The sequence below is a fragment of the Henckelia pumila genome, chromosome 3 (assembly GCF_033568475.1).
Source record: "Henckelia pumila isolate YLH828 chromosome 3, ASM3356847v2, whole genome shotgun sequence".
NCBI classification, from domain to species: Eukaryota; Viridiplantae; Streptophyta; class Magnoliopsida; order Lamiales; family Gesneriaceae; genus Henckelia; species Henckelia pumila.
The window spans coordinates 44,877,868-45,022,046 of NC_133122.1; the positions used below are offsets into that span (position 1 = coordinate 44,877,868).

The 144,179-nt window shown below is 35.4% G+C and overlaps 10 protein-coding genes and 2 long non-coding RNA genes across 27 annotated transcripts; 7 read left to right on the forward strand and 5 right to left on the reverse strand.

Moving 5' to 3' along the window:
• The first annotated feature begins 1,138 nt into the window (after nt 1–1,138).
• Nucleotides 1,139–3,183, forward strand: LOC140892928 (uncharacterized). The gene is made up of 3 exons (XR_012152946.1): nt 1,139–1,248; nt 1,934–2,226; nt 2,681–3,183. It is a non-coding gene; the product is annotated as an uncharacterized lncRNA (long non-coding RNA).
• A 2,198-nt stretch (nt 3,184–5,381) lies between these two features.
• LOC140892927 (uncharacterized) lies at nt 5,382–6,806 on the reverse strand. 2 transcript variants are annotated; one of them, XR_012152944.1, is made up of 4 exons: nt 6,479–6,806; nt 6,282–6,339; nt 6,017–6,160; nt 5,382–5,729 (listed from the first exon to the last, which is right to left on the reverse strand). It is a non-coding gene; the product is annotated as an uncharacterized lncRNA (long non-coding RNA). The 2 variants fall into 2 exon arrangements; XR_012152945.1 differs by lacking the exon at nt 6,282–6,339 and having other exon boundaries at nt 6,405–6,806.
• An 831-nt stretch (nt 6,807–7,637) lies between these two features.
• On the reverse strand, nt 7,638–11,269 carry LOC140888617 (flavonoid 3'-monooxygenase CYP75B137-like). Its single transcript, XM_073296312.1, has 3 exons — nt 11,038–11,269; nt 8,487–9,199; nt 7,638–8,372 (listed from the first exon to the last, which is right to left on the reverse strand). The coding sequence occupies exons 1-3, from the start codon at nt 11,267–11,269 to the stop codon at nt 7,746–7,748; spliced, it is 1,572 nt and encodes a 523-aa protein (XP_073152413.1). The 3' UTR covers nt 7,638–7,745.
• Nucleotides 11,270–39,741: 28,472 nt separating this feature from the next.
• Nucleotides 39,742–43,314, forward strand: LOC140888977 (U-box domain-containing protein 24-like). 2 transcript variants are annotated; one of them, XM_073296673.1, is made up of 4 exons: nt 39,742–39,770; nt 39,907–40,916; nt 40,994–41,294; nt 41,749–43,314. In XM_073296673.1, exons 2-4 carry the CDS (start codon nt 40,053–40,055, stop codon nt 43,203–43,205), a joined length of 2,622 nt encoding a protein of 873 aa, XP_073152774.1. In that variant the 5' UTR covers nt 39,742–39,770; nt 39,907–40,052; the 3' UTR covers nt 43,206–43,314. The 2 variants fall into 2 exon arrangements, with proteins under 2 accessions (XP_073152774.1, XP_073152773.1); XM_073296672.1 differs by having other exon boundaries at nt 39,749–40,916.
• A 411-nt stretch (nt 43,315–43,725) lies between these two features.
• On the forward strand, nt 43,726–52,042 carry LOC140890783 (uncharacterized). Its single transcript, XM_073298829.1, has 7 exons — nt 43,726–44,328; nt 44,558–44,889; nt 45,933–46,085; nt 47,039–47,131; nt 47,237–47,295; nt 51,338–51,431; nt 51,633–52,042. Exons 1-7 carry the CDS (start codon nt 43,746–43,748, stop codon nt 51,849–51,851), a joined length of 1,533 nt encoding a protein of 510 aa, XP_073154930.1. The 5' UTR covers nt 43,726–43,745; the 3' UTR covers nt 51,852–52,042.
• Nucleotides 52,043–54,691: 2,649 nt separating this feature from the next.
• LOC140887326 (uncharacterized) lies at nt 54,692–57,566 on the forward strand. The gene is made up of 2 exons (XM_073294509.1): nt 54,692–57,200; nt 57,285–57,566. The coding sequence occupies exon 1, from the start codon at nt 54,918–54,920 to the stop codon at nt 57,186–57,188; it is 2,271 nt and encodes a 756-aa protein (XP_073150610.1). The 5' UTR covers nt 54,692–54,917; the 3' UTR covers nt 57,189–57,200; nt 57,285–57,566.
• Nucleotides 57,567–58,440: 874 nt separating this feature from the next.
• LOC140888618 (protein trichome birefringence-like 38) lies at nt 58,441–78,578 on the forward strand. Its single transcript, XM_073296313.1, has 5 exons — nt 58,441–58,619; nt 77,342–77,513; nt 77,617–77,792; nt 77,881–78,039; nt 78,278–78,578. The coding sequence occupies exons 1-5, from the start codon at nt 58,441–58,443 to the stop codon at nt 78,576–78,578; spliced, it is 987 nt and encodes a 328-aa protein (XP_073152414.1).
• A 325-nt stretch (nt 78,579–78,903) lies between these two features.
• LOC140886706 (RNA polymerase II C-terminal domain phosphatase-like 4) lies at nt 78,904–85,846 on the reverse strand. 2 transcript variants are annotated; one of them, XM_073293431.1, is made up of 9 exons: nt 85,607–85,846; nt 84,439–84,614; nt 83,857–83,921; nt 82,989–83,104; nt 82,206–82,386; nt 81,026–81,315; nt 79,942–80,130; nt 79,821–79,859; nt 78,904–79,425 (listed from the first exon to the last, which is right to left on the reverse strand). In XM_073293431.1, exons 2-9 carry the CDS (start codon nt 84,612–84,614, stop codon nt 79,111–79,113), a joined length of 1,371 nt encoding a protein of 456 aa, XP_073149532.1. In that variant the 5' UTR covers nt 85,607–85,846; the 3' UTR covers nt 78,904–79,110. The 2 variants fall into 2 exon arrangements, with proteins under 2 accessions (XP_073149532.1, XP_073149531.1); XM_073293430.1 differs by having other exon boundaries at nt 83,833–83,921.
• Nucleotides 85,847–88,739: 2,893 nt separating this feature from the next.
• On the forward strand, nt 88,740–97,218 carry LOC140886705 (crossover junction endonuclease MUS81). Of its 3 annotated transcripts, none has more exons than XM_073293427.1 (15): nt 88,740–88,988; nt 89,739–89,824; nt 89,940–90,018; nt 90,175–90,261; nt 90,345–90,470; nt 91,364–91,613; nt 91,902–92,034; nt 92,210–92,337; nt 93,058–93,212; nt 94,357–94,414; nt 94,639–94,797; nt 95,348–95,427; nt 95,633–95,864; nt 96,400–96,486; nt 96,822–97,218. In XM_073293427.1, the coding sequence occupies exons 1-15, from the start codon at nt 88,795–88,797 to the stop codon at nt 96,924–96,926; spliced, it is 1,959 nt and encodes a 652-aa protein (XP_073149528.1). In that variant the 5' UTR covers nt 88,740–88,794; the 3' UTR covers nt 96,927–97,218. The 3 variants fall into 3 exon arrangements, with proteins under 3 accessions (XP_073149528.1, XP_073149529.1, XP_073149530.1); XM_073293428.1 differs by having other exon boundaries at nt 96,825–97,218; XM_073293429.1 differs by having other exon boundaries at nt 93,064–93,212.
• A 26,857-nt stretch (nt 97,219–124,075) lies between these two features.
• LOC140888620 (uncharacterized) lies at nt 124,076–125,410 on the reverse strand. The gene is made up of 3 exons (XM_073296319.1): nt 124,961–125,410; nt 124,641–124,869; nt 124,076–124,518 (listed from the first exon to the last, which is right to left on the reverse strand). The coding sequence occupies exons 1-3, from the start codon at nt 125,408–125,410 to the stop codon at nt 124,076–124,078; spliced, it is 1,122 nt and encodes a 373-aa protein (XP_073152420.1).
• Nucleotides 125,411–127,353: 1,943 nt separating this feature from the next.
• LOC140891508 (probable folate-biopterin transporter 7) lies at nt 127,354–130,076 on the reverse strand. Its single transcript, XM_073300027.1, has 2 exons — nt 129,394–130,076; nt 127,354–128,620 (listed from the first exon to the last, which is right to left on the reverse strand). The coding sequence occupies exons 1-2, from the start codon at nt 129,650–129,652 to the stop codon at nt 127,560–127,562; spliced, it is 1,320 nt and encodes a 439-aa protein (XP_073156128.1). The 5' UTR covers nt 129,653–130,076; the 3' UTR covers nt 127,354–127,559.
• A 1,105-nt stretch (nt 130,077–131,181) lies between these two features.
• On the forward strand, nt 131,182–139,253 carry LOC140890825 (uncharacterized). 11 transcript variants are annotated; one of them, XM_073298933.1, is made up of 7 exons: nt 131,182–131,924; nt 132,015–132,154; nt 132,251–132,350; nt 133,376–133,496; nt 133,594–133,647; nt 134,083–134,151; nt 134,400–136,534. In XM_073298933.1, exons 1-4 carry the CDS (start codon nt 131,390–131,392, stop codon nt 133,420–133,422), a joined length of 822 nt encoding a protein of 273 aa, XP_073155034.1. In that variant the 5' UTR covers nt 131,182–131,389; the 3' UTR covers nt 133,423–133,496; nt 133,594–133,647; nt 134,083–134,151; nt 134,400–136,534. The 11 variants fall into 11 exon arrangements, 9 of the variants coding, with proteins under 9 accessions (XP_073155034.1, XP_073155035.1, XP_073155028.1 ...); XM_073298934.1 differs by having other exon boundaries at nt 132,054–132,154; XR_012152331.1 differs by having other exon boundaries at nt 131,182–132,101.
• Nucleotides 139,254–144,179: the final 4,926 nt, after the last annotated feature.

Sequence of the window (144,179 nt, forward strand, 5' to 3'; positions counted from 1 at the left end):
TTATGACCAAACTCATATGGCTTAGTGACCCTTGCACAATAATTGTACATAATTTATATTGTTAGATGATATTATGGCGAATGCATGGCGGCGGTACGTAGCCTTATATTCTTTTTGTGGTCGTTGCATTGCAGTTGATTCCGTTTGTATATACCAAATACACGGTATATTCTTTTTGTTGTTGCATGATGCATGGTTGATTTCGTACCAAACATGTCAATGTCATAGATATCTCGAAATATTATAAATTAATACTAGTAAACATATACACACGACGTGCACATGAATTAAATTTTTTATCAAAAATATAGTTTTATTTTTTTCTTTTTCAATGGCAGAGTAAGGAGTCAAAAACTCCTGACACGCATTAGTTTTTATTTATCGTATTATCACAATAGATTAGATTTTAATATTTCGTATATATTCAAATTGCAAACTACTAAAAAAATGAAGTCTTTTTGTATATATATGTTTGTTTACACTTCTTTTTATCAATTTAATAGAAAATATAAGTAATATATAATTGTGTGTTTTCAAATAATATATTTTCTAAAACTTTTATGATTATATAGTTAAAGTGATATTGATTGAATGAATAATACCATGTATAATTGAAGGAATTAATTTGTAAAAGTGCAATATATACTCACATAAATTTTGTGAGTGAGATGTGAGAATTTAGAAAACAACTTATAAGTTTTTATTGATTATTAAGAAATGATTGATTACTAGATTAAATCCATTTTGAAAAAAAAATTAATAAAAATAAAAATTTGTGCATATAAAAATTGGCTGCAAAGTTGTTTGGAGTTTGATTGTAAAGATAATATATCTATTATAATTATCAATGTAATAGATTTACCTCATAAAAAAATAAACAAATAAATAAACTTTGAAAAAAAAATTTTACTTTTTCAAAGTTTATTGAAGGTATTTGGTTATGTAAAAACAATTTTGCAGCCAAACAAAAAAAAATAGAAAAAAGAAATAAAAAAAAAAGAAACAAAACAAAATGGGTTTAGGCAAAAACTTGTGTGAGACTGTTTCACGGATCATATTTCGTGAGACGGACTTTAACATGGTCGGATCTAACCATTTTTTAGGCCCATCATTTTAATTTGGTTTCTCCGGCCCAATTCGTGACCTAAAATTTCTACTTTCATCTCTTTTTTTTCCCCGATTCTTCTTATCGAATCGCTCTCACCCATTGAGAAGATGACTGCTTGAAGAACGAGTACGTACACCTAGGTGAGATTCCTTCTTCCTTTCAACGAATATGTATATATTTTTCGAGATTTTTTGTTCGATTGTGATCGTTTTCGAATTCCCTACTCATCGGCTTCAAATTCGTGAAAATCGGATCATAAATTCATAATTGGATGGATGACTTGCTAATTCCCAGCTACTTGTACTTGAATGAAACATTGTACGATGTCGATTGTGTGTAAAAGATTTTGCGATATTTTGTTCATGAAATTGAAGAAAGATCGGTAAATAGATTAGGTGGTGATTCTTCAACTTTTAGCTTGTCGCAATGTGGTTTTATAATTTAACACGGCCTTTGTGTATGCTGTGAGCCAAAATGTATGTTGAAATTCACATGTTAATTGGGTATTGATCACTAAAATCCCAAAATAACGACCCAAGATCTAATTAAATTGAGACTGAAGGGATTGCAAATAGGGGTTTTGGATTTGTGATTGTGATATGATGATGATGGCTCTGACACTAAGACAAACCACTTTTTCAAAATATTGAGTTCATCGAAGGTGGCTTAAAAATAATCCTATTCTTCAACTTGGTTTTCCCCCAATTGTTATTTATTTTTGTTTCGAAAATCACTCTGTCATGCAGCAAAAAAAATGTCAGCATACGGCTTTGGGTTCCAGCTTTATTCATTTAAGAAACTCAATTTGCATTTCTGGTGCAACAGGGTGATATTGGCGATGGCCAAGATATTCTTGTGAGAGTGCACTCTTAATGTTTGACTGGGGACATATTTGGATCATCCAGATGTGACTGCGAAAGGAAACCAGCTGGGGCTTGCAATTCAACAAATTGAAGCTGCTGGCAGGGGCGTCTTGGTTTACCTCCGTGGGGAGGGGAATTGGTCTTGGCCACAAACTTCGTGCTTACAACTTTTAAGATGCGGGAAGTGACACTGTTGAAGCTAATGAAGAGTTGGGCTTGCCTGCCGATTCAAGAGAGTATGGGATTGGTGCACAGGTATTACGTTATCTAACTTCATGCACAAAATTATTATTTTTTGAACGTTTCTAATTTTTGTACAACATTATTCGCCTCGCACATGCTTAGTTCTTGGACGAAGAAATTTAGTGACCAACAAATTGTTGAAAGTCGAATTAGTGGAAATGAGCGGACCAATCCACGACTCTTGTATCTTCATTGTTTACCTTTCATATGTTGAGTGGTTGAAACTGGCTTACTGGTTTAAGTACTTTCCTCCCTACTGTTGTCTGGTTTTCACATTGTCTGTGTAGTTGGAATTCACAGTCTTATGTCGATCAAGATTATGTTTGCGACACCTGCCTAATTCAAACCCAAAACCTAGTCCTAGGAGCCTAACCCATTTGCTTGGTTCTTTCAGAATGTAATTATATTTGTCATGCAAAATGGTTCCATTAATCACAAGAAAATCCTGTTGTGTAATCTTATGCAGATACTTGGGGATCTTGGTGTTAGAACAATGAACTTGATGACAAACAATCCTACAAAGTACTCTGGGCTCAAAGGCTACAGTTTAGCAGTTTCAGGCAGGGTTCCGCTCGATACCACCATCACCGAGGAGAACAAGCGATACATGGGGACAAAACGGGACAAATGGGCCACATTTATGGGCTCGATACAAATGGCTATCCAGCTCTCATCACCAAGAAAAATTGACCAAGTGCAGGGATTCCAGTTGCACCCGAGTCACCTTGAACTCTACATGTCTACATCACTCCATCTTGTAGTGATGTCAAAATAGCAACTTGGTTTGCACTTATATTTAGCAGAATAAGAGTGTGTCTCAATTCTTAAGTGAGCATTCATTATTATTTTTTATACTTCGTTAGACGTATGGTTCCTCGATTTGATCTTCAGTCAGAGTGCTTACTAATTAAATGAAATCATTTTGGAAACTTATATTTCCATTATATATTTTTGGATTTTTTATGGTATATATATAAATATAATAACACAAATTGTGTGGCATGGTGGTTTGTTTGCAAAATATGGTTTTGAGTGCAAATGGTTGCGTTCAGTATAATATTTACGAACTTCTTTACTCATTAGTTCGTTGACAAAGTAGAGTTAAGTTGTGTTTTGGATTGGTATTGGACCAAAATTTTTGTTTCCTAATGTTATGATTTTCCTACTTATATCTTGGATTATTTTTTTATTAAAATACTAATTCTTTTAGTATAAAAATTAATTAATACATTTGACCAAAATAATGATATTTTTAACAGAAAAATAAATATTTTTGATTCAATATTTTTTATGTCAAATTAACATAAAGTAATACTTTTGACAAAAAACAAATACTTTTAAAAAATAATAGAAAAGAACGAGTTTGACAAAAAAAAATACTTTTGAACAAATACTTTGGGCTTCTACAGACCATTTCAATTCAATGTGAGTCCATGAAGCCTTTGAGTTCGACGTGCATTGCCCCTAAACACTTCTCACCAGAAAGCACGGGCTTGAAGTTGAAGCCAATCAAAACAAGAATGGAAAAGTACTGGTTTGAGAAAGTTGAAGTCAATTATTGTAATTGATGTGTAACCAATCAAATTAAGATCAGCAAATTACAAGAGTCTTGTAGATAAAGGAAAAACACAAATTTTAAAGGTTTACAGAATGAGATACAAATATAAAGGTTGTAAGGTGCATTAATTAGCGTTTCTTTAATTTTTTGCATTGTAATTGTCAGTGTAAGCCGAGAATTAGTGAGTTATTATGTACATTATGAAACAATGAAAGTGTGTGTTTATTAATAAAGTGGCAAACGAAGAAATTATTACGAGGAGTTGAGTTCAGCTAAATCAGTTAATTATTTTGTTTTTCTTTAAACTTCGTAAGCTTTCACATTATTTATGTCAAATAAAAATATAATAAAAGTAATAATTAGATAAAAACTAATATTTTTAACATACAAAATAGTACTTTTGACCAAAAATATAATACTTTAAATGTTAAGTATATGACAGAAGTAATACGTTTGAGATAAAAACTAATATTTTTGTTTACCCAAAAAGTAGTATTTTTTATGTTAAATAAACATACGTTAGATATAATAATTTTAAAATAAAACTATAATTTGAACAAAAAAAATATTACTTTTGATATAAAAACTAATTTAATAACGTGACCAAAAACTAATTTTTATATGTCAAATAAGCATATATTACAAACTAATATTTTTGCAATAAAAACTAATATTTTTATTATAAAAACAAATACTTTTGATAAAAAAAATTAATACTTTTTATGTCAAATAAGTATAAGACGAAATTAATACTTTTGACATACAAATTTATACTTTTATATCAAAAACTAATACTTTTCTACCCAAAAATTTATTATTTTTTATGTCAAATAAGCATATGCTAGAAGTAATACGTTTGACATAAAAACTAATACTTTTAACATAAAAGCTAATATTTTTATTTACCCAAAAGTAGTATTTTTTATGTTAAATAAAAATACTTAGATTTAATACTTTTAAAATAAAAACTAATAATTTGGACAAAAAAAATATTACTTTTGATATAAAAACTAATTTAATAATGTGACCAATATATTGCAAAAATAATATTTTTAACATAAAAACTAATATTTTTAGTATAAAAACAAATAATTTTGATAAAAAATTAATACTTTTTATGTAAAATAAGTATAAAATGAAATTAATAATTTTGACATACAAACTTATACTTTTAGCTCAAAAACTAATATTTTTCTACCCAAAGATTTTATTATTTTTTTTTATATTATATCAAATAAACATACGCTAAAAGTAATATCTTTGACATCAAAACTAATACGTTTAGCATAAAAATTAATATTTTTGTTTACCCAAAAAGTAGTATTTTTTTATGTTAAATAAACATACGTGAGATGTAATACTTTTAAAATAAAAACTAATAATTTGGACCAAAAAATATTACTTTTGATATAAAACTAATTTAATAATGTGACCAAAGAATCAAGTTCTTTCTAAAAACTAAATAGATGCATTGTTGTGCAATTTCTTAGCAAACGAGATTTACCTTAAATGGAATACAGAAACATAATAACTGGAAGAAAAAGTTTTTTTCATAATCTTACTGGAGAAATCTGCAAGTTTATACTAAAAAAACATTGAAAACTATCCATTCATTTACCAAGTTGAAGTTGTTTAGTGTATTCTAATGATCACAACATGGTAAAAACATGCCACATAATGATTGATCACTAAATTACAACACAATACAACACAAAACCAACACAATCTGTAAGTTAAGCAATTACTGTAAGCCATCCTTTACAACCTTGCCTGCAGAAACACTGAACTTTTTGTACTCGGATTCTCGGGTTGGACATCATACTCCTCTAGCGCCACAACCACATGCTTGTGAATGAAGCTGAGCAGAGGATTCAAACTGTCCATCATTAAACTGACTACAAAGAAAGTTTAGGACAACCTGGGTAGGCATTTGCGGTGGTATACTTTAGGACAGTGCCTACATATTGCAAATCGCACATCAGGACTACCATTTTCCACTTTATAACAAACAAAGCATTTATGTGCAGGGCTAGTATGAACTGACACATCACATGTATGTAAAAATGATCTCTATATGAAAGAGATGCCAAATTCATATTCATATAAAAACAACACATCCTTCTCATACATGACATGAAATGGTGAGCATGAAAACTCTGCAACTAAAGTTAGAGAAAACATTAAACGACTTTAAAAAACAAACAGATATTATGGAGAACATATAAGCAACATAATTCTACTGACATGATTAGCTTTCAAAGAGTTCAAGAAATTTCCATGGCTCTTTACAATGCCTTGTCAGTGTGCAATCAAAGCTTGTTGTGCTGTCGTATTGACAACTGAACGTGATGATCCCTTAACCAAGCTTGCTCTGGAAGTTCTTGGTGCCTGTATGATGAATTGACACAAGATAGGGTATGTCATTCAATTTGACAGTATGTTGGTTCTTTTCAAACTTTTAGTGAGACATTATCAAAGAAAAGCTGAGAGAAGCACTCCCAGACACTACCTAAATCTTTTTTTGTATAAAAAAATTCTTCATTCTGCTCACTTTTCCAGAAATTGACCTGAGAATCAAGAATTACACTCAAGTAAACATCATTTCACTCTAAAAGAACCAACTTGTGTGTACCTCATTAAAATAGCAACTTCAACAGAAGGTGCCTCCTTCCAAACATCGTAATGTGTCCTCAAAACCTCCCTCACCTTATTCGTATGCGCCTCGCTATCCCAGCCCTGACCAATTCTTGGATCACCCCATTCGTGCCAGAGTACCTGCAAATCTGCCAGATTATGCTGACTGCTCGATCATCCACCGCCGAAGAAACCTTCAAAATCCTCCTCGTGACAACCGTGGCACACGCGTGATTCAGGAGCTGAGCCGACCGTCTGGGCTCGAACACAAGTGACACAAGATTCCCAGAACAAGTTTCGTCGTTGTCCATGTTCCTGAGTTCTACGTCGATCAACCCAGAAACCGCGCCGATTCCACCACGATCACGCAGTTTCTTCCCTAGGGAAAAACTCAGCGACAAATTAGGGATTAAAGATGGGTGAGAGACGTGGACTAGTCCTTAGAATATGGTGGGTCCGATTGTATTTGAATGGGCTAATTTCTTGTGTTGGTTTGACCCATCTCAAAACAGTCTCACAAGAGTGTTACTCATGGATTTATTCTTTGTAAATTATTTTATCTTATATTCAATATTAGATTATTTGATTGTCTGCTTTACATATTAGCCATTTTCAAGAAGTGTATAATTTTCTTCCAACAGCTATATATGAAATATCATAATCCGAAAAAATATGAAGTTGAGACTTTTACATTAAAATTTCTGACGATACTTTTTATGACACGGGAACTGAGAACAGATTTATGTTTGTGTATAGAGATTTTAATGCAATTTCCCCATATATATAACTGGCATCTAGCTAGTAGAACGAATTTTTAAATAATATGTTCAGTACCCTCTGTTATAATTAATTCGAGGACCAAATTAATTTGTGCATACTTTATAATTTTTCAAAGTTACTTACTCTAAGTTTAGGAAAATTTGTTGTCCCCATTATATTTTTCAGTTTTACGATTTTGTTCATCTATTTCGTATAATTCATGAGTTCTAATCGTTATCTTTCACTTTTGACCATTTGATAGTACGTAGCTTACGGAAGTACTTACATGACAATTTGGGGAATTTCTTTCGACCCTGCCCCCTATGCATGCATTTTCCTTGGTCATGATTGGGCAACATTCAGTTTTCCTACTTTTAAAAAATTCGATATCATAAAGAATAGTAAATTCGAACAGGTAAAATAACAATTTAAAAAAAGCAATATATAGTATTTAATTATAATATTCCGACAATTAACAACATGCATTATATCCAGCTGGTAATTAATTTATCCCTTATTGCGAGCTAGCGGTACTGCTTGAACGGGTAGGATCGAACACTACACGAGACATGCATGCAATTTACTCGTACAAACGTAGACCAGACAACCTTGGAGTGGGTATAGCAAGCAGAGGTATTTTCTTCCTCGAAATGAGCCCATACTGCTCAGATAAATCCATCTTTTCTCCTGGAGCCAATTTCCAGTCAAAAGAATGCACCAAGGTAGCCACCAAGTACGTAAACATCCTCTCAGCCATGGCCGTTCCTGCGCAAATTCTTCGTCCGGATCCGAAAGGAAAATATCGAAGATCATTCCCACAAAAACCTAGTTTCCCATATTGATCAAGAAATCGTTCTGGCCGAAACTCCAAGGGATTGTCCCACGTCGAAGGATCGCGATGAATCGCCCATGCATTGATGAAGACTAGAGAACCTTTGGGTATCTGGTAACCTGCTACATTGCAAGCTGAATTCGAACGGTGTGGGAGTAAGAGAGGGATCGCTGGATGGAGACGTAAGGTTTCTTTCATCAAGGCCCGCAAGTAAGGAAGGTTTTGAATGGCTGTTTCTTCGAGTACGGTGTGTTTGTCTGCCACTGTCTCCAGTTCTTCTTGAACTTTTCGCAGTATGTGAGGTTGGTTCATCATCTCGGCTAGAGCGAACTCCACTGTATTCCCAGTTGATTCTGTTCCGCCTGATATAATGTCCTGTATATATATAATATTTTAATTTAATTTGTAGTGTAATTAATTATGTGCATGGGATGTACGATACGTCTGCTCGTTTTTTGACATGACAAGAAAGAAAGAGATACACCATACCATCAACAAAGCCTTGACATGCTTCAGCGTAAAATTAGCCTCGTTCCCATTTTGCTCTTCTTTTAACTTCAACAAAACATGCAGAAAATCCTTGCAGCTCCCAGCAGCTTCCCCAGCAATATTATCCCCTCCTCCGTCCTGCATCTTTAACCTCTGCTCAATCATATCATCAAATAACGTATCGAATCGGCGCATCAACACTTTCATCCTCTTGTGCATTCCTTGAATATCAAATCTCGCCAGTTGAGGATAAAAATCTGATATATTCAACTTACTAAACAATTCTATCATCTTGATGATAACTTCCCTTAACTCCACGCCTCGCCTCGCGTCACGCTCGTCCCCGCCCAAGTGTCTCCCACCCCACAACATGCTAGTAAGAATATCCAGAATGGTTAAGAAAATCCTCTCTCCCACATTAACCGGGGATCCAGCTTGGCTGTGAATATATATATGCTTAACCATCAACCGCACCTCCCTACGCCTTAATGCGTTTACAGAATCCAAACCATTTTTGCTAAGAATTTCGTGGCCAGCCAGCTTCCGCCTCATTCGCCACTCTGGTCCGTAGGGGGACCATGATATGTTTAATCCACCATATGATGTTTCGGTGGCCACAACCGGCATGTCCCGGTAAGCAAACGTAGCATCATGACGCTTGAGTATTTCTTGTGCTAATTCAGGCGAGCTTATCACGATGCCTACTTTTCGACCTAGTTTTATGGTAAATATGGGACCATATGTATTTGCAAGTTGAGTGAAGCATGTGGTGAGCTCAGGGTTTAGTGAAAATAGGCTTCCCACAAGGGGATAGCCTCTCGGACCCGGAGGAGTAGTATTTTTTCTTCTAGATCTAATGAGAAATAATGTGATAATTAATAATATCACGGCTACGGTGGTGCCCAGCATGAGCCCAGCTTCACTGATACTCATCATGTTGAAATGTATTAATTAAGGATTTAGATGTGAAATGGCATGGGATTAATTATAATTTGTTATTGAGAATTAACTAATCAATATTGCATGCGCGGTTGGTTTATATAGCGTGCATGTGGGTTGCCGCCTAATTTTATTCTATTTGAGTCCCTGTCAAATATCGAAAATACCATGTGAAAATTAAATAGTTGTCACGGCCCTTGTGTTTTTATAAAAGTTAATTGCACGATTTACCCTTGTTAATCCGATTGTTGAAACACGCTCCTGCGTCTTTTGAGATCAAATTTTTTAAAAAATAATACATGAATTAAACATACAACATTAATTAATATTGTCTTTTTATTAATCTATAGACTATAAGGAAAATATAATTATTTACCCCAAAAGTCCCTGTGAAATTTCTAAAATACGTACTTTACCTCGTCAATATTTTTTTTTGTTGAAATAAAAAATTAAACCATGTAAAGTGGTGGTATTTTGCAAAAATATTTATTTTTATAACCTGTCTTAAAAAAAGTTTAATCTTTTTATTTTACTAAAAAAATGCAAAGTATAATTGTAAAAAACTAAAAGCAAAATATAGATAATGATTATATATAAATATCAATGAGATTGTCTCACTCTTTGAAAATTATTTATCTTGAAAATCAAGAAAATCAACATAATTTTGTATGTACCTTCAAGTTTCATTTATTAAATAAATAAAAATGATATTAAATAAATTAAAAAAAACAAAAAACAAATGAAAAAAATAATAAAAAAGGTTGCAGTGTTGTGTGAGCTCGAAATTTAAAAACACCGGAAGTTTCTAGCTAATACTAATTTCATAAGGCGAATTTGAGCAAAATTGAGATATCACACCGGTAAAGCGTGTGCTTGGACCTGACGTACGTATGCAACTTCTATAAAAACACAAAGGCTAGCTAGGACGCCTATTTAATTTTCACATAAATAAAGCGGGTATTTTTTATATTTCAAAGGGGATTTGGGTGCAAAAAACCCATTTTTATTTTATAATTTTATTTTATCATTGGCGCCTAATTTACTTTGGTATATATGAAATTGTGAAACAAACTTTTATAGTTTTTTTTTTGTAAAAAAAATAAAAATCCACGTTTCTCTTGCCACGATTACATTTTTGTTAAAGAAAAATATTTTTGTCATTTTATCGTTCAATACACAATTTTAGTTTCCCAACTCCTCCCAATTTTAGTATTTTATTCGTCAGATACATTTGTTTCAAAATTTTTGCAATTACATGTGATTCATATTATGTGAATTTTTGTATCATAGTTTGTTTTTGCGGGATTAATGAAAAATATACATTGATCTCACAAATATAAAAAAACTCATTTTTAATTGTCTTTTATTTAAGTAATTATATAATGATATTTATATATATATACAAAAAAAATTGGAAAAATTGAGGGGGGCAACGGCTTCCACCGCAATCCCTTTAGCTCCGTCTCTGTGAGGGACCATGATATGTTTGATCCACCATATGATGTTTCGGTGGCGACAACCGGCATGTCCCGGTAAGCAAACGTAGCGTCATGACGCTTGAGTATTTCTTGTGCTAATTCAGGCGAGCTTATCACGATGCCTACTTTTCGACCTAGTTTTAGGGTAAATATGGGACCATATGTATTTGCAAGTTGAGTGAAGCATGTGGTGAGCTCAGGGTTTAGTGACAAAAGGCTTCCCACAAGGCCGGGATAGCCTCTCGGACCCGGAGGTCGCGGAGGACTATTTTTTCTTCTAGATCTAATGAGAAATGTGATTAATAATATCACAGCTAACACGGCTACGGTGGTGCCCAGCATGAGCCCAGCTTCACTGGTACTCATAATGTTGAAATGTATCAAGGATTTAGAGTTGAAATGGGCCGGGAATTATAATTTGTTATTGAAAATTAACAAATCAATATTGGTTGGTTTATATTATATTAATTATATAGGGTGCGGATTGGCGCCTAGCTAGTTTTATTCTATTTGAGTTATTTGCACCAAAACTTTTTATGACATATCGAAAATGCACATTTAATTTACGTACTCATGTGAAAATTAATTAAATAGTCGTCATAGTCCTTGTGTTTTTATAGAAGTTAATTGCACGATTCATCCTTGCTAATCCGATCATTGAAACAAGTACGTGCCTGCGTCTTTGAGATCAAATTTTTTTAAAAAAATAATACATGAAACATACAACAATACCTTTTTATTAATCTATAGACTATAAGGGAAATATAATTATTTACACCAAAAGTCTCCGTGAAATTTTTTTTGTTGGATCAAAAGCCATATAACATGGGTTTTTTTTATATTAATAAGTTAAAAATAAAAATAAATTTCAAAAGTAATACATATGGTGGCATTTTGCAAAAATATATATTTGTATAATGTTTCTTTAAAAAGTTTAATCTTTTTATTTCTCTAAAAAAAAAAGAATAGTATGATTGCAAAAACTAAAATCAAAATATAGAAAATGATATATATATCAATGAGATCGTCCCACTATTTGAAAATAATTTGTCTTGAAAATCAGGAAACTCAACATAATTTGGTATTTACCTTCATGTCTCATTTATTAAATATATAAATAAGATATTAAATAAAAAATAAAACAAAAAATAAAAAAGGAGCCAGTGGTGTGTGAGCTCGAAATTTAAAAGCACCTGAAGTTTATAGCTAAAACTAATTTTCATGAAGTGAATTTGAGCAAAAATGAGATATCACTAGGGACAACGCATGTGCTTGTACCTGACGTACGTATGCAACTTTTATAAAAAACACAATGGCTAGATAGAACGCCTATTTTATTTTCACAGAGGTAAAACGTGTATTTTCGATATTTCACAGGGGATTTTGGTGCAAAAAAATCCATTTTTATTTTATACTTTTATTTTGTCATTGGAACCTAATTTAATTTGGTATATATGAAAGTGTGAAACACACTTTTTATAATGTTTTTTTTAAAAAAAATAAATAAAATTCACGTTTCTCTTGCCCACGATTACATTTTTGTTAAGGAAAAATATTTTTGTCATTTTATCGTTCAATACACAATTTTAGTTCCCCAACTTCTCCCAATTTTAGTATTTTATTCGTCGGAGCATAAAAGAGTTAGGTGTTGTACGAAGGTGATAGTTCCTGTTGGATTGTCTCTCTAAGATAGTGTTTGAGAGAGCTTATTAGAAGCATTTCTCGACTATTTCGTTAACAAAAATTTAAAATTTTGTAAAATTTTGTTAACGAAAAGCTGAGAAGTGTTTTTTAGAAGCTCTCCAAAACACTACATAAGTTGGATACAAATCTGTAAGGGTTATAGCTGGAATTAAGCTACAAAAGAATTTAACATGTTGCTACTGAAAGTTAGAGACAGTTACAGTGTGTTTGAATGCCTAAAAAATAGAATTTGAAATTGGATTTGGAGTTGGATTTGAAATTGAAATTCATGGAATTCAAATTACATTTTGGTGTTTGGAAAAAAGTTAAAATACATATTGGAATCTGCTAGCATAAATTTTAGGAATTTTTTTTAAAAAAATATTTGGAAAACTTAAATTTATAACTAAAATTTATAAATTTATTATTAGAAATAATTTTATTATTTTTATAAACCCAAATCCCATGAAATCCGACTAATTTTGTAAGGATTTTAGTTAGTTAAATGAAATGTCATGAAATCTCATCAAATACCAATCCCGTTTTAAAATTTCATTTTTCCAAACACCAAAACAGTATTTACAAATCCAAATCCAACCAAATTCCCTCCAAATCCTGTCCACCAAACACACTGTTAGCATGGTTATTCAGTTTTGGAGCTAAATCAGTTGAGTCTTGAATTGATTAGAGGGACTGGAATACATACTCTAAGGGACTCAATCGTGAAAGGAAGGGAAATCAATTTCAAAGGAGATACAAGAGTGAAAAATCACAGTAGAGAGAGCTGAGAATTGTTCTTGTTGTTTTCTATGATAAATTCTTGAATCAAAAGGCTTTGTAATTAAATACTTGTTTGATCAATAAAGTGACTGCCGATTTCTCCCGTGGATGTAGACTCATCGAAGGGTCGAACCACGTAAACTTTGATTGTTATTGATTTATTACTTTTTGCTCTTGTTTTGTTGCTTTGTTTGAATCTTTAGTAGATCATCTTCTCTGGTCAGAGAGGATTGTATACGTGAATTTGGCAATCCAACCTAACAATTCCAATTGTTCATGACCACACAATTGGACTTGCTGGAAAAATTTATATATACGTACATTTCTCGAATCTCATCTCATTCTTGTCTCTATTAATATCTGAAGAGGTATCGAGAATAAATCTTTTTTCCCACGAGTAGTTTTTCGAACTGACCCGAATTAATATTTTAAATAAATTTTATCAATAATTTTATTAACATATTGGTTACATGTTTACTGAATATTCTCAATAATTTATTAACATATTGGGGTACATGTTTATTGGGCTTCAAAAGGATTTTTCATATGTTAATTAAAATTTTTGATATGAAATTGTTTATAGTAGAAGATTTTTTTCTTATTTAAAAATATAAGTTTTAAATAGTTTTTTTAATTATTTAAAATAGAAACAATTTTTTTTTTCTGGATATTTATAATCGAACATTTTTTTTATTATATGTCCCTTTAGACATAAATTTTTAGATAATATTTTTTAAAAACACAATAAAACAATCTTGTTTTGACAAAATTTTGAACAGATTCGGATTCTGCTTAAACTAACTTCTTTTAAGTTAAGATAAATATCGTGATATTATTTTCTTACTCGATGGGATCTCGAATATTCGGATCTCGATATGTGTCGGGTACGAGATCGAGATCGAGATAAAAAATAGATTACCAATTCTTTTCGAAACAAAAATTAGGTAAAAGGATTATGAGACGGATCCCTGTCCGATCCCACATCTAACTTGAACTTGTGGTTGCCCGACATACATATATATCCCACATCTAACTTTAACTTGTGGGCAACCCAACATACATATATACAGTACTAGGCCCACGAAAGTGAAGTTGGGATTAGTCAATTTCATGGGCTGGTTTTTGGCAACTATTTAATTTTGGGATAATTTCCAATTTGGCCCCTTGTTTTAGGCTCTGTTACCAATTTGGTCCTTTGTTTTTCAATCGATCCAATTTGGTACTCTGTTTTTTTTTATGTTTCCGTAATTAGTCCTTTCGTCCAAATTAGTGTCAAATCTAACAGAATTTACCTGCTTGACCCATTAAAGTATTTAATTATCACCTACTAAACCGGTAAAACCCATTTTGATTGATTTGAGTCTTCACTCACCGTAAATCTAATTCATTAATATTAATCGAATGAAAAATAATTTTTTTTGGAAATACACTGCCTTTTCATCACAATTTAGAATAGATGGGAAGAAAGCTTAGTTATCAATAAAATTTGAAAATTAAATTTTGCACAGAGTCATAATTTTTATTTTGATTTTACATAAACTTAACCAAGTAGCTTCATTCCTTTTGTCTTTATGCGGAGGTTTTCTTGACCAAATAATTAAGAGTAAAAATTAATTTGGTACATAAACTATTAGATAAATGTCAAATTGTTATACGAATTTTTGTTAATAGCTTAATTGGTACATGTCCACTGGATTTTGACCAAATTATGATGAAAAAAAATGTATAATAGTCTTTTGATAATACAAATTAATTAACGCAATAATATTATTTTGTTTCAAAACCAGTTTCATCGTTTTTGTCCATCAGAAAAACCGAGAACGACTTTCAGTTTATTTTTAGTCATGTTCTCTTATAAAATTATTGTGTTTAAATAAACTTACAATTTTTTATTTGTTGATAAAAAAACATGTGATACGTTATGACGGAGTTAAATTGGTGATTTGATTAGCTTTTCTTATAAATATAATTTAAAAATTTAAATTAACTTTCAGTAGAACTTAAGTAATATTTTTATTAAAAATAATATATTGAATAAATTTTTACATAGTTAAAATATTTTATGTAAAAAAAATCAAAATTTTAGCTAAAAAATATTTGTTTATTTTCTGTGATATCAATTTATTTATTTGCAATTATTTATATATTATATTTTTTAATATAATTTATCTAATCTTTCTCGTTGAAATATATAATCAATTCAGTCTATCTAATATAATAAATATTATGTACAAATAACAATTTAAAATCAAATCAATTTTTACGTCTAAAATATAATATACATATATATATATATATAATATATCTAATTAAAATTTAAAATAAAATGTGTATTTTTGTAATAAAGGATAAATTGGACATTTTACATAAATGTCACCGAAAATTGACCGTAATTCTGTGGACATGTACCAATTAAGCCATTAACAAAAATTCGTATACCAATTTATTATTTAACCAATAGTTCGTATATCAAATTAATTTTTACTCAAATAATTAATCCCTTATAGTATGCCAAAACTTTATACATTTGGAAAAACCAATTAAGAAATATGAAATTCTATTAGAAAGTGATGGTGGTTAAAGAGGGAGACACGTAGATATGATAGAGTTTCTTTTTTCCACAGAAGAAATAGAATAAGAACAAAGTTTCAGAATGAAAATAAATTTTTATATTAACAACTTTGATGAAAATGAGAAAAATTAGAAAGAAAAATACTTACATATCAATAACACACCGCCATGAATCTTTAAGAAGAAAACTTGCGGTATTTTCGGTTCTTTAAAACTAAATTTCATGAAAAAGAAACCCAAAAAAAAAAAAAGAAGAAAACTTATAGTAATTTTGAGCGACCAAATTCTGGAGCGGAAGGATTATAAGGTACGGGAAAGTAAGCGTTTATAGCGATGGGGAAAGATGAAATAATGAAGATGGGTTGGACCGGTTGAAGAGGTGAAAAATAAAAGCTTTCAAAGGGTTAAGTAGGTAAATTCTGTTAGTTTTAACACTAATTTGGACGACATGACCAATTGCGGAAATATGACGAAAAACGGAGGACCAAATTGGGTCGATCAAAAAACAGGGGACCAAATCGAGAACGATGTCTAAAACAAGGGACCACATCAAGAATTATCCCATTTAATTTTATATAAATAATTGGGAAAACTGAAAATTTGGTTTTGTATGTTTGTCACTTTGCGATTTTGGTCCTCTATGTTTTTATATTTCAGTTTTAGTTCTGCATGTTTCGATTTTTGGCAATTTCGGTCCTTTTTATTCGAAAATGCTTACGTGGCACTATACACGTCAGCTCCACATCAGTACTGAATTTGTGTCACGTCAGCGCCACGTCAGAAAAAGGACCAAAATTACCAAAAAATAAAGAAAGCGGACTAAAACTGAAATCTGAAAATATAAAGGACTGAAATCGCAAAGTGACAAACATAAAGGACCAAAGAAGCAATTTTCCCTAAATAATTATTTATAAAATTTCACATTTTTTTATTTTTTTTCTTTTAAAAAAAATTCTCCATTATTGTTGTCATTCCGAGCTAAAATTGGAAGTTAAAGGCAATATATAGTTTTTTTTAGAGGGGCAATATATAGTTATTGATTGCGAGAGCATGAAAAAATTACAATATCGAGCAAACATTAGTGCCAATTCTTTAATATACCTTTTTTATATAAAACAAGCAAGAAGGATATTAGTCTAATCCAAATGTACGATTTGTTCGTCATTAGTATAAATTAAATGTAAGTTCACCCGGGACGATGGCCAAGAACAATTAGAAGAAAGGAAGAAAACTTAATTGGGTGTATATAATAAAAGAAGATGAAATTGCATTTTTTTTTATATTTCTTTGTGATTTTGATCATATCTGTAGTCGAATTTCAGTCGTTGCATATTATCTTTGTTTTTTTTCTTCGTAATTTTCTTCTTTTTTTTTCGGATGTGTTGTTGATGTCGCATGAATGCGACACTGTATGTCGTGACACTCTTGATGAACATGACTAAAATGATTATGATTGAGTTTTGATGACATGTATAGAAAACCAAAAGGCAAGAAAATAAGCAACAAAACAAAAAAAAGGAAAATATAATTTTGGTTCGATAATTTTGTTACTTTGTGATTTTGATCCTACATGTTTAAGATTTTTTTAGGATCAAACGTTTTCCACTAGGCCAAAAACCATAATTGTTAGACAAGACGCAACTTTATTTCATTATATTTGTGACAACACATATGAGTCGAGTTGTTAAGCCCACGAGCCAAGGATAGGCGTGCATGCCTTACTATTGTTGCTCTCTAATATTCCTTTGAGATTAGCCTTATCTTTTTTTTATAATCGGCTCTGTCTCCAACAGAGACAATATTAATCATTAAGACATGGTGTCTGATAGATGTCTATTTTACATGTCTAAGTGTGTAATTTTGTGTCCAATATTGCATATGTTTTGTTGTGTCGACTCCGTTTTCATGTTTATTTTATGGGAAAATAAGTTTTTGGTCCAATAATTTTACCTCCTTTGAGTTTTGGTCCATTAATTTTTTCGATGTGGATTTTGGTACACTGACTTTGCATTTCAGTATTTTTTGTCCAACTGCACACGTATAAACTTCTGATTGGTCCACGTCATCATTTTGCACCAATCAGAAGTTGACACGTATGCAGTTGGACCAAAAAACACTGAAATGCAAAGTTAGTGTACCAAAACCCATATCGAAAGTTAATGGACCAAAATCAAAACATGGACAAGTTAATGGATCAAAAAAATTATTTTCTCTTATTTTATTGTTTATACATTTTGGTCTTAATAATTTGATCATGTGTTTATTTAATTTATAGGTTAAGATGAAGAAGGCGAGATTCTAATATGATGGTCAAAGATTGAACAGAAAATTTGGTTTCAAGTTTGATTTTCTTAAAAATAATAAAGATGAAAATAAAATTCAATTCCCGTCTAGGCGGAAAAAAATTACCGCCTATGCGAGATCAGAGTTTGAAAGAGATGGAGACAGAAGAAAACCCACCTAGGTGGAATTTTTTTGCGCCTAGGCGGGACACGTGAACTACAACAGCACAAAAATAAAAGGAGATCGCGCCTAGGTGAAAATTTCTTGCACCCGAGCGCGATATGCAGAATTTATAAAGGAAACTTTTTTTGTGGTACATAGGTCTGTCGTCAACCAGCAAATATAAAATACCCACTCCTTAACAAAATGAGTTTAATAGTGAGCAGGGTCGAATCCACAGGAAACGAATATTTATTTCTTTCGAGTGAAAACAGTTAAAAAGGAGGGTTTTGGTATGCAGTAGAAATAAAAATAAAAATAACCAAGAATTAAATAAATAAGATGAACAATCAAATAGATATGAAATTCAATAATTAAACTGTGAGGACCCGGGTTGCTAATTTTATCTTAGGGCAATTTATAATAAATAACAATGAATCAAGAACTTAAAGAAAATAAAGATCCAAGAGCACAAACAAATTATTTTTTTTTTATTTTTATTTTTAAAGCTACAGTACCTCGCTCGATCGGGTAAACTTGCCGATCGAGCATATAAGCTCTCGGGTCCAAGTAATATTTGGCCTCGCTTGATCGGATGAATTCGTTCGATCGAGCGAGCCCAAAAGCTCAAACTTCATGTTCAACATTTAAAGGCCGCGCTCGATCGGATGAACTCGTCCGATCGAGCAGGCTCCAAAATCTGAGAATTCTGCTGCAACATTTTTGCTGTCAAATGAGGAATATGAAAACCATAATATCTTGTACAAGCTACCAAAACATATACATGCTATCTCATATCATCTTATAAGCTTTCATATACAAGATAAACAAACTAACATGTATTCAACAACATTATACAACGTTCTTGTATCATTTCTAGTATGATTCATAACTCAAAGTACAAGACATTATGCTACAACCAGAGTTCTCACGTGCTATGACTTTATCTCGAGCTATCACTGTCTCTTCTGACTAGCTCCTGCCCCACCTATTGTCATGCATACATACAAAACAAAGCAATGGCCGGATAAACTTCGGTGAGAATAAAATCCCAGTATAAACAACATAAAGTGCGAGATAATAAACGTGAATGCAATGCATATGGCAAAAAAGGCTATTAAGCTGATATCAATCGAATATGAGTTCTTGGGATCCCGAGGAAATAAAATCTTCAACAAACACCAACTCACCCAATCGAGATGAAGTCGAATACTTTATTTTCTCTGACTTTGGTGCAACTATAGTGAGTCTTCTGGCTCTGGAAGTAAGTCTACATTCCGTGCCACTCAACTACATCCCTCCAAACATCATATGCACTCTAGGCCTTTCAACCCTCTATGCTTTTCAGGCTGGAGTTCAAGATGAATGCAACATGTTCTGTATGCATTAAATGCTTTAAAACACCTTGAACACTGAATCAAATAAGCAAGAAAAGCAATCAAAACATCTAATCACATAAAAAACACATAAATAACTAAGTATGTGATTAACAAGGGAATACTCGAAACAATAGCTATTTCGAGCGTTCTATCCCATCTGGATTAGCTGTCATTTATAACTTTCGATGACACGTCTGAAAGTACTTCAAATCTGCAATGACATCAATGATAAATTATATCAAAAGGCTGCTCAACTTCTCAACTCAATCTCAAGTGCAATTGTTAGCAAACCTTGCTTCAATTCATTCTCGGTTTGAATCGGAGATCTCGAGTTCGGCAACTTCGATATAAAGCTGAGAAGTGACATATCGAATAACTAACAAGATCATATACAACTCAAACCTTGCTTCTTTCAATCAATATTATCAAAGTCTTGACATTTTTTGAATCGACGGCATAACGGCTAAAAACCGGCAATCCAAACAATATCACAAGCAATCCAAAAAGCAAGATAACTCATAATATCATCTCAATACCATCAAAAATCATCATAATCAGATAGGATAGGGTTCTAATTTTGCTTGCTAAAATCATATAAAATCCGAACGACAGTCTTTTTCCGAACCGTCTGCGAATGCACAATCGGTACAGCTCATATATGAATATATTTTAAAATCATGAAATTCCATCTTCAACATAAACATAAAGTCTGAGAAAAGTGGATAAAATTTGTACCAAAACGAAGGTCTCGAAGCGGTGATCGCAGATATATATTTATTCGGAAATTCTGACAACCGGAGCACGAGTTATCGAAGCTTGAACGGAACAAAAATGGCGTGGGAAGGGTTGAAGTCGAGTTTCTGCCCTTTATTGTTCTGAACACGTTGAAATGGCTGAATATCATTATAAGTTGAGATAAATATTAACCAAATTGCAGTTTAGTCCCTGAACTTTTGGTTATTTGCAATTCAGTCCCCGGAAAAGCGATTTAATTCAATTTCAATCCTTATTCATTTAAGAATATTAGAATTTAATTCTAAACTCTAAATATTCCCAAATTAAATATTTTCGGATTAAAATTAAATAATTTCGGGCCTTACATTTCTCCCCCACTAAGGCATGAGTTCGTCCTCGAAATCATAAGCAAGTTGTATATGCAATCTGTATACACATAAGATAATGAAATAGCATAAAGCAGAATAAGAACTCACATCAATGAAACAACTCTGGAAATCTCTGTTTCATATCTGACTCAATCTCCCAAGTCGCTTCTTCAGTGCCATGTCGACTCCACTGAACTTTGACTAGCTGAATTGTCTTGTTTCTGAGCTGTTTGTCTTTGCAATCAAAAATCTGAATAGGCTGCTCAAAATAACTGAGAGTCTCGTCAAGTTTAGCTTCATCAGGCTGAAGAATATGGGAAGGATCAGGCTGATACTTCCGAAGCATAGAGACATGGAATACGTCATGAATACCAGATAAAGATGAAGGAAGAGCGAGTCGATAAGCAAGATCGTCTATCTTCTCGATAATCTCATACGAACCGATAAAACGCGGAGATAACTTTCCTCTCTTTCCAAATCTGACTGTACCTCTAAACGGAGAAATCTTCAAGAAAACTCTGTCTCCCTGATCAAAAGATAGAGGTCGTCGTCTGATATTTGCATACTTTGCTTGTCTGTCTTGAGCTGTTTTCATTCTTTTCTGTATAAGCTTTACCTTTTCAGTCATTTCTCTGATCATATCTGGCCCAAAATCTAGTACATCTGAGATATCATCCCAATATAACAGTGATCTACATCTCTTTCCGTACAGTGCTTCAAAAGGAGCCATCTCAATGCTGGTCTGATAGCTATTATTATAAGAGAATTCTGCAAGTGGTAATGAATCTTGCCAATTAGTACCAAAATCTAGTACTACAGCTCTCAACATATCCTCAAGTGTCTGGATAGTCCGCTCTGACTGTCCGTCTATTTGAGGATGATAAACTGTACTCAGATGCAATTGAGTACCAAGAGCTTGTTGCAAACTATGCCAAAAGTGTGATGTAAATCTAGGGTCTCGATATGAAATAATAGATTTAGGCACACCATGTAATCTTACCACTTATCTGACGTAGATTTCTGCCATCTGATCATGTCTGTACGTCATTCTGTACGGAATAAAACATGTTGATTTCGTCAAACGATCAATAATCACCCAAATGGCATCATACCCTCTGGATGAACGTGGTAGCTGTGTAACGAAATCCATGGAAATATGATCACATTTCCATTCTGGAACTGATAAATTCTATAATAGACCACCTGGCTTCTTTCGTTCAGCTTTCACCTGTTGGCAATTCAAACATCTGGATACAAAGTCAGTCACATCTGACTTCATCTGTTTCCACCAATACTGCATTTTCAGATCATTATACATTTTTCTGCCACCAGGATGAATACTGAATCGACTGCTGTGAGCCTCTTTCAATATCTGTTGTTTCAAATCTGAAATATTTGGAACAACAAGTCTGTTATTCACATATAACACATCATCAACACTGACCTGATATTCAGATTGATGTCCCGATCTGACCATAGCAATCGAATTCTGAATATTCGGATCCTCTTTCTGTGCTTCTTTGATTCTTATCAAAAGTTCTGGCTCCGCTTTCATAGCATAAACACGGATAGGTTGTATATCTGTTTCAAATACTAATCCAGAAATGCAACAATCTTCCACCAATTGAGATACACCTATCGTAGACAAGGATAAAGAACATACCTTTCTACTTAAGGCGTCTGCAGCTGCATTAGATTTTTCTGGATAATATTTGATCTCGCAATCGAAATCTTTCAGTAAATCAAGCCATCTACGCTGTCTCATATTCAATTCTGATTGCGAAAACAGATATTTCAAACTTTTATGATCGGAAAAGATGTCAAACTTCTCACCATAAAGATAATGTCGTCATATTTTCAATGCAAAGACAATAGCGGCAAGCTCCAAATCATGGATAGGATATCGAGTCTCATGTGGCTTCAACTGTCTCGATGCATAAGCGATAACATGTCCTCGCTGCATAAGTACACAACCCAGAACCTTGTGAGAAGCATCACAATAGACAACAAAATCACCCGTACCTGATGGAATCGTCAAGACAGGTGCACTTGTAAGCCTTTTCTTCAATTCCAAGAAACTCGTTTCACACGCTTCAGTCGAGACATACGGCATATTTTTTTGAGTCAATTGCGTAATAGGCTTCGCAATGCTGGAAAAATCTCTGATAAAGCGTCGATAATAACCTGCCAAGCCCATAAAACTCCGTATTTCTGGCACTGAGGTAGGTCTAGGCCAATTCAGTACAGCCTCTACCTTGCTTGGATCCACTGAAATCCCATCACCTGAAATAATATGCCCAAGAAACACAACTTTCTGCAACCAAAATTCACATTTCGATAACTTGGCATATAATTTCTCATTTCTCAAAGTCTGTAAAATGATTCTGAGATGTTCAGCATGATCATCCACATTCTTGGAATATATCAAGATATCATCGATAAAAATAATGACAAAGTCATCCAAGTATTTCTGAAATACCCGATTCATTAATCCCATAAATACTGCAGGAGCATTGGTTAAACCAAAAGGCATGAAAATAAATTCATAATGTCCATACCTTGTTCTGAAAGCAGTTTTAGGGATATCTTCATCTCGTACTCACAACTGATGATATCCGGATCGCAAATCAATCTTAGAATAGATACTCGAACCCTGTAGCTGATCAAACAAATCATCTATTCTAGGCAGTGGATATTTATTCTTGATGGTTACCTTGTTCAATTGACGATAATCAATACATAAGCGCATTGAACCATCTTTCTTTTGTACAAATAGTACCGGAGCACCCCAAGGTGAAACGCTCGGTCTAATGTACCCTTTGGCCAATAAATCTTCCAGTTGATCCTTCAACTCCTTCAATTCAATAGGCGCCATTCTGTAAGGAGCTTTGGATATTGGTTGCGTCCCTGGCATTAAATCAATACTGAAATCTATCTCTCGGACTGGAGGTAAACCAGGAATTTCATCAGGAAATACATCAGCAAATTCATGCACAACTGGAATATCTGTTACTGCTGGACTGGATTTCAATACCTCGACTGCATAAATCAGAAATCATTCCGCCCCTCTCTACAATAAACGGGTCATAGATAACACAGATATCAAAGGGATCTTGGCTCGAGAACCCTTACCGTAGAATTTCCATTCAGATGTCATTTCTGGTCTAAATCTGACCACTTTCTGGAAACAATCTACAGTCGCCCTATACTTGGTTAACATGTCTATACCAATAATACAATCGAAATCTGATAATCCAAGTACTATACAATCTATATCAACCACATTCCCTTCATATTGCAAAGCACAATTTCGAATCATTCGAACAGAGATAATACCTTCACCCAAAGGTGATGAAATAGAAACAACAGTAGGCAATGGCTCAGATGATAAAGAATGCATCATAACAAATTTTTCAGAGATGAATGTATATGATGCACCTGTATCTATCAAAACATAGGCAGGATAACCATAAATAAAGCAGTTACCTGCTATGACATCGTCAGATGCTGCCTGTGCATGTTCCTCAGTAAGTGCAAATACTCGAGCCTGTTTTCTAGGAGGTTGAATCACATTCTGGCTTCCTCCTGCTCTGGTCTGTAGTGAGGCTGGAATGAATGACTGATTGCCTTTCCGCCTGAGGTGCTGGTCGAGAAGAACTTTCACCAATAGCTCGTTGAGGACATACCTTGGCATAATGACTTGGTTGGCGACATGTATTACAATTTCCTAACACACCTCTACACTGTTCAATTGCATGTCGTCCACCACACTTACCACAAAATGCTCCTGACTCACCAGTTCTCTGCCCTGTACCAAACTGTCTCTGTCCACTAGAACTGGAAGAACTACTGCCTGCCCTCTTGAATTGCTTCCCTTTCGGCCTGAATCTAGAATCCTTTCTGCCACTGCTTCCACCCTCAAATCTGGGATATGGTTGCTGAAACTATGGCGGATTCTGTGGAAATGATACTGTTGCAGGTTGTGGAGCTGGTTGTGGAATGAACGGTGCTCCTCTTTGTCGCAATAACCCCGCTTCTGCTCCCTTAGATTTATTCAAGGCGTCAGCAAAAGTATTAGGTCGTCCACTATTCACCAAAGTAAACACATCTGGATTGAGATCATTGATAAACTGATCTGTCATTGCTTCATCAATCGCTGCTATATGTGGAGCAAACTTCAAAAAACATGAAAATTTGGCCACATATTCTTCAATATTCAGGTTGCCTTGCCTCAGATTGGCAAATTCAGCACCCTTATCCTTCCTGTAGGAGACTGGAAATAAACGTTGATAGAACTCAGTTTTAAATACAGTCCAGGTGATAGTCGTACCTCGTTGTTCCAATGCCCGTTTTGTTGTAATCCACCAACTTTTGGCAACTTCATGGAGTTGATGTATTACCAGTCGGATACGATGATCATCAGTATAATCAAGTGATTCAAACAGCTGTTCTATATCTTCAAGCCAATTTTCACAATCAATTGAATTTTTTGTTCCTTTCAGTTTTGGCGGTTTGAATGACTGAAATCGCTTCAGCAAAGTCTCCATTGGAGTTGCAGTAGGATCCATAGGATCAGCAGATGTACTACCCTGTGCATTCTGAGGTTCAGCAACTGGCGGTGGTACTGGTGCTGGTTCAGTCTGAGGAACCGCTAATGGATGTCTAATGGCCGGTGTTTTACGGGGAGGCATATCTGATTGTCAAACAGATTAGTGCATAAACAATATCATATGCATCAATTTATTCCATCCTTCTCTGATAAGCATTCTCATGCGTTCTCATAAGAATTCAGGTTCTGACTGAGGATAATCTGGAATACAATTGCATATATAGCATGCAGTAGCAATAAAAGCACATAATCATGCAATCACATAATTATTGCAATATAAAGCATGCTAGCATATAATGCACATAATCAGATACAACATGTAATCTCATGCAATATCAAACAATCAGACAGACTCAATCTACCCCACTCATCAACTTTTATCTAATTCCATAAACTTAGGCTCTGATACCACCTGTTGTGAGGACTCGGGTTGCTAATCTTATCTTAAAGCAATTTATAATAAATAACAATGAATCAAGAACTTAAAGGAAATAAAGATCCAAGAGCTCAAACAATTTTTTTTTTTTAAAGCTACAGTACCTCGCTCGATCGGGTAAACTCGCCCGATCGAGCGAGCTCAAAATATAAGCTCTCGGGTCCAAGTAATATTTGGCCTCGCTCGATCGGATGAATTCGTCCGATCGAGCGAGCCCAAAAATTACTTGGACCCGAGAGCTTATATTTTGAGCTCGCTCGATCGGGCGAGTTTAGTCCGATCGAGCGAGCCCAAAATCTCAAACTTCCTGTTCAACATTTAAAGGCCGCGCTCGATCGGATGAACTCGTCCGATCGAGCGGGCTCCAAAATCTGAGAATTCTGCTGCAACATTTTTGCTGTCAAATGAGGAATATGAAAACCATAATATCTTGTACAAGCTACCAAACATATACATGCTATCTCATATCATCTTATAAGCTTTCATATACAAGATAAACAAACTAACATCTATTCAACAACATTATACAACGTTCTTGTATCATTTCTAGTATGATTCATAACTCAAAGTACAAGACATTCTGCTACAACCCGAGTTCTCACGTGCTATGACTTTATCTCGAGCTATCACTGTCTCTTCTGACTAGCTCCTGCCCCACCTATTGTCATGCACACATACAAAACAAAGCAATAGCCGGATAAACTCCGGTGAGAATAAAATCTCAGTATAAACAACATAAAGTGCGAGATAATAAACGTGAATGCAATGCATATGGCAAAAGAGGCTATCAAGCTGATATCAATCGAATATGAGTTCTTGGGATCCCGAGGAAATAAAATCTTCAACAAACACCAACTCACCCAATCGAGGTGAAGTCGAATACTTTATTTCCTCTGACTTTGGTGCAATTATAGTGAGTCTTCTGGCTCTGGAAGTAAGTCTACATTCCGTGCCTCTCAACTACAGCCCTCCAAACGTCATATGCACTATAGGCCTTTCAACCCTCTGTGCTTTTCAGGCTGGAGTTCAAGATGAATGCAACATGTTCTGTATGCATTAAATGCTATAAAACACCTTGAACACTGAATCAAATAAGCAAGCAAAGCAATCAAAACATCTAATCACATAAAAAACACATAAACAACTAAGTATGTGATTAACAAGGGAATACTCGAAACAATAGCTATTTCGAGCGTTCTATCCCATCTGGATTAGCTGTCATTTATACCTTTCGATGACACGTCTGAAAGTACTTCAAATTTGCAATGACATCAATGATAAATTATATCAAAAGGCTGCTCAACTTCTCAACTCAATCTCAAGTGCAATTGCTAGCAAACCTTGCTTCAATTCCTTCTCGGTTTGAATCGGAGATCTCGAGTTCGGCAACTTCGATATAAAGCTGAGAAGTGACATATCGAATAACTAACAAGATCAGATACAACTCAAACCTTGCTTCTTTCAATCAATATTATCAAAGTCTTGACATTTTTCGAATCGACGGCATAACGGCTAAAAATCGGCAATCCAAACAATATCACAAGCAATCCAACAAGCAAGATAACTCATAATATCATCTAAATACCATCAAAAATCATCATAATCAGATAGGATATGGTTTGAATTTCGCTTGCTAAAATCATATAAAATCCGAACGACAGTCTTTTTCCGAACCTTCTGCGAATACACAATCGGTACAACTCATATATGAATATATTTTAAAATCATGAAATTCCATCTTCAACATAAACATAAAGTCTGAGAAAAGTGGATAAAATTTGTACCAAAACGAAGGTCTCAAAGTGGTGATCGCAGATATATATTTATTCGAAAATTCTAACAACCGGAGCACGAGTTATCGAAGCTTGAACGGAACAAAAATGGCGTGGGAAGGGTTGAAGTCGAGTTTCTGCCCTTTCTTCTGCTGAACACGTTGAAATGGCTAAATATCATTATAAGTTGAGATAAATATTAGCCAAATTGCAGTTTAGTCCCTGAACTTTTGGCTATTTGCAATTCAGTTCCCGGAAAAGCGATTTAATTCAATTTCAATCCTTATTAATTTAAGAATATTAGAATTTAATTCTAAACTCTAAATATTTCCAAATTAAATATTCTCGGATTAAAATTAAATAATTTCGGGCCTTACATAAACAAACTCTGATTCAAGGGGTTTCTGTATTTCAATTATATCACTTGTCATCGGCTAACAAATAATTTATTCATGCAGTTTTTAGAAATTAACCTTAAAATGTGTTCTCCTATTTTAATTGACCAAACCCAACATCTAGTCAAAACTTATCAATAACCAACTGGACATGATAGCGTTCCATATTGATTAAAAATAGCTTTTCGATTTGTGAAAACAGTTAATCCTAAAATCTAACAATCGAGATAGTTGCAACTGTTAAATCTAGTTTCGTTGATTTATTTAGATTAAACATGTCGTGATAGCACAACATACATAATCTATCGCTACCAAAATACCAATTATTCATGACAATTACAGATCACTGAATTCATGGATAACATTCGAAAAATTGTAAAGCAAATCAATTTGTCAAATTAATCGACCCACAACTTTCATGAAAATAAATCATAAATCAACAAATACTAGAAACAAGCAAGAACATCAATTTAAACTCAAAACCTCACAATGATAAATTGAAATACTGGAAAATATCCCTTGAATCAGAAATATAAAAACCTTAGCCAAGCATAGTTGGCTTCATAATTCTCTAGAAATATAAAAGATTACACCTAGAACTTATGAAGAAGAAAAAGAAAAATAAAAAGAATTTTCTCTGCCAGTAACCGTCTCACGCGTGTAGTTTAAAAACAGAAAAATATCCAACGTATTATGTGTATGACGGCTGATTGATTCCTATTAGGATCTGAAAAAGTCCCTTTTATACGCCCTAAAAATCGTCCAAAATAAGCCCAGAAAATATCCCAAAGTTTCCATAAATTCCAAAACTTCTCGGTTGATAAAACACGACGCGCGGGCGTGCCTCTGAAGTCGCGCGAGCGCGCCTAAATCTCGAGCTTAAACTTTCAAAATTCGTCAATACGCGCGGGCGCGCGTTGGTCCAGGCGCGGGCGCGCACAATGCTCGGATTCTTCTCCTTCATTTGACTCAGGCAGCGCGGGCGCACAGGTAAGGCTACGCGGGCGCGCATATGGCTCGGCTTCCAGTCACTTTTATCTTCCAAATCTTGAACCATCCTCGCTTGTTTGGCCTCTTTCTTTATTCCTTTGAATCCAAACGACATCATTTCATTATTTCATGTGTTTCCTAACAACAACAAACCATGTATAAATCCGCTCAAAATCAAACAATTAACCAATAATATCAATACAAATTAAATGCACAAAATGCACTTATCATGTGGAAATGAGAAAGAAAGAAGGAAAGAAAACTTGGACTCTTAGTTAATATCATATCTCAAGAATTAGGTTTGAAAAAAGGAGTTTTTTAGCAGCCGCCAAGGGGAGAAAAGAAGAAGGACGAGACGTGAAGAACTTGAGAAGGAACGACACCGCAAAAGTAGTTTTTATTTTTTTTCTCTTTTTTCTATTTGTTAGGATTTAGGGGATACTACTCCTAAAACAATTATGTTTTGATTTTTTTTTTGAAGATTGAATTTGGTTTTTAAGCATTCTTGATTATGTTATTGTGTTTATTATATCTTTGAAGCATGATCAACTTCGAAGTGATTTTATAAGTTATTGACACCGAAATAAGATTTATAACATGATAGAGTAACATAATTCATGGATCTACAACTTGCATAGACATATGATATTGAGTACATGTTGATAGTCATAGTTCAACAGGTCAAAAGCTAGAGGATTTCACGGTTCGTTAATGCGATTGTTCGTTAATGCGATTGTAATTCTTAAATATCACAAGGACACTTTGTTGCTGTATTTTTTCAATTAGATTAATATACCTTGATAGAGTATATTGATAGATTAGGGAATCCCATCAAAAATCATGGCTTGAGACTTAAAATTCAATCATTAGAGAAGATTAAAGGGTAGATGAACCAAGATCCTAATAATCGTTTCTTTATTAATTAATTTTAATGTATTTATATTTATAGTTTCTTTTTTATCATGTTATTTAAATATTGATTTAGTTTAATAGTTTATTCACTCATCGTTTTAATTAACTAAAAAATTATACTTGAAGTAAGTTTGTCGTAAGTCGATCTCTGTGGGACGAGACTCGTACTTGTTGCACTATATTAAAACTTCACCCGTATACTTGCGATAATATCGAGCAGATTGAATAGATTTAATTGTAATAAATTGTTGTATTAGAAAGGCTCGATCAGTGTCCCTCTTTTATGGCTCTACCAAATCAAACATCGCAACATCAGCAGTTAACACACTAGAGCTTCCCAGGAGATCACTCATTTCAATACTAATTTCGCACATGCACACTTAACCTAACATATTTTATTTTTAGTTCTGCATGTTTTTTGGTCATTCTAGTAATTTTTCATCGAAAATTCTTACGTGGCACGATACACGTCAGTTCCACATCAACGTTGTATTGGTGCCAAATCAGTACAACGTCGAAAAAATGACTAAAATTGCAAAAAAAAAAAAACAAACAAACAAAAAAAAGATAACAAACTAAACTTGAAATATGAAAATATATATAGAGGATCGAAATCTTAAAGTGATAAAATACAAGATCGAAATAGCAAATTTCCCTAACAAAAAATGTAAATTCCTGAAAATAATATTTCGGGAAAAGTTTGTTTTTAATTTTTTTTAATATTGTCGTCTAAATATTTAGGGATTTTTTTATCAAAGGCGATTCCTGTGATTTTTTAGAATTAGGGGATAATTGGTAGGAGATATTGACATGAGAATGGAATTCTCATTTCATTCCTTATATATGTTTGGTTTGACATGGTAATGAAAATATCTATTACATCTATTTTGGATGAGAATGATCATTCTTATATCTCCTTTTCGGATCATTTCATTTTCATATTTATATGCAAATCTTTTAAATTTTTAGATTATTTAAATTGATATTAACTTATATGATTACAATTATTATTATTATAATATATAGATAAATATATTATTATTATATTAATAATAATAATTTTGTAGTATTATTATTAGTATTATGATTTATTTACTTATTTATTATTATTGTTTATAAAGTATTAATAAAAAATATATTATTTATTTTAAAAATATTATTATTTAATTAATATTATTTTGAAAAATATTAAATAAAAATATTAAATTATTATTTTAATTATTATTAGTAAAAAATATTATTATATTTATATCGTATTATTATAATAAAATAATAATTATTACTATAAAAATATAAATTTAGGTTAATGATAATTTTATAATAATTAATACATCATAATCAATAATAATAATAATAATAAAGTGTATGAATAATAATTATTTTGATATATGTAGTTAAAATATGATTTTATTATTAAAAATAATTTTATTACATTCCTTGTTCATTTTACTGGCAGTACCAATCGGTATCAATAGTTGAAATGAAATATAACAACCATTTCACTTTTAATCTTATTTCATCCCAAAGTTGATTTCATTTCTATCCTATTTTTTTTGAACGTATCAATAATGCCCTTAGTCTTGAAAGATGCATTATCCACTAATTTAAGATAGCAATATTTCAGATGTTAAAATTTATAAAACAAAAGAAAAAATTACAATTTCGGTTATATATATTTACAATTGATATTTTATATATATATTGTCAATTTTCACTCTTAATGAGCTAAATTGTTTAAATTTTATTTTTGGTTCATTTTAGTTTTTTTAAGGGTTGATGTGTGCTACAGCAGCACCCTTGATCAAAACCGTCAAAAATTAAAAGTTACATAACTAAGAGGGTGTTTGGCTAAGCTTATTAAAAAGAGCTTATAAGCTCCTAGAGCTTAAAAGCTGTTTTACGAACTTATAAGCTGTTAGAACTTATTTTAAAAATAAGCTGTTAAAGTGTTTGGATAAACTTATTTTAAATAACTTAAAGATGTTGATGTGTTTGGTATTATAAGATCTTTTTATCGTCGAAATTAACAAAAATGGTATAATTATATGAAAATAATATTTCGAGTTATACATATATGAAAATAGTTTTAGAATAAAAATATATTTAAAAAAATAAAATTGTTACAATATTTTATTTTAGAAAAAATTATGTGATTTGGAGTTTTTTTAAAAATAATATTTAATATTTAATGGGTGGAGGATATGGTGGAGATTTATTAAAATATTTAAGGATATTTTAGAGAGATTAAATATTAAAATAAGATTTTTTTGAAAAAAGTACCTCCCCCTTACTTTTTTAAAAACAGCTTATAAGCTGTCAAACAGCTTATTTTGACAGCTTATAAGCTGTTTTTAAAAAAATTTACCAAACAGTTTCGGAGAGCTTTTAAGCTCTAAAACAGCTTAAAACAGCGTTTTTAAGAGCTTAAAAGCTCTAACAAACACCCTCTAAAACTAAAATTCAAAATTGCAAAAAAATAAAAACATATATTTTCAAAACTGCAATCGAATTTATTTAAACATAAAACTCATCATATTTCCACACATTCCCCGCCTTTTCGAATAAGAGATTTCTCATTTCGTGCGCGTGGATACTAATTCCTTATCTTCGTCCTTTTACCCGACGTGGCCGGACCTTCCATAAGGCTAAGTAAGTATTGGCCTCAGGCCCGGCTTTGGAAGGGCCCAATTTGTTTTTTTAAAAAAATTATATATGTTGAATTGTTGTCCACCGGAGTTGTTTTTTTTTTTTTTTTTTAAATAAAAATCTAACCCAATGTTAGATAAAGAGAAGATTATATTTATATATATATATATATATATATATAATCAACCTTAATTTTTTTCCAAGTTAGGTTTGAACAATTTAAACAATATCAAGAAAATTTAAGTTTTTTTAAAATAAAAAATTGGAGAAATAAAAAAAACCTTTAACTAGCTAGATTTATGAAGTTTTGTAGAAAGTTTCAATTATTTTTCAATAACAATGGAAGTTCAGACGTTAATATTGATGAGTGGTGTGTTTTAGTGCTTCTTACTCACGTTTTTATTACAGAGAGTTTTAAAATATTTTACCAGGTTTTAGACCAACTTATAAAGTGGCATCCTAAGTGTTCATTTTTTTTTAACAATTGACCTAAAACACAATATCAGGTGATTGTGAGTCCAAAGAAACCCTACATCTTAAGATGCGAGAATCAAAATTATATTTGTGAAATAAATCAATTACACAAGAGATAGATAGAAAGATAATATATATAATATATATCTACCGCGGGATTTTTTTTTAATCAAAACGACCAGGTATACGTATATAAATGAAATTATCACACAAAATTGCTTTCCAAGTTATTTTTAAAATATTCCGTGCATGTATTATACATTAACGACAAATGTTGACCGGCCCTTCAATTTTACAAATCAGCCGACTTTGAAACTGAAAATGAAATAAAGAAAGATACTGCTTGCCTTCCCAAGTAACAACTATGCTATACAAACGGCAAATTTGCAATAAAAATAAGAGAGTAATGTTAGATATACAAACAGATACACTTTGATGTATCCTTTGGTTTATATTTTTTTTTATTAATTATAAAATTTTTCTTCATCAACGAGATATTTATTGTTTATCATTGGGGAATTTTGTATTTAATAAAAAAAATTATAGATTTGTGTAAGTTAAGATGTACATATAATATCTATATCTATATATATATAATAACTGAGTTTTTGCCAAATATAGTAAAATCCCGCCAAAAACTTTAAGCTAAAATAGGAAACAAACTTTATTTAATTCTATTTATATGTTTTATGCACCGAAATTTATTTTAACTTAGAATAGTTGTCATTTTCATATATATCTATATATATAATGCACAAATATAATTTATTCAAATTAACTTACTTTATAATAATTTTATTTTCCAAAAACTTACGATTAAATTGATAGATATTAATTAATACTATAAATATAATAATAAATCAATTTTAAATTTAAAATTTGCTTAATCACTTTATAAAAAATAATTAATTATTTGAGTCCATATATATTTCAAAATATCTTACAATACTATAAATAATAATGTACAAATGTATTATATAACAATTTATTTCATTTAGTATTTCGAATTTGCTTTATAAACAATTTTATACGAAACTAAATTCATTTGAAAACATGCTTCCAATGTCAACGAACAAACTTTTCAAACAATTATCATATATATGTGAAATCTTCAATAAATGCTATATATATATATATTATATAATAATAACAATAACAACAACAACAACAACAACAACAATAATAATAATAATAATAATAATAATAATAATAATAATAATAATACAACAAAATTTTGCAGACTTCCCAAATATATATAAAATTTTCAATAAATGATAAAATTTTTGTAATTTAGAATTAAAATTTATATGGGTCAAAATTCGTCTGAAAATTTGCTTCAAATCAAATTTTGAAACAAATTACCAAATAAAATTTTGAAACAAATTACCGCATATATGTGAAATTTTAATAAATTCTAAATTTCTATAATAATACAACGAATTTAGAATATTTCTCAATTACATATAAAATGTTCCATAAATAATACAATTTACCTAATTTAGAATTAAAATTTAGAAATTTTACAGAATTAAGGAGGTTCATTTTTCTTTAAAAAAAAGTTTATGTTAGAATACAGAAGATAATATTATTCGCAGAAAAATTTGATTCGTTTTAAAATATTTACCATATTTATGAGAAATACTTATATCATTTGAGATAATCTTTAAATGGACATACCAAGTTTGTGTGATTACATTAAATTCTTTATCTTGGTTGATATAACTCTTATTAATAAAAAGAATATAAAAATATATTATAAAAAATCATATATTATTTTTATATCAGAATTTTTAAAAATAAATATTTTTCAAAAAATTCAAATTTTTTGTCGATTAATAAATTTGATTAAAAATGATAATTATTTTTTAGAATATGTTAAGTAAATTTATATCAAGGTTCTAATTAAGATACGTAATATAGATTTATGGAAAGTCAATATACCAAATATTCTAGACGACGCTCTTTTAAAAATTCTGAAAATAATATTTTATAAAACAAATGTTTTCGAAATAAAAAAATCATAATTTTCCGTCAAATATATTTGAATTCAAGAAATTTAAATATTTGACGAACGCAGAAGTCATCGACGAATCAAAATTTTTTGTCATGTTTAATCTTGAAGTGTCGTGTAATTAAATGATCTTAGCATGCATTTATTATTATATTTTAATTTGTGTTAATTTATCACTTTAATTTTTTAGATGTGATTGGGGTAAATATTGTTATTTTAATATCTTATTTTTTTGGTGATTATGAATTTGAATTCTTATATATTCCATATATATTTATAATTTTTTAGGCACCACAAGTTAGCATGCACTTTGTGGGAAAATTTCATGGATAAAATGATGATATTTTTTATTACAATTGGTGATGATCCTGTATTGAAAATAATTGGTGATCAATCACATAAATTTAAAAATATTTATATACACATAAAAATATACGATGTAGATCATATATTGTAATTTAGCTTTTTTCAACAAGAGAAGTCGCATGTTGTAATTTAGCTTTTAAAAAATATTTCATAAAATAATTTATTAAATTAAAAATATTTATATAACACACATAAAATACATTTGTTTTCTTATTAGTTTTTTTATGGTAAAAGAAAATATTTTTAATTTTGTCTGCATTGAAAATAAAAATAATAGAAGAAGAAAACTTAAAAATAAATTTACATTATTTTTTATTATAATAGAAATAATATTTATCTGGTTTTATGAGAGTATATACTTTTGAAAGATAACTACACAAAACACTAAAAAAAACAATAATAAAATATAGTCCATAATTTTTTACCATAAATTTTTTTAACAAGATAATTATTTTTTTTAATTTTAATATTCATTATAAAATTTTTCCCTATCAATTATCTAATTTCGCTCTTTAAGAAAACTAAAAACAAATATAATAAAAAATATTTACAATTAAAAACACATATAAAAGAAAAATATGATAGATTAAACAAAGATAATTTATTAATGAACATATTTTTGGTCTTTAAATTTGAAGAAAAGTATAATATTCTATCTTATTAGTTAAAATTTATAATTTTAAACCATTTATAATTTTTAAACTCCGAACAAATTGTATTTTTTTTTATTTTTTGCAAAAAGGTTATTGTTAAAAAACTTTTATATTTGGTTTTTGTGTATATACACTTAACAATTTTTATAATCTTACCAAATTAAATAAATTTATCTATATGAAAATTTTACCCACTATATTAAATTAAAATAATAAAAAATTTTAAATATGATTTGTATATTGTTATTTTGGTCTATTAAAAAATAAATTTAAATAGTTTCCTTTTATACATTGTTAAAAATGGGTTAATTAAAGTATGAAACAATATTTTTTAGAATTATAAGATTTTGTGGGATATTACGTTTTAAAATCCTAAAGGGTTGTAGTATATAATAATACTAGAGAGAAATAGAAAATTCGAAATTATATTGAAGATACCATAATTTGGTCGTCAAAATGATCTATATATACTTAAGGACAACAAACCGTATCGTACCAAAAATATATGTCATATCGAAAAATATTGAATAAAATTTTTTTATACCGATACCGCACCAAAAATTTTGATATATACCGAAATCGGTGTACCAAAAATTTTGATACATATAATTATCATAACGATTATACCAAAATTTTACGATATACAGAGATTTCGATACGTATTGATCGGTATATATATTCAACTTTATACAAAAAAAAACTTTATATTTTTTAAAAGTTATAAATATATGATATTATTAAATTTTAAATATATTCATTATATTTTATCAATATTTTTAAAGATATTCAAACGACTATACTTATTACCTATATATTTAATCGTTAAATATATAAAATAACACACCGTGCATCGCACGGGTGAAAAACTAGTATATATAATAACTGAGTTTTTGCCAAAAATAGTAAAATCCCGCCAAAAAAATTAGCTAAAAAAGGAAAACAAACAAAACTTATTTCTATTTGTGTTCTATATGCAATGAAATTTTCCATTCTTTTCATACATTATTTATATATATATATATATATATATAAAATTTATAACGATAACTCATATAATTTACGAAAATTACATACTTTATAACGTTATGTTTTGCTAAAAATTTTCACTTTGAAATGTAGATAAATAAATTCTAAAAATATAATAATAAATAAATTATAATTTTAAAATTTGCTTAATTACTCTACACAAATTTAATAATTTTAGGAATCCTTACATATTACATAAATGCTTTAAATGCTTTAATATATAAAATTTGTAATAATTAATATATTTCATTAACAATACAATAAAATTAGAATATTTAATAATTATTACATATAAAATGTATCGTAAATGAAAGAATCACTTAATTTTTTTTTAACATTTAAAAAGTCTTTAATTTTGAAGGTTGATTTTTCTTTAATAAAATACAAAGATTATATTTAAAAATCTGAAAGTTTGACCACGAATGAAAATTGAACATTATTAACAAAAAATTTTTTAGCTTGCAATAATTATATTTGAAGGTGCAAATTTTAAAATAATATATTAAAATAATTTTTCATAATCATTACATATATAAAGTTGAAAATATTCAATTTGCTATAATACAATAAAAGATCATATATATATATATATATACAATATAAACCGTATAAATATTTATATATATTTATATATAATAGAAATATATTTATTTATGTAATCTCCGTAATAAAAAAACAAAATAACTAATGACATTTTAACCGGTAATTAAAAGAATAAAATAAAAAATAATAACAAAAATAAAATACATTTCCAATTTTGATTAGATCCCAATTATTATTGTATAAATAAACATAAATTCAACATAAATTGTAAAGAGTTTAATTTTTTCTTCAAATTTTCATGCAGAATTATCAATTAGTATACATAATCACGTTCAATACATTTTTAGTTTGTAATATTTACCATATTTATGAAGATTAAAATTTTAAAAATATATATTAAGACGATTTTCTATAATCATTGCATATATAAAGCATCAAATATTCAATTTGCGATAATCTATATATATATATATATATATATATATATATATATAATCTAATATTAAAGATTTCGAACAAAGATAAATAAATTGTTATTTACTGACAACAGACATATACAAAGTTTCAAATATTCAGTTTGAATTATTATTAACCAAATTTATAACAAACTATTTTATTCTAGATATTCAAAAATTTATAAATTTATAAACATGTATAAACCTTATAAATATTTACAAATATTTATCTACAATAGAAATAAATTTATTTATGTAATCTCCATAATAAAAAAAAAACAAAATAACTAATTATATTTCAACCGACAAATTAAAACAATAAAATCAAAAATAATAATAATAAAAAAGAATACAATTCCAATTATGTTTAGATCCCAATTATTATTGTATAAATAAACATATATTTAACATCAAAATTGTGATGAATTAAATTTCTTCCTCAAATTGTCACGTAGAATTACCAATCAGTCATCGTTCAATATATACAAAATGACACCATTGTTTTGAATTATTCATGATATTAATCTTTCGACTTATTCCAAGAATGTCTTTGACCCTTCTGATCCAAGACTTCATTTTAAATTTCAAAGAAGACAGTATCCTTTGATTGTATCATATGCAATGACAATCAACAAAAGTCAGGGTCAATCATTATCTCGTGTATGACTTTTTTTTTTTGTTGAGGAATTTCGTGTTTAGTCATGGCCAGCTGTATGTCGCCGTATCTAGAGTTACCAATCCTAAGAGTCTCAAAATCTTGAAATGTGATGGCAAGACCAACCAGAAAAATTCAACAACGAACGTTGTATTTAAAGAAGTTTTTCAAAATTTATAAGATAATTTGTTTGTTTTCTAATTATATAATGCATGTTTCGATTGTTTGTTCAAATGTTTATTTTTAATATTATTTTTCATCATTAACTGTATCAAATAATATCACGTGCATCACATAACATATTTTTGTTTAAAGAGTTTTTGTCTTTTTTAAATTTTTTTTAACATTATTCTAATTACTCATTGTAAAATTAAATTTGTTTATATTTTACTTTTATAGTCAAAATTTTAATTTAATCCAAATTAATTATATTATACACAAGATATAATCTGTGCATCGCACGGGTGAAATACTAGTTTTTCAAAATAACATAGTACGTTTCACGCTATTGAGTTGATGAGATATATAGATAAATAATATTATCATTATTAAAATATTTGAACAAGACTCTCAATAATATTGAATAAATGAGAAAAAATTAAATATGATATAAATTGATAAATTACAATTTTATCATAACTATTAATAAATAAAATACCAAAAAATTATCGTTAAATTTTGATTGATATAAAATAAATAATTAACTATTTAATTGATGTGTCACAAATAATCAAATACATAAAATTTCAACCAAATATATGAAAACACAACAAATTTTATAACCTTAGCATTCACATAATGTATTATATTTGAATTTAAATAAAATAAAATAATACTATTTTATTAGGAAATCTTCAACATTGGAACATGATATTTTAACTAAATACAGTGTTGCCACATTGAACAAACAATGTCAATAATTATCAAATAAAGAAGACAAACGATTAGTGCGAGACTAGAGAACAGGTCCAAGTCTTTCTCGTCTGTGAATTGTGATATAAATTATAATTCTCCTTCTTCTTGTTGACTTGTAATTAAGGGCTGCTAAAAGTTTGGAATTTGATTCCTATTTCCATTTGTGTTCTACCTCAACAATTTGCAGGTGGAAGCAATCCCTTTTTCTTTCCCTCCTTGCCTCAGAAGAACTAAGAAAATTTGGCTGCCCTCAGTTGCTGATATTGTTTCGGAAAAATCCTTTTTTTTTTTTCTGGGATTTCAAGATTTTCTTTTTCCTGTTGCTGGTTTTCGATGTTCCAGGAAATGGAGAAATCAGTTATGTCAGAGGCAGTCTTGGAGCAAGATTCTTTGACGATCCCTGAATTTGATTCTTCAACTATAAACTCCATCTCTTCATCTTCGTTGCTGACAGAACCTATCACAGAATTCTCGATATTTATCGAGAAATTAAGTCCGGTTCTGGATGAAATGAAGCTAAGTGTGGAGGAAAATGAGCTACCGGCCCTCAAGAAAGCTATCGAATCTCTTGAAACTGATTATGAACGAGCCAAATCAGTAACGAATGATTCAAATATTCGATCATCTCCCTTGAAACGACTAGAAGATTTGACACAAAATCTTGGAAGATCTTTAGGCCTTGTGTTATTCGCAAGCCATGAAGTGCCTATGTCTAACAAAGATAAGATTGAGGCATTGTGTAAGGAGATGATGAATGTGAGGTTTGAGTCAAATTCGGAACAGGAGTCGGATTCCGCTGTGGAGGTTGGGGAGATGGAGGAGACAGATGAAACAGATGGAATGGAGGAGGAGGAGGACGACGACGACGACGATAATGATGAGGACGTGCATGATGATGCTAATTGTGATAATGAAGATGACGACGACGACGATATTGTGGAGGAGGATACAAGCTTAGGTACATTAGGCATTGATGATGTTTTTCTATGTATAAGGTCTGATAATGAAGAAAGGTTTAAAAAAGCAATTTTCGGGTTAAACTCATTGATAATGGATGGTATGGTTTCGGATGAAAAGCTTAATGATGAAGATGTAGTTAATGTTTTATGCAACCGGTTGAGTTCGTGCGGCGGTTGTGATAGACTGTCAATCATTCAAATACTTAGGTATCTTCTTACTCTAAATGATCAAAACAAGGTACTTTAGATAAGTAGCTATTTTGAAAATTTTCAAGTTTAAAATTTGTATGAGCTACATTGTTTGAAGATATGCAGGAGAAGATGGTGGAAGTGAGATTTTTATCGGCATTAGTATCGTCTCTGACAAGGGATGCAGAGGAGCAAAGGGAGGCAGTTGGGCTTTTGTCATGTCTTTGTGTTGATCCCGGGGTTAGGAGACGGATTGGGAGGATACAAGGGTGTGTTGTCATGTTGGTTGCAATCTCCAATGGAGATGATGAAAGTGCCTCACGTGATGCAAGAATGTTGCTGGATATTATGTCTGGAAATACACAACATGCACTTCATATGGCCGAGGCTGGTTACTTTAGGCCTCTGATTAAGTTCTTGAAGGAAGGTAACGTCCTTTCTTTCTCGTTCTTTCATTTAGTGTTGCTAGAGAACTCTCTTGAATCTCTTTAAGCTATTAATTATGAATTCTAAGTTATTAACTTTGCAATAATTTTCCCCAACCCCCATTTGAAAAAAGAGTTGACAAGCAGTGTTTCTTGATAAATTACGTGTGCAAATTGCTGTTATCTTGTGTCGATGAGGGTGAAATGTGTTAATACAGAAGTGGCATTAGTACATTGACTGTTGGATGAATAGCAACAGTTGTCCATATTTTACCTGGAGTGTGCAAGTGGTACAACAATCGAATGCGGCGATTGGATCTGTGCACAGTTTAAAAGATTCGACTAGAATTATCCAGTTATTGCATTTGATGTACCAGCTGCTGTTTTGTTCCTACGTATTATTGTTACTTGAGAAGAAGTTCAACTTCTCTGATACGTTGTTTTTCATTTTTTCAGGTTCAGACATGAGTAAAGTTCTAATGGCAACAGCACTATCAAGGATGGAACTAACTGAGCAGAACAAGATTTCTCTTGGAGAAGACGGAGCGATTGAGCCACTCATCAAAATGTTCAGCACAGGGAATCTTGAGGCCAAACTCTCTTCCTTGAATGCATTGCAGAACTTGTCGAACTCAAAGCAGAATATCCAGCGTTTGATCGATTCGGGAGTCGTGGTGCCTCTGCTTCAGCTCCTATTCTCTGTGACATCAGTTATAATGACCTTAAGAGAACCAGCATCAGCAATTCTAGCGAAGGTGGCACAGTCTGAAACTATAGTACTCATTAAACAAGACATCTCTCGACAGATGCTTTCTCTGCTAAATCTTTCAAGTCCCATAATCCAAAATCACCTCTTAGAAGCACTAAATAGCATGACCTCACATGAAAATGCATCTAAGGTTCGAAAGAAAATGAAGGAAAATGGAGCTATTCAGCTCCTTCTACCATTCTTTACAGAAACTGATTCTAAAATTCGGGCTGGTGCTTTGAAATTGGTTTACACTCTGTCCAAAGATTCTCCAGGAGAGCTTGTTGAAAATCTGGGGTACCCTACTCTAAATATACTGTCCAAAATTGCATCATCGTCAACATCAGAAAGTGAAAAGGCGGCTGCTTTTGGGATACTTAGCAATTTTCCGGTAAATGATAGGAAAGTCACGGATATACTAAAGAATGCCAATTTACTTCATGTGTTAGTCTCTTTTGTCAGTCTAAGCAATCTGAATTCAACACCTACAATGGTTTGGTTAGCCGAGAGTATTGCAGGTATACTGATCCGGTTCACAGTTCCTACAGATAAAAGACTACAGCACTACTCTGTTGAGAATGGCGTGATTCCTATTCTCTTAAAGTTGCTCATGAGTGGCTCCGAAGTTGCTATATCTAAGGCTACTCTGTGTTTTTCGCAACTGTCACAAAACTCATTAAATCTGAGTAAATCCCAGAAAATGAAATGGTTTTGCTTGCCTAACCCATCGGATTCCTTCTGCGAAGTTCATGGTGGTTACTGCTCCATCAAAAGCACATTTTGTTTGATCAAGGCTGGAGCCATCAGCCCGTTGATTCAAATCTTGAACAGGGCGGAACGTGGCTCGGATGAAGCGATTCTTAGTTGCCTTGCAACCCTTTTGGAAGATGAAATTTGGGAAGCCGGAACCAACTATATCGTGAAATTATCAGGCATTGGAGGTGTTATTAAAGTCTTGGAGTCGGGTACCATAAAGTCTAGAGAGAAAGCTCTTTGGATATTGGAAAGAATACTTCGAATTGAGGCTTATAGATTAGAGTTTGGAGAATATGCAAAAATGGTGCTCATTGATCTTGCACAGAATGGTGATGTTATACTGAAGCCTAAAGTGGCTAAGTTATTGGCACAGCTTGAACTTTTGCAAGATCAATCTAGTTACTTTTGAGGCATTAAATGTAGATAAATGTGGCATTTTCTTTGAGTGTTTTGTAAACAAACTTCTTGTAACATGTTTGGTTAATCATTTTCGCATAACGAAATCAAATACAAATAGTTTTTCGCCACTCGGTTTGGAACTTTGGAATCTTCATATAAATGCGTGTTCCAACCTCCTTCTATTTCATATATCAATACTTAAATAAGAGAAATATAGAGTGATTATCATTTGAACTGTTATATATCTATATATTAAATTGCTTTTATTTTTTATTGATTAAATTGTATACATAGCAAGTTATATATATATTTTTTTTGGTAGAATATGATAGAATGTTAAATTTTTTTTTTGAAAAAAATTAGTGTTATTAATTCATAGTTACATCATATATTATTGATCGGGAATAAAAGAAAAAAAAGTACTGTCATTTTTTTTTTGTACAACAAAAAAAGTACTTTCGTTAAAAAATAATAATAACCCATATTTCAAACAAAGTAATAAAAAACGAAGAAACTCATGTGGTGTCCATTCAGTTCCAGTTCATCCCAAATGGCAGCGCTTCATTTTACGCTCATTCCCATTCCCATTCAATCCACCAAGAACAGCTTCTTCCCAGCCAGAAACTTCAGAATCTCAGCCTTAACCCCCTCCAATTCATCATCATCCTCAAATTTTCAAGAAAACCCAACACAATCCCAATTCCCAAACCCAGAAACTGAAGATTATATTAAACTTGCACTTGCCAAAGCTGAGGCATCTAAAGATTCCATAAATCCCAACCCCACAATTTCAGAACTTGATGATGTTAACGATGATGGTGTAAAAAAAGAGGTGCCTTTGGCTGTTAAACTTGCTCTAGAGAAGGCGAGGGAATACAAGAAAAGCAAAGGTGCTGTGGGAGGTCAAGGTACCAGTTATGAGAATGTTGATAATGAACCACTTTTAGAATCTAAAGGAATAGATGAAAGGAATGATGGGTTAAAGTCTGATGAAGTTAAGGATGTTGGTGGGAATAAGGATGTTCCATTGGCTGTTAAACTGGCGCTGGAGAAAGCAAAGGAGTATCAGAAGAATAAAGGTGTTCTGGGAAGTAATAGTGAAGGAGCAGGGGGAAGTGAAACATTAGATTCAGGTAATGTTTCTCGGAAACTTGTTGATTATTATTGTTATTATTCTTTTTTGGTCTGGATTTCTCTTATGTTCTGATTTTTGTGGGATATTCTTGCTCGTAATTGCTATAACGTTTGGTTTTCCATTAAGTTTTTTGCTGTCATTGGAGCATTTGAATCTTGCTTCCGACATATATGCTAGAGCTCTACCTGTCATGTTCTACGGCTGATGATATGTCTCATTATTTGTAGGACTCAAGGGAGGGAATGTGCAAAGTCCAGGCGATAGTAGATTAACAAAGAATTCCATTAAGAAGGGGGAATTGAGTATTTCGAGTATTGACTTTATGGGACTCGGCTTCGCAGATAAGAAGAGTGGTAGAGGCTTGCCTGCTGGTTTGGTTCCAATTTCAGATCCTTTTCCCGTAGGGGATATTCCAGAAGTGGAGATACTCATTGGGGATAAGAGCAAGTTTGATAATGCTGCAAATCCAGTGCCAAATGTAGAAGATGATGTTGATTTGTACAAGCCGAAGGTTTCTACATGGGGAGTTTTCCCTAGACCGAAAGACATTTCAAAAACAGTAAGATACTTCAGCTTTTTTGGTGGTAATGTGAAGTTAAACATATTTGGGTAGTCCCTGTTGTCAACCAATCTTGGGCTCTAAAACACAATTTATTTTCAGGTGAAGTAACTTATCATGTGGTTGATGACTTGATTTGGTCTAGTCGAACTACAACTCTTGTTTTCTTCTCTCTTTTTTGTATCCAAATCTCATTTGCAAAAAAAAGATGTAGGACTTACGACTCTTTTACTTGCCCATCTTCAAAAGTTCCTTCTTTTCGACATCGGATACCCCCCTCTTTTAAAATTCTGAATTTGCCATCTTTTCTACAAACAGTGTTTTGGGACCAATACTTGACCGTGTTGGGTACTTAATCGAAATATGTTGCTTAGTGTGCTATGCGGTATAAAATATTTGAGTTACCACCTATAATTTTGGTAAGACTGGCAAATGGCCGTGCTTATAATTATTAATTGGTATGGAAGCCAAGCCACATGCTCAATTCCTCAGAGTTGCAAGTTGTTGCAATTAATCGGAGGTGTTTTTCAGAAGCAATAATTGCTTTTGCTTGATAGTGATCAAACATGTTGTTTGGATTGCTATACAACTTAAAATAATTGAGTTGCATTGTTATCATCTTCCTTAGTAAAGGACCTTGCTCTATCAGTGGGCCATCAACTTTAGTTTTTGGTAAAATAGTAAATGCTCAACCTTAGATGATGTGAGAGGGATATGCTTGTTGGCGGTAATGATTGGATGGTGATGATAGATGCTGCGGCTTTTTGCTGATGAAATTAATCATGTCCTAAAAAACAAAAAAGAAGCCTAGACTAAAATGTGAAGGGTGTTAGAAAAATAAATGTGACCAGCTATTGTCAAGCCGCACGAGCATTTTATATAAGAAATTTGAGCTACATACCTGTATATCTTTCTCATCTATCATTGCAACTAAAAAGCTTTAGATTCTCCTTTCTGTACTTTTGTTATTCGCCATAATGTTTTACTCGTGTTGAATGATACCTTTTGATAGACCTTAATTTTTTCTTTCTACCGATGATCAGTATGGTGGCGGGAGAACAATACGTCCTGGGGAGGCACTTGAATCTAAGGAAGAGAGGGCTGCTAAAGAAGCACGAACAAGGCAGTTGCTAGCTGCCTACAAGAGCAAAACTGGCCTGAACATTGATCCAGAGCTAAAAGCAGTTTGTGAGAAGGTATTCTTGAAAGAAGGAAATTTTGTAAATTGTTAATTTCTGGTGATGAAATGATTATCAATCGTGCTATTTGTATGTGCTAATCCTACAGATTATAAGATGCTACCCAACATGATTGGATAGGTGTTCTAAGAATATAATGGAATTTTCAAGTTCGAGTACTCTGAAGAAGAATCTTTGGTCAATTCATTTTCTATGTTTCTCAAATTAACTTGATTGATAACTTTTATTTCATGTAACTGTCATATTTTATGAGATTAAGATCGTCGACTCATCTAAAGTTCATAATTTATATAGTTGGTGTCTTTCTGTCTTAGGTCATGTATCTTAAGTATTGAAGACTTTGTTTCGTTTTGAATTCAATTGCATGTCAATATTCTATGCACCATGGGTAGCATTTGTAATTTCTTTTCATTTTCTTCCAGAGTGTTAGAAAAGTATTGGATTAGAGTATACATTCTATCGTGGCTATATTAAAACTCTTAGTATTAAATTCAGCAATGTAGATTTTATTGTCAGATACTTGGGTTTTGCATTGTATGTCAGTTGCAAAGGTTATAGAAAAGGAGCCGAGTTGAGTTTTTGCATTTTCTATAGATTGAATACATTTTATTTGTCACACAGAACATATATTGGTTAGCACTTTAAAAGTATGCATATTGTTATTATGAATTTTATAATGTTACATGCATCAGGCACTGTGTTCAGATTTTTGTAGTCCTAAAATAACATGTATAATACAGAATCTCAGACCTCAGTAGAGATTCTAACACTATTTTCGTTTTCAAGGAAAGAATAGTCTGTGCGACGTGGTTATAACATTTTGACATGAGAAGATTTTCCATATAAAAGTGTTTTCTTGTTTTTTTTTGTTTTTTAATTCTCATTTCTTGTTTCTAAAATTAATCGGTAATGCACGACTTTCTTCTTAGTTATAGTGCTATCATACATAGGCATTAAAGGACGGTGACTCGCTAATGGATCTTGGAAAACTCAAGGAGGCTCTAACCTTATATGCACAAGTCATGGAAAAGTTGCCATTCGAGGTATGTGTAGATTAAATTTTAGACAAGATAAGCTGCTGCTTAAAAATTTTTAGAGCCCGATACATTTCCTGTGGGGCTAAAAAACTATTCACATTGTTTTTGCAGAGTAAACTTCACGGATTAGCAGCTTTTCAGTGGTCTATATGTCAGGATTCACTTAGCAGGTGCATTTTCTGCTTCTGATTTTTAGCAAACTAGCATGTAGCGTGTGCATTCGCACATGAACCCATATTTCATATTGCACAAAATTTTTTCTATTCCATATTTTCACTTTATTTTTTGGAATACTTAATTTAATATTATGTAAATTATACAGATTAGTCCTAATAATATATATGATGATGTTCTCTATCACTATATTATTTTAAACACATCATTAATTTATATGAGTGTAAATATGAATAAAATTTTGAAATAATTAGTTCATTTTGTTGTGATAGTGCAAAATTATGTGTCTCGCACGTATTAGTCCATTAAATGTTGTATAAATTATGAAAATTGGTCTTACTAATATATATAATAGTCGCACAACATATAATAAATTTACATATAATAAATTTTAATACATTTTAATCAAATAAAACTACGAAGCTATTACAAGACTTTTAATGGTTTGCCATAATAAGCTCTGAAAAAATTTTAGAAGTTCGATATATCTATTTTCCTTTTATTCTAAATTAGTGTAAGCCTAAAAAATTAGTTTATTAATATTTTAAGCACTTCCTTTTACAGGAGTGTAATATGCATAAAGTTTTTGAATTATTTTCATAATTTATTACGTTATCCTTCCTCAGTTTCAAATTATATAAATTTAGATAATGATTACAGAATATAAATTTAGATAATTAAATTAATCATATCATTTATTGGGTTATTCCACTGTCATATGTAGCTTCAATTTTATGGTAATTGATTATTCATCTGTGATACCCCACTTAAGATCATGTAGGCTATAAATAATAAAGAAAAGTGTTTAATTCAATTTTATCGTGTGAGAAACAATGTATTGAACAAAATAATCAATTAATTCGCTTACAATATATTTCAATGTTTTCAATAAAATAATCAATTAATTCACTTACAATATGTTTCAATAAAAAAATTAAATATAACAACAATGATAATTAATATACATGTACTTAAAATATTAGAATCAGTGTTCTAAAAAGCGCCTCCATTTCTAGAAAGGCAATGTCTCTAGGTATTGTTACGTTAATTGGCTTCCTTGGTAGCCTAGTCGCCTCCTAGATTATTAAAATAATTTTTCCAAAAGATTATTTGACTTATTTGTCTGTCAATTTGTGTTGAATGAAGATGAGAAATATGCATGAATTTTGTGTTTGAATCGGATACAGAGCTGTTGGAGAAATACGAAGATGAACAAAAAGAATTAGATATTTGGGCAAAAAAAAACCGCATGGGCGCCGCTAAGCATCTAGACACTAGGTGGTCGTCTGCCTCCCTCTTTTTAGAACGCCGAGGAATTGGATGTAGTTTTTTTGTGGAGATAATAAAATTGAATGTTTCTTCCATTGTTTTTTTTAGAATGTAAGTTACATCAAATAGCCAATGTATTTAGTTACTATTATATAACATTTAAGTCGTGAGAATTAAGTAGAGGTTATGAGTAGTGTTGTAAGTGGCGGTAGGCGGTGGCGGGGTGGTCAGTGACCGCCTCGTGCCTAGGTGGTTAAATTTTTTTAAACTAGTTTTTATGGATAATTATATATGATCATTAATCATGCGATATATGCATAAATTAAATGATGTTTATAATAAATAAGCTTCATACAATATAATGCACTTCATACAAATGCAAATAAATATATAAGTGCAACTAACAAAATAATTAATAAAGATTCATCACCATATTAATACTAAATAAGTAATATACTAATATCTAGCCTAGTGGGCAGCGGCGGCGGTTTGAGACAGTGTAGTGGGCAAGGGCTTGTGAGACTTGTGGGTGAATGGGTTGGATCTGAATATTATGTTTTGAAAAGTTAGAGTTTTTAAAATTTTTGATTTTGTTGACTGACTCTTTGACTTCCTGATCACCCACCTCAGCAGCCTCTCTGCCCGCCTCAGCCGCCTTGGACCACCTATGGCCACCCGCCTTAGGCGAAAACGGTGCGCCGAGGACCGCCTACCGCCTCGGCCTCCATTTAGAACTCTGGTTATGAGAGGGGCAATATTAAGTTAACAAGTTGTTTTTCCATATATCTCCCTATCATATTAATAAATTTATGCAAATATCCATGTGATATCTCATGATTTACACATGAATGGCTAGTTTTGCCAATTCACAATTGGAAAACATTGTCATTCATCCACACTGTTAAAAGTAATCAAGTGAAATATGCAACTGCTCTCTTAGCTCACTCTCACGTGTGATACTCTCACGTATAAGCTATGAGCTGGCATCTAGAAGGATGTAGATCTTTCTTCTTATGTAACAATATAACAAATTAGATTCCTTTTCTGTTTTCCTTTTTTGTTCTATTCAATTAAGTATTTGTATATAATGTAGGGATTATCCTTTTCGAATGAATCAGAGAAAATTTATCCTAATTCTTGCTTTCATCCTTTTTCTAACTAAAGTATATATATATATATATAGAAATTTTCAGTTGTCCAACCAATGATGCTCAACTCGTCCCCGACCACTGAAACCCGGTATCGTGTTTTAGTTATGCGAAAAATAAAAAAAAAACAACTAAAAAAACCTGGTTTTAGTGGTAGGGGACGAGGTGGGGAAATATTGTTGGGTAGTTGAAAAATTCTCATATAAAGATGATCACGGATCATCTGTTTCAGCTGTTACTGGTGGAATACTGTCATTAGAAAAGGGGAAGTTGATTACTTGAAAAACTTTTACTCATGTATGGGTAGATATCAAATGTGGCAAAATCATTGGGACAGCCTTTTCATAAAGTTATTTTGCATGATATATTTATAGAATTTATTCTATGGTGGATTATGCAGTTGTTGCGCAATCGAGCTAACAAAATTCAAACAGAGTGTTAGTATCTGGCTAGTTCTTGAGATTTCCACTACTTATAACTGAAATAGATATATTTCACATTGTTTTCTTAATACTAAGGTCTAGAATGCATGAAATTGTGTATAGATTCCCTCTTCAAGAGTTTAAAACCCTCCAGCAAAAATCAATGAGCCAGAACCCTTGTGTTTTAATCGATAGTTAATACCCACCTGCCAACAGTTTTTTTTGTGGCACACTTGTTTTAACGTGTCTATGCATAAAATTATCCTGAAAAATTAGCATTTTGAAATTCGAAATATTCTTCTGAATGTATTAAGATGATAAATATGCTTATTTAATTGTTTTTAGCATGTTGTCTTTGTAAAGATATTAAAAGTTTTTGGAAGAAACTAAATGTTTTTATATTTTTAGAACATCCAGAATGATGATATCTTCAATTTTGATACCTGTAATTCAGAGTTAATTTCTTTGTAAGCATATAAAAACGTGTGTACCACAAAAAAATTGTTGGTGTGGGATCTCCATAGACTTAATAATACAGAACAGTGGTTTAAAAATAACTAGTTAAGAATTTAAAATTCATTGTCAAATGAATTTATCCGAATAAACCAATAGTTTTATTATTATGGATTTAAAATCCTTAGTTTCAAATCGGTTAATCCAAATCCACCCTTAATGAATAAATTTGTAAAAGGAGATATTGTGAACTAAACTATACCACCTATTGTTTTAAGAATTCACAATAAATAACAACGTAATTTTTATTGGATGAAGAACCTCGTGTACTTTTAATCTTATGCAAAACTGCAAATTAAGGCTTGTTCAAATTTTTGTTGAGCAGTTTAGAATAAAGTTCAATCAAATGTGTTTTCCATTTTCTGACCCAACTTTCTTGCAGTATTCTAGCTATATAATTCATATTCTTGATTTTGCCCCTCTGAATCCGCAATTCCCCTTTCGGGATTTGTCCAAAACAATCACTTTGGTAATGTGTACTCCATAGAAAGGCCCTTTAATTATACTCAAGTCCTAAACTTTATTATTAGGAAAATCCTATTTAGAATCTAGGATTAAAAGCTTGCCTAAATCACCAACTTTTATTTTTAGACATGCCTGTTTGATTTTTTGATGTATTGTATTCTTAAGACCCTTGGTTATCGTTGTCTTCTGGTACATTGTTGTGATACCTAATAGCATGACAGATCCAACGAAGCACGTGTGATGTATGAGAAGCTTCAGTCTCATCCCAATCCAGATGTTAGCAAGAAGGCAAGACAACTGGTGTTTAGCTTCCAGGTAACATGCTTGCACTCTTAATAGTCATCCACGAGTTCAATCATAGTTGTTAAAAGCGATGAGGCATGCATGCACCATGTGCAGTCCATAATTTTTGGTTGAAGGTGCAGATAGATAATTATCTGAATTTCAGACTATAGCAAGTGGATTCTAAGGCTGGTGATGGCACAAAGGAAATGAATTTTTTTTTTTGCGTGACAGGCGATGGAGATGATGAAGGTTGGCAGCTCGAACGGTTCTCCTCTTAGCAGTGGCTATCAGAATTACTTTGAAGCCTTTGTCAAGGACAAGAAAGATTACCCTTTACCAGAGGCTGCAGTGGATGAAGGTTCAATGAGTGCTCAAGCCTTACCATATATCATTTTTTTGCTTTCTCCGGTTATAATCGTCTCACTGATTGCTGCTTTTCAGCATCGATGAAGATCATTTTCTTCCTTGTTTTAGTTGTAAATAGCTACAAATATCCTTTCGAAACGTATATTATTATTTTGTTTACAGCAAGGATGAAGCAAGGATTTTGTTCTTTTGTATCTAAGTGATGTATTGAAGGTGTTTCTTCATAGAAATGGAACTTTATACTTGTGTATACTTGCGGAAAAACCCAGACTTCTTTGTAATCCATCTTTTATCAAGATCTCAAGTTTGAAACGAGTTCGAGATCGAAAGGTTGAGCATACCCGCTACTCAAAATAATATACAAAGCGTGATTCTCGAGAAAAACCTAGAACCTTGCCAAATCAACTTAATTATTACTCATATAAACATAACTAAGAATATCCCACTTGTAATAAGGTCATGCTCCAGTTTATATTTTATGCGAATAATAAGATAAATTTATTTTAAAAATTATTCTGAAAATTTTATATATGATACAAAAAAAAAACATTTTAATTTGAAAAAAGGTTGACCCCGAAGGGAACTCCATGAGTGGAGGCCCATTGGGTTATGCAGATGTTAAATCGAGGGATGTGCACGAGCTGCAGGAACCTGAAGGAGGGAGCAACATTGCCAACCCCCGAGCATAACCCACAATATTTAAGAAGAGAATATGCTCCATACGATGATCGAACTCGCAACGCAGGAGAATATTTCCTCAGGTCAACTTAGTCTTACCAACTCGCCTATATCCTTGTGAAAAAAAACACTTTAATAATAATAAATAAAGAGGGGCAATTGGCGAAACCATGATCATGAAATCAAGAGGTGTTTGTCTTTTCATCTTCCTCTCTTCTTTTTCCTTCATGAATTAATTATTTTAAATTAAATTAACACAGGCTCCGGGTGGGCCCCATGGGCGGCCACTTTGTACCGACCATTTGCTCACACGCCCTTTTCCTTCGTTTAGTGCGATTCCTTTTCACTAGTCAAATAACGATGGCATTATAATATTTTTATTATTACAATAACTCATCTTTAATCTTACTATCTTATAAAACGTCAGCCACTTTTAAAAATTATTTTGGTACATTTTGATGACACCAAAATATATTTACCATTTAATTCTTAGTAGTTATTTAAAATTTAATATATTTACATTGAAAAAATGATAAAAATAGGTGAAAAACAAAAAAACTGTCTTGCATTTTGAAAACTGCATTCTACACACTATTAATAACTACACCCACTTCTCATATGTTGAAGGAAATTGAAATGAATTTGGTTTATATTATATTGACCACACACACATAGTGTGTGCACTTTTACTAGTTAAAATAAAATATCACGAGTACGTCTCTTTTTACACGAGTCATTTAATATATATTTATAGTGAAAAATGATATATTTTTCATGAATCAAAATGGATTAGAGATCATTTTGTAATAATTTTTATGTTATATTATAAAAACTGTCGCCTCTAGTAGAGATATATTATAAATCTTTCATATTTTATTATTTTTTTTAAAAATTATTATTCTATCACCTAGATAATCGTAAATAATATTGAAGGTAGTTATTGTCCACGTATTTCCGAAGATGGGATTTATTATTATTATTATTATTATTATTGGGGTTAGTCTATGCTACATCGGGAAGTGTTTCTCCACCTATTTCAATATCATTAGATCATTTCAATATCATTAGATCATGTGGGACCAATATATTTTTATGGAAATTAACATATGTCTTGATGATTCAATTGTTGATATTTGACTACATCATGGAAAGAGAAATATTGCAGATGTAGCATAGAATAATCTTTATTTTTTAGGGGAAAATCTTGCATATTTATTAACTGATAATAATTACACGGCCGCGTAATACATTAGATTAGATTCGTGCGACAATTCTGAGAAGAGCAATCCGCCGACAATTTTGATCAATGGAAAGAAAAAAGTATATTTATTAATTTTTAATTTAATTTTTCACGAATTTAGTACGTAAAATAAAATTCATACAGTTTTTGAAATTAAATTTTATGATACTTTTCTATGATGTTCCAGGTAAATTCTTTCGTGTGGGATCACTATTATTTTAAGAAATTGAGAGGGCTAAGAAAACAAACAAAGAAATTTAATTTCCACAGTTGACATACATAAATTGTTAAACTATAGTTGAATAAGATGTCAAGGTTAAGACAAATATTGGGTTCAGAACTTTAATAAATTACTTTTTGTGTTTGTTACAATCGAGTCTCGATAAATATTATACATTGTTATTATGAAGCAGTTAAGTTATAATTTGGCATCAAGCAACTCCCTTATCCGCAGCTCAAGGGTCATTATCAGTGATTTCACAATCCTTCACGAATAAGACATTAGGTAGAATAAATAGCTATTTTATTCATTATTATAAAATATTATTATTATTATTTGTTTATCGCACATTTTTCCTCTAAACATTAATGGGGTGTAAAGGGGCATTGATCTTGCGGTGCACAAGGACACTTGGATTATGACAAAGAACCAGCTTAAAAAATATTTCATCGAATCAAATTTTTAGATTTTTTTTAACAAAAAGGAAATAATATTTCTAGTCTTTTACTGCTGTGAGAAAACACATTAAGGGAATACAAAGAGATCATTTAAGGTGAATACGTGGCTTCGAAAGAACAAGTGTTCCGTTAATCTACACAAAATGTTCGTTGAAAATTCTCCGATGCTGAAATCAGATATCAACGGAAATTATATACATACGTCACGTATTAATGGGTCCCATGATCCACGGTTTAGCTAAGCAACCTAATCTAATGAACATATCCATCTTATGCAAAGTTCCTTGCATCATTGTAAACACACACACAAAAAGAAAGGCCAACCCCACCACTTGAACCAAAAGAAAAGCACTTAAAAACTTGGAATCTCTAATTTCCATTATTTCAAGGATATTGTATTCTTCCATCCTCCATATCCATCGATATCTTCCTCTAGAGACAAAAAAAACCGAAAGCAAGAATCACTTTTTTCCCCTCAATTTCTTTTAAGTCCTTTTCACAAACTCCTAAAATATCCCATGCTTCTTCCTTCATAGTTGATCTTCCCTTCGAAGATGGTTCAAAGAAAGGTTCCCGACAAGCTTGGTATCCAAGATGATCGGGTTAAATCCGAAATCCGGTTGGCAAACCTTAAACCATCTTCTTTGCAGTACCAGGATATCAAGAACAAAGGGGTGGACTTGAAGAAGAAGATGAAAAAATCGGGATCAACAAAACGTATGGAGTTCGAAAATCATCGTTCCCCCAAGTTGCCGAATTACATGAAGTCCACCAGCAGTTCTGTGGCAAGAAAGGAGCAATCACAGGTTAGTGCCAGAAGTCCTCCAACTAATCATGTTCCAAGTGATATGCATGGAAAAAAATTGAACTACACGTCGAAAACTAGCGTAGACTCTAGAAATAAGGCAGCGAAAACATCGGTTAGGACGACTAGTTTGATGAAAATGAAGAGGGCTTTGATAAAAACTCGAGCTTTGGTGAAAAAAGGTCCCAAGATTGTTTTACGTGAGGATTCGGATATTGCTCGAGCCACATGTTCTTCGACTTTGAAAGATTATAAGCTTTCAGATTATCTTGTGCTGAATCCGGGGGGAACCGAGTTAGAGGGCACGTCTGTGATCAAGGTTTGCCCCTATACCTACTGCTCTCTTAATGGGCATCTTCATGATCCTCTGCCGCCGCTGAAGAGCTTCATGTCGGCGAAAAGGCTTATGCTTAAGAATCAAAGGAACCTGCAGCTGGGATGCCTGTCTCCGAGGCGAGCGAGGCCTGCCGGAGATGACACAAAATCTGATGAAAAACTGGTGAATGATGGTGATTTGGGTGTTTCAACAGTTAGTCCTCTGACTCTCGAGGAGCCAAGTGAGTTCTTTGTTGAAATCTACAGTGCAGGAGAGAAGAATACATCAAGCACTGATATTATGCCGATGGTTTGTGGGGGAGAGGGCATTATTATAGCACAAGATTATGAAGAAGTTGAGGAGAGAATTTCAGATGGTGATGGTATCGATTTTCATGAGACTCTTGATGAAACGGATTCGCAAGATTCCTTGCCGTCGTTGCTCCAAGAGGAAACAGAAGTTGGAAACTTGAGCATCTGGAATGATATTGCAACAAAGAGCATGCCTAGCATTCAGCAATATGAGCAAGATTCTGTGTCTTCTGATATGGACTGGGAGACACGGCGTGACTCTGCCCTTTATGTTGATTTCGATTATGAATCGTCGTCCAAGGAAGTGCAAGGGGATGATTTGGATGGATTTGAAGATGAAAATGGGATGACTCGTGATGGGTTCATTAAGGAGTCACACGACTGCATCATTGGCTTCTTTGATGCAAATGATATGTCACAGGACACCTATAGTGAAGATGGTTTAAACTCGGATTCAGTGTCTAGCAAAGATGACTGTAGATCTGAGGTCTCGTTTCACTGTCTGGATGGTTTAAACAGCATGAAAACTTCAGCAGCAATCGAGTTCCCAAAGGAAGTGCCAGAAGCAATTTATGAATATAAGGACTTGCCTTTTGAAGGCAACAAGACCCCAGAAAACATTGCCCAGGTCGGTGCCACGGAGGCGCCTTCCAACCTTATGATTGAAGAAGAGACTTCATTTGGTTGTCTGAACTTTGAATGCCTTCCGAATGAGGACGCTATCGCAGAGACGGGGAGCGGAGAAGCTGACCTCTTGAAGGATGTTTTCCAGGAAATGGTCACTTCTGGTGATAAAGCCATTGGTGATACAATTACAGATGTTGATGTATCGGTTCAAACTTTTTCAGATGAAGGCCTTGGGATCCCAGTTGAAGACAACCTCGAATCGTTGAGCCCTACTGAAGCGGAAGCCGTTATCGTTCATCAAACGAAAGAAGATAATAGTTCAGAAAGTCCAACAGAGGCAGATCAAGCTGCAGCCCCAAATAAAGTTGGCAGAGGAATCTTGAAAAGCAATCTACTTCTTGAAGATCACTTCATTGGGGAAAGAATCGGAATAGCAATAGCTAAATGCAAGAGGTCCATCTCGGAAAGTGATGAAGAGGGACAATTCAATCCCAGGGAACCAAACTTTTTGCCGCTGGAACCGGAACCAGAAGCGGAGAAGGTTGATCTAAGGCATCAAGAGCTGGATGAGAAGAAAAATGCAGAGGAATGGATGGTGGATTATGCACTCAGACAAACAGTCACGAAACTCGGTCCTGCTCGCAACAAGAAAGTTGAGCTGCTTGTTGAAGCCTTCGAGAAAGTCATGCCAACAACCAAATGCGAGCTCAATCGGAGCCATGGTTCGGCTTTTGATCATGCAATACCCGTTCAGGCATGTAACTGATACCATTTACAGGTAAAAGTATATGAAAAACCAGTTGACATCTCTGTATTGTTTGCATATTTTCCTCTTTTTCTTATAGCAAGAAGATTGTTGCAGTTTCACTAATGTCTGAAGCATCAACAAGAGTCGATTAAAGAAGGTTCAAGGCTCCTATTAGCCGAGGAAACCAAGTACAATGGCTTGAAACTATAATGTTCTTTGTAAGTTAAAAAGATAGGATCATGATATTTTAGTGTTTTCGGAATTGTTATGTACCAAACAATATCTTTAACTATGTCGTGTTGTGTAAATTGATCTTTGTTGTACAAAAATCATCAGCTTTCTTATGTAATTCCAAGATGGAATTCTATCAACCATAAAATTGAAAGTACAGCTTAACTTTGCTGAAACAAGTCTCGTTTACATAAATTATTAAAAATTAAACGCATTAAACAACTACTACTACTATTCGATCAATGTCATGTGTTGAATTTTTGTTTATTCCAAAGAGTGCAACTACCGATGAGATATTTGAGATGCAATAATTGTTTTTGTTATGAGAGCGATCAAAACATCATACTTGGGTTGATCAGTAAAATTTAAAAAATATGAGTTGCAACTTTACATCATCTATATTACATAGGAAGTCAAATTCATTTATATCATAATCAGATTTTATTGATCTACTTTAATTAAAATTATTTTTAATGACAATATTTTAATCAAAGTAAATCACTTTAAAATTTTTCTTTGTTGGTCTATGCCCCTCGCGGTCTCGGAATAATTCAGAATCGAAGCCAGTATGGTAAAAAAAAATTATAAAACTCAAACCTGAGAAAAACAAATACCCCTAAACGAATATTTTCTTTCCACAATTATACAAACGACATTAGAATTTAATAATGACCGAATTATGCAATATTTTTTTTTTTTGTGTTATAAAGTGTAAATTACAATCAGCTGTTAATTTTATTCAAAGAAGGTAGATTTACAAATCCCAAAAAGATCTCCTATTTTTTACACTTTATTTATATATGAATCGAATTGACTTTGTCTCACACGTACGTGCATATGTGCGAGTGTATATATAGAGGCCGGTGGATTGTTGAAATCTTTAGGGGCCAAAATTGAACTTACACCAGTGAACAAGATGGCTAGTGAAACAATTATAAATCTTGTGTTGCTGCTTGTCTATTGTTTGTCAATGATATTTTTGCCCTCAGATATTTATTATGTTGCAGCACAAACACAAAACAGTGATGAATCAACATTAATGGAGACAGAGATCTGCAATGTGTATGAAGGAGAATGGGTTTATGATGAATCTTACCCTCTTTATGACTCGTTCGATTGCCCGTTTATTCGACAAGATTTTGATTGCTTAAAGTTTGGTCGACCCGATCACGACTACCTCAAGTATAGATGGCAACCCAATGGGTGTGACATTCCTAGGTGAGTATGTACTCGTTCTTTATTGATAAAGGGTTAATTTTGAAGGGGACTCCATGACTCCATCCCACATGAACTCGTTCTTTATTATTCATATCGGGGATGGATATATGTTTTTGTTATTTAAAGGACTTTAAAAAATTCCAGACATAAGAAAAATTGTGAATTTTAAGCTACGATTGACGTTAATATCACTTGATGAGTATAGCAATGTTTTCATAAATGGACCGGTGATCGAATCAGTTTACTTTGAAAAAACGGTTCAACCGGTCGTTTTAACCGCACGATCGGACCGAAAAACCGATTATTTAATATAATATAATTAATAATATCTTTTAAATTTTTAAAAACCTAAAAGATGTATATAAATAGACAAAAATATATTTATGATAGTTTAAAAAATAAATAACTATATAAATATAATCAATATAACAAATTATAGTTATATATATATTTTAAAATAAAATAATTAATTAAAAAACTCTAATAATACTAAAATAATATTTCTAACGAAGTATAAATTTCAAATAATCATGTGTATATATATATAATAAAATATTAAATTAAGATTTTAAAATAAAAAAATGGTTTTTGGGATCGATTCGTGATCGGTTTTGACCTGTTCAACTATAAAACGGTTTTCGGGGATGTTTCGAATCGGATCAGTGACCGGTTCTCGATCAAACCGGCTAATTCGATCCGATTTTGAAAACATTGTTTTATAGTTAATATGATATAAGGTTCAGACTCAGGTTTGTGATGAAATCTTCGAAATCCTATTGTAAAAAACTTTTTTAAAAAACAAAAAGAAAAAGAGTTTCAACCATGACAAAGAATCTCTACTCTTGCCAAACATAGAATTGTATATTATTGTCGTATATTCTCATATTTAGGGATTTGTGTGTTTTTTCTTCACACATATAAAAAACTAAAAAGTTATGGAAAATTAGAGCAAACAATAGATCAAATTCGAGTAAGATTTCAAAGCATTTGTCTCTATCTATATTTTGTATTATAATTCACTTCTATCCTCATCCTGAGTATTTAATTTTTGTACGCATCTCATACTTGAATGATTAAATATTCATAACTGATATCCTAGTAGTATACCCCGGGTGGCTATACCCCGGGTGATACCCTACAACCCGGGTGGTCAGGACAGCGGAGCAGGTCCTAATCCGACTATCTTTAGGAAGTGTGGTGATATCCTAGTAGGATACCCCAGGTGACTACACCCATGGGTGCCAGGAGTATCTCGGATGATGATATAACCCAGGGAGTCTAAGCACTCGGGAGACCCCGGGAGGTCTGGGGAGAACCCGGGTAAGAGCAAAAGAAAGCAAAGCTGGGGGGCACAAGTTTTCTTTATTCTCAAGGCCAGGAAATAGCCACATCTGCTTAGAGTATGTCAGGATCAAATCCCCGATCAAATCATTATGGACCACGCTCCAACGGAGTGGGCTCTTTCCTTAAACTACGGGATGTCTAAATCACACGTGATGGCCGTCCCATCACCCTAAAAGCCGTCAGTTAGCCCATACCCAGTAATCATTGAAGGCCCAAGCGGGCCATTATAAAAGCTAAGGGAGGGTTGGATAATTGAAGGGGGACTCACTCTCTCAAATATATTTACCTATCTTTTCCGTCCGGGAGCTTACTCGCCTCCGGGTAGTCATTTTATGATAATCGCATCATTGGCGCCGTCTGTGGGAAAGTGAGTTCAAGGCGTAGATATGACCATCATTGATGATCCATAGAGCTCTCGTCGAGCAGTGGCCGCAATTCAAGAACAAATGAATGCTATGGTAGACGCCGCGGTACAAAGAGTCATGGCAATGCAGCAAGAAGGAGGAAAGGATGGCCAAGTAAAGGAGAATGAAAAAGGATTAGAGGGAGAAGAAGAACAGGAGCCGAGGCCCGAAAAAGAGAAGAGCAGAGGTATATACTTGAAAGAGGAGGGAAACTCACATGCCGGGTTCGCCAATATCACCATGCGGGGGAGCTGGAGATGCTGAAACAAAAAATACAAAAACTGGAGAACACGGACCCGCGGGAATCTTCGCGGGTCAAAAGTCTGGGTTGTCCTTTCTCCTCGGAAATCATTAGGGAGCCATTGCCGATCCATTTCAAATCTGCCAAAATCAAGGAGTATGATGGTAGCACTGATCCAGAGGAGCATGTGACCCGATTTGAGAACGTGGAAATGTTACATTGCTATGGTGATCAAATTAAGTGCAAGGTATTCCTGACTACCTTGGTGGATTCTGCTCAAAGGTGAATTGAAAACTTGGAAGAAGGTAGTATTAAGACTTTCAAAGAATTCAGGGAAGTCTTTTTACAACACTTCAGCAGTAGCAAGCGATATAAAAAGACCACTCTCAGCCTTTTTGAAATAAAGCAATCGAACGAGGAGTCTCTGAGGGCTTATATTAAAAAGTTCAATAGAATGGCCCTGGAAATACCTGCATGTGCGCCGGAAACCAAAATCACCGCTTTCACACAGGGACTTAAAGAAGAAGAATTTTTTCGGTCTTTAGTCAAGAGGGCTCCCCGGTACTTTGAGGACCTCTTGGCTCAAGCTGAAAAATATATCAACATGGAAGAAGCCCAGCGGCAGAAGAGGGAAAAAGACAAGAAGGAAGCACACAGGGAGAAAGGAAACCAGAGTAATCCGGGGAGAAGAAGGTCGGATCAACCAGGGAGGCTTGCCACCTATGCTCCCCTCAGGATAGCTCGGGACCGAGAGATTCATCTATGTGAGGAGAATGCCCAACCGTTGCCTCCAAAGAGGCCGGGAAAATATTGCTCGATACATCGGGTAAACACCCATGACACCAGTGAGTGCCGGAGGCTCATATCAGAGCCAGGACAGTCTGTACCAGAGGAAGCAAGACACGTGGAGAAGAAGCAGCGGGGACGTCCCTGGGTGCCACGGCTCGACATCACACGGGCCAATAAGCCCGACCCTCCAAGAGCTCGGGAGATGACGCCTCGAAGGCCAGAAAAAGAACCCCGGGAGGGATCTTCTAAAGGAGTGATCAACATGATTTCGGGAGGGTCCACTGATGGGGACTCTAATAGGGCTCAAAAATCTTGGAGTAAAAGAGAAAGTATGGGAATCGAGGCCCGGAGACTGGACCCCAGCCCAATCATTACATTTGGGCCGGGGGATTTGGAAGGGGTGTGTCTGCCTCACAACGACGCTTTACTTATCCGGGCTTGAGTTGCTAACTATGACGTGAGAAGGGTGTTCGTGGATTCGGGGAGTTCTGTAAATGTCATCTTCCAAGAAGCATTCGAGCAAATGGACTTATAGGGGTGTGAGATCCATCCCGTGAAAATGGGTTCGCAGGACATACCATTCGGCCCAGAGGAGAAGTGTGGCTACCAATCACCCTGGGATCGGGCGATATAAAGAAGACTGTCATGGCCCTCTTTACCATGGTGGAAGCCCCGTCTTCCTACAATATCATCCTAGGAAGACCGGACCTGAATGCTTTTATGGCTGTCGCCTCTGCATACCACCAGAAGATCAAATTCCCGGTGGGAAATCAAGTGGGCGAGGTAAAGGGAGATCAGCATTCCTCTCGGCGATGCTATGCGGACACCATCCGAGTGGACAATAAGAGGGCCCGGGGAAAGGAGAGAAGGGATGATCCGCAACAGGAGGAGGTATGCGCAGTGGAGGAATTAAAGGAGGAATATGAGGAGGTGGAGGTAATGCCTGGACAGCCAGGAAGGATTGCTCGGATGGCTCGGGGTCTGGAGCCTGCTTTGGCTGAGCAATTGAAAACTTGTCTGGCCCAGAACGCGGATGTATTTGCCTGGTCTCCCAAAGAGCTAACGGGAGTCTCGGCTCATTTGGCTGAGCACAAGTTGAATATCCTCCCGGGATCCCGGCCTGTCAGCAAAAGAAGAGACACTTCGAAACAGAGAAGGACAGGGTCATTGCCGAACAAGTCCGGAAGCTACTAGAAGCGAGGCACGTCAAATAGGTACAGTTTCCTAGTTGGTTGTCTAACGTGGTGCTGGTACCCAAGAGTACAGGGAAGTGGAGAATGTGTATGGATTTCCGAGACTTAAACAAAGCCTGCCCAAGGGACTGCTATCCCCTGCCCCGAATTGATCAATTGGTGGATTCTACCTCCGGTTGTGAGCTGCTTTGCTTTATGGATGCCTACCAAGGATACCATCAGATTCCCCTGGCTAAGGAGGACCAGGATAAGGTCAGTTTTGTTACGTTGGGAGGAACGCTTTGTTATGTGGTTATGAATTTCGGGTTAAAAAATGCAGGAGTCACATATCAAAGGATGATGGATAAAGTATTCCAAAATCAATTGGGCCGGAATGTGGAGGTGTATGTGGACGATATTCTGGTGAAATCCAGGATCCGGGACCATTTTATTCCTGACTTGGAAGAAACCTTTAGTACCTTGCGAAGGTATGGGGTGAAGCTCAACCCGGCTAAGTGCGTGTTTGGAGTAAAAAGCGGGAAATTCTTGGGATTTTAGTGACCGAAAGAGGAATAGAGGTAAACCTGGAGAAGATAAAGATCCTGAAGGAGATGCCATCACCCTCCTTTATTAGGGAGGTGCAGCGGTTGACCGGAAGAATCACTACCCTGTCTCGTTTCACTGCTCGGTCTGCCCATCGGAGTCATCCTTTCTTTCAAGTGTTGAGGAGGGCTCAGAGGTTTGGATGGAGTGAGGAGTGTGAACGAGCTTTCCGGGAGTTGAAGTAGCATCTGGCAAATCTGCCTATCTTGGTTAAGCCTGGGCCAGGGGAGAGGCTATGGGTTTATATTTCCACGACAGAGTTTGCTGTAAGCACGGTGCTAATAAAAGAAGAGGGAGGAGATCAAAAGCCAGTTTAATATGTAAGTCACGCTCTGAAGGGACCTGAGATGCGGTACAGTGAAATGGAAAATATGGCCCTGGCCCTCATCTTGACTGCCCGAAAACTTCGGCCTTACTTTCTATCTCATCCGGTCACTGTCTTAACCAATAGCCCTTTGGGTCGGGTGATGACTCATCCGAATTCCTTAGGCCGATTGGTCAAGTGGGCAGTTGAGCTAAGAGAGTATGATGTAGAATACAAGCCTCGGGCGGCTATTAAGGCACAAGCTTTGTCTGACTTTCTGACCGAGGTCATCACCTTTGGTCAGGAAGAGGTATGGAGAGTCTTTGTAGATGGGGCTAGCAGTTTGGAAGGAAGCGGGGTGGGAGTAATCCTCATTTCTCCCACTCAGGAGAAAACTAAAGTTGCGATAAGGTTATCCTCTTTCAGATTTAATAATGAAGCGGAGTACGAGGCGGTAGTCTCAGGTTTGAAGTTGGCCCGGGAGGCAGGAGCAGGGCACGTAATTGTGTATTCGGATTCTCAACTGGTAGTGCAGCAAGTCCAGAGGGCCTTTAGCATCAGGGAGAAGAGATTACAAGAGTATGTGGGGCTTATCAAGCAGCAGGGAGAGGAATTCTCTAGCTGGAGCATTGAACAAATTCCCAGGGAGCATAATACTGAGGCGGACGCCCTAGCCCGGATGGCATCATATCTGACTAGTATTGATAGCCGGGAGGTGATATAGCAGTCCGGATCGGTGATGGCCATAAAAGGAAAAGCATAAGAGACCGAGGAGGAATCCTGGATGACTCCCCTCACCAAGTACCTTCAAACGGGGATCCTTCCTGAGGATGAGGCACATGCCCGGAAGCTCAAGAGGCAGGTAACTCGATTTACCCTGGTTAACGAAAAATTGTACCGGCGATCTTTTCAGGGTCTCTTGCTAAGGTGCCTAGCCCGGGAAAAAGTGGGTTATGTACTTCAGGAAATAAATGAAGGCTGCTGCGGAGATCACGGAGGGGATCTGAGCTTGGCCCGGCGTACCTTGTTAGCAGGATACTGGTGGCCCACCCTGCAGCAGGATGCTCGGCAGGTAGTCAAAACGTGTGAAGGGTGCCAAAGGTTTGAGAACTTCTCTCGTAAACCAGCAGCAGAGTTACAGATGGTGTGGGCCTCTTGCCCTTTTGATCAGTGGGGCATGGACATCGTGGGACCATTCCCTACGGGTCCCGGACAGAAGAAGTTCTTACTAGTAGCGGTGGATTATTTCTCTAAGTGGGTAGAGTGTAGTGACCCTGCATGGAATCACCTACTAACTGGCAACTAATAGCATGCATTAAACTTAATACAGCAAAATACTTAACAGAGTAAAAACGTGCAGAAACATAATCCATAATTTACATATCAGCTTAGTAATATAATCCAGGCTTAAATCTGTAGTGATACAACCATATCGAAATTCTTAAAAGTAAACATTATACAGCTAATAAATCGTGCTGTATAAAAACTTTCAAAGCTCCTGCTCCCTAGTCCTGCCTTGAACTACCAGCTCCGTCCATCTTGCGACCTGCCCCATGAAATAGGGTGTCCAAGATAACAACTAGGACGTGAGCGCTACGCCCAGTACATAGACATGAGTAAACATATGTATATAATGCATGCAACATGATGACTGGTACAGGGTCATCTGAAAAGTCATGCTCAGAACCGGCGCCACATGAGTGCTGCCACCGCACGGATCAACCTCTGGGTGCAACCACACTCGTCTAGTACACCAGAGTAGACAGACATAAATGCCCCCGCCGTCGCGGTACTCTCAGTGACAGACTATCGAGTATAGAGCTGAGCGGCTCTATAGTCAGGTATAACAAGGTATAGGCTCAACGTGTATATGCACATGACATATGGATATAGAAAGCGGTAAATCATATATCATGCCATATAATAATGCCAAATAAATGCAACATATAAACATGTATACTCGCTGGCAATCTCAGTCAATGTGTACGTACCTCTAGGCTAGTTCAAGTATAATAGGATCCTAGGTTCCAAGCCTATATTCAAAAATTCATCGTATCACTACATAAATTCTATAAGCCTTAACTAAGCTAATAAGTACTCCCAAAACTTAAATAGATTCCCGGACCATACCTTCGTCCGTAGTTAGCCCTTTGGAGTCGCTAGTCCCGGATGACTATAACCACACCTTGGTTATTCCAGAACCTCTATTATAACCGATAGGGCCCTCAAGTGTATATCTCACACTATATAACTGAAGAAGGAAACGCGGGAATTCGTATTTCAAAACTGAAGCAAATGAGCCCTATTTATAGCCAAAATCTCGGCAACGATCGGAACCACCGATCTCGGGATCGGAGCTTCCGATTCCAGCTCATTCTGTGCATGTCCGACACGTCGGGATCGGAACCACCGTTCCGGGATCGGAACTTCCGATCGAACCCCTGATCAACACTTGTCAAAACTTACGGCTGAGTCATCGAGCATTGCTGGCTGGCTAAGATCGGAACCTCCGTTCCTGATCGGAACGTCCGATCCCCGTGCATCCGATCTGCTTCCGAAGTGGTCAGGATCGGAGCTTCCGAACTGGGATCGGAGCTTCCGATCTGGCCCAAAGTCAAAAGCCCAAATTCCTCTTCCGAAGTCCAATATTACTCCGAAATAGATCAATTACCAACCCTTAATCATGTTTAACATATTATTATCTTAAAATGGGTTCCGGGTTACTACATTCTCCCCACCTTTAGATATTTCGTCCGCGAAATAACATCTAAAGACAATAAAGATAACAATATGAAACATCAAACCATGTCTTATTACAACAACGGTAATTACATCTTACATGGTAGTCAAAAATACAAAGCAAACAACTCAGGATATTCTGCTCGCATACGACTCTCAGTTTCCCAAGTTGCTTCTTCAATGCCTCGGCGCTGCCACTGTACCATCACAAGTGGTATAGTCTTGTTCCGAAGAACTTTCTCCTTCCTGTCTAGGATACAGATTGGTCGTTCAACAAAAGACAGATCTGGCTCTAGCTGAATATCAGTAGATTGAATCACATGAGATTCATCAGCTATGAACTGTCGAAGCAACGACACATGAAAAACATTGTGTATACTGGAAAGAGATGGCGGTAAAGCCACACGATAAGCAACATCTCCGATCTTCTCCAGTATCTGGAAAGGCCCAATGTAACGAGGAGACAACTTGCCTTTCACACCAAATCTCATCACCTTCCTGAAAGGTGATACTCGCAGAAAAACATATTCACCAGGCTCAAACTGAAGTGGCCTGCGGCGAATATTCGCATAACTGGCTTGTCTATCTTGAGCAACTTTGATCCTATGCTTGATCAAATCTACCTTGTCTACAATCTGCTGCACCAATTCAGGACCCTCGACTTGCCGTTCCCCGACTTCATCCCAGAATAACGGAGTACGACACCGTCGACCATACAATGCCTCGAAAGGTGCCATATCAATACTACGATGATAACTGTTATTGTAGGCAAATTCAATCAAAGGTAACTGATCCTGCCAAGATAAACCAAAGTCCATGACAGAAGAACGTAGCATATCCTCCAGCGTACGAATAGTGCGCTCTGACTGCCCATCAGTCTCCGGATGATACGCAGTGCTCAAACTTAGAGTGGTACCCAACGCCTCCTGAAAACTACCCCAAAAACGTGAGGTAAATCGCGGATCTCTATCACTGACGATACTTACTGGAATCCCATGTAATCGCACAATCTCCTGGATATATAAGCGTGCCATGCGATCATAAGAATACTCCCGGTTATAAGGAATAAAGTGTGCTGATTTCGTCAAACGGTCAACGACAACCCAGATAGCATCACACTGACGTGAAGTCATAGGCAAGTGGGTAACAAAATCCATAGTCACGTGCTCCCACTTCCATTCGGGAATCTCAAGATTCTGCAGTAATCCACCTGGTCGTCGATGTTCAGCCTTGACCTGTTGACAAACCAAACATCTCGAAACAAATTGATAAACACTTCGCTTCATTCCCTTCCACCAGAATCTAGTTCGCAAGTCCTTATACATTTTCATACTTCCAGGATGAACTGATAATCGACTCCTGTGAGCTTGAGATAGAATATCATTCCTGAGCTCCGCAACATTAAGGTACAACCACTCTATTGGATAGGCACAATAAACCATCTGCCTGAAAATGGAATCCAGATGTATTAACTCCATTGGCTAAACGTGCCAATCGCTGAGTCTTAACATCAGATATCTGAGCATCTCTGATCCGAGAATACAATACCGGCTCAGATAGAATAGTATACAAACGAATCTCATTCCTCCCTTTCTTGTGCTTGAGTGTAAAACTCAATGAACAGCACTCTTGAATCATATGAGATATTTCATTAGTCTGAAGTGCAGACAGTCTCACCTGCCGACTCAAGGCATCAGCAGTAAGATTAGCAGAACCTGGATGATATTTGATTTCACAATCATAATCCTTCAGGAGATCCATCCAGCGTCTCTGTCGCATATTCAACTCTGCCTGAGTGAATAAATACTTCAAACTCTTTTGATCCGTAAATATCTCAAATTTCTCGCCATAAAGATAATGTCTCCAAATCTTGAGCGCAAATACAATTCCGGCTAACTCGAGATCATGCACTGGATAGTTACTCTCATGCGACTTCAACTGTCGAGAAGCATAGGCAATAACATGTCCATGCTGTGTCAAAACACATCCCAACCCCTGACCAGAGGCATCAGTATAAACAACATAACCTCCTGATCCAGAAGGTAGAGCTAGCACAGGTGCAATAGTAAGACGTCTACGCAGCTCGTGAAACGACTCCTCACAATCCGAGGACCAAATGAAGGTAACATCTTTCCGAGTAAGCTGAGTCAAAGGCCTGGCCAACTGTGAAAAATTCTCGATGAACCGACGGTAATATCCCGCTAGACCCAAGAAACTACGAATCTCAGCAACCGTCGTCGGTCGAGACCAGTTCAGCACTGCCTCTATCTTACTAGGATCAACAGATATCCCTTCATTAGAAATCACATGACCGAGAAATACTACCCGATCAAGCCAGAATTCACACTTGCTCAATTTCGCATATAGCTGCTTATCTCGTAACGTCTGTAGAACAATCCTCAAATGTTGTGCATGCTCATCCTTGTCATGAGAATAAACAAGAATATCATCTATAAAGACGATGACAAATCTATCCAGATAATCTCGAAATATCTGATTCATCAGATTCATAAAGACTGCCGGTGCATTCGTCAAACCGAATGGCATCACCAGAAACTCATAATGCCCGTATCTGGTCCTGAAAGCAGTCGTAGATATATCTGAGTCTCGTACCCGCATCTGATGGTATCCAGATCTCAGATCTATCTTCGAATAAACAGAAGTACCCTGTAGTTGATCGAACAGATCATCAATCCGCGGCAAAGGATACTTATTCTTGATGGTGACACGATTCAACTGCCTGTAATCAATACATAATCGCATCGATCCATCTTTTTTCTTGACAAACAAAACAGGTGCTCCCCACGGAGAAACACTCGAACGAATATATCCCTTGTCAAGCAGATCCTGTAACTGCTGTTTCAATTCCCTCATCTCTGACGGTGCCAGACGATAAGGTGCTCGGGATATAGGCGTAGTTCCTGGTACTAGATCAATACCAAATTCAACCTCTCGAACCGGAGGAAAACCAGGAATCTCATCAGGGAATACGTCAGGAAACTCGCTGACAACCGGTAGCTGATCAATACCCGTACTACTCATGGACATATCAACTGCATAGATGAGGTAGCCCTCCCCACCTGACTCCAAGACATGACATGCCTTCAGAGCCAAAACAAGTGGCATCGGAGGTCGCGCACCCTCACCATAAAAGTACCAACTATCACCCTCAACGGGATGAAACTGTACCAGACGCTGATAACAATCCACAGTAGCGTGATACAAAGTCAGCATATCTATTCCCAAGATACAGTCAAAATCCGTCATCGCTAATATCATCAAATTAGCCGATAACACATTACCCTCAAACTCCAGAAGGCAACCCATCACTAGACGCTTAGTTACTACCTCCTGCTCCAACGGAGTAGATACAACTAAATCCATATCTAATGATACGTAAGGTAATCTATGTCTCTTAACGAAGCGACTAGAAATAAAGGAATGCGATGCTCCCGTATCAATTAATACAAGTGCAGGAATACCACATAACAAAAAGTTACCTGCCAACATGCGATCGCTTCCCTCGGTAGCCTGCTCCTGAGACAGAGCAAACACTTGCCCTTGAGTCTGGGGACGATAACTAGAAGAACTCTGTGGTGCTGGCTGCTGACGTGGAAAAATAGAAGCCTGAGATCCAACTTGTGATCCCGATCCACTAGCAGAACTCATGCGTTGAGGACAATCTCTCCGCAGATGTCCCTGCTGACCGCAAATATAACAAGCACCAGTAGCTCTCCGACATGAAGCTGCAGGATGCTTCCCACCACAGTGGCTACAAAACTCCTCCTTCTTCTTCTTCTTCCCAAAGCGGAAAGTACCTCGTGAACCACGAGAACCAGACGAAGTAGTAGGAGTAGAAGAAGACGTAGGTACAGATGACACAACAGATTGAGCTCGAGGCTCAATAAATCCACTAGACTGTGCTTGGCGAACAGCCGGAGGAAAATACAATTTCTGAAACTCCCGACAGAAATCCCCCCAAGTCACCTGTCCTCTCTCAGTACGTGCCTGAGCAACCTTGGCATCCCACCAAAAACGTGCTCTATCCTCTAGAACGAATTCTAGAACTTCCAGTTTCTGCTCCTCAGTACACTCAAAAGCTCGGAACGTGCTCTCAAGTTTAGACATCCAGCTTCTAGCTTGTTCAGGATTCTCGCCTCCCACTAAGGGTTTCGGTCCTACCTGCATAAACTTATTAATAGTATAGCGACGTCGACCCTCATGAGGACGATGTTGATCATCCTGATGATGATGGCGACGATGATGATGACCACCTCCCTGGCCAACACTACCGTGACTTTCGTCAGCCATATCCTGAAAAAAAATTGCACATTAAAATCCCAAATGCGCAAGAATTACTCAAGACTAAACTAAATCCCAAGTACTAATCCCAAAATCTATGCATGCTCTGATACCAAAAATGTAGTGACCCTGCATGGAATCACCTACTAACTGGCAACTAATAGCATGCATTAAACTTAATACAGCAAAATACTTAACAGAGTAAAAACGTGCGGAAACATAATCCATAATTTACATATCAGCTTAGTAATATAATCCAGGCTTAAATCTGTAGTGATACAACCATATCGAAATTCTTAAAAGTAAACATTATACAGCTAATAAATCGTGCTGTATAAAAACTTTCAAAGCTCCTGCTCCCTAGTCCTGCCTTGAACTACCAGCTCCGTCCATCTTGCGACCTGCCCCATGAAATAGGGTGTCCAAGATAACAACTAGGACGTGAGCGCTACGCCCAGTACATAGACATGAGTAAACATATGTATATAATGCATGCAACATGATGACTGGTACAGGGTCATCTAAAAATTCATGCTCAGAACCGGCGCCACATGAGTGCTGCCACCGCACGGATCAACCTCTGGGTGCAACCATACTCGTCTAGTACACCAGAGTAGACAGACATAAATGCCCCCGCCGTCGCGGTACTCTCAGTGACAGACTATCGAGTATAGAGCTGAGCGGCTCTATAGTCAGGTATAACAAGGTATAGGCTCAACGTGTATATGCACATGACATATGGATATAGAAAGCGGTAAATCATATATCATGCCATATAATAATGCCAAATAAATGCAACATATAAACATGTATACTCGCTGGCAATCTCAGTCAATGTGTACGTACCTCTAGGCTAGTTCAAGTATAATAGGATCCTAGGTTCCAAGCCTATATTCAAAAATTCATCGTATCACTACATAAATTCTATAAGCCTTAACTAAGCTAATAAGTACTCCCAAAACTTAAATAGATTCCCGGACCATACCTTCGTCCGTAGTTAGCCCTTTGGAGTCGCTAGTCCCAGATGACTATAACCACACCTTGGTTATTCCAGAACCTCTATTATAACCGATAGGGCCCTCAAGTGTATATCTCACACTATATAACTGAAGAAGGAAATGCGGGAATTCGTATTTCAAAACTGAAGCAAATGAACCCTATTTATAGCCAAAATCTCGGCAACGATCGGAACCACCGATCTCGGGATCGGAGCTTCCGATTCCAGCTCATTCTGTGCATGTCCGACACGTCGGGATCGGAACCACCGTTCCGGGATCGGAACTTCCGATCGAACCCCTGATCAACACTTGTCAAAACTTACGGCTGAGTCATCGAGCATTGCTGGCTGGCTAAGATCGGAACCTCCGTTCCTGATCGGAACGTCCGATCCCCGTGCATCCGATCTGCTTTCGAAGTGGTCAGGATCGGAGCTTCCGAACTGGGATCGGAGCTTCCGATCTGGCCCAAAGTCAAAAGCCCAAATTCCTCTTCCGAAGTCCAATATTACTCCGAAATAGATCAATTACCAACCCTTAATCATGTTTAACATATTATTATCTTAAAATGGGTTCCGGGTTACTACATAGAGGCTGAACCTTTGGCAATAATCACTGAAGAAGCGGTGTTGGGATTTATTTGGAAGAACATTGTCTGCCGATTCGGCTTGCCCCGGAAGCTCGTCTCGGACAATGGGAGGCAATTCCAGGGAAAGAAAATGAAGGATTGGTGCACAGAGATGAAGATAAAGCAGGAATTCACCTCCGTAGCATACCCGCAGAGCAATGGACAAACGGAAGTAACTAACAGGACCATCGTCCAATCTCTGCAGACCCGGCTCTTTGGTGCTGGTAAGAGTTGGGTGGAGGAGGTCCCCGGTATGCTATGGTCTTATCGCACAACCCCCCGGACGGCCACAGGGGAAACACCTTTCAGCCTGGTGTATGGGTCCGAGGCCGTGATCCCAGTAGAAATTGGACGGATCTCCCCCCGGGTGAAAGCCTACCAGGAGGGAGAAGCCATGGACCGGACGCAAGAGTTAGACCTGATTGAGGATAAAAGAGAGCGGGCCGTTATTTGAATGGAAGCTTATTGGAGCAGGATAATCAAGGCGTTCAATCAAAAGATCAAACCCCGAGACTTCCATATAGGAGACTTGGTATTAAAGAAGGTTAACCCGGCAGGAGATGTAAAAAAACTAGAAGCAAAATGGGAAGGACCTTACAAAATAACTCAGAGGGTAGGGAGAAACGCCTGGTACCTAGAAGACAACCGGGGCAAGGCTCTACAGAGGCCCTGGAACACTGTGCATCTTAAGTCGTATTATTCTTGAAAGTGCAAGCTCTCCTGTAAATTATGTTTCTACGAGTTATATAAATAAAAAGTATGTTTGTATCTATTGTAAGCATAGAATTTAAGTCCAGGTGATCCGCCACCCTGGCACCCCCAAAAAACCCAGGTGATCTACCACCCTGGTACTCAAACGCTCGTGGTAATTCACGAGCAATATAAGTCCAGGTGATCCGCCACTCTGGCACCCCAAAAAACCTAGGTGATCACCACCCTGGTACTCAAACGCCCATGGTAATTCACGAGCAATATAAATCCAGGTGATCCGCCACCCTGGCACCCCAAAAAACCCAGGTGATCTACCACCCTGGTACTCAAACGCCCGTGGTAATTCACGAGCAATATAAGTCCAGGTGATCCGCCACCCTGGCACCCCAAAAAACCCAGGTGATCTACCACCCTGGTACTCAAACGCCCGTGGTAATTCACGAGTAATATAAGTCCAGGTGATCCGCCACCCTGGCACCCCAAAAAACCCAGGTGATATACCACCCTGGTACTCAAACGCCAGTGGTAATTCACGAGCAATATAATTCCAGGTGATCCGCCTCTGTGCGGGCCACAGTCAGCTTATCTTGCATTTTCTCTGCAGAGAGTTGGAGTCTTTCCGCCCTTTTTTGAGCCACGCCTTTTTCTTCTCGGGCCCGGCGTAGGTCTCCCGAAGTCTCCTCTAGTTGGGACCGAAGGGATTGAATTTCCTTCGAGTAGCGGTCCTGGGCATCAGTTAGCTTTTTCTTCAACTCCTCCTGCGCTTGAGTAGCCTCCGCCCGGGAGCTCTATAAAGCAGAGCGCATCTCTGCTTCATGCATCTCCTGTATGCTGGCAGCTCGTAGGCGGAGTTGGGCCATGTGTTCCTCGAAGGCATAAGTCTTTTCTCTTTCCCGGTTAAGGGTGGAGTTCGTCTCCTCTAGGGCGCTGGCCAGCATGCATAAACCCTGTAGAAAAGAATAAAAATAAAAACCAAAGGAAGAGAAGGGTGGTAATAAAGCACGAGACCTAGACTCACCGTATAGGCATGAGAGATGCCTTCCGAGAACTTGGAGGTAGCGCCCCTCACCGACAGGGATGTTCGTTTGTCGGAGGAAAGCAAACTTTGGACCGTAGCAGCCTTGGAGGAGGTGGTCCCTGTCAGGAATAGGGGAAACCGAGAGTTCCAGGTAGAAGGCTCTATTCGGTTTCCCCAAGCACAGCCCAAGTGCTCCATACTGGTCGATTGGGTATCCCAATTCATTACCAGGGGCCTGTCTTGCTTCGCTGGGAGAGTTAGAGAGAAAGAGTCGGGGGCTACAGCGTCTTCCGCATCACTTAGAATGATCATATCTGGCTCCCGGGTAGCTTTCCTCTTGAGCTCCCGGGGCACCATATGCGTCGATCACCTGGTTGAGGGGATCTTCCACCCGGGTACTCAACCTGTAAGCTATCATATTCTCGTTTGTTAAAAGGACAGGAGAAGAAAAGTTTTTATTGCCAACTAAGGCCAGGCTGCGAACATAAGGCTCCTCGACTTTATAATGGTCAGGGAGCTCAGGTTGCGAGGGGAGACTGGACAAGAACCTGGTCCTAAAAGTAAAAAGGGCCGGGCGACGCATGAAAAAATACCTTTTTTTCCATCCCTTCAAAGAAGAGGGGATATCAGAAAGAAAGCGGGTGTTCAGCCGGGCAGCTAGGGAAAAGGCCCCCTTCGTTAAATCGACAGGTAAAAAAATAGTGAAGCACGAGAGGGGTGATAGCTAAATTGTGCATTTTAAAAAGAATGTAAGTGGAGGCCATAATTCAGAAAGAGTTTGGGTGGAACTGGTTGACAGGAACTCTAAAGAAATCGGCAACTGCCAGGTAGAAGGGAGGAATAGGAAATCGAAGACCACTGCGGATTTGGTCTCGAAAGAAGGTATAACAACCTGCCGGAGGGGTGTCGGGGGTGCTCCCTGGTAAAGGGCGGAATAAAGAATACGACAAAGGGATTTTCATTGAGCCGCGCAGTTCCTCCGCAGCACCTTGGGATAGGGTGCTGGGAAGATAGGTATACCAACCTAGGGCTGAAGGGGCAGATGCGAGGGGTGTAGGGTTCTTCACTTTCTTTTTTCCTTTTCCCTTCATGTGGGAAGACGAAGCCGCAGAAGTTTTAGGACGAGAGGTTTTTCTAGAAAAATGGGGCCGGGAAGGAAGAGCAGAGGCGAAGCGAGCATCGCTCGAGCTACCGCTTGGCACTTCGTCTCTGGGCGAGCCTTTTGCATTCGCCCCAGAGGTGGAAGATGTACCGGTAGACATAAGGGAAGGAGGAACTTATAGGTTAAAGAGCAAATAAGAGAGTGCAAAGGAACGAGTGATGGAAGCAGGAGAAAGGCGCATGAAACCAGAGGACAATCGTGCAAGGAGGAAGACGGTGAGTAAAAGAATGAAGGGTCAAGTGGATTAAATACTCGAAAAGGCCAAAGCAATCTGAGCCGTGTATTTTGAATTGAACGGCACAGATACTCAAAGCGTGCTCCAGAAGCTGAAGCGACCTCTGACAGAATCTCTGACATACGCAGTACGAAGTGGCTAGGGCTGACGTAAGGCTAGTGTCACCACCCGGGGGGTTTCGGATACCGGGGTGATATCCTAGTAGGATACCCCAGGTGGCTATACCCCCGGGTGGTACCCTACAACCCGGGTGGTCGAGACAGCGGAGCAGGCCCTAGCCCGACTATCTTTAGGGAGTGTGGTGATATCCTAGTAGGATACCCCGGGTGGCTATACCCCCGGGTGATACCCTACAACCCAGGTGATCGGGACAGCGGAGCAGGTCCTAGCTCGACTATCTTTAGGTAGTGTGGTGATATCCTAGTAGGATACCCCGGGTGGCTATACCCCCGGGTGATACCCTACAACCCAGGTGGTCGGGACAGCGGAGCAGGTCCTAGTCCGACTATCTTTAGTTAGTGTGGTGATATCCTAGTAGGATACCCCGGGTGGCTATACCCCCGGGTGATACCCTACAACCCAGGTGGTTGGGACAGCGGAGCAGGTCCTAGCCCGAATATCTTTAGGGAATGTGGTGATATCCTAGTAGGATACCCCAGGTGGCTATATCCCCGGGTGATACCCTACAACCCGGGTGGTCGGGATAGCGGAGCAGGTCCTAGCCCGACTATCTTTAGGGAGTGTGGTGATATCCTAGTAGGATACCCCGGGTGGCTATACCCCCGGGTGCCAGGAGTATCTCGGATGATGATATAACCCAGGGAGTCTAAGCACTCGGGAGACCCCGGGAGGTCTGGGGAGAACCCGTGTAAGAGCAAAAGAAAGCAAAGCTGGGGGGGGGGGGCAAGTTTTCTTTATTCTCAATGCCAGAAAACAGTCACGTCTGCTTAGAGTGTGTCAGGATCAAATCCCCGACCAAATCATTATGGACCACGCTCCAACGGAGTGAGCTCTTTCCTTAAACTACGGGATGTCTAAATCACACGTGATGGCCGTTCCATCACCCTAAAAGCCGTCAGTTAGCCCATACCCAGTAATCATTGAAGGCCCAAGCGGGCCATTATAAAAGCTAAGGGAGGGTTGGATAATTGAAGAGGGACTCACTCTCTCAAATATATTCACCTATCTTTTCCGTCCGGGAGTTTACTCGCCCCCGGGTAGTCATTTTATGATAATCGCATCAATAACCTACACAAAGATCTTAGGGAGAGTTTGAAAAATAACCTTGGTCAACCAAATTTTTTGATTTATGACCTTTTTTCAAAAAAAATTTGCAAAATGACCTTCAAATACAAAGGAAATGAAAAAACAAAACAAAGAAAAAAATTGAGAAGGTTATATTTTCAAATCATGGTCAAACGGAGGTTATTTAGTTAAATAAATCCCAAAGAAGGGAAAGATCTTATCTCCACCTACAATTATATTTTTCATATTTGAATTATTCTGATTTATGAACAAGCTATACATATTTACCTAATTTTAATAGAATAATAAGAAAAAAAATAACAAAATAAAAGAATAAATAACAAAATAGTATAAATAGTTTATCCCAACATTTATCCTTCAGAAATAACATTTGCTCTATATTAATAATTTTTTTCATAACATAGCTATCATGATTCAATAAATGTATATTAAAATTAACCTTTCTTTAATATAAATAATAAATAAATAAATATAAAAAATATAGAAGCATATATAGATACAAATATGTATATATTATAATATAGTTTTCGGATCGAATCGGGTCGGGTATGTCAATATATTGTTAGACATGCCTCCATCTCAAACCTGAAAATCTCCATATCTGATTACCCATATGTTTATAAGGAAATTTCTTATTTTGTCTTTATTTAGTTAATGTTTCAGTAAATTAGTAATTAAAAAACAAATTAAATAGGAATATAGTTGGTAAAAGAGTAGAAGATATAATAGGTCGGATGAAAAAAGAAATTCATACTAAAAAATATATGAAACCTAGGGATTATATTATTTAATTAACTCTGATTTGGCAGATTTGATGGGCTCGATTTATTGAAGAGCCTGAAGGGCAAAAAGGTCATGTTTGTTGGGGATTCCATAAGTTCTAATCAATGGGAATCAATGGCATGCCTTCTACACGATGCAGTAAAGGGATCAAATACCACGAGCCACACAAGTAACTCTACTTCTACCTTAACATTTCAGGTATATATAATATTTAATCACAAATTTGTTTGAATTCATAAGATTTTTTTTATAAAACACGAATTAAGGAATATGACAAATTGGATATTTATATGCATTGCAGGACTATGATGTTTCGATCACAATGTTCCTTACGCATTATTTGGTGGATATTGAAACCGAACCACTAGGCCGAGTTTTGAAACTTGACTCGCTTAAAAACGGAGATGTATGGAAAGAAATCGACGTCTTAATATTTAATACATGGCATTGGTGGTACCGACGCGGCCTTAAACAACCGTAAAACTTTTAAATGTTACATAGTAATTTGAATGTTTACATTATGAATTAATACGTTGAATAGAAAGATTTCGTGTATATAATATAGGTGGGATTATATAGAAGTTGATGGAAAGATAGTGAAGGACATGGATAGAATGGTTGCATTTGAGAAAGGATTAAAGACCTGGGCAAAATGGGTCAATTCAGACATCGATCCTTCCAAGAACAAAGTGTTCTTTCAAGGAGTATCTCCATCTCATTACAAGTAAGGAGACACAAACATACTGAATCTTGAAATTTCAATTATTACTTTTGGAAAAATATTTAACAGGAAATCATATAGAAGTCATTGCCTTGATCTCGTCACATAATTGAGATCTTGGTGTCGGATGAGCTACACATTGTTGACACTCATTGTCTCTTTCAATTAGTCATGTTAATTAAGTAAATCTCAATCTATATATATTCAATATTGATAAAATAGTGAATTGTACATAATTTAGTGGGGCAGATTGGAATGAACCAGGAGTCAAGAATTGCTCGATGGAAACCACGCCTATACAAGGTTCAACATATCCAGGTGGATTACCATTGGCTGCAAAAGTTGTGCAAGGAATTTTGGTGAACGACATTTTACCATCAAAAAATGTGCATTTACTTGATATCACAACTCTATCTCAGCTAAGAAAGGACGGGCATCCCAGCTCATACAACGTTTTCAAAGGCATGGATTGCACCCATTGGTGCTTGGCCGGAGTCACCGATTCATGGAACCAACTTCTCTACGCACGACTAGCTAGTTGAACTAGTTGGAGGAGATTCACACACTACAGATATTTGAAGTTGTACTGCAAGTAACGTTTAATGATGGTTGCATTTGTGTTTTGGGTTCAATAACGTGTTTCCTTCTAAGAGGATTTTTGGTGGTTTCATATGATATATTTGATCAAGATAAGAGTTGGGTTATTTATTCTTAAGACAGACTGCTAAAATGCTTATTGTTCTTGATAATTTGGCTGCCAAGACAACGATTATTGTTCAAGATAGTAGTACTACAAATCTTGAAATTACAAACTACGAAACATTTTGAGAAATATGCATATCACACTATGACTCAAACCGTGTGAAATCAAGTTATAAAATAATGGCCAAATGAGAGGCCGATGCTCCAAGAATCAATGTGATGGTAATCAAAACAACAAAAACAGATCCTTAAACCTACATTCGAGCAAAGCTACGGTGCTAACTAATCAAGTATTTACACGTTTTGAGTTCAAAAATCAGTAAAGTAATTTGTCATCAGCCGTTAATCATAGTGTAATAAGTAACAACTGGATCATTTATTTTTTGATGATTGACTGACAGGGAAATTTTCTTCTGGTTGCTTTTTCCACAAGTAGTTGGAAGCTTCAATCCACCGTGGATGGACCAGAAATTTCTTCTCTTGGACCGCCCAATGAGATTTATCGGTTCCTGCATCCAGAGAGACTACATGTGTCACCGATGAATCAAGTTCCATTGAACATGTAGCTCCAAGTTGCATAGCCATTTTCCATAGATGATGCTGCTCAGCCTGAAAATTGGTAGGAAAAACACGGCTGAAGACAATTTTGCAACCCGTCAACACCTCCTCACGAACTTTCTTTAGAACCTGCGCGCGTATACCAGATCAAAGTAGAAATTTTAGATTCTTCAGCATATTGGGTTCAAAGTCAACAGGCTTGAATCAAGTTCAAAGAATTGTTCAAGCTCGACAAAACACGCAAATTTTGTCTTCATTTAATTTGATTACTCCCTTAATTTCCACAAACCCTCAAAAAAATATAGAAACATTCAAATCAGTGTCACCGTCAGTTCTTGTCAGCAAATATTATTAAACCAGCTTGGTTCATCTGAGCCACAGCCTAAAGGATTTGGATATCATGAAGCCCAAAATAACCAATGAAATTAAAATTTTATAATGTACCTACAGGCATTTTACAAACTAGCAGCCATGACAAATGAGAGCAAATAGATGTAAAACTCAGCCATCCCATTAATATTTACCTGTCTCACATCTCGGTCCACCAGATTATCATCACGCCCCTAAAAGAAGAAAACTCCTATCAATACAATGAACTAGAAAAGAAGTAAGATAAATTTTTTTGAAGGTAAGGAGATAAAGTACCGGGTCAAAGAACAAACTGTGGATCCGCAGAAGAACTCTCAGAACCGTTGCCAGCGCACCATCACTTTCGTTTTCATCACTTCTAAGTTCAGAAAGTGATTTACAGTTGAAGCCAAAGTGCTTGCTACTTGAACCAAAGTAGTGGTATCTCTCCATTAATATCAAATTTTCCTTGTGCTTCTTCCATACCTAAATAAAAAAATGACGAACAATAAATTTCCCCGTAAAGCACATCATTGATGGGAAACAACAAAGAATATTGCAAATTAAATAAAGACATGGTTCTGTTAGAATAAGCTTGCAAAAAGTACTTGAAGAACGTTGGATGTCAACAAGCACAAATGCACGCATACTACACATACAAACAAAGAGCTTCTTCAGCAGAATGACTAGAATTATAGAAGTAGGATTACAGAGATAACGCACAATTTATATATCAGGATTTCAGCTCAACTATGGCAACATAATATTTCTCAATATACTTTAAGGCTGAGGAAAAAATTGTTGAGATTGATAAGCAAAGCTTTTTTGCTCAGCAAAATTCTGTTGTAACTTGTAAGAAAATCCAACTGGCTCAAATAACAGTTCAATCCACCAAAACCAAACTAGATCATCTTGTTACTCAATAAGTGGCTAAAATTGAAAACCTTCTAGTCCAAGTCATAGCGCATGGCCAAGCAACAAAACATGTAGCACTTGGTACATGCCACAAATTGATCAGTACCACCTTGCTCCTTAATTCTACAAGACTTGAACAACAATATCATTTACTTTATCCAAGAAGTACAACACTACAGAGTACCTAGTTCAACAAGAGAAATGTACACGAAAATTTGTTTTATATTTAACTTTAGTTTCTTGCTGGCTTTTCACACCAGATTGTCGCGTCTATTGTAGTGCAAAGTCATCCTTTTGACAAGGTCAAAATACTGACTCTTCAAAAGTTAGATCAGCTTCTAAATTTGTTTACGACTATTTTCCCAAATGAACACAAATCATAAGATGAAAACGTGAAAAACACAACAAAAATATGGTATAAAAGAATCACTTCCCACCAATTCCAGAATATAAGTCGCTCAATTACCGCTTCAGTGTCGTCAAGAATGAGGACAGCACTTTCTTGCCCCAAAACAATATCTAAACCCTTTTGATGTCTTTGTGTACAATCCCCTTGAGCAATTATTCGGGAATTGAAGTAAACATCCCCCGGGTCAAGCAACTTTGCCATTTCCAAGGCGTAGGGACGTTCGCCCATAGTGTATATGTACATCTCAAACATATCGCTGGCACTTTTAAGGAAGGTGTGTACAAATGGCCTCAACTTGGTCATCATCTGCATCAACTCCAGTCTAAATAGATCTCTCTTCAAAGTATCTTGCAAATTAAAAATAAAGGAAATTACACTCAGGTTAGAGTTCAATGCAGAGAATGAGCAGCGTAACATGGTTCTCAGCGGTTTAAGAAATTAGAGCAGTAATAACCCTTAAAAGAGAAAGAAGTGATAGGTGAAGGCACAACATATTTCCGGTTTCAAAGGACTGTTGGGATAAGATACCATACTGACTGTTCTAAACCATCTCAATTGATGGCAAAGACAGATACAAGTTTAAAGTTAATTAACAAATTGGAATGCCTTAAAGTTAGGAGAAAAAATCATGGTGGTCAAAACCAATTATTAGTTCTTGAAAGAATGTGGTCTAGTACAAGGATTCATTTTTTATCATTATAATATTAGAGAGATAGTTACTTGGCAAATTTCAACATCGGCAGACAGATAATAAATATCTATTCCTTGAAACCCTTTAGCTAACAGGCATCAAATTTCCAGGGTAAATATCTTCAACTAGATGCAGGTACTAAACAAATATTTTTTAGCTTGAAACAAATAGTCTTTTCTTGTGTCTAGTATCAAAATGCCAACATATCCTAAGCTCATAAAAAAGGAAGTCTGAATTTTCCACGGAAGCCAGGGATTCTCAAAGAAACTATCATATCAAGTAACAACACAGCATAAGAAATAATTTAATGCTTGATTCTACAATTAGTACCAAGACGATGGGTCACAAGTTCAATTCCACCAAGTTACAAGTTGAACCAATTTTGGAAGAGGATCGTTGGTGAGCAAAGAATAATCAATTAAAACATGTCACTGCCACACTATTTCTATCGTTCTAACAGCTATTGCCTCAGATATAACTGCAAGAATTTGGACCTAAAAAAAGATGACCAAACGAAGACCACAATAGGTTGAGGAAAAAATTAACCTGGCAAAGCATCCCTTTGGTCAATTAAGTATCCCTCTTCTGCAGTGACATCCACAAGCCGCGTTGAATTAAGCAATGTATGATCTAAATCAAGAACCAAGTAAAGCTTTTTATGATGTAACAACTTCTTCAAGTCCTTCTCACGTAAACGGGAGATTTCATCATCGGCAAGCCTTAAGTTCTGCATGAAACATGAATTTAATTTGAAAATTGGAAAACAGCAATTTAGAAAGGGAAATTGGGTTCAATAATGCTATTTTTCAAATGTAACCAAACAAGAATGAGAATATTAAAATAAGCAGCATTTGGAATTAACTGTTTACATGTGGTGGTATGAACAACTAACAGAATACATTTTTCGAATTTATTCCTTTCATTTTCACTCAAACAACCATTTCTCAATTCTGTATCACAGCATTATGAAAACTGATCCAATGCCATACAGGAATTCAAATTAGGGCCACAACAACCTGAGCAGCTCTGGAATGATGAAATACATTTCATTCCATGTATTTACTTAAATTTTGGTAGTGCTGATTATTTCACTTCACTTGAGCTAAGTTTCTTAATTGAGGCTTAAATTGTACTGAAAACATAAAGCTTTTATTTTGATTAAAGGATTTTTCGTGTCCTTTTTACTCCTAGAGGGAACTGGGAACTGAAATAGGGTGACATTTTGATTGGAGTTGAGAGCAACACACACAAAAAGTGGCACCATCTTCAAAATATATTTTCTAGGGATAAAATATTGCAGGATATAATAATATTTTTCAAAAAATTAACCTTGTGTATGTACCCAAATGCAACACCAGATTCGTCATCCATTTTTATACCGCATTTCATGCACATTCCCGCATAAATGCCAGGATGTAGGCACTTACTCGTCTTCGGAGATGACCCTGCATCCATGAATCAAGCAGAACCAAGGAATTAATAGTTTAAAAAAACTCATAATTTTTTTTAAAAACAAAAAAACAAAAAAACAAGGCTCACAACAAATCTAGGAGAATCAGACAAACAAATGAAACAATATGATGCATGAAAATACAGCCAAAGAAAAGTAGAAAGTGTAGGTACAATCTAGGATCAATGCATCTAACCTGAGGCAGTCGCACAAAATATAACAGAAGAAAGTTTACAATTATTGAAAACAGAGATATGCCAACCACCCCATTTGACCAAGCAAACCAAATTGACAAGTCATGTAGCGACATAGCGTATCCATAAAAAAAAATAGAAATTATGTCGGTTCAGATATCATAGATTATTATCAAATTACATACACACCATCCAATCCATACATATCGTCACTACCTCAAGAGTGATCATGCCAAAGGGAAATGAAATCGGCAGCCAAATAAGACAACGAGTCACCAAATATCTCAAACCAATCTTCATTCAAGGAAAGATGTGTCAGTTTAACCCAGAAAGCTTATATCTATTTTTTATCGGCTGGTATGCAGTTATTATTGTTATTAAAAATTATATTAAAATTCATTTTTTAAATTATTGGTTCAATAATTTTAAATTAGTTCAAACTTAACCCGCAGTTAATAAGGTCTTGTTTACATTATACAATCAATCATTGAAAAATGAAACATGAAAATTGCATCTAACATAAATTTACCGCGAGAGATTTGCACTGGTTCACCTTGAGATGAGGAACTCGGCAGATCACCAACATCTTCATAGGACTCCACCTTGCGCCTTTTAGCTCTACAACAATAAAAACAAGCACTGATATCACCAATAACATCACAAATATGAGCACATCCCCTTAAGGTCCATGAAAAATGTGATTCACGTAAAATTTTGAAAATGGTGTGAGCACTGTGCACGTGAGCAAGCGTTGGCAACTTTTATTGCAAAACTTCTTCAACTTGAAAGGTTTGAACTACATATAAAAAGACAGACTAATGCATCCTCTTTCATCCACCCCATTGACAAAGAAGATAATTGAGAGCATCAATTGGGAGGTAGAGAATTCAAACCAAATGAAAAACATTTGACACCCCTATAACACAAGTATATTCATTAGAAGTTCAAGATTTAACTACCGTGTTGACCCATCATATTCATCGTACAAGTATCATACATGATTTGACGAGTTTCTTTAAAAACAAAAAAGAAAACTTCATATTTGTCAAATCCCTAGCACCAGAATGATATGATTAAAGCATGAGACGATGAAAACCAAAACTTTAGTAAACAAAAATTCTCAAATGAAGTATACCTGTCAGATTTCAAATCATAATGTCCCTCCTCGACATCATCAATATTCTCCTCTACTTCTGTAACTTCTTGAATATCTGCTGATGCATCAGAAATAGCATCCAACTCCGCATCAAGAAAAGCTGCAAGGTCATCACTGCTTGAGGAGTGCACCGGAGAATCTGCTGCTAAACTCATCTGACACATCATCAAATATGGGATCAGACATAACTCTCATCTTTGTCATAAGTGGAAATCTACTGAGTTGCAATCATTGTGGACAAAAATACAAATAAACTATTGATTTAATTTAGCCAATAAAAACAATATCAAGTACCTGTATTGGATCAACTTTATGGGTCCTCTTTTTCTAGTCAATTTTATCAAGGCTATCTTTAAAAAATAAAAATAAAAATAAACCCGACGAAAGAGAACAATTTTCAACAAACTCAATGCATATCATTTATGCCACCTTTCGATATATACCAACATTCTTGACTCAACTAACATAACTGTGTTCAAATCAAACTATTGCAAGGCATGCCTGCCAAATATTTCTCAAGTGCTTGCTACAATAGAGATTCAGAAAGATTATTATTTTTTAAATTACATTACTTCTTGCTTGAAGAATTTCAATTTGAAATGCCAAATCCAGTGTCTTTCATTCTCAAATTCAAAAAACAGATTCACGGTTATTAGGAGTGGAAAACCAGAGACCCTAGACACCTAATAAAGCATGGATAATAAATTATAACTGTCATAACATGCATTTGCATTCGAACTGTTTCGAGCTCAATTTGAATTCTTGTAGCTAGCATTTTCAAGCCTACTGAACCCGAAGGTGAATTCAAAATCCTGAGCTCGGCTCAAAACAGATGAAACTCAAACATTAACTCAAGCCTATTCACCTCCAACACCAATAGAAAAGGTGATGAGGAAATCAAACACGGACAAGCTAACCAAAAGACAACATTGGACTCAAAATAACAATGCAAAAATAGGAATCCATACCTAAATTTAATATTTAATAAGCCCCAGATCCAGTTAACCACTCTCCACCGCCTCTAATTTCATGTAATATATTACATGTACAAATAAATTACAGTTTCATGCGCTCTTTCCTTCCAATTTACACTGACTCGACATTTTTGCAATTAAACCTAGAACCCGTCAATTTGAACAAGATTTACCTTTCACAAGTAATTATTTCTTGTCCTGGGGAGAGGAGGGAAGAACAAAAAGGCAGTGTGCAGCCCAAAAACAGGGAAGATTTGTGCGGTTTTTGAGCCCAAAAACAGTTTTCTTCCTGTTGCCTTCGCCGTCCGTGGGTTTTTCTGGTGGGTGTCAAGTTCGCCGGTGGGAGTCGGCGCCGGTGGGTTTTGGTGGCTCGGGATTTACGGTAGAGGAGAGAGGACAAAAGCGTGAAAGTAAAAGAGAAGACAAATAAAATAGGAGGAAGAAAAAAAAAAGGAACGAGAATTTATTTTTAAAAACAAGATTTGTAGTTAAAATTTTAAGGATGTATTAAATTTGAGAATTAACAATTTTTGTAGATTTTAGAAGTCTAGTTGTATTAAATTATTATTTTTATATATTTTATAGAAATGTAGTGGTATTAAAAATAAATTTCTTCTATAGTTTTAAAAGTCAAGTGATATTCAACGTTTTGATTTTTAAAAATTCTATCAAAAATCTAGACGAACTTTTAATAACTCCATGAAAATCATTGACATACAAACAATAATGTTTAGGATACAATTATAATTTGTAAAAAAAAATATCTTTGTCTAACCCAAAGATTTTGATGAATTTCTAAAATTAAAACTCGTAATTTCTCTTTCTTTGCCACATCTCCTCACTCCTCTCTATCTCACTCTCTCATATTCAAAATGCACATATATATATATAAAAGTTTTAAGGTGACCAACAAATTCCTACCCACTACGTCTCCTTGTTTTGTTTTTTGATTTTTCGCATCACTAAACACGGAACCGGGTTTTGGTTGTTTTGTTTTTTGATTTTTCGCACCACTAAAACACGAAATCGGGATTTAGTGGTCGAGCACAAAGTGAGCATTATTTGTTGATCCGCTAAATTTTTTTTTATATATATATATTTATCTTCATGTATTTTTTTTGTTCTTTTCTTAAATTTTTTGGGATAGTTTAAAATCATAATAAAAAATATTATTAAAAAAATTGAAAATTTTGAACTATTTTGTGCTTTTTAATATATATGATTTATACCAATAATTATAATATTTAGTGATAATATATGATTAAAAAATTATAACATGATTTAATTCAAATATTTGAATAGTCGGATAACAGACATGATAAAAAATAAAAAATTGCAAATAAATTTTTATGATATAATTGATAAAATAATTTAAGTTATTATATTTTTTTAAAAAAAAAATAAATTTACACAACCACACATTTTTTATTTTTAAATTTTGTTACATTAATATATATATATATATATATATACATTTAAAATAAATGAAATTCATTTTCATCAATAAATTAAAAAAAATTAAAATAAAGTTATTATTTATGTCAAATAATTATTACTTCATAGAAAAAAACAAAAAATAATATAATATTTACATTAAAGATGCAAATTCATGTAATTGTATACAAAGAATCCATAAAAATCTGTTATTAAATTCGTGAGATTCTATAAAAGTCAATAAAAATCGATCAACTTCACAAGAATCTATCATTTTAAAAAATCACTAAAAATATTAAAACTCCAGATTAAACACACCCTCCTTAATGACATGGGAACTGACATGAAATTGTGTTTATGCGTAGGAGTATTCATATAAATATTTCATATAAGAAAATACTTCGCAAAACGAAGAAGAAGATTAATAATAACTAGCAACCGTGTGTACTCGATAATTCAATTATTTGAGAAGAAAAAACGTAAAAAATATATATATAATTGAAAAAAACATGTGAGTTTTTAAAAAGTAAATAAAATTTGTAAAAATGTTTTTGGATAATTTAATAAAAACGGATAATGAAATTTGAAAAATAAGATAAAGAGAAAATAAGATTATGATGTTAGATAAAATGTGATTTGACACATCATAACCGTTAGTATAAGGTTCTCATCTATTTTAATATAGTATAATAATAATAATAATCATCATCATCATCATCACCATCATCATCATCATCATCATCATCATCATCATCTATTATATTCATCTATTATATTCATCTATTATATTGTGTAAACGAGGAGCATATACATAGTCCTACTTAAAATCTTGCACTTAAAAACAATTAAGTATAAAAAACTTATCTTTTAGACATACAAAATAATGTGTGTATTTTTCACCAATATTATTATCAGTAGTGTTGGGCATAGAGGGTAAACGCATTGAATTGAATCAAATAGTAATAAAAATTGGAAGTTAGAATTCATATCAAAATAAGTATATTTAAGTTTGATTTTATCTCAATTTGAAACTTGAAAATTTTACATTTTTTTTGTTTGAACTCAGCTCGAAATGTTCGAATTTATTTGTGAGATATTCAAACAATTTCTCAAATATTAAGTTCAAAAGCTCGAAATGTCGAAAATGTTCAAAATATAGGTATATTTAAGTAACATATACTAATACTAATTTAAAAAATACTAATACTAATTATATTATATTAATAAATTTATTAAAATTTGCAAGCGATAGATGAATTATTGAATAAAATAATTTTATCTTGAATTCGATTTTTAAAAATTGAATATTTCGAGTTTGACTCGAATCTAATAACCTTGAATATAAATAAAATATTTATTGAATTGACTCGAAAAAGTCGCAAATTCAATCGATTAACTACAGCTAGGGGTGCAATCGAGCCGAGCTGAGCCCGAGTAGCACACTACTCGAGCTCGAGCTCAATCGAGTAGTTAGTTTCGTACTTGAGCTCGAGCTCGAAAATTATAAATAAATATATATATATTTATTTATAAATACAAAATATATGAATAAATAAATAAATAAAATATTATGTACATTATATTTATATTATATTTTATATATGTGTGTTATGTGTTATCGAGCAGCTCGCATATATTTGAAGCTCGAGCTCGAGCTCGATTGTATGCTCGATCTACTCGAGTTCGAGTCAAATTTTAATCGAGCTACTCACGAGTTGCTCACGGGTTGCTCGACTCGTTTGCACCACTAGCTACAGCTCAATTTCTAGGTCTCGAGTTCCATAATTCCATTGAAGAAATTAGTGGATAAATTTGAAAATTGAATAGAAATCTGGGGCAGAAATGAAATTTCCGCAGCTTCAGCAACAGGCATAGTCGAATTCAAACAAAACAAAATCCCTCCCGGCGCCAGAAAACCTCCAAGAACATGGAGAATCTGAAGCAAGTTGCATGCTCAGAAAACGAGCAACTGGCGGCGTATATGTGGAACAAGCGAAACGAAATGGCGCACGGTGCCAAGGGAATTTCCGACAATGTGGACTCGACTCTATACAAGGCTTATTCCAATGTTTGCAACTGTAAACACCCGCTGAAAACCCTAAAGGACTTGTCGCAAATCAAGTGAGTGAAATGCCCTCGAAGATCTGCGTTTTAATTTTTTTTTAATATGCTGGATAATCAGTTGTTTTGTGCTTTGTCGTGGTTTGGCTCTGGAAAAGTGAAGCCTTTTCGGTGGGGAGTTTTCATCCGGGCATTGAATTTCTTTGATTCTGTTAGAGGGCTTCAGAATATGACGAAAGTTATTATTTTTAGTTTCAAATGTACGTTTTCTGTAAATTATGCCAATGCGGAGTACCTTGTGGAAGTCCACAGGTGATCGTGGGTTACGCAAGGTTTCATTTTCTACAAATTTTTTTTATATGTATGGCTTCAGTTTTCTCCCTGATAGTAAATTATATGTACACTGTGTTTGAAATCAAGGAACTGAAGCTTTTATATACTCGAGTCTCTTTTGTCAATCCCAGTTTCAATAGAATGTGGTCTATTGCTGAAAAAACATGTTATTAAAAAAATTTCATGTATGACTTATCTTGCTACAATTGAAAATGCAAAAAATTGAATCCAGTTTTCCTTTTTCATTTTCCGTTGTTACATCCAGGACTCCAGTTTGAATGGAGCATAAATGTCGTAACTCGAACAGGGGAAAATTTTAAACTGGTGTTTTTGCACTGTAAAATTTCAGTAATAAATCTTTCTCATCACGCCTTTTTCGTTTGGAGCAATGCCAACTCTATCCACGCAATTGCTTTCTGTCATAGTAAAAAAAATGAAAAAATAATAAAAAAATACTTCCTTTCAATGCTATTGTAGGGGTGTAGGTAAATGGATTTTGAAGCAAACGAAAGGTTTTTTTGAGGCAGATTCTGATCCTCCCGAGGATGACTTGAACATAAGGGGTAACTTCAAACACACAGACACACAAAAAGTCGAATAGTTGATTACAATGATTGAAGTGTAGAATTTTCTTACGCATTCTTATCTATCTATAAGTCAAATGTCTAATGCTTGTAGGAAATAAAAACAAGGGCCCTAGGCGATATGTACCCCAAAAGAATTCAGTTGCCTATGCTCTGCTCATTTCACTTTACAGGTAATAGTTTGAGTTTCAGTTTTAACATTTCTTTTAGGTCTTATGACTTTTACCCTATCATCTTCGGATTGTATTATTCTTTCTTTATTCTGTAACTTGTTCTTTATTACATCATCATCATTATATTATTTCTTTTATTTATGTTTATGTTGTTAGGGGGACTGAAAATGGTGCTGAATATATGCATAAGAAAGAGCTTATTGATGCAGCCGAAACAAGTGGATTGTCTCGTGTGCCCATAGCGTAATTTAGCTGTTTTTATTCTAAATGAACCTGGTATCAGGTTAGTTTGATTGGTTTGATTTGATCTTCTTTCATGCTTCTAGGCCTGAAAAAGCAAAAGGGAAAGGGGGACATTTTGGAAGCTCACCAAGGGACTGGTACAGCGGATGGAGTTGCATGAAGACATTAATAACTAGAGGGCTTGTGGTCAAGTCGAGCTGCCCGGCCAAGTATGCTTAATTGCTTTTAAATTTACCCCTTTAGGATGCTCAGCACTGAACCATATAGGGTGTTTAAACTGTTTTGTTTTGGTGTAGAGTGGATACGAGAGAAATGAAGGGAAAGGAATTACAGTTACACCACCATATGCATGATTATCTGGCTAGTATTTGTTTGAAATCTCAAACTCTCGTGGAGCTAGTTTGAAAAACTATAGCTTCTTCCATTATTATCAATTCTTAACATCCACTAAAACTAAGAGAGCTTTACTGTTCTGTTCTATTTGATTATTTGCGGAACCAGAGTCACCAGACCCAATGATCAAACATATGGTAAACTGTAACCCATAAAAATATACTTAGAGGCACGAGGAAAACATAGAGAGCATCTGGTAACCGATATTGATTTGTTTGAATCATAATCATTTTGGGTTGACAAGTCATTCATATTTCTATGTTGTCTTCTTATAAAAAAATATTTCTATGTTGTCATTCTAGTTGAAATCAAGGGCTTCTATAAAATTAAAAAAAAGCAAAAACTTTTATAATTCTTGACTGGCAGAACCGCAGAAATGCCTTATAAATTTCATACCAAAAAGATTTAACAAGCTTCATGTTGTCTCACTACGTATTTGCTAATGGTAGCTTTCATTTAGATCTGATGATATAAAATATTTGAATGATATTTGACTTTTGAATTGTTGATATTTACGCCGAAATTGATTATTCTTTTTAAGATAAATTTATAAACTGTGTGATAAGTGGAGGTAGTAGCACATCTAATTTCATGCTCAGTATCTTTTTTTAATAAAAGCAGATTTCTGGAGGATTTAATTAGAATGTAGATTCTAAAGATAATTTTGTTGCAAGCAACAGTTGTGTATTTCTTATGACAACAAATGCAGGTATATGTTGACAGAAGAAGGGAAGGAGGTTGCACGTGAATGCCTTTTAAGATCTGGACTTACTGATCCAAATAAAAGTTTGCATAGTTTGGAAAAGCATTCAAATCTAAACCAAAATGATTTGTTGAGAGTTGAAGACTTGCCAGCTTCAGAGTGTGATATTGTTGCTTCATGTGAAAAAGTGGTGCAGCCATCAACCAATTTGAAGAAACAGAAGATATTACATGTTCCACCTGAATATCTTGAGAAGGTTTGTGTTTTAAGATGTAAGTTTGGCAAGTTTTTGGTTGTTGGTAACTTTTCCAGCAGTTTTAGTCCTTAATGATGTATTAGTCACGTTAGTTCTTTTTGTGACATACAATTAAAGCTTTAAATTCTAAGTTTTTAGTTTTTGGTCACTCCAAGATGTATACTTCCCGAATGTTGGTGTATGTTATTATAAGTAGGATGTTTTGGATTTGCTGTTATATGCCCTTTTTTCATGTCTTTTCTTTCATGTATTCGTGCTTTTACATGATTCGTGGTCTTTCTATGGCAGTTTCTTGGCATGGGATTTTCTCAGCAACAAATTAGCCGTGCTTATTCTGAAGTTACAGAAACATCCCAAAGAAAGGATATCTCCTCACTATGGCCAACTGTTCTTTGTAGCCTGCGAGAAGACGAAATTTATGGTTTGATATCTGAATCTCATGCTAAAATATATTTATCATTATTCTGCTGCATTATCCTCGTGCCATCATAAAGTTGGTAGAATTCTCATTGTCCCTGCCTTGTTATTCTCAAGAGGAACACTTTGGTGATTAATGCTCAAAAAACTTTTTCATGGCAATAGCTTTTTTATTGCAGGTCGAGCTGGCTTTTGTGCAAGTGAGAATGTAGAACCACGTACAATTTCTACATCTAGTAATCAGAAGTCATCAATTGTTCATGATCTTGGGCGTAACACTCATACTCTGAAAGCTTGCTCATCAACAGTAAGCGTTCATTTAGTTTGAACTACGATATTCACGTTTGCATTGGCCAATATGAGGTGTGAAGGGATAGGTTAATGGGATGTGGTAATTTGTTTGCTAAGAAAGGGGCGAGAGGATTAACAGTGGAGAAGTGGAATGAAAACATGATCACTCTGTTCGAACCTTTTCTCAAATGGAGCAGTTAATCAGGTCGATAGCAACAAGACTCAAAGGAACTTAGAATGTCATCTAAGATAGTAGTCCATTTATTCTCTATCTTATTTTCTTATCCTTCGTGTATTAAGTTAGCTAATCATAAAACAAATGAAAATTACAGTTTCATATGGAAAATCGACCTATACCCCACATTTCCTTACCCGCCTTGTCCAAGAATTGAGTGTAAGGTAAAGTTTTATCAAGCCTATCATCTGCGTATTTGAAAGTTTGGTCATTCTAGATTTATTCGGATTTGTATAATCACCACATCTGTTCTCTTTCCTGATTAATTTATTTAGTGCTCTGTCGTGCCATTACTCTCCACGCTGAAATTTTTTTAATGGTATCATATGTTTGTGACTCAAATTTTTATTCATAATTGCAAATCACCATATAAAGTTGCTAGATTGAGTTCTTGGAATGTAGAAAAGTTTTTGATACAATAATTTGTGTCGTTGAGTTGGGTGTTTTGTAAATTCTTTTCAATTTGTAGGATATTTTGTTCACAATTTTACTCTCTCGAAGGTTCAGGATCATGCAATTAACAAGCTCAATGTTCAAGGATTAGAATCTAAGCCAAACACCTTGGCAGTGCCTCCTTTGACATTTGGAGAGAAATTTGGGGATGCTTATGAAGTGGTCTTGATATTGGATAATCGTGAGCAATTTGCCACACAAGGGTGAGTACCGTGACAAACCCTATCTTGGTATTTGATATGGTTTTATGGTAAGGAAATCCTGTTAGGATTGAGCATAACTTGTGAACTCTTACCGTGGACCTTGTAATCAGTTGGTCTTTTTACCCTTCTATACATTTATAACTGGATATTTGTCTAATTGTGTTTACAAGAACTTATACCTGAGGATTTCTTCTAAAACCATGCTTGATATTTATTTATCTTTTTCGTACTTGCTGCTCCTAGCATATTTTTGGTGATTTTTCTAAGGAAAAATAAAGCAAACACTTGACCACCAGAATATACCTAGTTATTGCATCACATTGATGAAGACTTTAATTTGTTCATTATTATAGCTCTGATTGGGTTTGAATTGGTGGGTGATTTTCCATTGAAATTCATGGTGGTAATATCAGGTGGGAAATTTTTATGATTCTGTGTTCTGTCTGAAGTTCACTAAGAACTTTCACCTGGTGGTAAACATTGAATGGAAATGGCATTCCCGAAAATGATTGTATAATTTTTTTTTACTTAGCAGTTAGCACCATCCCCTTTCTGGTCATAACTTAAATGTGCATAGATGAAAACAGTAAAGATGAAAAATGCATTTGTTTGGCAGTGATCAAGTTAAATTATATGATGTATTTACTTGGTCTCTTGAGTTGAAAATTTTTTGTATGAAGATCTCTAACATTCTCCTCCATTTAAGTTTTTTCAAACTTTACACTAATTATTTCACGTTTCAAATCAACTATCCAAAGCATAATAAGTACATAATTAATTTCTTTTACCTTACCGTGGCATTTATACCACTCAGGTGCATAGTCTCAAAATGAATTAAAAAAAATTTCTGAAAACATTTGAGTTGAGTATGGTTGAAAGCCTAACCAAAAGCACCTTATCCTGTTTTCTTTGTAACTATATAATCTGATGTTTTAATGTGTCGACTCAATTTTGTGATGAGGACAAATTTTGTGATATTCTTTTGTTTTTCCCCTCATGCAAATAATTGTAATGCAAACATAGCTGCAGTATTCTTTGTTACATCACATAAACTATTTTTTTGGACTGGTCCTGTATCATCTCTGATTTATGAAGCTACCACCTTTCCACCTTCGGAATATGATGGTTTTCACGTTATGTACAGGTCTCGTTCAAGGAAAATCATTGATGGCATATGTTCCCAATTTCAGATTAAAATAGAGGTCAGCAACATCCTAGCTTTTTTTTCTTCATACACCTTCCCTTAGCAGGGCGGCCAAGTGCGGCGAATTAGTTCTCTTTGATCAGAATTCTTGCTGCCATAGGTAGTAGCTTTTAGTTAGAATCTCATTGTTTTTACCTTGATTGACGTGGATGCATGTATCCCTTATCAGAATGGAAAGATCCGAAAGAACTTTGGGATTTAACTTTTTTGACCCTTAAACAGATTAGAAGATTGCCTGTTGGTGATTGCATTTGGATAGCTCGCCATAAGTATATTCACAGTGAATATGTTCTTGACTTTATTGTTGAAAGGAAGAAGGTGGATGATTTGCGCCACTCAATCAGGGATAACAGATATAAAGATCAGAAACTGCGACTATTGGTATTTTTTGAATCCTTTTGAGTTTTCATGTTCTGTGCTCTTGTTGAATGCTCCACTATGAGAGAAAAATATTAAATTTTGAGGAGTTTTAGGTTTGTACCCTTCCTATTTGATCTATTGCAATCTTACCTCACTCAACTATTTTTGGTGGAAGTTGCCTTGTTTTTGGGACACTGATGCACATTTTGATTCCAGTTATATTTTTATGGTACAATATAAACCAGTTAATACTGCCTCAGCTTGAATTTCATTTAAACTGCACATTTGAATTCAATCATTTTCCAATTTAGAAGAGATACACTAATGACCTTGTAAAGGCTAAATGATTATTTAAGGCATGTAATAGTGCGTTGTACTGTTGGTTTGCTTGTGTTGACAGAAATTGGATATATTCGTTTTTATCATTTTTGGTTGACATTTATTTTTCCCATTTCTTTCTGTCTCCTTTAAACAACTTTGGTCAATATATGCTATCCTAGCTTCGACTACTGGACGGTAGATCATTATTATCTCTATCTTTTCTCTCATAAATTTGATGGATCAATGAAAGAGGTGTGGGCTGAAGAAGATGATATATCTGTTGGAAGGTGATCCAAATTCTTCTGAGGCAGCTGAAAGCATCAAAACGGCGTAAGTTATGCTGCATTGAGAATTGAGATGCTTAATTACTGGATCTGACACATTATTTGTACATGAATGAATTCTTCTGTCTTCAGCCATGACCTTTCCCATTTCTCCATACTGATCCATTGTAGCTGTCTCTAATTGATTGGGTCGATAAGGTGCATCATATTTTTTGCCTATATTATATCGGTAATCTTGTTTACTTGTACAGTTGCTTTACAACAGAGATCTTGGAGGGATTTGACGTTCAAAGAACCAGTGGCTTGGCAGATACGTTAAGAAAATATGGTTTTCTTACTCAAGCTATAAACCAATACTACAGATCTCTGGATCCAGAGCTAAAGAATCCCGGCTTCTGCCCGCCCTTTGATGAATTTATCAAAAGATGTGAAGAGTTGGATAAAATGAGAGTCAGTGATGTATTTGCTGTCCAACTCATGCAGGTATAATAATTCCAAAATTGATCGAAAATTTTAGGGGGGTTTTCAGAGTTGTGCGTGTTTGGTTATTGCGTGAAGCATCTACATTTGTATCGCTTGGTTGACAGTAAAACTAGCAAAATTGTCTATTACTGTTCAACTGTATTTATATCATTTTGGTACTTACCATTCTGCCCTTTGTCACACTTTCCTTTCTCTTCATGCATCCATTTTTACCTTTTGATCCTGGAATGCTTGATTTTATAATTGAATGATGAGATGCTTGATACTTACCACATACTTCTAGATGGTGGGGTTTTGTTAAGTTCTGTTTTACTGCCGCTGACAACTTCAAAAGATGTTTTTTTTCTCCTAAAAGCCACCTGTCACTAGTCGTGGTGCTGATAGTTTTTTTTGTTGTGGGGTTGGGGGAGTTTATGGGGCGTTGAGATGTACACCTGTCCAAAAAAGAGAGATTTTAAGAGGGATGTTGGCCTTACATGATTGCCTTACTAAAGCCAAAAAATAAATGGTATTTGATATTATTTTATTATTGCAGGTTCCACATGTAACAGAGGACGTTGCTTTAGCTGTTATTGATTTGTATCCAACTTTGCTCTCTCTCGCTCATGCATACTCTATTCTTGTAAGTTTATCTTATTCCGTGGTTCTTTGTGAAGTTTGTACCATATTATATCAGCTATATGCTTGTCTTTTCCAGATCATCCGTCTTTGGCATCCTAAGTTACACGGGATACCTGAGATTTTCATTTCAAATGGAGTATAATGGAGACTAATAAAACATACATGTTTGTGTGTGTGCTCTTTCTATTGTTATTGCTTTTTTTTGAAATAAGTTTGTATTTCTCCATTCCCGGAAGAATGTATTTGGCTTGGTTGGATCAAAGAATGTAGTAAGTCCTTCAGTTCTCTCTAAAACAGGACTTCTATTTATTGAACCTTCTTTCTCTTACTTCAAAGGAGGGTGACTTATGTGCCCAAGAGGAAATGCTCATGAAGCAAAGCAACAACTTGATCAATGCGCAAGCTAGCAAATATATTTTCCAACTCATTTGGGGTGATTGACGACATAATGTTGTTTTCGGCGAGAATGGTTCAAGTTGAAAGTTGTGAAGTTGCCAAGCTGGAGGTACTTCAAGATTTGTACTTGGAAGGAGAGATGTAAGTAGTTGACTCAAATGTAGCTAAGGTCTGGGAGAGAGCCTTGCATGTAGTGAAAAATAGAGTTCCCTCCCAAACTCTCCATTTCCCTGGAACATCAAGCATTTTGAAACTTCTCCGAGTGAAATATAACATATGCTCCCATTCTCCTCTATTCGATTCAGTGCCATTTCATTTCGTATTTTATATGCGTGAATTCATCATGCCACTTCATTTTTATTAGCATATGTATCATTACCTTTCGTGCTCTTTTGTGATATTATACAGCAATAGAAAATTTCTCTAAATTAACCAGAATCACATATGTTGTCTGTAAGATCCAAAAAGTCTACTAGTTTAATCACGATAAACTAATTTAAAATATATGATTTAATGCATGTTATTTACAAAACTTAATTGTTATGTTTAATTTTGTGTTTTATTTTCATGTCTAAAATTTTATGTGTTATGATGTTAATTTTTTTAAAGTTTTCAGGTTTGGTATTTAATTCTGGACAGTAGGACGAAACTGGCCTTTGAGCGAGTTAAGAAAAAATATTTTATTTAAATAAAATTTAAGTTGATGCAGTGTATTTTATTAATTGGGAGAGTAGAGTTTTTAAAACTTTTAATTGTAACTAATGGGCCGTGTTGGGAATCGATTAGTCACTAAATTTAATAAGCGTTCAAATTCTTTCTTAAATCTCATTTACAACGCTTTCATTTCTCCCCCAAATCCCCTCTCACGTTTCAAACGCTGCATCCAAGGCTAGGGTTCTTCGCTTCTCTATGCTAGATCATTCTTTCGTCCAGGTTAATTCCAAGCAATCGCTTCAGACAAGTTTTTACTGATTTTGAAACCCATTCAAGAGTATATATATGTATTTTCAAGGTAAACTCTTTTGCGATTGATTGATGATTTATGCATGATTCATGAAAATTCATGAGTATGTTGCTTAATTGTGATACGTGAAACATTCCTGATGTTTTCGGTTCAATTTTATCATGGTTTATGTGATTTTGAAGCAAGAAATCAGAATTTTTGGTTGAAAGGTTGAAGGGGATTTTTAGTTCAAATCTTTGAATGGTTGAGCGTTTTTTGTTTGAATCTTTTGAAGTTTTTATGGTGTTGGATGGTATTTTGATGGGAAAAATGTTCCAAAATATTTTAGAATTGATAAAAAGTCGGATCGAAGCGATTAGAGGCAAAATCGCGGCCGCGCGGTACCCCGCGCGCCCGCGCATCCAGTTCGAATTCCAACCCCCATTTTTTTACCTTTTTGGGTCCTAAAAATCATGTTTATGATATTCTAAAGTATTTTAATTGTTTTTAAGAATGTTTATGAAAAAATTTCGAGTTTTCGATGTCCGTGACAGACGAAATGCCTCACGTAGATCGATTAAGTTATGTATTGCATGTTTATGTGCTTTTCTCATTAAAGTTAATTTCTCATGAAATGTTTTCAAGTAATTTACGCATGTTAACATCACGAGAAGGAAATGATACATGAAAAATATTTTGACGATTTATGCGTCTTGTGGTGATTATACGGGGTATGCACTTCGAGATGAGCTTCGGAGCGGCTATCCAAACATGGCTCATGGGATGATTATACGAGATATGCACTTCGAGATGAGCTCCGGGCATAATGCCATATGCTTGTTGTATAACAGAAAACTATGAATGACTCATTATGACGGTTACCACAATACACATACTTTATCACCTCCAAATGTTTTACGTTATGGTTACATGAAGATACATTCATGTTAAGTTTTGCATGAAAGTCTATGTTAATGCTTTTTTCACTTAAAGTTTTAGAAAAATCATTTTTATGCATTATTTTTGCTGAGTCTTTAGAATCACTAGACTTGAATGATGCAGGTAACGAGTATATCGATACCTTCATCGATGATTATGTTGATGGACATGAAAAGGAGGCAGGGGTCGGTCCAGCGGGCGATGCATGAGTGCGAGGCTTATGAATGAGAGTTGATCAAAAAAATTTATGTTGATGAAGGAAAAACAAGTTTTGATTTTTAAGTTGATGGTCATATTTGGCAAAGTCTTTTTGAATGTTTATTTCATTATTTTGTGCAATTTTTAATACTCTTATTTAATAAAGAAAATGATGCTTCCGCAAGATTTTTAATTCTTCAAATTTTTAAGTATAAATGTTTTGAGTAACGTTCCGATACAGAGATTGGGACGTTACACTGTCCTTCCTCGTATTTTTTATCTTATCACAAAACAATAATCATTGGGGTGGGTAAATAATCACACTACCCCCAAGGTGATGAAGTAACCCATTGATTGAAAGTAGTATGCATAGTGCAGGCCCTATGAGGGCCAATGAGATAATTCAAAATGCACAAACTTTGTATCAAACACATGATAACGTGTGATAATCAACTAATCCATTTTTTATCCTGCCAACCAAACACAAATGTACAAATAATAATATGATGATGATTTGTCAAAAAAAAAATAATAGGATGATGAAAATGTCTTAAAAATCATATGAGAAATATAATTTATTGTTATTCGGTATATAGATTTGTCTGCACAAATATTTTATATATAGAATTAAAAAGCCCGACCGTGGATATTTTTTTATTATTTTAAGCTCGAACTTTTATTAAAAATTTATTTGTTTTGATTTTCTAAGCTATCGCATATTTAAAACAAAAAAAAATGAACAAGGACATAAAAATACATTTCAGTGGTGAATCGAATGCAAAATTAAATGTTTGTGTAATAAAAATCAAAACATCTAAAATGTTATAAATATATTATTATTATTATAGATGATTATCTTATTAAAGATATGTGATCAAGATAAATATGTCAAAATAATATTTGTAAAAATTTGTATCTTGTAATCTTTTCCTATAAATAGGGGTGATTGCGTTCAATAAAAATTGCACCTGAGTATTGACTCATATAAATTGTAACGCCCGAAAATATTTAATTTTAATTCGAGTATATTTAATTTGGGAATATTTGGAGTTTTGATTTAAATTCTAATATTCTTAAATTGATTAGGATTGAAATTGAATGAAAAGAGAAATGGAGGACTGAATTGCAATTATTGCATAGTTGAGGGACCAAAGTGCAAAATTTTGAAAATGACCAGGACACGTGTGATTTTGTAAACTCATTCACGTGTATATGATTATTCCATCAGATTTCTCAAAGTTAGAAGGAAGAAACCGAGAGCAGAATTCCAACTTTCAATCTTCTTCTTCAAATGCATATATCTTGAGCTACGGATATCCGATTTCGATTCCGAAAGATGTTCTGGAATCCTCGCAAGACGACCTTCGATTTGATGTAAGTTTATTCTTTGTTCATCAAGGTTTGAGATTTCAAAAATGACAGATATCAGAATTATGGTTGAATTGGTGTTGATAAGCTTTTATATCTTGTGTTATTGAAGTTGGGTTCAAGAATGGATTGTGGATTGGTTCTTATGTTTTCTCAGCTATTATTCGACTTTTATACCTGCTGATATGTTGGGTTTTGGATTGGTATATAGCTGATATGAATATAGACTTGTTAGAGTTGCGTTCGGGATCGCCGAGTTATACCGATATGCCGTCAAACTCTTGATTTGCAATGTTTTGCTAGCTTGTGCTTGAGCTGCTATTGAGGTGTATCATAGCTGATATTTCCTTGGTTGTATGCTATGTTTTCAGTGTATAAACAGGACACATTGAGCTTGAAAACATCGCCTCTGAAACCAATAGAAGAAAGCACAAGGTTGGTAGAGTTTTGCCTTGAAGTTTGTTTGAAGATTGAGTAGATTTTTGATATAGATTTGGGGGTTGGATGGTACAGATTTGGACAAGCTAGAACAAGTTAGAAGACATCCTAAACACCATATTTGAAAGGTAAAAGTGGACTATTAATTGATTGGGATTACAACTCGAGATGGTTTGTATCGAGTTCCCTTAAATCACATACTTGTTTGCTTAATTGCTCTTATGTGTTTTCATTTGAGTTGTTGAATAAGTGTTTGATGTTATGAATGCCTTGATGATGATATAGGTTGCATTCATCTTGAAGACTTATTCCTTGATTTTGAAATGAACGGAAACGTTCGAATAGACGATTTGTGGAATCGTATATGTATGGCCTGGGTGGTTGTTTTAGCCTAGCGTCTGATTTGCATATATGATTGCTTCAAAGTCTAGAAAAGAAAGATAAGTAACCCCACCTCGATCGGGAGAGTCGATGGATTAGTTATGATATCTACTTCTCGGGATCCCAAACGACGAAGGACGAAATGAACCTTGTTTTGAAAACATGCATTGTATTTACCTTTATATCATGATCTTGATATATGTTTGTTATGCATGTTTAGTCACTTTTACTGGGAAATCTATTTCTCACCGGAGTTATCCGGCTATTGTTTTGTTGTATGTGTCATTGCAATATGAGGGAGTGGAACCGGGCAAAGGCGTGCTTAACAAACAAGGGATGAGTTGAACATAGCGTGATGATCCGAGTTAGAAGTTGTATGAGCTTTCATGATGTATATTTGAGCCTTGAACATAATCATGTTATAGTTATGGTATCAAGACTTGTTGATGATGATATTATGATCTTGTTTTTGTATTTAGAACATGTAAGATGTTGTAAATCCTTTGAAAACAATATGATGTATCTTGAACTTGAATTGTATATAGATTCTTGTGTATCTTGATACATCTTGGTTATGTTTGAAGGCCTTGGAGTGATCTAATTGTATTCCTTGTATAGCATGACAGATGTTGCTATTGACTATACCATGTCTATACCTTGGTAGGAGATGATCTTGAATCAAAGGGATGCATGAATTCAGTTTTTGAACAGCAGCAGAGTGCAGCCAAGTTTCTGGCCGATTGGCCTGCGCGCGGGCGAGCTACTGCTCGCTCGCGCACGGGCCAAGCCAGGGGGCCTCGGTCCCATTGGCTTGCGCGCGCGCGAGGGGTGATGCCCGCGCGTGCGCAGGGCAATCCATTTTAAAAAATAAATTTTTTTTTTATTCTTTTGTTTAGACATTGATTGTTGTCTATTATTGTTGATTAATGTTTATTGAGAGATTGGAACTCGGGTCGTCACATAAATTCTATTTTCTCTAATGAATTCTCTCTATTCATCTCTTTTATTCTGTTATGATCTATTCATCTCTCTTATTCTTTTATGATTTATAACACGTTATGAGCACGATGCTGTAATCAACTGAGAATGAAAATATTTCTCATTTTATTGATGCTATTGGAATAGCACAACGTGTTGTCAATACTCGATTTCTGAGAGATGTTCATTGGTGCTCTATAAGTAGCACAATGAAATAATTGATATATTGGTGCCCATGAAATATCATGAATATATTGATGGCTATAAAGTAGCACAACTTGATTTTATATTGAGAATTTGAATAAATTCATGATCATGATATAATATATTGAGAATTTTGAGAGATCCATGATTACAATTTTGATATATCGAAAGATATTCATGAATTCATGATATAATATATTGAATATTGAGATATTTAAGATTAAGATCTGATATAAGATAAAATATATTGAGAATCTAAAGATATTTCAAGTTATAAAATATAATATATGAGAATATGAATAGATTCATTATAAAGATATGATATATGATTTCGTATATCAAGAAACTAAAGAAATCATGATTGATATATGATATGATATCCAAGATCTATAAATATCATTGAAGAAATAGATCTCATGTCAAAGTGTATCAATATTGAAATGTTGATAAAATTAAAAGATGCAAGATTTGATAATATTCATGAAGAATATTAATATAAGATCCAAGATTTGAAAACATTCTCGAATAATATAATTTAATGCCCTTTTGGTTGTTGATGATCTTATGAATTGAGAAATTTAGTATAATTTCTCAAATATATCGATATATGATCTAAAATTGTCAATATTCATAAGAGAATGTTATAAAATATATGATATATATATATATATATCAAAAGATATTGACTTGATATCGATTCAAATCATATATTCGTTCTTAATGCTCTAGAAGAAGCATGATCTATTATTTGTCACTATTTTTATGAATAACGACTTGATGTTCAATGATGAATTGCATAGACTATTGATTGAAAATTATGAATGTGCGGTAGTAAGATCGCAATACTATCAACCGAAAAACAAAAATAAATGTTAAACCCAATGAATTGGGTCATCATCTATATTGGGTAGAGCTATCAAACGGGCCAACCCATGGTGGGGCGGGCCGACCCACCAAAAACTCACCTTTTGGCGGGTCGATGGGGGGCGACCCACCATCCTGGCGGGCTGAAAATCCTCAACCCAACCCAACCCAAGATGGGTTGTGGGTTAGGCGGGCCGGCCCATGGGTTGGATCACGACAAATAAAAATAAATAAATAATATTATAATTAATTATAAATATCATTTCATAAATAAATATTAATAGAGACATATTAATAAAAATTTTAATTATTGATTTAATGTGTGTAAATTTTATATAAAGTAATTAATACAAAAAAATTCACAAGTTTTATTAAAAAAATACATATATAACAATAAAAATAAAAATAAACTATTAATTTTCCAGTCCCGCGGGCCAACCCAGGCCCGCGGCGAGCCAACCCACGCGGGTCGCGGGCCTAGGCGGATTGGCCCATCCAGGCCCACCTTTTGTTGGGTTGAAAAAATTTCAACCCAACCCACTTAAATTGTATGGCGGGCCGTGCCAACCCAGCGGACCTAACCCAAATTGACGGCTCTAATATTGGGCAACGACGATGATGGATTGATGTTAGCTTATGCATGGTGATGTCAATGGGTTGATTTGTGACTAACTTCAAGTCATTTTATTTATTTATTGAACTAATTTATTTTTGATAAATTAAGTTTGTATTTGTTTAAAATAAATTTTGGAAAACTCTATCATGTGTTTTGATTCACATAAATTATTTTGATGATATAAAATAAGATTTACAAATTTTGTGAATCTATTCTATTAGTCAATATATTGCATGAGATATTGATTATGCAATTTGATGATAACTTTTCTGATTTGAGAATTTTTATATTTTAAGGATATATTGGGTTGTTACATTTTTATTCCATAAAATTTGATTATGGATTTTAAATTTCTCAATTTTGATTGTGGATGTAAATTTTGAATTTTTTAAAAATCATTTGATTAAGCTATCACTTTTTAAATGAATGATAAAATATTTTTATCACATGTTATTATCTTACATGTTTTGCAAATGTAGGAATACAAATTCAATGTGAAATGATATTCATGATATATCGAATGTTATTGTTGAAAGTAAAAGCTCAATTTGGTGCATACAAGAATTTGAAAAAAGGTACACTTGAATTTTCAGTTTCAATTCTTGTAATATCTTATTTATGATATTTTGTTCAAGAAAAAAAAATTTATGAAAGATGTCTGATTAATGTTGTCCGTTCTTTTAAGAGAATGTGACAGTGTTAATTAACACAGTTGATACGCTGTAGTTTAATTCTTCAAGGAAGAATATGTCATATCGTATGAAGCGAGATATGAATTATAAATTCGGTACAAAATATTGAGATATACGTCATAATCAAGTATTGTACTAAACGTACATCGGTATCTCGTATCACAATCGTACCTGAAGTACGTAAAAGATTTATTGATATCTATCAAGTAAGATATAAAAGTTTGTGGAGACTGTTGATGTCTACCCAAATCATATATTTCATCGTATGGTGATTGAATATCTGAAAGATCTTGAAGATCGTTTGATTGACGATGAAAAAAATGATGTGCTTGATATTATAGAATAGTGATACACAATATTGATGTATATGAAAATTTGAATCTAGTAGATATTGATTTGGTTTAAATAGTATATTACAAATCAATATTTCTAGAAGAGCTAAAGAGCTCCAAAAGTATCATTGATACAAATAATTTCAGAGTTTGACATAATGGATTGAATTGAGCATTTAAATTATATAAATAGTTGAAAAACTATTGATAATGCACAAAGATGTTGATGAATAAGCCAAAAGTTTTTGGATCGATAAATATGTGAAGTTTTTTGAATCAAAGATCCAGAAGATTTTATGAGTTCTTTTTGGATTATCAAATTTGATATCATTGTCATAAAAGCTCAAATTTATAGAAGTCCACATATTCTCTGGAATGAATAAATAACGTGGGCCCACGAATCGCAACATGATGTTTGTAAAAATACGTATTGAGAAAAACTTACAAAATATATAATCAAGACAAGCTTGATCAAAAGAGGACATGCATGCATATCACTTTTATGATTATAAATACGTTTGTTTAGTTGATTTATTTTGCCTCCAATCAACTACTAAACCATGAAAATAAATGCGTCATATTTGAGGATATCTGAAAGATATATTATAAATATTATGTCAAATGGTCATGTACTGAAAGTTAATGTTTGTGCGAGAAATGTACTACATAAATCTCTTGAAGAGATTGTAAATATGTTGGAAATAAATTGGATCTTATGATCAATTATTTTGAGCAATGAGATTTTATGACGCGAAATTCTCATTTGTTATTCTTGTAAAACAATGTTTCCAACATTTAGGGAGAGGAATTAGAAGATACAATAATATTTTTGAGATCTATCCCAATGAAATATAAAGTGAACATGGTGTTCAAAGTTTAAATCTCAAATATATTTGATCTTGTGTATAAGATCGTTTAGCTTCATTTATGTTCAAGTTGAACAATATATATAAATCGTCTTTAGTAATGAAACTCCTTTAAAGAAAATTAGTGAATGTCTCAATATGAAAAGAATAATGGAGGCTGGTCGTTATGAATGAAATCGATGTCCTGCAGGACCATATCTTATATTATTTGCAAGTAAATGAAAAAGGACTCTAGAAGCGTGAACGACCAATTATTTTAATGAATCCAATTTGGATTATGTTATTCCTGAAGAATAACAAGTATATTAAAATATGAGATTTCACAAATTATTTGGGATCGAAATGATATAATCATTCGTGTGTTTTGCTATTACGCAAAATGATGATTATTTTGAACTACAATTTGTTGAACTTTCAATAACAATGATATGTGGCAATATAAGAAAATTTTAGCAAAGTTTCTCAAAATATTTCAAGTGGATTATGAGAAAATATTTGCACTTGTCATGGACGTACTGATTTGATGGTGATACATATAGAAACATTCTCGAAGGATTCGATGCTCAAAATATTGTTTTTGTCAACTTGAAGAAGAAAAAAAGATATTTGGTCTTGAAGTACCATACCTATGGCAAAATTAGCATCTGAATCAATTTTTGGCAAATCAGTGCATAAAATTGAAATATTAAGAGTTAATAATTGAAAGTGATGCTTGCAAGAGGGGGAGCAATTAAAGTTGTAATCTTTTTTCCTTGTCTATGATTTTTTCCACATGGTTTTTCATAACAAGGTTTTTAATGAGGCAATTAACATATATCGCGAACTGTCGTACTTTTTTTTCTTCATTAGGATTTTGTCCCATTGGGTTTTTCTGATAAGGTTTTAACGAGGCGCATCCATCGACGGGAAGATATCCAAAGAAAATATATGATTTTGTACTCTTTTTCCTTCGTTCAGATTTTTTCCACGGGGTTTTACTGTAAAGGTTTTAACGAGGCAACACTCGAGTCCCGATGAAGTCCCGAACATCCATCTTGACAAATGGAGATTTTGAAGAATTGGTTGCTTGTGCAAATAATCATCTAAGAGGGAGTGTTATAAATATATTATTATTATAGATGATTATCTTATTAAAGATATGTGATCAAGATAAATATGTCAAGATAATATTTGTAAAAATTTGTATCTTGTAATCTTTCCATATAAATAGGGGTGATTGGGTTCAATGAAAATTGCACATGATTATTGACTCATATGAATTCTCTCTATTCATCTCTCTTATTCTTTTATGATTTATAACATAAAACATGTTTTGGAATGTTTATTTTTACCAAGTTTGGCGTATTTATCAGGCATGGCTTGAGGCCCTGAACAAACATTTTGTATGGTATCCGCTCCTCTTGTTTATGAACTTGTTAGTATAAATAATTTATCCTTGATGTTTGAAAACTAATTGATATCCATCCCGTCATTAAATGGTATCCGCCTCGATTTTTGAATCATATCAGCATGATAATCAAAGCTTGTTAAGTATTGGGAAAACAACTATTTTGGTCCTATAAGTTAGATAATCTTGGTTTTAGGTCCTATATCTATTGAAAGTAGTATAATAGTCCTGTAATTTTACTTTTTGTGCTATTTTGGTCCAATTTACATCAGAATAAATTAATTTGATTGTGAATTGCTGACTAGGCGACAGAGTAATCTGACATGTCATTATTTTATATGTGTCGGCTGCCATGTAGACTAACTAATAATATATTAATTAATTAATTAACTTGTCAACTGGGTAAATGAACAAAACATGATAAATACTCATAATATCAATTAAAACTTTCTTCCACGATCCTTAGCCCTTGAACCAGAAACCCTCATCTCTCAAGCCCTAATTTCTAATCTATCCATAAATAACAAATCAAAGCTGGAATTTGGTTGAAATTCATGAAAAACAAAAATCTTTTCGAAAAATATCCTAGAGGAAATAAAGATTTGACCGACAAATAAGAGTAATTCTTCTTCTTTTTCTTCTTTCTTTTTTTTCCCCTTCTTTTTTCCTGAAACTAGTGTGACCTAGAATTTGAATTTGGGTCATCGATCAAGTGTTCATGGGTGGATTAGAATTTGGAGGTTGAGAAACGAGGATTTAAAATTTTAGGGCTACCGACTGTGGAAGGTTTTTGATTGATTTATTATTATTATTATTATTATTATTATTATTATTATTATTATTTATCATGTTTTTTTATTTTTCCAGTTGGCAAGTTAATTAATTAGTTAGTTGGTCTACATGGCGGCCAACACATTTAAAATAATGTCATGTCAAATAACTCCGCTGTCTGGTCATTAATTCACGGTCAAATTAATTTACTCCAGTATAAATTGGACCAAAATAGCATAAAAAGTAAAGTTACAGAACTATTATACTACTTTCAATAGATACATGACCAAAAACAAAAAAAAATGTAACTTAGAGGACCAAAATGACTGTTTTCTCTTAAGTATTGCCAAAAGGTCGAAATTTAAAAATTTTAAGGTTATTATTATATTATTCAATAAATTAATACAGCGTACAGTGCCTTACGGAGACTCGGTGACTTCTAAAACTTTCTACATTCTTTATAATGTGTATATAATTCACTTGTACATGTAAGAATTGTGTAGAATCTCGTGGATAGAAGCATCTAGATTGTGTATACGGTAGAAGTTTTTGGATAACTGATATTCACGGTCGGACCAAATAGTTCTTAGTCGTTCATTGTAGAAAACAACTATTATAAATATGATGAAGTTTTCATTTGTAACCCACCAATATTTTTTCAAAGCACTCTTGTGTTCTTAGTTTAAGACTTGCACACACATCTTTGCAAAAGTTGTTTTGCTAGTACTCGCAATGGACGAAGTTAATGAGTAAAAGTCGATGATCTCAGAAGATCCAAGTCTGATAGTAATGTCTTGTGTTGTCCTACCTTCTTTATTATGAATGAGACCAACTTTAGTACATCATTTAATATAATCACATCCCAAAAAATAGAGAATAACGATAAATAATTTTGCGCTTTTAGTCATTTATGTTGTTATCAAAGTTCAGTTTCAATTCGTAGTTTTTTTTCCTTCCAATTTTAGTTCCTTTTACAATAAAGTTTACTTTTATAATATATGAATAATTTTTTCATTTAATTTATTTTAGTGTCATTTTATATTAGAATTCATATGGCGTTCAAATCATGCCACTTGTAAAGAAAATTGCAATCCTCTCCTACACTCCCTTCTACCATCCCTTCTAAATGTTTAATTTAGGTAAATAAGTATGCTATACAATCTATTATTCAGTTTATCTCCTACACTCTCTCCTATCATCCCTCCTACATGTTTAATTTAGGTAAATAAATATTTTATACAATCTATTATTCAATTTATCAATTAATATGTCTTTCACATCTTACCTATATTATAATAAAAGAATATCTAATATTTATAGAAATATTAAAATATAATAAAAAAATTTACTTTAAATAAATTTTATTTAATTAATTGATATTCAATAAATCAGAATAATATATATTTTTAATATTCATATGCTTATACGTATGTGTATATATATGTATTATTGATAATAAAAATATTAAAACATTGATTAAAAAATAATTAAACAGTGATATTAAATTCAAATATAGCAAAATATAATAGAAGTTAGTTTTCTTAAAACTTTTGTTATCTTAAATTTTAATAAATCTTTTACATTTTGTTAAAAATTTTGTTATCTTAAATTTTAATAAATCTTTTACATTTTGTTAAAATTTTTGTTATCTTAAATTTTAATAAATCTTTTACGTTTTTATTCTGAATAATATGAATATATACGTATATATAAAATAATTTATTTTATTATGTATCAATATTTCAATAATTAAATATTTCTTATTAAATTATAATTATTTTGCTATATTTGAATTTAAATATCAATGTTTAATTATTTTTTAATCAATGTTTTAAATTTTCATTATCAATAATACATATATATATACACATACGTATAAGCATATGGATATTAAAAAATAGATATTACTATGATTTACTGAATATCATTTAATTAAATAAAATTTATTTAAAGTAAAAATTTTTATTATATTTTAATATTTCCATAAATATTAGATATTCTTTTATTGTAATAAAGGTATAATGTGGAAGATATATTAATTGATAAATTGAATAATAGATTGTATAGCATATTTAGTTATCTAAATTAAACACGTATGAGAGATGGTAGGAGGGAGTGTAGTAGAAGATTGCAACTGGTTTATCAATTTATTAATTAATATTATCTTTCACATCTTACCTTTATTACAATAAAAGAATATCTAGCATTTATGGAAATATTAAATATAATAAAAAAATCTATTTTAATAAATGTTTAATTATTTTTAATTAATGTTTTAATATTTTCATTATCAACGTATAAAACATATATATATATATACACACATACGTATTAACATATGGATATTAAAACATAGATATTATATTATTATTGCGGTGTATTGAATATCATTTAATTAAATACTGAATGTCATTTAATTAAAATAAAATTGAATTAAAGTAAAATTTTTTATTATATTTTAATATTTTCATAAATACTAGATATTCTTTTATTATAACAAAGGTAAGATGTGAAAGAGGTATTAATTAATAAATTGGATAATAGATTGTATAGCCTACTTATTTACCTAAATTAAAAATGTAGGAGGGATGATGGGAGAGAGTGTAGGAGAGTATGAAATGAAATGGCACTGAAATATTGACACATAAATTTTTTTATTTATTTATAATTCACTTCTTACCTTTATTATTGTAGTGACCCGTACCCAAAATGAGTAATTAACTTGGTAATTATGATTAAAATCGGGTAAAAATTGATTAAGGAATTTTCATATGGGTCTGAGGAGTTTGAAAATGGATTTAAAACACTAGATAATAGCCCGCAGGGTCCCGGTTTGAGGACAGTTCGAAGGGTCCGAACTAAAGATCCGATGGTCCGATCTGTAGTGTGGCAAGGTGTTTCGTGACGTCAGCAATGTGACGTCATCTGGGTGACGTCACGGATCGAGATCGGACGCTCCGATCGTAGGCTATAAATATGGGGTCCGAGGAGCTCATTTCTTGCACCATTTCCCTTCTCTTCGATCGGTTCTTAGTAGCTTTTGGGCGGTTTCCTAGCTTTTAGACATACCTAGAGAGTTGGCGAGGCGATCCGACGGTCGTAGCGGAGCTGTGTCCAAGAGTTTGGACTTTCGACAGCAACAAGTTGACGACGAACGCAGGTATAACTTTGGATTCTTAAAAATATTAGGGAGTATCTATTAGCGTAGTTAAGACTTTTAGAGAAATTGTAGTGACTCAGATAATATTGACTTGTAGGCGCGGACCATAGAGCGGTGTTACTACGATTTTGCCTAACTGTGATAGAGATACGTAAGTACTGACTGAGATAACCGGCATGATATATGATTTTATATGTTGCATTGTATGTGCTTTGTATCTACCATGTTTTATTGTTTTAGCACATACATGATTTACACTGGACTGCATCTCGTGAGAGGTAGGTCATGTGAGGGGAGGCTCAGCCCCGTATGGTTTTGTCTATCACCGGGATAGAAGCATCTAGACTGTGTATACGATAGAATTTTTTGGAGAGTTGATATTCACAGTCAGATTGAATAGTTCTTAGTCATTGTAGAAATCAACTAGTATAAATACGGTGAAGCTCTCATTTGTAAACCACCAATACTTTCTCAAAGCACTCTTGTGTTCTTACTTTAACACTTGGCTGCAAAAGTTGTTTTGCCAGTACTCGTTATGGACGAAGTTAAAGAGTAAAAACCGATATCTTAGAATATCTAAATCTGTTAGTAACGTCTTGTGTTGTCTTATCTTCTTTATTATGAATTGGACCCACTTTAGTACATCATTTAATATAATCACATCTCAAAAGATAGTGAATAACAATAAATGATTTTTTTTTCTTTTAATCATGTATGTTATTATCGAAGTTCAGTTTCAATCAGTAATTTTTTCCCCAATTTTAGTTCCTTTTACAAGAAAGTTTCATATTATAATATATGAAATAATTTTTTAATTTAATTTATATTAATGTCATTTTATATTAGAATTCATATGTCGTTCAAATCATGTCACTTGTAAGGATGTGTGCCAATTTTATCAAATTAAGTTAGCTAATAATAAAACAATATGTGAAGTCGACCTGTCGATCTCCACGTTCCTTTAACCTGTCTCATCCAAGAATTTATCATCTTTGGCTGTGTTTGGTTACCTTGATAGGACAATTGATGGATTGATAATTTGATGGATTATTAAGGGATAACGTAAATATTAATTAATATAATATGTTGTTTGGTATGAATGATAAAGTTAAATAAATAATATGTATCCTTGTTTGCTAACATGGATAACCCATGAGATATATATTAATAATAGGATATTTTCCAAAAATGCCCTCACCTACCGTGGGCAACCTTTCTACCACACAAGTAAAGATGAGGTTTATCCCGCAACCACCAATGATGGGAAAATTCCCATCTTCAGAGTCATTATCATTCAGCAGAACACAAGAAACAAAATCCTCCCGAAGGTATTTCATATTGTAAAATCATTTGGTTCTACATTGGCTACGTTGATCTCATATTTTATTGAAGAATTTGATGTAAGCTTTAATATAATTTGCACACGGTGTTGGAAATTATCAGTTATACGAGATCCCAACCTCTGTAATGGTTGGTAATTTATGTATTTTTTGTGTCGTAATTCTGTGCAGTATATGTTTAAAATAAATTTCTTGCGTTCTCGGTATAAATTTGTGTTCATTAATTTGTTTAGCTTCCCATTTTTTCGACCGAATGCCCAATGTATAGGTTCGAGGTGATGTACTGATATCCATGGGTGTGAATGTCATACTCCACAATTTATGGTTATGGAATCATCATTTTTGCATCTTCATAAAATTTTTAGATCCTATCACATGCCACCATATGAGCGTGTCCATATTCGAAATGATTGACATCTTCACTAATGTTTCTTGAACACATATAAGCCACATCTCTGGAGGCACATTATTCCCTGAACATTTCTTTTTGTAATTGAATTTGATACCATTCTTGTATATTGGAAGTGTAGTATTATTGTGATTTTGCAGATTCAAATACACATAAGTGGAGCAGTGATCGGAAATGGTGATGTCTTCACTTCCCAGATACAACCAATTTTCGTTGAGATTTAGTTCTTGTATGCAAATTAATTTTCTCTTTTGTTTTTGTATCTGTCAGGGCAAAACATATGTAGTTTTCAAGGGACGAAACCCTGGAATTTATAATAGTTGGCCGGAAGCAGAAGACGAAGTTGTCGGATTCAAATACTCGTTGCACAGTTCTTATCCTACTAGAGAAGAATCAGTGAAGGCTTATGCTAACCACATGGCGAAGCGTCAATCAAGGCAAGCCCCTTGTACTCCCCACAGCGAAGGATCTAGTTCAACGGCAACTTCAACGTCGGGTCAAACCAATGAATCAAACACCATGAGGCAACTTATCGACGCACAGATACAGTTGGCACATGAGCAAAGGCAAAATGCCTTAAGGGTTGCAAAAATATATGACGGAATTGAGAAAAAGTTGCGGTCATTTAGCTTCAAAGACGATGCTAATTAATGTATGCTATTCAAATATGCTACTTTGGCCACCACATATGTTGTATTTTGTGTAGTTTTCCCTAAACAAGGAGTGTAGTACCTCTGTTATCTCATGTTACAAGACATGTGTGGACAACACATTTGTGTAGCTAACTGTACGTTTGTGATCTATTATAAAGATCTTGTTTGTTGTATGATTTTGATTTCATTTCAGCCTATATTATCATATACCATGCTACAAACCAATTTACATGTTCCACTACCGTGTTCTAGTTTTTAAAATTTTGCAATGTAAATCACTTAATTTTTTTACACCATCACTTACTTTTCTAAACTTACTTTATGATTATATTTTGTTAGAACATATTAATTAATCTTCACAATTTTATATTACTTATCATTCTCATTTGTCTGTCAACATGGCCCATGCTTCTGCTACGATATTGGACTCCTTATTTCATGAATTAAACTTCTGAAGAGTTGTGAGATCTTTCCAACCACAATATATTTTTTACTTCATGGTAGATTTGATGCACAACCACCAACATCTTGTCATAATAACTCAACTCATTGTAGCAAAAACTGTTTTCATCACTCGTTCAGGCAACTTTGGTGGTTGATCTCATTAATGAGGAGACCCATCTGTAATATATATATCTACATTGCTCGAGCAATATATCCCTTCATAAACGCACCCTTATCATTCAAAGGAAATATGAGCGATTCTGTAGGATCCTCCTCCAAACCATCATCAACCAACGACACTGTCTCCATACCCACTGAAATATTTCTTATATCAAGTAGTGATTCTGAGGATGAATATGTAGAAGTTGTGCAGCTATCTTCTGAAGATGAGGCGGATGATCCACCATCAACTAATACGAATGATGATATTCCCGTGCAAAATGTGGTTGACGTTGTCGCCCATGACAAGGCCATTGTTACCGACAAAGTGGATGGAGAAGGAGAGAAAACATTAGCTATCGATGCAGAAGCTCTTCGTAACGACCCGACGGTAGTCATCTGTAGTGACCCTGCATGGAATCACCTACTAACTGGCAACTAATAACATGCATTAAACTTAATACATCAAAATACTTAACAGAGTAAAACGTGCGGAAACATAATCCATAATTTACATATCAGCTTAGTAATATAATCCAGGCTTAAATCTGTAGTGATACAACCAAATCGAAATTCTTAAAAGTAAACATTATACAGCTAATAAATCGTGCTGTATAAAAACTTTCAAAGCTCCTGCTCCCTAGTCCTGCCTTGAACTACCAGCTCCGTCCATCCTGCGACCTGCCCCATGGAATAGGGTGTCCAAGATAACAACTAGGATGTGAGCGCTACGCCCAGTACATAGACATGAGTAAACATATGTATATAATGCATGTTACATGATGACTGGTAAAAGATCATCTGAAAAATCATGCTCAGAACCGGCGCCATATGAGTGCTGCCACCGCACGGATCAACCTCTGGGTGCAACCACACTCGTCTAGTACACCAGAGTAGACAGACATAAATTCCCCCGCCGTCGCGGTACTCTCAGTGACAGACTATCGAGTATAGAGCTGAGCGGCTCTATAATCAGGTATAACAAGGTATAGGCTCAACGTGTATATGCACATGACATATGAGTATAGAAGACGGTAAAGCATACATCATGCCATATAATAATGCCAAATAAATGCAACATATAAACATGTATACTCGCTGGCAATCTCAGTCAATGTGTACGTACCTCTAGGCTAGTTCAAGTATAATAGGATCCTAGGTTCCAAGCCTATATTCAAAAATTCATCGTATCACTACATAAATTCTATAAGCCTTAACTAAGCTAATAAGTACTCCCAAAACTTAAATAGATTCCCGGACCATACCTTCGTCCGTAGTTAGCCCTTTGGAGTTGCTAGTCCTGGATGACTATAACCACACCTTGGTTATTCCAGAACCTCTATTATAACCGATAGGGCCCTCAAGTGTATATCTCACACTATATAACTGAAGAAGGAAACTCGGGAATTCGTAATTGAAAATGAACTCTGAACGGCCCTATTTATAGACAAATTTCTCGGCCAGGATCGGAACTTCCGATTTCGGAATCGGAGCTTCCGATCCAGCTCATTGCGTGCATGTATGCCACGCCAGGATTACTTCCGATCTACGATCGGAGCTTCCGATCTACTCTATGATCAACACTTGTCAAAACTCGCGATTGAGTCATCGATCATTTCTGGCAGCTGGGGATCGGAACTTCCGTTCCAGGATCGGAGCTTCCGTTCCGATCGGAGCTTACTATCCAGGATCGGAGCTTACTATCCAGGATCGGAGCTTACTATCTGGGATCAGAGCTTACTATCCGGCCCAAAATTAAAAAGCCCAAATTTTACTTCTGAATTTCAATAACACTCCGAAATTGGTTAAATACCAACCCTTAATCATGTTTAACATATTATTATCTTAAAATGGTTTCTGGGTTACTACATTCTCCCCACCTTTAGATATTTTGTCCGCGAAATAACATCTAAAGATAAATCAAGATAACAATATGAAACATCAAACCATGTCTTATTACAACAACGGTAATTACAGCTTACATGGTAATCAAAAATACAAAGCAAACAACTCAGGATATTCTGCTCGCATACGACTCTCAGTTTCCCAAGTTGCTTCTTCAACGCCTCGGTGCTGCCACTGTACCATCACAAGTGGTATAGTCTTGTTACGAAGAAATTTCTCCTTCCTGTCTAGGATACAGATTGGTCGTTCAACAAAAGACAGATCTGGCTCTAGCTGAATATCAGTAGACTGAATCACATGAGATTCATCAGCTATGTACTGTCGAAGCAACGACACATGAAAAACATTGTGTATATTGGAAAGAGATGGCGGTAAAGCCAAACGATAAGCAACATCTCCGATCTTCTCCAGTATCTGGAAAGGCCCAATGTAACGAGGAGACAACTTGCCTTTCACACCGAATCTCATCACCTTCCTGAAAGGTGATACTCGCAGAAAAACATATTCACCAGGCTCAAACTGAAGTGGCCTGCGGCGAATATTCGCATAACTGGCTTGTCTATCTTGAGCAACTTTGATCCTATGCTTGATCAAATCTACCTTGTCTACAATCTGCTGCACCAATTCAGGACCCTCGACTTGCCGTTCCCCGACTTCATCCCAGAATAACGGAGTACGACACCGTCGACCATACAATGCCTCGAAAGGTGACATATCAATACTACGATGATAACTGTTATTGTAGGCAAATTCAATCAAATGTAAATGATCCTGCCAAGATAAACCAAAGTCCATGACAGAAGAACGTAGCATATCCTCCAGCGTACGAATAGTGCGCTCTGACTGCCCATCAGTCTCCGGATGATACGCAGTGCTCAAACTCATAGTGGTACCCAATGCCTGCTGAAAACTACCCCAAAAACGTGAAGTAAATCGCGGATCTCTATCACTGACAATACTCACTGGAATCCCATGTAATCGCACAATCTCATGGATATATAAGCGTGTCATGCGATCATAAGAATACTCCCGGTTATAAGGAATAAAGTGTGCTGATTTCGTCAAACGGTCAACAACGACCCAGATAGAATCACACTGACGTGACGTCATAGGTAAGTGGGTGACAAAATCCATAGTTACGTGCTCCCACTTCCATTCGAGAATCTCAAGATTCTGCAGTAATCCACCTGGTCGTCGATGTTCAGCCTTGACCTGTTGACAAACCAAACATCTCGAAACAAATTGATACACACTTCGCTTCATCCCCTTCCACCAGAATCTAGTTCGCAAGTCCTTATACATTTTCATACTTCCAGGATGAACTGATAATCGACTCCTGTGAGCTTGAGATAGAATATCATTCCTGAGCTCCGCAACATTAGGTACAACCACTCTATTGGATAGACACAATAAACCATCTGCCTGAAAATGGAATCCAGATGTATTAACTCCATTGGCTAGACGTGCCAATCGCTGAGTCTTAACATCAGATATCTGAGCATCTCTGATCCGAGAATACAATGCTGGCTCAGATAGAATAGTATACAAACGAATCTCATTCCTCCCTTTCTTATGCTTGAGCGTAAAACTCAATGAACAGCACTCTTGAATCATATGAGATATTTCATTAGTCTGAAGTGCAGACAGTCTCACCTGCCGACTCAAGGCATCAGCAGTAAGATTAGCAGAACCTGGATGATATTTGATTTCACAATCATAATCCTTCAGAAGATCCATCCAGCGTCTCTGTCGCATATTCAACTCTGCCTGAGTGAATAAATACTTCAAACTCTTGTGATCCGTAAATATCTCAAATTTCTTGCCATAAAGATAATGTCTCCAAATCTTGAGCGCAAATACAATGGCGGCTAACTCGAGATCATGCACTGGATAATTACTCTCATGTGACTTCAACTGTCGAGAAGCATAGGCAATAACATGTCCATGCTGTGTAAAAACACATCCTAACCCCTGACCAGAGGCATCAGTATAGACAACATAACCTCCTGATCCAGAAGGTAGAGCTAACACAGGTGCAGTAGTAAGACGTCTACGCAACTCGTGAAATGACTCCTCACAATCCGAGGACCAAATTAAGGTAACATATTTCCGAGTAAGCTGAGTCAAAGGCCTGGCCAACTGTGAAAAATTCTCGATGAACCGACGGTAATATCCCGCTAGACCCAAGAAACTACGAATCTCAGCAACCGTTGTCGGACGAGACCAGTTCAGCACTGCCTCTATCTTACTAGGATCAACAGATATCCCTTCACTTGAAATCACATGACCGAGAAATACTACCCGATCAAGCCAGAATTCACACTTGCTCAATTTCGCATATAGCTGCTTATCTCGTAACGTCTGTAGAACAATCCTCAAATGTTGTGCATGCTCATCCTTGTCATGAGAATAAACAAGAATATCATCTATGAAGACGATGACAAATCTATCCAGATAATCTCGAAATACCTGATTCATCAGATTCATAAAGACTGCCGGTGCATTCGTCAAACCGAATGGCATCACCAGAAACTCATAATGCCCGTATCTGGTTCTGAAATCAGTCGTAGATATATCTGAGTCTCGTACCCGCATCTGATGGTATCCAGATCTCAGATCTATCTTTGAATAAATAGAAGTACCCTGTAGTTGATCGAACAGATCATCAATTCGCGGCAAAGGATACTTATTCTTGATGATGACACGATTCAACTGCCTGTAATCAATACATAATCGTATCGATCCATCTTTTTTCTTGACAAACAAAACAGGTGCTCCCCACGGAGAAACACTCGGACGAATATATCCCTTATCAAGCAGATCTTGCAACTGTTGTTTCAATTCCCTCATCTCTGACGGTGCTAGACGATAAGGTGCTCGGGATATAGGCGTAGTTCCTGGTACTAGATCAATACCAAATTCAACCTCTCGAACCGGAGGAAAACCAGGAATCTCATCAGGGAATACGTCAGGAAACTCGCTGACAAACGGTAGCTGATCAATACCCGTACTACTCATGGACATATCAACTGCATAGATGAGGTAGCCCTCCCCACCTGACTCCAAGACATGACATGCCTTCAGAGCCGAAACAAGTGGCATCGGAGGTCGCGCACCCTCACCATAAAAGTACCAGCTATCACCCTCAATGGGATGAAACTGTACCAGACGCTGATAACAATCCACAGTAGCGTGATACAAAGTCAGCATATCTATTCCCAAAATACAATCAAAATCCGTCATCGCTAATATCATCAAATTAGCCGATAACACATTACTCTCAAACTCCAGAAGGCAACCCATCACTAGACGCTTAGTTACTACCTCCTGTTCCAACGGAGTAGATACAACTAAATCCATATCTAATGATACGTAAGGTAATCTATGTCTATTAACGAAGCGACTAGAAATAAAGGAATGCGATGCTCCAGTATCAATTAATACAAGTGCAGGAATACCACATAACAAGAAGTTACCTGCCAACATGCGATCGCTTCCCTCAGTAGCCTGCTCCTGAGACAGAGCAAACACCTGCCCTTGAGTCTGGGGACGATAACCAGAGGAACTCTGTGGTGCTGGCTGCTGACGTGGAAAAGTAGAAGCCTAAGATCCAACCTAGGATCCCGATCCACTAGCAGAACCCATGCGCTGAGGACAATCTCTCCGCAGATGTCCCTGCTGACCACAAATATAACAAGCCCCAGTAGCTCTCCGACATGAAGCTACAGGATGCTTCCCACCACAGTGGCTACAAAACTCCTCCTTCTTCTTCTTCTTCCCAAAACGGAACATACCTCGTGAACCACGAGATCCAGATGAAGTAGTAGGAGTAGAAGAAGACGTAGGTACAGATGGCACAACAGATTGAGCTCGAGGCTCAACAAATCCACTAGGCTGTGCTGGCATCATCAACTGTCCACGCCTGTTGCTGGTCTCCACAAGACGGCAACGTTTCACCAAAGTCTCATAAGATACCGGGTCATCACAGACGACAACCTGAGAGTAGATATCTTGGTTCAGGCCTTGCAGAAAGATATCATACTTCGACGCATCACTCGCATTAATATGAGGACTGAAAGGTAGCAGATCAAGAAATCGCTGCTGATACTGATCAATAGTCATTGATCCTTGCCTCAAAGTAAGCAACTCCATAGATCGTGCTTGGCGAACAGCCGGAGGAAAATACAATTTCTGAAACTCCCGACAGAAATCCCCCCAAGTCACCTGTCATCTCTCAGTACATGCCTGAGCAACCTTGGCATCCCACCAAAAACGTGCTCTATCCTCTAGAACGAATTCTAGAACTTCCAGTTTCTGCTCCTCAGTACACTCGAAAGCTCGGAACGTGCTCTCAAGTTTAGACATCCAGCTTCTAGCTTGTTCAGGATTCTCGCCTCCCACTAAGGGTTTCGGTCCTACCTGCATAAACTTATTAATAGTATAGCGACGTCGACCCTCATGAGGACGATGTTGATCATCCTGATGATGATGGCGACGATGATGATGACCACTTCCCTGGCCAACACTACCGTGACTCTCGTTAGCCATATCCTGAAAAGAATTGCACATTAAAATCCCAAATGCGCAAGAATTACTCTAACTAATTCTAAATCTCAAGTACTAATCCCAAAATCTATGCATGCTCTGATACCAAAAATGTAGTGACCCTGCATGGAATCACCTACTAACTGGCAACTAATAGCATGCATTAAACTTAATACAACAAAATACTTAACAGAGTAAAACGTGCGGAAACATAATCCATAATTTACATATCAGCTTAGTAATATAATCCAGGCTTAAATCTGTAGTGATACAACCAAATAGAAATTCTTAAAAGTAAACATTATACAGCTAATAAATCATGCTGTATAAAAACTTTCAAAGCTCCTGCTCCCTAGTCCTGCCTTGAACTACCAGCTCCGTCCATCCTGCGACCTGCCCCATGGAATAGGGTGTCCAAGATAACAACTAGGACATGAGCGCTACGCCCAGTACATAGACATGAGTAAACATATGTATATAATGCATGCTATATGATGACTGGTAAAAGATCATCTGAAAAATCATGCTCAGAACCGGCGCCATATGAGTGCTGCCACCGCACGGATCAACCTCTGGGTGCAACCACACTCGTCTAGTACACCAGAGTAGACAGACATAAATGCCCCCGCCGTCGCGGTACTCTCAGTGACAGACTATCGAGTATAGAGCTGAGCGGCTCTATAATCAGGTATAACAAGGTATAGGCTCAACGTGTATATGCACATGACATATGAGTATAGAAGACGGTAAAGCATACATCATGCCATATAATAATGCCAAATAAATGCAACATATAAACATGTATACTCGCTGGCAATCTCAGTCAATGTGTACGTACCTCTAGGCTAGTTCAAGTATAATAGGATCCTATGTTCCAAGCCTATATTCAAAAATTCATCGTATCACTACATAAATTCTATAAGCCTTAACTAAGCTAATAAGTACTCCCAAAACTTAAATAGATTCCCGGACCATACCTTCGTCCGTAGTTATCCCTTTGGAGTTGCTAGTCCTGGATGACTATAACCACACCTTGGTTATTCCAAAACCTCTATTATAACCGATAGGGCCCTCAAGTGTATATCTCACACTATATAACTGAAGAAGGAAACTCGGGAATTCGTAATTGAAAATGAACTCTGAACGGCCCTATTTATAGCCAAATTTCTCGGCCAGGATCGGAACTTCCGATTTCGGAATCGGAGCTTCCGATCCAGCTCATTGCGTGCATGTATGCCACGCCAGGATCGGAACTTCCGATCTACGATCGGAGCTTCCGATCTACTCTATGATCAACACTTGTCAAAACTCGCGACTGAGTCATCGATCATTTCTGGCAGCTGGGGATCGGAACTTCCGTTCCAGGATCGGAGCTTCCGTTCCAATCGGAGCTTACTATCCAGGATCGGAGCTTACTATCTGGGATCGGAGCTTACTATCCGGCCCAAAATTAAAAAGCCCAAATTTTACTTCTGAAGTCCAATAACACTCCGAAATTGGTTAAATACCAACCCTTAATCATGTTTAACATATTATTATCTTAAAATGGTTTCTGGGTTACTACATCATCATTGATGATACCACTAGTGACTCGGATTACCCACGCAGCTCGCAGTCATCGAACTCACTATCTTAATATGGGTATATTAGTATGGTTTGGTGATTGTCCCTACTATTTTGTACCACATTGACTATGTTTTGCATCCCGGAAATGATGTCTAAAGTATTTCCGTTGTAAGTAAGTTGTGGTTAACTTTTTGGCATATGTATGTTGGTTGTAGGGAACATATGAAAGTCGGTAGACGGCAAAAATGTACAATCACCACTAAACCATTTTCTAGTGTTGAACTTATGTTGATGCATAATGATATGGTTTTCTATTACAAACAAAATCTCTCTGTTTGTATCATTTCTCTAGCGATCTGGAGATGCCATCTTACCATCGAATACATAGTTCAGAAAGCACCTATAATCATTTAGTATATTTGCAAAAACTAACATTTGACTAACACATCAACAAAACAGGAACATGTTTATACACCAGCCAACAAAATACATGAATGACAAAATTCCAACTTCAAGAATGCCATCAATACCAACACATGAAATTAATCCCAATTGAAGAAATCGTAGAAGACATAATAATTGAAAATACATTAACAGAAACTTTCATTACATCCAAGAATAGGTCATAGTATGGTTGTTTGTATCACCAATAGATAAATTTACAATAGCCCAATATAATAGAATACCACGCACATCAAAACTACATTAGGGGAGAAAATAACTAAACCGTTGGGTGGCTATGCCTTCAAAAACATCTTGGATGGGGATTCTGTTCAAAATATGATACCAATCAGGAATCCTTACTGATCCTTCAGCAACCTGTTCACCAATCGTATTCTTCCCGGTTCAGACAATCGTTGGAATAGTGCCAAGTCATTGTGATTGTTGAATAACAATGATGCCGCAACAATCTTCTCGTCATCTGTGAATTTATGTATACCCTCCAATGCCTCGAATACCTTGTCTTGAGCAACTGAAATCTTATCTTCAGCACCGAGCGTCACCACCAACTCGCTTAACGTATCTTTCGTGATATGAGACAAGTTGTTAATCGCATCGATAATGGAATCATCATCAGTAACTGGCTGCTTTCGTTTCCTCATTTTTGAAGTGGCACATGTTGTTGGTTTGGATGCTGGAGATTCAGTTTCACCTACTGAATCATCAAAACCAGTTGGAATGTACGAATTTGTAATTTCCAGATTGACGACATCAGTTGGTTCCAATGCTAAAACCTCCTGGAGTGCACGATGGTAGCCCTTTGAATGATCACCCGCTGCTCGTTTGTACCCAAAAATCTCACACCAATCGTCGTAAAGCGTCCACTGCTTGTGCCTCAGTGACTTCAATTTCGGATCTGCCTGCGTGTATTATTGAATAAATTATAGGTAACCTATCAACAATGCATATTATTTCTAAAGGGTCGAGAGTACCTTAACGATCGACTCCCAGGTTTCGTCAGTAGCATCGATCGTATGATTGGTGTCGTTCCATCCAAATCCACTCCGACTTAATATAGTCACCAACGAACTGTAGGCTTTCTTCCATACATGCATCTTCGAGTTTATATGGGGACTTCCACGTAACGTACAACCAGGAATTGACTTATGCAATGCTTGCTCTAGTAAAGATAAATAACCTGCTCTAAATCCATTTTCACTTCTCCAACCCTTTGTCACCAAGTCCTTTAGAGATTGGATCAAACATTCTTCTTCTTTTGTACTCCAACTACGTCTTGTCTTCTCAGCTTTCTTGAGCAGACCGATCCCACTTGCCGAGCTCGTGCCACTGTCCATCACCAACTGTATATAATATATTCAAGAAAACACACAAATGTGTCAACCTGGTCAATGCATGTTTAGACGAAGTGATTGAAAAATATTTAGCATCAGTAACTTAAACATTCATAGATAACGGAAGAAACCAAGTCACTTCAATAACTTCGGCAGCTAAACATGGTCTTGAGAACAAATACATGGTAAAATAATACTCAACGTCACACAAAGTAATGAAACCATAAAAAATACAAGGAAAGCTTAATTATTGGTGTTCCACATTGACAGTGCAAGTTGCTCTCTCCAATCATCCCACAACTCAGAAGATTGCACTGTACTGATGAAACCAGTTTGGGATTCATCAGCCACACAAGCATATTCTTCGCCAACTTCTTCTAACGAGTCATCTGGCATTTGAGATCTGATAAAATTATGTAACAAAATACAAGCGAGAATAATCTGGTTTTGCACGCTCAAAGGGTAGAAAGAGGGACTTCGCAGTATTGCCCATCTTTTCTTCAATAGACCAAACGCTCTTTCAATTACATTTCGAGCCTGGGCATGCCGCCAATTAAATAATTCCTTGTAATTTTCCGGTCCACCCTCACGATGACCCCATGCATCCCTGTGATACCTTACTCGTCGATACGGAGTTAAAAATCCCTCGACGTTTGCATATCCATTATCACAGAGATAGTAACAACCTACAGGAAATTGAAAATCAACCTATAATTTTTCAAATGTGAAGAAGAATTTTTCTGATTTAAATTAATGAATTATCTACAAAAACATAACACAATTTTATAATTTATAATTGTGAAATTACCTACTGGAACCTTAAAAAAATCAACCTCTCGCGTCAATGCATTTCGAAGAACTCGAGCATCTGCTGCAGAGCCTTCCCACCCAGTCAAGGCGTAAATGAAGTTCATATTCTGATCGCATACTCCAAGGACATTCACAGCTAATATTCCTTTTCTAATCCTATACTTTGCTTTATCTCGTGTAGAGACATGAACCGGAATATGTGTTCCATCCAATGCACCAAGACACCCCTACAATTAGTTGAAAAAATAACAGGTTGCAGATAACAGAAATATGGATTGATATGCATTAGGGTAATCCAAATTCAGAACAAAGCTTTACCTTGAACCATTTCCATGTATCGTTGGTGCAGTTTACATCAACCGCGGTTGGTTTGATAAGCAGAAGAAGATATAACTTCAGAACGGAGTGCAACACTTCATGAAAATAAGCGCTAATGGTTTGACCGCTACGTCTATAATTGTGGCCCACAACACGGTTTTTTTTATGGTGCGCCAAAATAGACAAGAACATCGCTACTTTCTCCTCCACTGTCACATATCTTGAATCTGCTACACCCCCTATGGTACTTACAAGGTAACAAAGTCTTCCAAATGCGTTTCGAGTCATTCTTAAGTTTATTAAACATTGAGCATCTCCAGCATCAATAATCCTACGCAAATGACTGATTTGACTAGGGATCTTATTGACCATATTGTATATAGAGCATCTCTTCGAATGGTACGACGTCTTTTTCTCAACCTCCTTCTTCGTAGGTATATTAGAAGGCATATCAACAACATATTTCGACAAAGCAGTTGTTGTACGACGAGAAATATTAGAAGTTTCCTACGTCTATTATCCATCTTGCAACAAATCTCAATAATCCAAAAATATTTTGTGTAAGGCACCAGCCAAGTCGTTGAAATCAATTAAACCGAAATACATACAAAGAACATAAGGATCACAAGATAACACATTCATTCACATTCACATAGAATAAAAAAAAAATGGATGTCTCAAATTGAAAAGGACGAGCAAACAGCACACAGTAACACGATCTAACAGTTTGGCCAAAATTATTATTAATAACAATGGAGATGCGTAAGAATGCGTAAGTAACAGAACTAGATGAGAATGCTAAAAAACAAGAAATGCCCAAATCAATGAAAGAAATGCAGAAATAAGTCACAAATGGTTGGAGAAGTAATAGAATGGGTATAAACATGTAAATCAGTAGCTCAACCAAACAGATACCTCCGAAGAGCAGAGTTTTAGTTGCCCGTCGAAGACTAAAACATGTGAGAATTGCAGATTGTAAATCAAAGAACAAAGCAACTCTTCTTACCTTCGAAGCGGGAACAAGAGGGAATAGAGGACGAAGACTGCGTGCTGAATTAAATGCTAGGGCAAAGGGTAGAAAGGTAAAATATGATGTAATAAAAAGTACTGTTGAATTGTGAGTCAATTAATACCGTGTCCAAGGCATTGACAACAATACCATAAATTCCTTCATGAATAGTGGAATAATGTCGGGCCCTTGGTATAAGCAGATTTTGTTTAAAATGATACCAAACATTTGATTACTCCGCTGTCCCAAGCTAATCTGCCCTACCAAACTGGCCCTCTATATTTGAATGTTTTTGGCGGTTCTAAATCCATTCGCACGTGAACAATCACCACATCTAACCTCTTTTCTGATTAATATATTTAGGCTCTGTTTGGTACCATTTTAAACAAAATCTGCTTATACCAAGGGCCCGTCATGCCGTTACTATCCACAATGAATTTTTTTTAATGCTATGTATGTTTATAATTACAAATGAACGTATAAAGTTGCTAGATTGAGTACTTGGAATGTAAAAAAATTTCCAATACAATAATTTATATTGTTGAGTTAGGTGTTTTGAAAATTCTTTCGAAGTATATATTATTTTGTTCATGATTTTGTTGAGTTAAGTATTTTGCAAATTCTTTCGATGGATAAGATATTTTGTTCACGATCTCTCTCGTAGGTTCGAGATTATGTCACGAACAGGCTCATTATTGAAGAATTGGAATGGAAGAATGAATAGTAGGTTCGAGATTATGCACGAACAGGCTCACTGTTGAAGAATTAGAATGGAAGAATGAAAGCGAAAGACCTTGGCATTTGAAAGAAATTTGGGAATAATAATATTATTATTAATATATTAAAGGAATATTTTTTTTTTCCAAATCAAGAAATCGTATTCTTTTCAAAATAAGTAGTTTCCAATATCAATCGGAAAAATAACTTCAAAATCCTATCCGTTCTTAGTCTACAAATTTAATCGAATGTCATGGACCTTTCAGAATTTGGAACAATAATACAAAGTTGTCGACTTATTCTCTCTCGCAAATCTTTCTTTGAAATTTGTTTTGCTAGGAGACAAGCGAATATTGTTGCTCATACCTTGGCTCGAGCAGCCTATTTTTATGCTAGTCCTACTATTTATTACAATGCTCTTACTTTTTTAAATGATGTACTGACTGGTGATTGTATTGGCTCCTTTGTTTGAATAACATGATTGTTTGATTTCAAAGAGTTGTCGCATCACTTGAATTAAACAAAAGGCAAGGACAAAAAAATAAAATTCAATTCAGTTGTGAATCGAATAACCTGTTGGCCAAATATTATTTGCGTTTGAAGAATAAAGTAATTCGAAAACGAATTTCAAAACTTTACAGAAAACTACGTAAAACAGTTCAAGAATTTTGATTGGCATCACCAGAGAAAAATGTCACACAAATTCAGAATTCTTTCTTAATCTGACCAAATCAATCTAATACATAATATGCATATAAAAACCATAATACTGTAGTATGTATTGTTTATTTACGAGAATAAAAAATAAATGCATTAGCCGAGAACCTCAACTTTTGACTAATTTAAGATATCAAGTCTGCAACCAGTAATATCCTAACTCTCCTTCTTTTTTATCGTGGAAGATTTCCGATCGTCTGGAATATAGGACACCCAGAAAACAGGCAGAATCGTGCATGCCGCCTGTATCAACAGCCCTCGTGGCAAACCCTGGAAATTGTCCCCTGTTACTCCAACGAGGGATGCAAGGGCGACGCCAAAGTAGCCACTCACAATAAAAGCAAGAGCGATGGCGGACATAACAAAGGCCATTACAGAACCCTCGTACCCCGGTGGGCAGAGTTGCCCCATTAGAACGGTAAAAGGTAGAATCTTGAAGAAGTATAGAACCTCGAGCAGGCCTGAGAATACGATAACGTACAAGGAGTCAGGGATGCCAATGCTCTTGTATACACCATTGACAAATAAATAATCTGATATCATGAACACGGCCATTGAAATCTGAACGGCTGCGATTAATTTCCTTCCTGAAATGGACTTGAGATGTCGATTATATACAACGCCCCAAAGAAGCATAGCTGCTTGCCCGAAAACCTTTGATATCCCAAGGAGTGATGATTCGATATTTAGGTGCTGTGTTTGGTAGAAGAACATAGTGCCGGTTAAGGCTGGAATTATGGCATAGGATAGAGCAAACCAGATTATTGAGTAAAAGATTTCTGGTTTCTGCAGTGCGGCTAAGAGTTCCGATAGCTGCTTCTTAAAACTTACATTGGATGGACTTTTTGGTAGGTCTAAGGTATCCTCACTCACAAACATTGTCACCAAGAACTGTAAACATAGAAGAATACCGAAGATAAGGAACATAATTCGAGGTGAAAATTGATCGATAGATATGCCTCCAATGAAGTTTCCTAGCACCCCACCAATTGACGAGGCCATCCAAGTAAAAGACTGGAGAGCACCGGAAGAAGATGATTTGACGTTTTTCGAAGAGGTGGGTTTTTTACCGGTTTCCGCAACTATGGCATCATTAGCAACCTCAACTATTGAAGCACCAAGATTCCCGAGAAGGAGATACACAGTGATTGAGAAGAATGAGGAGTATGTTGTGGCAAAAATTGCTATAGCCAACCATGCTACTGCTTGTAAAAACACTGCAAGAATATTCATAGTTGTTATTTCACAAACCAATGTCCATACACTCAAAATTCTTTGGTAACAGCGATGATGAGCTATCAAATACGAGCACCGCAATTGAGATTGAAAACACCAATAGGGAGGAATCATGCACTCGCAGAATTTGATATCATTCAATCGATCATGCATCAAAAGGGAAAATGATCTACTCTTCTTGCAACACAAATAAGGAAAAAATAAATCTCACAGGTCCCCACATCCCCCGGTAGCGACTACGAAATCTATTACCAAATCAGCCATATGACATGTATTTTGCATTTCTAACAAGCAGGACTATACACTAATACTATTATGGAAGAGAATTCTGCCAGATAAACCACAAGCCAAAGAGATAATGAATGACAGGGGTCATTTTCACATAATCTAAATGACAATTGAAAATCAAGCATGTTTTAAGTAAGATTAACTTAAATTTCAGCATCAAACTGCCAGATAACAAGGCAGCAATGACAAAAACAATAATCGAAACAAGAACAAAATCTTAAAAAGATGTAAAACCAAATTATATCGACTGCCGTAGGAATCACAGGCTCCAAACATTCAAACGTAGTTACCTTAAGATGATGAACTAAGAAGATCATCAACTTCTTCAAGAAACAAAATGACGCGTAAGTTACATACAGAACCAACCAAATTCAGTTCAAGATAAGAAGAAAATTTAAAAAGCTCAGCTTTATACGATGGAACCTAATTATGATTTTCAAGGTGAAATAAACTGAAAAATGGTTACCTCCAATGGCGATGTATGGGACACGGTGCTGGCCAAAGATGTAGAATGAATCAGAGAGTATTCCATAGAAGGGTTTTGCAACCATGGGCAAGTTGGCTGAATTCTGAAGAATTTGCAGAGTGGAGGGATCCATTTTCAACCCATCTTTGAGGAAGAAATTCACACCCATCCATGGAAAGCATCTCAATCCTTGAACCCAGTACCCTATTCCAAGCAACAGTTTCCGATTCCTATCAATCTCACTCTCGCGCGACACCATTCCGGCACCTCCGACTGTAAAATAATAAACCAAATTTCACCCAAAAACCTTCAAGATTCAGCCTTTCAACTGTAGGAATCCCTACACCAACTGGGTTATTCTATAAATAGCTCCGAATCGTCAAGAATCGTCGGGAAAATCACCAGAACAGGGCCCCCCACCACCCACACCTGCGGACAATCAACATTCGATTCACATAAAAATATATATATACAAAAGGACACGTTGTGGTTAAGAGGAGAATAGGGGGTGGCAGTGTTGGGGAAGCTACACTTGGTTCATTTTTCTTGAATGATGTAATGAATCATTTATTGTTTAATAATTAGTAACCAAATTCAAGGGGGTTGGATTTTTGCGAGTGCTTTTTTTGAGAAAGAGAGAAATAAGATAAAAAGTTGGATACTTTAGAGGCCGAAAGTTTCTGGACTAACAACGTGGAGTGGTGCAGCCATGTTTCATTCTCATTTCTGGTCCCAATCGAACCACATTTATTGTGCTATTTTTTATTTTTTGACAAAAGATTGTGCTAATTTTTCTTTTTGGGGGAGAATATTAAGCTAAATTTAAATATGGGGAACTTTTGCTTTTGCTTCTTTGCTTGTTCTTCTTTTTAAAAAAAGAGAGAAATCTGAAAATATTAAGCTTTTCATAGTGTTGCTGCAGAACAAAGTTCATTAGATTAGGAGAAAAAGTAACAAATATATATAATTAGATTAGATTGTAGAAGTATTGATCTCCATCTCTATTATTACCCCCATAAAGATGGGTCAAATAGTTAAAAGAAATGCAATAATAAATGTTTTTTATATGAATTCTAACTCACATTATCAATTTCACGCAAGTAATAATAAATGTTTTTCACACCCAAGACCTTCTAAGTAATTCGCATTTTACATATCAATATTAGCAACACTTAAATGCAATTTTTGGTGTGAAGGATAACACATTGATTGATTAATCATCATTGATATGTCCAATATTTAGCTCAAGTTCTTTCAATGATTGGTGTCATGCACCATTTTATAATCCAAGTGTATTGATTTAAAATCCTTAGATTATTTATCCATCATCATATAATCCATGAACCAAACGGTCTAACAATGTGTGAAATTGGATGAGATATTAATTTTCCTTTTGGGCAACACTCATAGTGTGTAAAATAGGATGAATATCCCTTTAATAATAGTTATAATTACAATGACAATAACATATTATTTGGGCAATCCAAACTCGTAAACACCATTTGCTTTAACATAAAATCCACACACTCAAATCCATTTTCATGAGCATAATTCGTACGTGAATGAAGAGATACACACAGAAATTCAATTGTTTGGACTTTGGAATACAACATTAAGATATCCTTTAACACATATATTGTGGTAAAATTGGAATATAATAAGTTATTTCTAGTATAGTATCCTTTTAATATTTGTTCCTTATTTGTACCCATTAGTTAAGGTAACTAGACTTGTATATAGGGTGCTTGTAATTACACAAATAAGAGAGAAATAAATTAATGAGAAATTTTCAAATTTTCTCTTTTCTTCTCTGCGCTTTCACTGTGCTTTCATAGTATCAAAGCCTTCGGGCCTGATACATCGGCAAATTCAAAGATTTTTGGGCCCGATACTATTACTGAATTCTTGGGCTAGAGGAAATCGACATCTCCCAGTTTTGAGCGTGGAAAATCAACGTCTTCGCCTACTGGTCAAACAAAAACCAAGAAAGAGCGACATGTCTTCGTTGCAAGAAGAAAATGGGAGTAAAATTTCTTCCAGCAACAGTTTGGGTGTAAAATTACCTCAATCTTTCGCGCTCAATCATGGGCTTGACACTATTGCTGTCCAGATGAAAGTTCATGGACTCAAAAGCAAGAATTGTGTTTCATGGGCTCAATCCATTAAACAAATCATCTATGGAAAAGGATGGATGGGATATGTACTGGGAGAAGCTACTGAACCAGTAAAAACAGACCCAAAGTGGCCGACTTGGAAATCAGAAAACTCACTGGTAATCTCTCGGTTTTTTAATTTTATGGAACCATTGATTGGAAAGGCATATTTGTTACTTCCGCTAGCCAAAGATGTGTGGGAAGCTGTCAGGAAAACTTACTCTGCTTTAAAAGGTGAGGGACCTAACAGCTCAAAAACAGTACCAGGAGCAACCTATTTCATTAAGGAACAATTAGACAAACTGTACGAGTTTTTTCAATCCACACAATTCTCAAATTTTTCTTCTGCCTCATTCACTTGTTCCCTAGCTCCGCAAGGTAATTATCTTCGATCTATGATTCTTAAAGCGTCTAATTTATCCTTAAATCCTTGGATCATAGACTCTGGCGCTACTGACCACATGACAGGATCATCTCGATTATTTTTTTCATACTTTCCCTGTGCAGGAGACCAAAAAGTTAAGATAGCAGATGGTTCCTTATCTGCCATAGCTGGTAAAGGATCCGTTCTTATTTCTAAGAACTTGGTCCTTCATAATGTCCTTCACGTACCAAACCTATCATGCAATTTATTGTCCATTAGCAAACTAACCTGTGATTTAAATTGTTGTGCTAAATTTTCATCCAACCTATGTGAATTTCAGGATCTAGACTCGGGAAAGACGATTGGAAATGCTAGGGAGAGTGGAGGTCTATATTACTGTGAAGAGGAGGATAACTTGTATGGGCAAGCTCAACAATCCAGTAAGGAATCAACCCCTACTTTTAGTAACTCTGATATCATGATGTGACATCGTAGATTAGGTCATCCAAACTTCCAATATTTAAAGTATCTGTTTCCTGCACTGTTAAAAAATGCAAATCCATTTGATTTTAAGTGTGATATTTGTCAACTTGCAAAGCATCATCGAGCAGTTTTTCCTAGTCAACCATATCAAGCATCTAAACCTTTTTCCCTTATCCACAGTGATGTGTGGGGACCTTTTAAAACACCAATCCTTTCGGAAAAAAAATGGTTTGTCACATTTATTGATGATCATACACGTTTGAGTTGGGTTTATTTACTTTGTGACAAATCAGAAGTTAGACATACTTTTCAAACTTTTTATACCATGGTTGACACACAGTTCCATGAACAAATTCAAGTGTTTAGAAGTGACGGTAAAGAATTTTTTAATCACATGTTAGGATCATTTTTTCAGCAGAAAGGGATAATTCATCAAAGCTCTTGCATTGACACTCCACAGCAGAATGGGGTGGCATAAAGGAAAAATAGACATCTTGTAGTAACCCGTATCCAGAATTGACGATTTATGAGTAATTAATCGTGTAATTATGTTTAGATCAAGTAAAAAATGATTAAGGAAATTCCAAATGGGTTAACGGAGTCCAGAAATGAATTCAGGACACTCGAAAATAGCCGGGAAGGTCTCGAGGATCCGGAGGGTTCGGAAGCTCCGAACCAAGTCAGGAGGCTCCGAACTGGATCGGAGGATCCGAACTCAGGATCGGAGGCTCCGAAGTGGATCGGAAGCTCCGTCGGTAAAATCGGACGTTCCGATCGGGACCAGAGCACGTGTCATCGCTGACGTCAGCAAAGTGACGTCATGGCTGACGTAATATTGGGCGATCGGACGCTCCGAAGATGGGATCGGAGGTTCCGATCATGTTCGGAGGCTCCGAACTCCGTCTATAATAGGGGGCCGAAATTTCATTTTCAAGTGCACCTTTCCCTCTCTTCTCTCTGATTCCTAAGCCTTATAACTCAGATCTAGGGAGTTCTAGGCATCCTATTGGGAATCCGGAAGTGGCATAGCGATCTAGGCGTCAAGACGGAGCTGTGGCCTAGTTTTGAGGCAATTGTCATCAGCGGACTGACGACGGACGCAGGTATAGCTATGGTCTCCTTAAAATATTTAGGAGTATGTAATAGCTTAATTAAGACTTTTAGAGCTTAATTATTGATGCATGGGTATTTGCATTATAGAGCTGATATAGGCTGGGAACCTAGAGTGGGACTGCTAGAACTGCCTGTAGTAAGGTACGTAAGTACTGACTGAGATAGCCAGTGGGTTTTGCATGCTTATATGTTGCATTTGTATGTCATTTATTATGCAGCATGTGCATATCATATTGTGCCTATCCATCTTGTGAGATGAGCCATGTAGGGCCGCTCAGCCCTGTTTGGATGGTTGATGTCTAGTGCCCAGTGACTGACGGGTCATGGGTGATTAGCATCAGGGGACACAGTCCACGTCCTATAGGAATGAGCAGTGTACGCAGGGTTTGCTCCCCGGGTTGTACCACTCATATCCTAGGCGCCATTACTGAGCAGTTATATACAGTTATCCCAGATATGGATACCCTATCATTTGCATGCATCATATTTGTATGTTTTACCCAGTTCTTTCGTATTGAGCTTAGAGCTCACGCCCAGTCTTTTTTGTGTATCTGGACACCCCATTCGACGGGGCAGGTGTAGGTGCAGGATTGAGCATCAGGAGCTTGGAGTAGCCAGTGACCAGTGAAGACAGCAGGATTAGCTGTAGGTTTTGCCTTTAGGGTTTATTTATTCGATTTGGTTGTATAAATCGAATTGGTTTAACCGGTTGTATTCTGCCGGTATGTTTTTATTTAAGTTTTCCGCAGTGATTTATTTAATGCATGTTTAATTATGCTCTTAACTCTGATTAGGTAGTGGATCCGAGTAGGGTCGCTACATTTATTGGTATCAGAGCATATGCATGCAAGAGACTTGAGATATAGTAATGAGACTTTGGGTTATCCTTATAGGATTGATGAGACCTTGGAAGAGGTGATGATGCGGCAATTAGTTTTCCCAGAGACTATCGCCATCGGCCGGATTTCTGAAGATTTGGCTTATGGGATTCCAGCATGTGCGGACAGGAGTGATGGATCGTGTCCGAGTTTTCAAGACTTCTACTAATGTGGATCCTAGCTTTGGATCGAGTATCGGATGCCAGAGGCAGTGGCAGAACATTGGATGGGACGCACTTGATGCTTGCATCTGTATCGACCATACCATGATGACACTACTCTGAAGATTCTCCAGTCATAGTTGGAGAGATTGTCAGATAGACCTTCAACAGGGAATGCCTCGAGTGCCTAAAGCATGACAGGTTTCGAGCGTGAGGTCTTTAACCTCATGCAGTACATGGTTTTTCCGGTATGCTGATATCGATGCGTTCGGTAGGCACACGGGAAACTTCATGTTCAAAAGCATGATTTGGTTACAAGAAGAAAGCTGACGGTAGAACGTGAGCAGAAGAGGTCGATGGACATACACTGACGCAGAGCATAGCTGGTTAGCTATCACGAGCCATTTCTCCGGAGTTCTTCGTAAGAGGACATGTAGAGAGACTTGATCGGGAGTATGCTTGTATCGATGCGTGTGTCGATTAGAAGCTTTATGCTCAAGAAACGAAGACTAGTACGATGATTTAAATACTGTATTGATGTAGTTGTAAACAGTATTTCAGTTGTAATGAATCATCATACTTTGGTTGTATCATTTCAAGTTCGATTGTACATTTCATTGTATTTTGAATGCTGTATGTATTACATGGGTTTGTAATAAAGAGAATTGTACATAACTTGAAATAAGTGATACATGTTTATCCAGCAATTCGTGGATGATTGCATGATTGTGCAGAAGTTTAGATTGAGTTTAGTTGATTAGCGTTCAACTATTGCAGCTCATGGGATTTGAGTGGGCCGACTGTGACAGTGTGACTCGCGGTTAGTCTAGGCGTTTTCCTAGGATTGACCTAGTTAGTCAGTGGACTATGTTAGTGCCAACGATGAGTGGACTCATCTAGAGGCATTAAGAGTATTGTTCGGTTTAGAACATTTGGGCTTTGTTCTAGGTTGTTTCTTGGAACAATAGGCTGTCTGACCTTTGTTAGGTTGAGGCTTGTGATGATGGGTTTTCATCAGGATACCAGGTCCAGTATATGCCGATAGTTGTGGACTATGACCATGACTAGACGTGATGGGGCGCGATCCTATGCCAGTGTTACCTGGGAGCCTTTGTGTTTCGGGATTTGGCAGTGGGAAGGCTACTCAGTCTAGGGATTTGGTGACAGTCACGACGAGGTATGACCTTGGATTAGATATCAGGTTTGATATCGATGATTTGATATCATCTGGTGTGTCAGAGATATAATTTGAGTGTTCTGCTATGGGAACCAGTCATGGAGGGATTTTCTTGACAAGTGTGTACTCTGAACATATAGGTTTTAACCTTTGGATTATTGCTAGACATGTGGATCTAGTATGTGAACGGATTTCTACAAGCGATGACTAGGGGTTGTCATCAGAGTTGTGGTTAGAATTTTCTTGTGATAGGAATTATCCAAGATATTGGATGGGATGTTGTTACGAGACTTTGACTCGAATTTGAGGACTACTCCATGATGAATGACTTCATCTGCGAGGGATTATATCAGATGTTGAGGATTGTACATGACTAATTAAGATGTGAGGGAAGCATGACCTATAACCGTGAAACCTTGGTAGTTGTCCAGGTGGGTTAACATGGTAAGCTACCTTAGTCTTAAATTATTGCACAATCTTAAGCGAGGGATATAATCAGGAGAGTGTTCGAAGATTGTGGAAATCTTTGGAATTTCTTAGGTATAACTTTGGACTTAACGAATCGCGATGTTCATCCTGAATGAACGAGGCAAGTGAGTCCGATGATTGAACTAAAAGTACTGTCTGATATTTTCAGAGATTGAGCGTAGGATTTTCCATGGGATGGAGATGGACTTAGTTTATCTTGATGTTTGCCTTGGGTGAACAAGACAACGATTAGTAGTGCTAAGGTGGCACGGGATCTGTGCTAGTGACTACTAGTGGTTATTGGCTAACTCTGTCAGAGTTAGGATGATTAAGTTCAGAATACGAAGCAGCAGTTAATAGTGCTGAAAAGGCGCAGGACTTGTGCCAAGTAAACTACTTATGTACCATGATCTGACACCGTTTGGAAATGGTTCCTTGTGGCAGCTGAGTCATAGTTATTGACCGAGCCATGTAGTTGTATGATCAGTTGCTGAAAAGGGGTTAGTATGAGCTGATGGTATTATCAGAGACTCTGAGTTGAGTTATATCGGGCTCAATGACTGTCGAGTTTCGAGACGGAATAGGAAGCGTTTCCATATGTCTGTGCACTGTGGAATGTCCCAGTCGAGCATATTGGTGGGATCTTACCTTAGTCTTGATGAGTGCACAGTGATTGCGAGTATGTATAACTATCAGGAGGATGTCCAACGATTGAGATTCATGGGTGAATAACCTATGGTTGAAATGATGCAGATCATCAGAGGTGTAATAACTTCTATTGCAATGTATGCGTGACTTCGCAGACCAATGGCTAAAAGATGACTTAGTGTCATTATTAGTGATCGATGATAGTTTCATCAGAGCACAGTGTTGAGATTATACTAAGAAACGTGGACAGCAGAATGTACTAGACATGATGGTTTAAGTTCCCAGTATTCCTTGGGAAGCTGTTTGTGCTTCAGGGAGAGTGGGGAGGGTAACCAGTCTAGGAAACATTGTGAGCAGTTACGTTGAAGTATAGACTTGAGCCAACTGGAGTATCCTAAAGCGAGATTCATGTAAGAATGTGTCAGCACAATGTTGGGGATTAATGTTTTCCTAACTAGAGGTGTTGAGCACCCGGAACATTTGGAACCATTAGATGGTTAGATTCGATAAGTAATTCGACGAATGTCGTAAACCAGTCAGTTCATGACTTGGTCTTCGTCAGTATAAGATTTCTTTTTGGACGATGATCTCGATCAAGTGGGTGTTGGTATCTTTCGTGACCAGAGATATCGGGGTCAGTTTGGAAGACGTATCAATGTTGTGATATGCGAGTGCTAGAGGAGTTCGATTGACGACCAGTAGCGCAGTAATTTTCAGCTGGGAAAATGTTAAAGCGGTTCAGCATTAATGAAGCTTGCAGAGAATTCGACGAGAGTCTGAGTAGGTCGGAGGATATTTCGACCAGACACTCGAGCAAGGGTTTCTTGTACGTTCTCAAGGTTTTACCCTAGATTTCGAGGACGAAATTTTTTAAGAGGGGGGGGGGAGAATGTAGTAACCCGTATCCAGAATTGACGATTTATGAGTAATTAATCGTGTAATTATGTTTAGATCAAGTAAAACATGATTAAAGAAATTCCAAATGGGTTAACGGAGTCCAGAAATGAATTCAGGACACTCGAAAATAGCCGGGAAGGTCCCGAGGATCCGGAGGGTTCGGAAGCTCCGAACCAAGTCAGGGGCTGCGAACTGGATCGGAGGATCCGAATTCAGGATCGGAGGCTCCGAAGTGGATCGGAAGCTCCGTCGGTAAAATCGGACGTTCCGATCGGGACCAGGGCACGTGTCATCACTGACGTCAGCAAAGTGACGTCATGGCTGACGTAATATTGGGCGATCGGACGCTCCGAAGATGGGATCGGAGTTTCGATCATGTTCGGACGATCCGAACCGGGTTTGGAGGCTCCGAACTCCGTCTATAAATAGGGGGCCGAAATTTCATTTTCAAGTGCACCTTTCCCTCTCTTCTCTCTGATTCCTAAGCCTTCTAACTCAGATCTAGGGAGTTCTAGGCATCCTATTGGGAATCCGGAAGTGGCATAGCGATCCAGGCGTCGAGGCGGAGCTGTGGCCTAGTTTTGTGGCAATTGTCATCAGCGGACTGACGACGGACGCAGGTATAGCTATGGTCTCCTTAAAATATTTAGGAGTATGCAATAGCTTAATTAAGACTTTTAGAGCTTAATTATTGATGCATGGGTATTTGCATTGTAGAGCTGATATAGGCTGGGAACCTAGAGTGGGACTGCTAGAACTGCCTGTAGTAAGGTACGTAAGTACTGACTGAGATAGCCAGCGGGTTTTGCATGCTTATATGTTGCATTTGTATGTCATTTATTATGCAGCATGTGCATATCATATTGTGCTTATCCATCTTGTGAGATGAGCCATGTAGGGCCGCTCAGCCCTGTCTGAATGGTTGATGTCTAGTGCCCAGTGACTGACGGGTCATGGATGATTAGCATCGGAGGACAGTCCACGTCCTGTAGGAATGAGCAGTGTACGCAGGGTTTGCTCCCCGGGTTGTACCACTCATATCCTAGGCGCCATTACTGAGCAGTTATATACAGTTATCCCAGATATGGATATCCTATCATTTGCATGCATCATATTTGTATGTTTTATCCAGTGCTTTCGTATTGAGCTTAGAGCTCACGCCCAGTCTTTTCTGTGTACCTGGACACCCCATTCGACGGGGCAGGTGTAGGTGCAGGATTGAGCATCAGGAGCTTGAAGTAGCCAGTGACCAGTGAAGACAACAGGATTAGCTGTAGGTTTTTCCTTTAGGGTTTATTTATTCGATTTGGTTGTATAAATCGAATTGGTTTAACCGGTTGTATTCTGCCGGTATGTTTTTATTTAAGTCTTCCGCAGTGATTTATTTAATGCATGTTTAATTATGCTCTTAACTCTGATTAGGTAGTGGATCCGGGTAGGGTCGCTACACATCTCCTCGAAGTAGCTAGGTCCTTGATGTTTACTACTCGAGTGCCTAAATATCTTTGGGGAGAAGCCATTCTTACTGCCACATATCTCATTAATAGAGTGCCATCGAGAGTTTTGAACTTTAAATCTCCATTGACAGTGTTTAAAGAAACATTTCCTTTGTCTCATTTATCTTCTGATTTACCCCTGAAAGTTTTTGGGTGTGTGGTCTTTGTTCATGTACATCATCAACATCGTGATAAACTTGATCCTCGTGCTTTAAAATGTGTATTTTTAGGATATTCTCCTACACAGAAAGGGTACAAATGCTTTGATCCCAAAACGAAGAAGTTTTATGTGTCAATGGATGTTACATTGTTTGAAACACAAGCTTTTTTTGATACTCCTCTTCAAGGGGAGGATAAATTGGAAGACTCGTTCTTTGATTTGGAATCTAATTCTAAATTCATGATCAATGTGGATTTAAATACATCTAATCCATTGCCACTAGTGAATATTGATACTGGAGCCCGAGTTGAGGATGAAAGATTGTTTGGGCAAGTCTATACAAGAAGAAACCAACCTCAAAGTAAGCAAGATGCCACAATTCTTCCTAATCAACCGTCTGAACCAAGTATGGATCCTAATGACAAAGCCCCTCAAACTCCAGGTAAAGTATCCTCATCACCTCTTGATGAACCAAAATCCCCAGTATCTCTAGATCTTCCTATTGCTTTTCGGAAAGGTGTGAGATCATGCACCCAACATCCTCTGTCTAATTATGTGTCTTACAAAAACATTTCTAGATCATATTCTAATTTTATCTCACAACTTCGAAGTGTGGATGTCCCAAAAACTATACAGGAAGCTCTAAATGTTCCGGAATGGAAAAAAGCGGTTCTTGAGGAGATGAATGCATTGGAGAAAAATAGAACATGGGAAACAATGTTTTTGCCTAAGGGAAAACAAATAATGGGTTGCAAATGGGTGTTCAATGTAAAACTCAAGTCAGATGGATCATTGGAGAGGTACAAAGCAAGACTAGTTGCTAAAGGCTTCACTCAGACTTATGGGATTGATTATCAAGAGACGTTTTGTGAGGACCTCGGGTTGCTAATCTCATCTTAGGGCAATTAATGATTAAAACCAATTAATCATATATAAAAAGAATACTCAAAAAGAATATTCAAAATATATTTTTTTTTTTTGTGAATAGTGTTTGGCTAGATCGATAAGATCTTACCGATCTAGCGAGCACATTTTTCAGCTTCTCTGTTTTGGAAAAATCAGGGCTGGCTAGATCCGCCAACTTCTGCGAATCGAGCAGCCATCAAATTCCAGAAATTCAGCATAAAAGTTTTTGCTGTCACGGCTTGCATCTTGGCACAATTCAACATCAATCAAAGATACTAACATGATATAACTTCTATAAACATACATATACTCATAAATCAAGTCTTGAGCATAATAAACTAGCTTTTACAACTTCAACTAGATCACAAACTACTCAAAACATAAGATTACACAACTTGTTTCAAAGTTCTTCCAACATATCATGTTAAGTGTTCTACCATGCTTCTAAGTACATCTACAACCCGAGTCCTCACGTGCTAGACTCTCTCCCAGTTGTCAATGACGTCGATGACTAGCTCCTGCCCCATCTGTTGTCATGCACACATACAAAACAAGACAACAGCCGGATAAACTTCGGTGAGAAATCAATCTCAGTATAATCGACATATAAATGCGTTAAATAAATTCATATCAACTCTAAACATATCAACTCGAGAATAGAGTAAAAATAACGCATATATCGACTCAAACTTCAAATCAAACTTCTATTTATATAGCGCGCTAACTCAAGAATTGATTCTTATCACTTCATTGCCATCAAGATTCGTAACCGATCTTAACATGGATATCCATCTATCGTAGCCATTCCGGGCTAGAAAATAAGGTTAACCGCAACCTTGGCATAGAATCAATTCAATATACAATCATATCAAAAGCAATAAAGATCCACTACCTGTGATGGATCAACAATAACATAAGTTCTACCTCAAGAACAAATACTTAAACAAGTATGTGGTTTGTTCGGGATAACTCAAGAATAGTCGTTCTTGAGTTTCACAGTCCCTGACTCGCGATGTCGTCATTATACCTTTCATTTCATTGAGTCGTAGTTGCTTCAAATCTGTACAACTTTCATCAAAGAATAGCAATCAAACTTGCTCAAGTTCATTATCCAATCTTCAAGGTAGCATAACTTCAACCTTGAGCTATTTGATCTTGTTTCTCAAATGCTAAAATCTTGAGTCCGAATCTCTTATTTACAATCTGAAACATCATATCAAGCTATTTCTATCAGCTACAACTCACATAAAAATCAGCTCAATCACAACTCAAACTTCAAAGCAAAACGAGTTACAAACTTTGCTCAATTCTTGACCGATTCGAATTGTAGCTTCTCGAACTCGAAACATTCAAATATAATCTGATATGAAGTGTAAACATGCTGCATATATCAGCAACCAACTCATATCTAACTCAGCTCAAGCATTATAAACTCAAACATGATCAAAGTCTTGAACCGACGGCATAACGGTATAAAATCGGTAACCGAAACGATATCGAATTCAACTAACATCATATTCATCATACACCAGCAATATATCATCATAACCCATCATCTAAGCAGCTATAGATTTCGAAATATATGTTGTCATATCATAGCAATTACAAACGATAATCATTCTTCAATCCAACTTCGATATCGAACGGCATACGAACTCAAGAACACAAACATAAATGCATCATCTGATCTCTGCCATATATCGATCTTCAAAACATGCTGAAAGGATTAAATACTTACATCAAATCGAAGGCCTCGTCGCAAGGATTCCAGAACATCTTTCGGAATCGAAATCGGACAACCGGCGCAAAAGATACGGGATTTCGAAAATCGAAGAGCAAAAGAGAAAATAAGATCTCGACTCTTTCTCTGTTCTCATTTCAACTTTTCTGAAGGAATTCTGATTATACACGTGCCTATGCTGATAATCAAGTTAATAATCTGATATGTATTGCATAAATTGCAATTTAGTCCCTCAAGTTGTCATTAATTGCAATTCAGTCCTCGACCTTCTCTTTAAGTCAATTTCAATCCTAAATAATTTAAGAATATTAGAATTTAAATCAAAACTCTAAATATTTTCAAATTAAATATATTCGGATTAAAATTAAATAACTTCGGATTAATTAAATAATCCTGGCCTTTTGCACTTTAGCCCTTGCAACTTCAATATTTGCAAATCAGTCCCTGATCGGGTTGTATCTTCAAAATTCATCTTCTTTAATTCCCGAAACATGGAATTTAATCTTAAATCTCATAAATATTCAAATCGAATATTTATTCTTTTAATTTAAGAATTCTCGGGATTTAATTCTCAAAATCCATAAATTCTCAAATTAAATATTTTCGGTTCAAAAATTTAATCTATCATGTCCATAACTTCTCAAATCAATATTAGCTCATATTATGGAATTTAATTCTCAAATCCCATAATTAATAACTTAATATTTTTGGGCCTTACACGTTTGCTCCCGTCGCAAAATTGAATACAGTCCGAGTTTTACTCTCATTAGCTGTGAATCTAGATTGGTCCTTGAACCAGTTAGACATTAAAAATGCGTTTCTCAATGGCGATTTGGAGGAGGAAGTGTTTATGGATGCCCCACCAGGATTCGAGGAAAACTTTGGAGGGAAGGTGTGCAAACTAAAAAAAATCCCTGTATGGATTGAAACAATCTCCACGGGCATGGTTTGAAAAGTTCTCGAAATCAGTAAGAAGACAAGGCTATAGCCAAGGACAATCAGATCATACAACGTTAGTAAAACATAATTGTGATGGAAAAATGGCTATTCTGATTGTTTATGTTGATGATATAATTCTCACAGGAGATGATGATTCGGAAATAAACCGGCTGAAAAAATGTCTTGCATCAGAATTCGAAATTAAGGATCTTGGTCCTCTGCGTTACTTTCTAGGAATGGAGGTTGCTAGATCCAAGAAGGGAATTTATGTGTCTCAAAGAAAATATATCTTGGATCTACTTGAAGAAACATGGATGAGTGGATGCAGGCCCAGTGACACTCCCATGGATCCGAATCAAAAGTTGGGAAAAGTGCATGAAGGTAAACTAATTGAGAAGGGGAGATATCAACGTCTTGTAGGGAAATTAATTTATCTTTCTCATACAAGGCCTGATATTGCATTTGCAGTGAGTGTGGTGAGTCGGTTCATGCACTCACCTTGTGAAGAACACCTAGAAGCAGTATACAAGATTCTGCGATATCTCAAAAGTTCTCCCGGGAGAGGATTATTGTTTAAGAAAGAAAGTCAAAGAAACATTGAAGTTTTTACTGATGCAGATTGGGCAGGATCAGTCTCTGATAGAAAATCCACTTCTGGATATTGCACTTTTCTTTGGGGAAACCTTGTTACTTGGAGAAGTAAGAAACAATCTGTTGTGGCAAGAAGCAGTGTTGAAGCTGAGTTGAGGGCGATGGCTAATGGAGTGTGTGAGATATTGTGGTTAAAAAGAGTCCTTGAGGAATTGAAGTTGAACTTGGAGGTCCCAATGAAGTTATTTTGTGATAATAAATCTGCCATTAGTATAGCTAACAACCCAGTTCAACATGATCGCACGAAACACATTGAGGTTGACAGACACTGAAAAGCTGGAAAATGGAGTTATTTGCATGTCTTTTGTTACATCTGAACAACAAATTGCTGATGCCTTGACGAAAGGTCATTTTAGATCAAAGATTGAAGACTTTACTCGCAAGTTGGGCATGATAGATATTTTTGCACCAACTTAAGGGGGAGTGTGGTACAATTGGAATAGAATAAGTTATTTTTAGTATAGTATCCTTTTAATATTTGTTCCTTATTTGTACCCATTAGTTAAGGTAACTAGACTTGTATATAGGGTGCTTGTAATTACACAAATAAG

Coding starts and splice junctions, on each gene's coding strand:
- LOC140888617 (XM_073296312.1), bottom strand. CDS start 11,269: ATGAGTACCAGTGAAGCTGGGCTCATGCTGGGCACCACCGTAGCCGTG. Junction 9,200..11,037: donor CATATTTACCCTAAAACTAG/GTCGAAAAGTAG, acceptor CCATAAAACTAG/GTCGAAAAGTAGGCATCGTG. Junction 8,373..8,486: donor ATGTCAAGGCTTTGTTGATG/GTATGGTGTATC, acceptor ATATATATACAG/GACATTATATCAGGCGGAAC.
- LOC140888977 (XM_073296673.1), top strand. CDS start 40,053: ATGTTCCAGGAAATGGAGAAATCAGTTATGTCAGAGGCAGTCTTGGAG. Junction 40,917..40,993: donor CTCTAAATGATCAAAACAAG/GTACTTTAGATA, acceptor GAAGATATGCAG/GAGAAGATGGTGGAAGTGAG. Junction 41,295..41,748: donor GATTAAGTTCTTGAAGGAAG/GTAACGTCCTTT, acceptor TCATTTTTTCAG/GTTCAGACATGAGTAAAGTT.
- LOC140890783 (XM_073298829.1), top strand. CDS start 43,746: ATGGCAGCGCTTCATTTTACGCTCATTCCCATTCCCATTCAATCCACC. Junction 44,329..44,557: donor AAGTGAAACATTAGATTCAG/GTAATGTTTCTC, acceptor CATTATTTGTAG/GACTCAAGGGAGGGAATGTG. Junction 44,890..45,932: donor CGAAAGACATTTCAAAAACA/GTAAGATACTTC, acceptor ACCGATGATCAG/TATGGTGGCGGGAGAACAAT.
- LOC140887326 (XM_073294509.1), top strand. CDS start 54,918: ATGGTTCAAAGAAAGGTTCCCGACAAGCTTGGTATCCAAGATGATCGG.
- LOC140888618 (XM_073296313.1), top strand. CDS start 58,441: ATGGAGACAGAGATCTGCAATGTGTATGAAGGAGAATGGGTTTATGAT. Junction 58,620..77,341: donor AATGGGTGTGACATTCCTAG/GTGAGTATGTAC, acceptor CTGATTTGGCAG/ATTTGATGGGCTCGATTTAT. Junction 77,514..77,616: donor CTTCTACCTTAACATTTCAG/GTATATATAATA, acceptor TATGCATTGCAG/GACTATGATGTTTCGATCAC.
- LOC140886706 (XM_073293430.1), bottom strand. CDS start 84,614: ATGAGTTTAGCAGCAGATTCTCCGGTGCACTCCTCAAGCAGTGATGAC. Junction 83,922..84,438: donor TATGATTTGAAATCTGACAG/GTATACTTCATT, acceptor TTATTGTTGTAG/AGCTAAAAGGCGCAAGGTGG. Junction 79,860..79,941: donor ACAGTTTGTTCTTTGACCCG/GTACTTTATCTC, acceptor TTCTTCTTTTAG/GGGCGTGATGATAATCTGGT.
- LOC140886705 (XM_073293427.1), top strand. CDS start 88,795: ATGGAGAATCTGAAGCAAGTTGCATGCTCAGAAAACGAGCAACTGGCG. Junction 90,262..90,344: donor TTGTCTCGTGTGCCCATAGC/GTAATTTAGCTG, acceptor TCATGCTTCTAG/GCCTGAAAAAGCAAAAGGGA. Junction 96,487..96,821: donor CTCATGCATACTCTATTCTT/GTAAGTTTATCT, acceptor CTTACTTCAAAG/GAGGGTGACTTATGTGCCCA.
- LOC140888620 (XM_073296319.1), bottom strand. CDS start 125,410: ATGCCTTCTAATATACCTACGAAGAAGGAGGTTGAGAAAAAGACGTCG. Junction 124,870..124,960: donor ATACATGGAAATGGTTCAAG/GTAAAGCTTTGT, acceptor AACTAATTGTAG/GGGTGTCTTGGTGCATTGGA. Junction 124,519..124,640: donor TTTTTTTAAGGTTCCAGTAG/GTAATTTCACAA, acceptor AATTTCCTGTAG/GTTGTTACTATCTCTGTGAT.
- LOC140891508 (XM_073300027.1), bottom strand. CDS start 129,652: ATGGTGTCGCGCGAGAGTGAGATTGATAGGAATCGGAAACTGTTGCTT. Junction 128,621..129,393: donor CCCATACATCGCCATTGGAG/GTAACCATTTTT, acceptor ATATTCTTGCAG/TGTTTTTACAAGCAGTAGCA.
- LOC140890825 (XM_073298927.1), top strand. CDS start 131,390: ATGTCTTCGTTGCAAGAAGAAAATGGGAGTAAAATTTCTTCCAGCAAC. Junction 132,155..132,250: donor TCCTTCATAATGTCCTTCAC/GTACCAAACCTA, acceptor TGTGAATTTCAG/GATCTAGACTCGGGAAAGAC. Junction 132,351..133,375: donor TGGGCAAGCTCAACAATCCA/GTAAGGAATCAA, acceptor CTTATAACTCAG/ATCTAGGGAGTTCTAGGCAT.